The 141,606-nt window shown below is 34.0% G+C and overlaps 6 protein-coding genes, 1 long non-coding RNA gene and 3 pseudogenes across 9 annotated transcripts; 6 read left to right on the forward strand and 4 right to left on the reverse strand.

The window, feature by feature from the left end:
- Positions 1 to 1,029: 1,029 nt before the first annotated feature.
- Positions 1,030 to 10,267, reverse strand: LOC120180788 (annotated as a pseudogene).
- Positions 1,495 to 4,946, forward strand: LOC120180797. The gene is made up of 3 exons (XR_005521709.1): positions 1,495 to 1,578; positions 1,622 to 1,625; positions 4,838 to 4,946. It is a non-coding gene; the product is annotated as an uncharacterized LOC120180797 (long non-coding RNA).
- Positions 10,268 to 39,445: 29,178 nt separating the features above from the next.
- LOC120180805 (laccase-17-like) lies at positions 39,446 to 41,761 on the forward strand. Its single transcript, XM_039186102.1, has 6 exons — positions 39,446 to 39,600; positions 39,685 to 39,836; positions 39,967 to 40,211; positions 40,303 to 40,431; positions 40,517 to 41,488; positions 41,582 to 41,761. The coding sequence occupies exons 1-6, from the start codon at positions 39,487 to 39,489 to the stop codon at positions 41,710 to 41,712; spliced, it is 1,743 nt and encodes a 580-aa protein (XP_039042033.1). The 5' UTR covers positions 39,446 to 39,486; the 3' UTR covers positions 41,713 to 41,761.
- An 8,734-nt stretch (positions 41,762 to 50,495) lies between these two features.
- LOC120180816 lies at positions 50,496 to 52,991 on the forward strand (annotated as a pseudogene).
- A 2,478-nt stretch (positions 52,992 to 55,469) lies between these two features.
- LOC120181288 lies at positions 55,470 to 56,611 on the forward strand. The gene is made up of 3 exons (XM_039186457.1): positions 55,470 to 55,748; positions 55,843 to 56,016; positions 56,354 to 56,611. The coding sequence occupies exons 1-3, from the start codon at positions 55,470 to 55,472 to the stop codon at positions 56,543 to 56,545; spliced, it is 645 nt and encodes a 214-aa protein (XP_039042388.1). The 3' UTR covers positions 56,546 to 56,611.
- A 1,674-nt stretch (positions 56,612 to 58,285) lies between these two features.
- LOC120180825 (protein GAMETOPHYTE DEFECTIVE 1-like) lies at positions 58,286 to 61,334 on the reverse strand. Its single transcript, XM_039186119.1, has 6 exons — positions 60,855 to 61,334; positions 60,691 to 60,768; positions 60,519 to 60,599; positions 60,078 to 60,232; positions 58,713 to 59,992; positions 58,286 to 58,587 (listed from the first exon to the last, which is right to left on the reverse strand). The coding sequence occupies exons 1-6, from the start codon at positions 61,284 to 61,286 to the stop codon at positions 58,454 to 58,456; spliced, it is 2,160 nt and encodes a 719-aa protein (XP_039042050.1). The 5' UTR covers positions 61,287 to 61,334; the 3' UTR covers positions 58,286 to 58,453.
- Positions 61,335 to 61,766: 432 nt separating this feature from the next.
- On the forward strand, positions 61,767 to 62,316 carry LOC120180833 (histone H4). The gene has a single exon (XM_039186128.1). It carries the CDS (start codon positions 61,820 to 61,822, stop codon positions 62,129 to 62,131), a length of 312 nt encoding a protein of 103 aa, XP_039042059.1. The 5' UTR covers positions 61,767 to 61,819; the 3' UTR covers positions 62,132 to 62,316.
- Positions 62,317 to 95,713: 33,397 nt separating this feature from the next.
- Positions 95,714 to 99,423, forward strand: LOC120180842 (annotated as a pseudogene).
- A 420-nt stretch (positions 99,424 to 99,843) lies between these two features.
- On the reverse strand, positions 99,844 to 102,008 carry LOC120180853 (pentatricopeptide repeat-containing protein At2g30100, chloroplastic-like). Its single transcript, XM_039186143.1, has 2 exons — positions 101,091 to 102,008; positions 99,844 to 100,804 (listed from the first exon to the last, which is right to left on the reverse strand). Exons 1-2 carry the CDS (start codon positions 101,814 to 101,816, stop codon positions 100,031 to 100,033), a joined length of 1,500 nt encoding a protein of 499 aa, XP_039042074.1. The 5' UTR covers positions 101,817 to 102,008; the 3' UTR covers positions 99,844 to 100,030.
- Positions 102,009 to 116,713: 14,705 nt separating this feature from the next.
- On the reverse strand, positions 116,714 to 121,418 carry LOC120180862 (protein NETWORKED 4A-like). 3 transcript variants are annotated; one of them, XM_039186159.1, is made up of 5 exons: positions 121,334 to 121,418; positions 120,663 to 120,819; positions 120,484 to 120,555; positions 119,889 to 120,000; positions 116,714 to 118,976 (listed from the first exon to the last, which is right to left on the reverse strand). In XM_039186159.1, the coding sequence occupies exons 3-5, from the start codon at positions 120,496 to 120,498 to the stop codon at positions 117,250 to 117,252; spliced, it is 1,854 nt and encodes a 617-aa protein (XP_039042090.1). In that variant the 5' UTR covers positions 120,499 to 120,555; positions 120,663 to 120,819; positions 121,334 to 121,418; the 3' UTR covers positions 116,714 to 117,249. The 3 variants fall into 3 exon arrangements, with proteins under 3 accessions (XP_039042090.1, XP_039042084.1, XP_039042096.1); XM_039186153.1 differs by lacking the exon at positions 121,334 to 121,418 and having other exon boundaries at positions 120,663 to 120,939; XM_039186165.1 differs by lacking the exons at positions 120,484 to 120,555; positions 120,663 to 120,819 and having other exon boundaries at positions 121,341 to 121,392.
- Positions 121,419 to 141,606: the final 20,188 nt, after the last annotated feature.

Below are 141,606 nucleotides of genomic sequence, written 5' to 3' on the forward strand. Positions count from 1 at the left end.
TATTAAATAATTTTATATAATAGGTCTATTTATTAATTTAATTATCATAATAAATATTTTATTATAACATTTAAAAAGTAATCATATTAATTTTTTTAATTACATCATAAACTAAAAAACCTCATAATTTTATTAAAATCTTATAATTTTGTCCATGATAATATATAAGTCAGGTAAATATCAGATCAGGTCATTAACAAGTCGGATCATTTACGAGTCAGGTTAAAAACATGTTAGTTTAAAAATAGGTTAGTTTAAAAACAGGTCGGGTAATACCAGATATTTACCAGGTCAATCTCGGGTTCGAGTTCATATCAGTCGGATGCAGTTCGGGTTCGGGTATCATATTTTCGGTTCAATTCGGGTTCAGGTCGTTCTCAGGTCAGATGCAGGTCGGGTTCATATCCACAATTTCCAGGTCCAACTCGGGTTTAGGTCAACACCAGTTCCGACTCAAGTCGATTTCGAATCGTCACAGCGCAAATCAAAAACAGTTTTAACTCAAGTCGTTTCAGTCAATTTTACAGGTAGGGTCAGTTTTTTTCACCCCTAGTAATATGCCGTATTCTGCATTGCCGAGAATTCGTTGATTAATACAATTGCTTTATGTGCTTATTTTTCATATACTTCCTCTTGTAAATGCCTTATCCTGATCTTCAGCATGGTTTTGGTTTTTTTAAGCATTGTTTTTCTTCTAAAGTATTATGTCATGTCATTGTTGGGTTGAGATTTTTATATCCTTTTTTTAATCATAGATTAATTTGTTTTATTTTTTGTATGATTACTCATGTTAATTTAATTTTGATAAAAATAAACTGCGCGTTTATATATTTTTGAATAATTCGTTAAGGTGGTTTAATTTATAGAAAAAATATACACTTCAATTGTTTTATTTTTGTGTTCAAAGTCTATATTCTGCAAAATTTACTATGGTAAAATTAAATTAATTCATGTTCTACAAACAACGTCAATATTTCCCGCAAAAGAAAAAAAAAGGAAAATAAAAATAATCTGATTTAGTGTGTATATGGGATATTTCCTGCACCCAGTGGAATTCCTTAAACAAGCAAACAATTAATGAAATACAAGAAAAGTGAAAGAGTTGGAGTTCATCGAGATACGGATTCTGAATCTGTACACATTTTTTTTTAAATTCTATTTGTTTTTCTCAAAATGTCTCTGGTTAATAGTGGTGAGTGGAAGTCTAGAGTCTTTCAAGGCTTGGGCTGCTTCATAGGCTGCTAACATATGTTTTACATCTCCATTAGCTAGTTTTGCAGATTTTGCTTCCCAAAACAACTTCAATAACTCCTCGAACGGAGGAGTTTTGAGTTCGTCAATCGATGAAACACTCGGAAGGTTGAATGACCTCTTCCTTGGAGTGGAGCAAGACGGCTTGTCCACCTGTGACTTAAAACATTAACCATCAACAAGCATGTTACAGCATAAATCTCAGGCGTAACGCCATTGGACATTTGTCTAACAATAGTAAGAGCTAGTACGAGTCTTGATGACTTTTACCATGTATTCATCCTCCAGACATTTCGCTGCATTCTCTGTAATTTCTACAATTTTGTGGTAGTGACTGTGAGAAAGGAGACATAATAACCAGAAGATGAAGGAAGGTAAATGACAGTGAATGAAGATGAGAAGCTGTGAAAGAGGCAACTCTGTTTACTAAATGTGAAGAAATGAATTACAAAATGCTTGAGTCTTTAACCCATTACAAACATCACTTATATAGCACCACAAAACCAAGTTTAACAACTTGATCTAACAAACTAACCAACCTTTAACAAACTCAGTTAACTTTGACTAACTCAATACTAACTAATTACATTCTATTATATTTTATTTCTAACATTCTTTCTGCTTCTTCTTCTTGATCTTCTTGGGGGGGGGGGGAAATTAGCATGGCATCCAAAACAAAATAGTGTCTTCTTCTTCTTTTTCCTTTATTCACCTTGCTTCTACGCCCTTCTTGAAATTCACTTTGTGATTTGAGAGTTGATCGAACAATGTTGCAAGCCTAGAGAGTTAGAACTGTGAGCTAGAATTCATGTACACTGAACAATTTTTTTTTCGTTGAAAGAAGCTTTCTTCAGCTCTCTTTTCTTTAACAGTTTTTTTCCCTTGTTCTTCATCTTTACTGTCATTCTTCTTCGCTTATTTGGTAAATCTTTTTATTGGAAGCAAGGCTGTTAAGCTACAAGCTCCCGAGTGTAATCTGAAGCTTCTCTTGAGCAAGAAAACACCCTATTTTGTCTGGTTAAAGAGAACAAGGCTGTTAAACACTTGACTCTCCCCAGATATTTTCTTCTATGGTAACTTAGCTGTTAAGCTTTCAAGTTCTATGTCAAACTTTGGAGAAGAAATAACAGTCACTGTAGAAACTAAAATGTCAATAGGTGAGCAAAGCAACATCGTACCAATGGCCATTATTCAACATCAACTTACAACACTAGTTTCCAACAAGCAATGCAACACATAACAAAACTTGTCCTCAACGACAGCAAAGAATTGGACTCACAGTAACATCACTGAAGCATTTAGTCGAACACATTGGAGGCATGCACACAAAAAAAACTGCAATTTCCTTTTCACTTACCAAACACTATAGGATCAATTGAATCGTTCAAAATGCATGATTATTCAGCAAGCTCAATTGAAGCAGAGAAGCGCAGAACAACCAGGAATCAAAGTGACAGATAGCGTGGGAAACTATAACAACACCAACCATTGGCAAGCAGTTGATGAAACCACACTATCAAGAACGAAAATCAAATATTAATCAAGCCAAAAAACTAAGAACACATCACCAGTCACACTCATCAAAAGATGAATTCCGACAGTGAAACTGATTCACATTCGAAACTGCCGACAGAAAAATCGATGTCAAGGAAGAATAAAGTAGCTCGTTGATGCAGGAGTGACGCTTAATGATCGAAACAGCAGCACTGTCAATGATGGTGGAATAGCAATCTCACTGTGGCAGTAATTGCGTGAGAGAAATGAGTCCAATGGTGCAACAGCGGCAAAAAATGGTATCAGGATCTTTTTAGCGAATGATACCATGTGAGAAATGAGACATAATAACCCGAAGATGAAGGAAGGTAAATGACAGTGAATGAAGATGAGAAGCTGTGAAAGAGGCAACTCTGTTTACTAAATGTGAAGAAATGAATTACAAAATACTTGAGTCTTTAACCCATTACAAACATCACTTATATAGCACCACTAAACCAAGTTTAACAACTTGATCTAACAAACTAACCAACCTTTAACAAACTCAGTTAACTTTGACTAACTAAATACTAACTAATTACATTTTATTCTATTATATTTCTAACATTCTTTCTGCTTCTTCTTCTTGATCTTCTTGGGGGGGGGGGGAAATTAGCATGGCATCCAAAAGAAAATAGTGTCTTCTTCTTGTTTTTCCTTTATTCACCTTGCTTCTACGCCCTTCTTGAAATTCACTTTGTGATTTGAGAGTTGATCGAACAATGTTGCAAGCCTAGAGAGTTAGAACTGTGAGCTAGAATTCATGTACACTGAACAATTTTTTTTTCGTTGAAAGAAGCTTTCTTCAGCTATCTTTTCTTTAACTGTTTTTTTCCCTTGTTCTTCATCTTTACTGTCATTCTTCTTCACTTATTTGGTAAATATTTTTATTGGAAGCAAGGCTGTTAAGCTACAAGCTCCCGAGTGTAATCTGAAGCTTCTCTTGAGCAAGAAAACACCCTATTTTGTCTGGTTAAGGAGAACAAGGTTGTTAAACACTTGACTCTCCCCAGATATTTTCTTCTATGGTAACTTAGCTGTTAAGCTTTCAAGTTCTATGTCAAACTTTGGAGAAGAAATAACAGTCACTGTAGAAACTAAAATGTCAATAGCTGAGCAAAGCAACATCGTACCAACGGCCATTATTCAACATCAACTTATAACACTAGTTTCCAACAAGCAATGCAACACATAACAAAACTTGTCCTCAACGACAGCAAAGAATTGGACTCACAGTAACATCACTGAAGCATTTAGTCGAACACATTGGAGGCATGCACACAAAAAAAACTACAATTTCCTTGTCACTTACCAAACACTATAGGATCAATTGAATCGTTCAAAATGCATGATTATTCAGCAAGCTCAATTGAAGCAGAGAAGCGCAGAACAACCAGGAATCAAAGTGACAGATAGCGTGGGAAACTATAACAACACCAACCATTAGCAAACAATTGATGAAACCACACTATCAAGAACGAAAATCAGATATTTATCAAGCCAAAAAACTAAGAACACATCACCAGTCACACTCATCAAAAGATGAATTCCGACAGTGAAACTGATTCACATTCGAAACTGCCGACAGAAAAATCGATGTCAAGGAAGAATAAAGTAGCTAGTTGATGCAGGAGTGGCGCTTAATGATCGAAACAGCAGCACTGTCAATGACGGTGGAATAGCAATCTCACTGTGGCAGTAACTGCGTGAGAGAAAGGAGTCCGATGGTGCAACAGCGGCAAAAAATGGTGTCAGGATCTTTTTAGCGAATGATACCATGTGAGAAAAGAGACATAATAACCCGAAGATGAAGGAAGGTAAATGACAGTCAATGAAGATGAGAAGCTGTGAAAGAGGCAACTCTGTTTACTAAATGTGAAGAAATGAAATACAAAATACTTGAGTCTTTAACCCATTACAAACATCACTTACATAGCACCACTAAACCAAGTTTAACAACTTGATCTAACAAACTAACCAACCTTTAACAAACTCAGTTAACTTTGACTAACTCAATACCAACTAACATTCTATTATATTATATTTCTAACAGTGACCACCTTTCAGGTTTCTCAAATCATCACAAGAAGGAAATATCATGGAATTCATGTTCCCGCAAGCATCACGGTCGAGTTGTAATGAATCTGCACAAGGCTTTTTTTATCAGTTTATAGTTTCTTTGTAATATCCAAAATTTTGGTTTGTTTCGACAAATCAAGATACTTACGGTCGATGGATGTTAGGCAACTGTTGTTTTCTGTGTCTACATCTTCAAGAGCAGTGGACACAGTGGAAGAAAATTGATCACTGAATATCCGATTTGCTTCCATCCCACCACTGATTGAATAGAAGCAAAGAAGAATTGTAAGTGATCTACATCTGAATTTTCTAAGATACTTTGAGGCCTATGTAACTCCGACATGAGTGCAATTGTTGGATATAGCCATATTCACTTGGTCTTTTTTATGTCGGATATGGGTGTTGAATACCAACATTTGAGGAAAAATGACGAGTTCAAGCAACATAACCCTGAGCGAGTAGCATACCTAACAATGGAATCCACGGAATCAAAATTTCTCTTTTCTAGGCTAAGAAGGGAATCCTGAGCATTCCTCCATTGCCGAGCACTCATTTTTGTCTGCTTCAAACTGCAAAGCAATTTCGTAAAATGTTCAATAGGGGGAAAAACCATCAAAGCCGAGATCTAATATCAAGGAAAAATATATTTAATGCATCATCATCATGAAAACAACCAGTACCAGTTTTGAAGAATATCTTCCATGTCTTTCTTTCCACATTCTACTGCAGAAACATCTTCAACATAGTGGGATTCTGTGCTTTCCATGCGAGTCTTCCATTCCGTTTTAACAACAGAAGTGGACTCTTGCAAAATAGACATTTCTTTCTGCCGTTCAGTCGTTTTGCTAGTTATATTCTCCAGCAGATCATGGACCGCCATTTGGACCTAAAGCGAATAATAAAAGGAATTTATTCCCTGGAAAATGTTATCAATCATCAATAAAAAACTTTCAATAAGACTATCAAGGTCAGAAGCAATATATACAAGTACCAGTTTTTCTTCCTAGCACTAGAATCTGCAAGCAGCTCTGCCACCTCTTGTAGCAATTGCTTTTCTTCATTAGCGGCACATTCCTACGTGTAACAGTGTATTTTTTTTTGAAAGGGTAACACAGTGTATTAGTTTTAACTGTAACGGGCATTTTAGTCAAATGCACTTATATCAGTATCAAGAACAATAAACAACCTCAAACTTCTTTTCAAACTCAGACAGTTTGTTGTCATTTGAGGTTTGTGCTTCTTCCACAATTTTGGTGAGTTTGGATGCCTGCATGTCTAAAGTCGCAAAGAAATTCACTGTTATTTTAGAAATTGACCTTGCATTATCTACTGCCCTGGAATGTGTCTGTATATTATCATATAGAAAGAAGTGAATCTACTATTAACACCTTTCAGTTACAGGTTAGCGGAGACATGAATCAATAAATTACAGACCTCGCGCTGCTGTAGCGCAAATGCAGCCAGCTTCTCTTCTTGCTTGTAAAGACTACTTTGAAGGTCATTAAGTAATGCATCAGCTTCAGAAGCAATTCCTTTGAAGAGCTGAGCCATTGTAAACAACTTAATAAGCAGAGTAAGTACAAAAGGGTTCACTAAAAAACAAGTTATCTTAGTACTGCTTACATCTTCTAGGTCATGTGAGTGCTTAGAAACTTCAGATATGTCCAAAGCTTTTGAGCTATATTGTCCAAAGCTATGATACCCAAACCGTATGTGTCCTTCAACTTCCCCAACCTTCTTCGAAGTTCTTCCGTAGCCTTCAGTTATAAACAAGTAAAGCTATTAGAGAACTATCAATCAAGTCCTGGATTATGCTTCAAAGGTGACCTTTGGAACCATACCCCTGATTTTGTTGATACAAAGGACTGCATATCTTCCTCCATGTCTTTCAGTTGCTGCTCTTGTTGAGTCACAGAAGCTGCCACCGTTTTATGCAAGATTTCAAGCTGCTGGGTCAACTGGGACTGGAACCTTTGGATAAGTGCTTTATTTCCATCCTCAATTTTATCCTTCCTTTCTGAAAACCAAAGAGCATAAAAGAATAAATCATTACAACATAGAACAACCATGCCAAAACAATGTGCACTCTGAAGGATCCTAAGTACTAACCGATCTTGGCAAACTAATCTGAGACATCTGAAGCAGCATTTTCCAGCTCTGCTCGTAGTCCAAAAGCATGCTCAACAAGTGCTTTCTCTGAAAAATTAGCAAAGGGCATATTTAATATCAGAAACTATCACATATACTGGCATGATTTCAAACTAGAGAAAACAATAAAGATATTTTATACATTTTCCATTATCAGAAAAGTACAAAATTGCTTGTATAAAAAACATTAAATGAAGAAAATGAAAGAGCAGAGAAAAATCACTCAAGACCAAATAATCGGCTAAGGATATTTCAACTCACCAGATTTAAGGAGATTAGATATTAAAAATTCCTTCTCTTTAATAGTTGCATTTGCTTGTCTATGTTTATCCTCAAGATCAAACAATGCATTTTCAGTTTGCCCCAGTTTTTTCTGAAAAAACGAAAATCAGAGTTCAGTTCTGACACAGTATATAAGAGAAGAAAATAGCAAACATGACATTTTTAAGTTGACCATGCAAAACTGTAATACCTCTGTCTTCTCAAGTTTGTCACTTAAATCTGCAGTCAACAATTGCTGTGAATTGTACAGTTCCTGAAGATCAGTAATTTGCTGCTCAAAAGTAAAGAAGGAACATTTAGCTTGCCTCTAAATCTTAAATCAGAAATATTTGTTTTGATTCTGATGAAATGTACCTTCTCCTTAGATTCTGACACAAGTTACATACGCTCTATTTTTTCAGCCATAGCCTGATGTAAAAGTTTTATCATATATTAGTAATGCAATGCAACATGAAACTGAGACAAAAATATTTCTACCATTCAATCATATTGTCAGAATCCAACCTTTTTCTCTGCTTCTTCAAGGAAATAACGGTCTCGTGGAATATAAATTCCATTTTTTTCTCTGGCAGCATACACCTCTGATAAAGCATAAAAAAGGGAAGCAAAAAATATCACATATAAGAACCAATGAATAGTGGGGAAATTAAGTTTTCCTGGCAAAAAAAAAGGAACAGTCGGCTACCTTGCCTCAGGCGGTTAGTTTCAGAATATAAATCCTTCATTAAAGCAGATTTCATCATCTTCTGGTTAATCTGTAATAATAACAAATTCAATTATATCAGTAAGTTGCAAGGAGAATAAATCATTCAACTTCGTATTGTAAGAAACGGGGCAAATTCATCTTTATCATGTAAAATAATTTGGCAACAGAAAGTTCAAAAGGTGATACTGATGGCTGATCGACTGACCTCTGGTTTGTTCTCGATATTCTTGGCATGATGTGCATAATCTAGAGTGCTGAGTGTTTCTTCCAGACAATGGATGGATGGTGATATTGTGGCAATTATGCATGTTTTTGTTTTTCCTCCCAATGAATCCCTCAACAGCCTCGTAAGTTTGCTATCTCTGCCATTTGTAAATGTATTTTATAAATCCTACCCAAAACACAAGCAAGTGCTCATCAGAAATTACACCTTCAATAAGTTATACCCATATGGAACATGACCTGAGTGCTCAACAAGCGCATTGATAACACGACCAAGAGTGAGCAAGCTTTTATTAATCTCTCCAGCTTCCCTTGCTCTGCCCTGTAAGAGTTTGATTATTTGAGATCAATACTTAAAAACATTCAAATATCCTAATATAGATAACATCAAACTACAATCTTTGCAAAGAAAGAAAATTATACACGAAGGGTGGTGATGCAAATTGCAATACCTCTCGCGCCCCAGAACGTGAAATATTCTCAGAACCAGCAAGGTCAACAAGATTTAGCTTTCCACATTTAATCATCTCTTCCCCCTCTGGTGTGCACTCTTTGATGTGAATTGTAATAGAAAATATAGAATGAGATCGACTACTTTGCTTGTTAAGTAGAGTCTCAGCCGTGCACCTTCTAGCAGAACCTTTTTCCAAGATTTTGTAAATTTCATTAGCAGTAGTTACTAGCTCTTCTTCCAAGCCTCTGACAAAAACTCCCCCTTTTCCATCTTCCATAAGAGCAATGGGTTTCTTAGATTTATCATCAATGAATTTTGTAGTTTCCTCTGGTGCCAAAAGATCTGTTATTTCCTCATTGTAAAGCTCTAGAAATGTAACTTTCATACTATATTCAGCACTCTGAGCTTCTAATATATCAAAAATTTGTTTGACAGCTCTGGGAATAACACCAGCATCACTTGGAAAGTCCCCCTTCTGCAGAAATCAAAAGTTTCACCTAAAAATTTAAAACAAGAAAAAACAAAGCCATGATTTATAAACCAATTCTGAAAATTAGGATTAAAATAGAACAGAAAAAGTGAACCTTTTTCCTTGCTCCTTCCATTGTGTAAGTCTTACCAGTTCCCGTCTGACCGTATGCAAAGACAGTGCAATTATAACCCTCGAGAACTTCATTCACAATTGGAGAGACAGCCAATTCAAACAACTCCTTTTGCTGGGAAGATGGAGCAAAAACCTATAACAAACAATCCTCCAACACTATAAATCGTCACTCAATATATCAAATCCTTACACACCTTTCAAATAAAACAAAAAATGAAACCTTGTCAAAAAGAAAGGTCCTATCAATTTGCTTATTAGCAATATTCTGTACAGTACAAACTTCTCGTCTACTTTCATTACACGATATCACCACTGGTGTATGTATTCTCATTTCATCTGCACTCAACGGCCTACGGGAAACAATCAAATTTATATCATTAATCTTATCCAGTTAATTAAATAATTAACAGAAAAGTAGGGAGAAAAGAATGACCTACAACGTTAAATGACCTGAACGTTAACGCCTTTATTCTTATCATGTTTGGAACTTGAATTGGAATCACCTGATCGCAGATCTCGCACCGAATTATCGTTCGAACGTGGAGTTTGCGACGGAGATCGCGGCACCAATCCTCCTCTTCTTTGATGTTGTGAAGACTCCATTGCAGAGAGCTCTAACGATTGTGTGATTCGAAGCACTTTTTAACTACAACGAGCTATTATGATTCAGTGAAAGTGACGTAGTATTACTGCAAGACATAAATGCATCTATTACGTTTCTTTGGATGAATACACTGTGACGGAAGAAAAGCTGAAATTCATTTGAATGAACACTTTGGGGAATGTAAAAAGAAAATTATTTTTAAATAGAAAGCACATATTTATGCATAGATTCGGATCGAAACGACCAGGTATGGAGAACGTGAAAAAAGAGAATCGGCGACGGAAATGCTTATGTAAAAACTTACAGTGATGAGTCAGGCCGGCGAGTTGAAACGACAATCAAAGGGCGGCGATTTTGGATAGACAAGGATCTTTTTTTATTCCCCTTTTAAATAAGCATGAAAGGCTTGAGAAAGAAAAAAGGGCGCCTCAAGCTTGGAGCTTTTTCACGGTGTTAGTATGGATTTAACTGTGATGGGACGGCAATTAGGTCGGAGAAATGTTAGCTTAACGACGTCGATGGATTATATCCAACCGTTATAAATGTCAGGTAAAAATAAGAGAAAATAAATTGAATGATCGAAAATACCTTATAATATATAATTTTAATCAAATTTTTTTGGTCTGTAAAAATAAACAACGAATTATCAACTCAATTTCGAATTCGCAACACGAAAGCCAAATTTACAACACAATTTTCGAATTTGCATCACGAATTTGTCAAATTTACAACTCAGTTTTCAAATTCGCAACTCAAATTCAGATTTCGCAACTTGAATTCCGATTTCGCAACTCGAATTCGCCAATTTCACAATTCAATTTTACCTCGTTTACCTATATAGGTAATTATAACCGGTCAAAATAATGATATTTTCGATAATTTTTTATCGGTTTTGTTAATAATTCAATTTTACTGGATTTCGCAACTCAGTTTTCAAATTCACAACTCGAATTCCGATTTTGCAACTCAATTTTACCACGTTTATCTATAAAGATAATTATAACCAGTCAAAATAATGATATTTTCGATCATTTTTTACCGGTTTTGTTAATAGTTCAATTTTATCGGATTTCGCAACTCAAATTCAAATTTCGCAACTCGAATTCCGATTTCGCAACTCTAATTTGCCAATTTCGGACTCAATTTTACCGCGTTTACCTATATAGGTAATTATAACCGGTCAAAATAATGATGTTTTCGATCATTTTTACCGGTTTTGTTAATAATTCAATTTTACCGGATTTCGCAACTCAGTTTTCAAATTCGCAACCTGAATTCGGATTTCGCAACTTGAATTCCTATTTCGCAACTCCAATTCACCAATTTCGAAACTCAATTTTACCGAGTTTACCTATATAGGTAATTATAACCGGTCAAAATAATGATGTTTTCGATCATTTTTACCGGTTTTGTTAATAATTCAATTTTACCGGATTTCGCAACTCGAATTCCTATTTCGCAACTCCAATTCGCCAATTTCGAAACTCAATTTTACCGAGTTTACCTATATAGGTAATTATAACCGATCAAAATAATGATGTTTTCGATCATTTTTTACCGGTTTTGTTAATAATTCAATTTAAAAATATATACATGATATTATTAAAAAAACATTAAAATTATTATTTTGAAAAATATTTTTCTTTTTTTGTTATTTTGTTACAATATGTAACTTAAATTCTGTAACTTACATCAAAGCATTGGTTTATAATTACCTATATAGGTAAATGCAGTAAAATTGAGTTGCGAGATTGGCGAATTCGAGTTGCAAAATCCGAATTTGAGTTGCGAATTTGACAAATTCGTGTTGCGAAATGTAAATTCTTGTTGCGAATTCGAAAACTGTGTTGTGAATTTGACTTTCGTGTTGCGAATTAGTTGTTTATTTTTACAAACCCAAAAAAATGATTAAAATCATATATTATAAGATATTTTCGGTCACTTAAGTTATTTTTTCTAATAATAAAGTCATTTTGAAAAAATTCAAAAAGAAAAACGGATATCAAGGCTCGTAAAATTGCCTCTCGCTTTTCCATATATTACGAGATTACCACTTTCTTAAATTTGAGAGGAAGTTGGTTAAGTAGTGATTAATTAAAGTTTAGTTTGATTTTACGTAATAAAGATTGATTGCTATCTGGCCCAGAACCAATGGGTCCATGTCTCTTTTACTATTAATTAATCATTATTGATTGTTTTCTTCTGTTTTATAATGGGGAATTTTTTTGAATTTTAATACCTAAATTTTGTCGTGTACTTATTTTTTAAAACTAAATATTCAAGACCTAATATTTTGAATTTGAAATTATGTCAAATTAGTATTGGGAGATTCCATTTGTTACTTAAATATCTCAATTTACCATTAATTTATTTTATTACTACAGTCCTGGTATTTTTTTTATTTAAATGTAGTTTTAAATTTTTTTAAAAAAGAGTCAAACAATTATTTCTGAGTACATATATTAATTAAAATATTAAAATTTTAACATCATTGACATGCATCTCACATAATAACCCATACATACTTCATGCAGTTTATAAAGTTAAATTATCTATTGATATAACATATAAGATGAATATTGTTATATCAGTAGGACGTATATATAGAATATCACGTGAGCTTTCGTTACAAAGTCATTAAAAAAATAAGCTTTTAATAAAAAATATTTATTATTTTAAATTTAACTAAAAAAATAAAGATTAATTTGATAAAGAAATAATATTAAACTAAATTATCATTATGCCTATTTTTTTAAATGAATTCGACTGATAATAATTTGCTAACAAGTAAATGCCTAATTAAGGAAGAAATTATCAAAGGGATTGGGGATTTATAGAAAAAGACATTTCTTGGGATAATTGGATAACTAATTAGGTTGAATTACAAAAGAAATATAAGATATCTTACCTAAAGTTCACCCCTAATACATGTTTTTCTTTTTCATGCATGAAACGAAAGCAGCAAGCAATGAATGCTATGGTATTAATTGTTCATTAAAATGATTTTGGTCTAGGAAAGGTTGATGGTTTGAGATTGTTTCTTAATGACAAAACAATGAGACTCCCAAACATTTGCCCTACGTTGTCTCTTTTTTCACAAAGGGTTGGCCTAGACAAGGGGTTGGTTTGGTGGTGTTGGACAAGTTTAGCGACATATAACTAGCTTTGTAGGAAGCTGAAATAATAAGAGAATCAAACATCATTAAAAAGAGATTAAGACTCTTACTCTAAAAGGATCAGTTGTTAGAATGCAAGCTAAGGTGGTGTTTGTTTTTACAGAGGTAAAAGGTCTGCAGTATGCGGACTACATCTGCAGGCATCTGTAGCAGAAGAGATGGACCAAAAGTCTGCAGTCTGCAAGAAGAAGATTGTTTGTTTTTTAACGTCTGCAGACTGCTAAAATAAACTGAAATATAAATAAACTGATTTTTTAAACTTAAAAGAGTTTTGCAATACTGAAATTTAAATAATTTTAGTTTTATAATACTGAAATTTAAATAATCCATACAACTACAATAATAAATTTTTTAAAATAAATCAATCCATATTTTAAAATAAATCAATCCATATTTTAAAATAAATCAATCCATATTTTAAAATAAATCAATTCATATTTTAAAATAAATCAATCCATATTTTAAAATAAATTTTTCCATATTTTAAAATAAATCAATCCATATTTTAAAATAATTTTTTTTCATATTTTAAAATAAATCAATCCATATTTTAAAATAAATTTTTCCATATTTTAAAATAAATCAATTCATATTTTAAAATAAGTTTTTTCATGTTTTAAAATAAATCAATCCATATTTTAAAATAAATCAATCCATATTTTAAAATAAATCAATCCATATTTTAAAATAAAATTTTAAAATAGATTTAAATAATTTTAATTTCTTTGAAGATGTTTGAATACCTTTGAAGATGTTTGAAGACCTTTGAAGATATAAAACCATGTATGCACCAAGAAGACCTCGCGCAGACGTTAGAAGAGCTTTTGTCTTCTAAAAAAACAAACGGTCTGCGAAGCCCAATGTCTGCGCGTGGTCTGTACAGCACAGACATAAGAGGTTTGCAGACCTTGCACAGTAAAAGTAAACACCACCTAAGGGTCTCTAGCAACTGTTTAATCTCAAACAAGCATTTTTTTAACTTAATTTATTCATTAGTAACCAACAAGACTTGACCATTAGGAGGTAACATGTCAAAAAAGAAAGAAAGAAGGATTTTGGACATTATCCTCGCAATGTCAAAGATTGTGCGATTCTTTCTTTTTACGACTCCATTTTGTTGAGGTGTGTATCTAATAGTCAGTTGATGGATAATGTCGTGCTTTTTGCAGAAATCTTCAAATAAAGCTGTTGTATACTTGCTTCCTTTATCAGATATGAGTATTTTTAATTTTTTTTCCATTTTGCTTTTCCATCATTGCTTTGAATTCTTTCAATTTATTTAGTGCTTCTAATTTTTCTCTCAAAATATAAATCCAACTCTTTCTACTAAAAGTATCAATAAAAGTTAGGTAGTACATGTTTTCACCAAGTGACTGTATGCCAAAAAGACCAGCTATATCCAAAGGTCTTCGTGTTCGCCAAGATCTATCAACTTCAAAGCTTTTTCTATGTTGTTTTCCTTTGATGCATGTCTTACATAATTGATTTGGAGGATTGATCTTTCGCAGTCTTTGAACCATATTTTCCTTTGATAACAACTTCAAGCTCGAAAAACTAGGATGTTTATATCATAAATGTCATAACCATGAATCGTCTTTAATTGTCATCTTCATGCACTTGACTTCTCCCGAATCGATGTCAATAGTAAAGAGACGATTTCAAGTCATATCGACTTGAGCAATTAATTCTCCATCTTTATTTTTTATAGCAAGGGAGAGATTATTCATCTCCACTTCGTATCATTTTTCCAAGAGTTGACCAAGGCTGATAATGTTGTTTTTCAAATTCAATACATAATATACATTTAAAATGTATTTCTTTTCACCATTATTTTCCGTTATCATAATTTTACCTTTGCTTTTGACTTCTGCGTGTGAGTCGTCTCCAAATGTTACTCGACCATGGATCGTTTCATCTAACTTTATGAACAACTCCTTTCGGCCACACATATGGTTTGCTGACATAATTTTCAAGATACCAAATACTTTTCTTGAATTCTTCATTTACTTTATAAGTAAGGAATACATGAGATTTTTCAACATTTTCTTCTCCAACTACTCCTACATTATTTATTTCTTCTTGTTTGGGAGTTGATCTACACTCGTGACTATAATGACCATGTTTATTGTTGTTATAACATTGTACATGGGATTTATTCCCCTATTGATATATGCTTTAACCTCGAGCTTGGCCTTTGAATCCTCGTCCATGACCTTATGTCTAGTAATTTTCACTTGTTTGATTAATGGCATATGATAAATCACTACATCCCCGTGTTGCTCGTCCACCTCTATATATTTCACGATAGCCTCCATAATTTCCTTGACGTCGTGTGTGGTTGTTGTTGGCTTTACCTTCGTTGATATTCATCTTGCTTCGTAAAGCTTGCTCCAAATTTTCAGAATTTTTATTTTACTTCATCTTTTGTTCGTGGTTTTGGAGTGAACCCACAAGTTCATCTATTGATATCTAGAATAAATCCTTCGATTGCCATGACCACGTAGTCAAACTTTCGTATCAGCGACCGCAAAATCTTTTCCACCACTCTGACCTCATCGAGTGACTCGCCATTTCTTTTAATTTCATTTACCATCCCTTTAACACGACTAACATAATCATCGATACTTTCTGTATTTTTCATTTTCAACATTTCAAACTTAGCTTTTAGATATTGTAATCATACCTTTTTTTTTTACTTTTTCGGCACCTTGGAGAGATTTTTATAAAATCTCCCATGTTTTTTTTGCGGTTTTTACATCATATATTTTTTCAAAGGTTGATTCTTCAACTCTTTGAAAAATAAAGAACAACACTCTCTTGTCTTTCTTGCGGGATTCTTTTAATACAGGTTTTTCTTCATTGGTCAAGGTTGCTTTTGCTACTACATTTTCTGGCTTGGTATAGTTTTCCTTGACGACATCCCAATAATGTTGGGAATCAAGTACCACCTTCATTTGGATAACCCAGTTGCCATAATTTAACCTTATCAATCTTGGGATTTATGGTTGAATCATATTGGCCATCTTATCTACCACATAAACTCAAACCAAGCTCTCGATACCACTTGTTTGAACCGTTGGTGGAAACTCAATAAATTTTATAACTCGTACGATATTATTAATATAAAATAAAATACTAGTACAAGCACTACACAAATATAACACTAACTACAGCTAGTTTACAAACACGATGCACAATCAAAGCTTTTCTAAGCTTCACCCTTCACTCTCGTTTCCCCCCCCTTACTCATGTATTCTTCATCTAAAACTAATGGAACAAATATATAAAATATATTAAACAGCCTCATTTGCTCCAATCTTTGCCACCTCAAATTGCTTGATGTGGTGGATTTGCCAAAAACATTTCATACTTTGTGTTGCCACGTTAAAATGCTTAATAGTTAAGCACACACCTGCTGCTAAGGCTCTGCCACGTTAATTTTAACACGTTTGTTGTAGGTTGTACACTATTCTTTTCTTGCCGACGGTAGACACTAAATTTTTGTCCCGGTTTTATTATTATTAATATATTATTTATTATATATTTTTATTATTAATATTATTATTATTACAAACAGGCCCAGATTACATGACCCAATTACAAATCCCGGAGGCCCATATCTGGAAGCCCAACCCAAACAGAAGCCAATTGGCCTAGCTAAACCCTAAACCCAATTTAGGGTTTGTATCATCACTAGCAGCCGCCAGCTCCTCATGACCGTTGGATCTGACTTTGATCCAACGGTCCACAGAAAGGTTCCAGATGAAACCCTAGGGTATCATCACCCTAGGGACACGTTTCTAGCCACCTCTTCAACTACCACGCAGCGCCTCCTCTGCTGCCAACGCCACTGCCGACGCTCCACCAGTGCCACGCCTCCGATGAAGACTCCATAAGACTCAGAGCAGCCGCACACGTTGAAGTCTAGAGTGAGTCACCACTATAGTTTGGTGACTCACCAAACTTTGCCCTATTATCTGGTCCGAAGAAGACATTGTGGTGGCTATAAAAGCCACCACCAAACCTGCAACGAAAAAAAGACAGAGAACGGAGAGAGAGCAACGAAAAAAGAAAAAAAAATAATAGAGAAAAGAAAAAATAGAGACCAACTCACAACAACCAACAATCAAACCGAGAAGAGAGAAGGAAGAGCTTACCTTACCGGAGAACCCCAAGCGGCGCCTGAGAAACAGAAATACCGAAGGTATTTTCCTTAGATCTAGGAAGATCATAGCTTTTTAGGACGAAAGAAGGGTGAAATCGGGTTTAGGGTACTCAGATTTAGAGTTTGGGGAAATTTTAGTATTCTCCGGCCACCAGTGACAATGGCCGGCGGTGAGGTTGGCGGTGGTGCAAGGCTGTCGGCCGATTACCGGCTCCCCTCCGATGAGAGAAGCTAGAGAGAGGCGAGAGAGAGTTTTATAACTCTCTTTGTTAGAGAGGAAAGAAAAAAGGAAGAAATGAAGAAGTTGGCCCTTGGGGCCGGCTTAAATGGCTATAAATACCCTCATCAAAACGACGCCGTTTTGGTGAGGGTATATGCGTAATTTACATATATGGATAAACCCCGTCCGCAGTGCTCCAAGTTTGTATACCTTGCAATTTAGTCACTGAAAGTAATTTTTGCCTATTATAATTTAGTCTTCGAAGTTTATTTTATTTTATTTCAGTCATGTTCAGTATAATTATATATTTAGGATGAATACTGAATTTAGTCCCTTATAGTTTAGTTATTATTATTTTAATCACAAACAGCATGTTTTAATTTGTTTTAATTTAATATTTGAATTCAATATATGTTTATTTTAGTCACTACATTAATAAATAGGTAATATAGTATGTTTAGCCACTATATTTTTAAATAATTAATTATGAATTAGGTATTTAATTCTATTAGGTTATAATTTAGTCACTAATTTTAATTTTTATTTATTTTTACAAGTTTTATTTATTTTAAATATATAGTTTTAATTTTGTTCATTATATGTTAATTTTATATGTTTACTTTTAATTATTATTACTATTATTATTATTAGCCATAAATATATATATTTATTATATTTATTTTATTTATTAAAATCTTATTTAATTACTTTTAACTTATTTTAATCATGTTTTAATATTTATTTATTTTTTAATATTAAGAAAGGGCAGTCTTAAAACAATTGGATGTCCATTTTCTGATATTTTTAAATAAATAAATATCCTATTTTATAAATTATATATTGTTTTAATTATTTTTTTTAATATCGAAGAAAAGAGCTGTCTTAAGGCACATAGAAGTCCTTTTTTGATATTTTTAAATAAATAAATATTTTATTTATAAATTTATATAAATTAATAAATTTACTTAAAATCATAATTATAATTTTGAAATAATAGGATTATAAATTAAATATATTTTGAATTTTTAAATTTCTAATAATAGAGACAATTTATAATTAAAAAGTACCAATTTTGGGCGTTGTAGGGGTGCTAATCCTTCCCTAAACGTAACCGACCACGAATCCTTTTTTATTATTAAAAAGAACGAATTTTTGGTTAAAACGCAGATCAGTTTATCTTTTAATCGATGTTTTCTTAAAAACTCTTTTAAAGGATGATTTTTAGGTATTCGACCTACCTGACCCAAAAGGCCGATGGCGACTCCCAAATTATTTTAAAAACCATTTATTCACATCACTTTTCCCGCCAAATAAATATTTTGTGCCCGGACGAAAACCGGTTACAACAGCTTAGCGACTCCGCTGGGGACTGGTCATGCTTTGAAATTAATTATAAATTGTCTCTATTAATTAGATAAAAATTCATATATTTAATTTTTAATTCTTTCTTTTCAAAATTTATATATATATATACTTATTATTTTCATAATATTTATATGTTATTTTAATTAATGCTTTATTTTCAAATATTAAATTTTATTATTTATTTGTTAGAGGTTTGAACATTTCTCCTCACACACAACACTTGCATTACATAACATAAGCTTTCTAATCAAGCTTGTCCCTTTTAAGTGGGAGTGAAAGCGACGTCTTCGTGAGAATTTATTCTCCATGTCAGACCTAGCAAGTAACTTTCGGGGTTCATATGCTCTATGTCTTCGTGAGAATTTATTCTCCGTGTCAGGCATAGAGAAATGTGTCCCCTCGAATTGAACTCGATCTGCTTAAGTCTGTAATGGACTAGGATTGAGGGTTGATAGCCCAAGGGGGCATCAACAAGGACAATTCGAGTACCTTTACTCCTAGAACTAAAAACTTGCATATAATAAACCCTAGAAATTCTCCTAATCTAAGATAATACTGAAACCATGGCCATAGGTGTACACAAAGGAGAAATAAGCTCTAGCTTTTAATTTATTTAATTTATTATTTTCCTCTCTGAATAAATGCATGTGAACTAGAAATCATGCAGTTAGGTTAATTTTTCCAAACAAACCATGGAACTGGAAAGCATGAGGTTAAGATTTATACCTTGATAGATAGACTTTTCTTTCCATTAATTGGTACTAACCAATTTCTTTTTTCACTTCTCATTTTTTTCATACATATTGTTTCCTCTAAACTTGTTATATTGATTTATTTTGTTTGCATTGCATGATCATGGTATAACCAAAAGGTGTTTATTGGAAAGACTATTCATCATATTGAAAAGAAATCGTAAATGGACAAAAAGTTTTATGATCAAACAAAATATGATGCGGCCAAAGAAAGACATCATGAGGAAACTTCGAGGATAGAAGCAAGCAATGCACACAGAGAACCGGTTATATTAATACCAAAAGTATTACACAAAGATCCTACCAGATTGATACCAAAAGCAGTCTATGGTAAGAGCATCAGTCAGGGAATTCAGAGTAGTGGAGGTTTTTATGAAGCTCAAGAATGTTATTTGAAGGACTTGAAGGATCAAAACAAGAAATTGAGCACAGAAATGAAAACCATGCATGAAGATTTTCAGAAGATCAGTCAAGCCTTTCGAAATGCTGGCATAAGAAACACCCCAGAAGAGTGGATCACAGGGATCACCAAGCTGAAAAAGAACTACAACATATATGAAGATCTTGTTCAAGAACTTCTTGGACAGAAAGGATCTCTTACAAGGGAAAATGAGCAACTCCGAGAAGTGACACAGAAGATGAAAGAGAATGTCATGGAAGAAGTTGCAGTCCAGACAAGCAATATGGTTCTTAAATGATATATTTAGTTGACTTTACAAGGAGATGAAGCAGACTGCAGACTCAACTTTTTGAGCATGAATGGAAACTAACTGGGCTTTGGAGAAGTTAGGAGTGAAAGATATCCTTATATGTAAAGTTTTGTTTGATGTACCGAAACTTTTGTGTTCAACGAAATCTGTTCTAAGATGATCACTCTTGAGTAACACCTTTTCATGCATACATTTGCATTTTTCATTTTGCATTTATACTTTTATATTTGCTTTTGTACTATACAATTTGCATTTTTATTATTACATTCACATATTTACATTTGCATTTAAATTTGCATTTTTTTTACGTTTGTATTTACATTTGCATATTTCCATAACTACATTTTATTTCAAACTATTTTACATACATTCAATCATGACAACGTGGAATAATTCGTGGAGAATTCCATGACAGAATCAAAGTGAAGTTAACTTGGTCTTCCTAAAGAAGTATAATAGCCATGAATGAGATTTTAGCAAGGGTTGGTAGAATTGAGAAACTACAAGAGAAATTTATCGAGACACAACAAAAGATGACTGATCAAGTGAAAAAATTCCAGAATGATTCAAAGGAACAACTGACCAAATTGATGGACCTGATAAATATTGTAATCCATGGAAAGAAACCCTTAGAGGATCCTGTTGTGAAATATTTGAATGGGATTATGAATGATGTAGCTGATACAATGGAAACAAATGACCAAGACTTTGTCGGGGAATGTGGAAATTCGATAAATCTCCAAAAATTGGGTATGACCCCAGATAATGCGACAAAGATCAAGTTGAAGAGAAGCATGGAAGAAATTTCAGTACCATTGAAGAAAGCTAAACAAAGCAAACAGTCACAAGGTCTTCAAGAAAGCAGAGTAAACAATTGTAATTTGACAGTGATGTCAGGGGAAATTCTACCCAAGTTTCCTTCAGTTTCATGCAACAAGTTATATCTTGAGTTACTCAAAGCCCAGATTATTACTCCATGTCGAGCTAAGCCTTTGTTGCTTCCATACCCGAGTTGGTATAATGAGAAACTCTCTTGTGATTATCACGCTGGAGCCCAAGGACACTCTATTGAAAAGTGTGGTCGCTTCAAACAACGAGTTCAAGACCTCTTGGTTCAGGGAATCATAGAATTGGATGACCAGTCTGTTTTGGTCAAACAATCGAGAATTAAACATCAAAATGGAATTGGTAGTATCAAAACAAGTAAAGTACATGCCGCAGAAAATGAAGAAAACAAAGTACTTGATCCAAAGATAAAACATTCAATTCTCAATACTTCTCTGATTATAAATGATAAAAAAGTAAAAAGAGAGGTAATTCGAGACTGGCCCACAGGTTTAAGAATGAATGGGAAAGATGAAACTCTGAAGAAACCTCAAACGCATGTATCAAATTTTCTGAAGACCAGTGAAAAGAGTCTGGATACAAAGGGTCTGGTGAATATTTCTCCAATTACAGCCACAATATGTGTTCAGAATCAGGACAAGGTTGCCATCCTTAGTAAAAGTTGTTATGAATCCAAAAATGAGCTCAAATACCAGCCATAGAAGAAAAAGACGATGATGGAGACTGCTTAGAATAAAGTAAAGAGTTATGTATCTGAAGGTTTACCCAAAGAAGTTGACACAAAAGAAATGATCAAGAAATGGGGGGCAAATGAGGATAAAAAATCTTAGGCTAATTACATACCCAACATTACTGGAATGATGGAGTAGGCTAAATAAACAAGTGGAAGTTGTTATCTACCACTGTAGTACCTTTCTATTTTCAGCATCCTGTTTAAACTTGTTTTTGTTCATTTCTCCACCTTTTGTGCAATAAATAAATTTGCGTTGCTTATTAAGGTTATGAGCATTGAGTCAATTTTGCAATCTTGCAATTCTTTTAATATCAACTGGATTAAAAAACTCTGCATGATTAGAGTTATAATCTTTGACAAAATATCAGGATTTAAAACCAGAAAAACAAGGACCATTGACCTTACCTCAGAAGAAATACACCCAAACACTATCATAATACAAATATGAGATAGCCTACTCCTATTGAAAGGAATTACAAAAAGGCTTGGTATTTATATATAGGAGTGTACAACATGGGGCATCATTGGTGTATTACATTACAAAACTGACTAGAGTATTTTTCTATTGATGACATTCGATGATGAACATAATTTTTACAAATAGGTAAATCTAGTTTAAATCAGTTGCTTGAGAATTGAACTCTAACAAAGAGATTTTCTGAATTCCACCAAAACACCTAGACTATAACAGGTTCTTCTTATCAAGCTTAAGAAATTGGATTTGGATAGCCTATTATACTATTATATGCAATAAAACTGTCCCTCTAGAGCAATTGGTTAATCGCCCCGGCTTTATGGATAAGTTTTAATTAACCTGATAAAGGTGATTATATTATTATATACAATAAAGCTGAATTCAGCTAGCCAAAGTGGCAAATATGTTAACAAATGGACTAAGGGAGTTGTGAAACACCTGTTATAGTCAACTTCACACAATCACTCAGAAATTTCATTTTTAGACCGATATTTTCGCACTACTTTGATTAGATGAGTATAAATGAAAGATTCCAGAGAATTGAAATGGAAGGACTCTAGAAGGTCTAGTGATTGGCAATCCTATTTGCGTCATTTTGTACGCATCCGGTTAAAATACCAAGTCCTCAAAGTGAGACATGTAACAAAATTCACAAAGAGCGATAGATGAGTGACATCTTAAATAGATGTAACCATAGAAAATAGGAATGCCATCCTGAAACCAAACCAAATCTTGATACTTGTCAAAGAATTATAATTCTCAAACGTTTCAGAGTTGTTGATTCTTTTGATATTCTTTGAATTCATGCTTATGATTTGATTTTATTGTGAACTTGTGATAGGCAACATTCTATAAAATTCTTTCATTCTTCGATAAAGAAAGGAGGAAAAAAATTTCAAACAGGATAGTCTTAAATGAGAAAGGTCCTTGAAGCAATTGTTGCTTATTCTACCTCTGTTGTAGAAAAAGAAAAAACAATGCCAGAATGATGAAACATTTCACTTTCTTGAAAGCAAGTGGTCCAAGAAACCAGAAAGTCTGGAGAATTGAACTTGTAACGATCTCCTGTGACATTATTAGCAATTCATCAAGAAAGATTATCATTTATCTCATGCTGAGGGCAATAAGCATCACCAGACAAATTATTTTCCCCATCCATCAATCCTTGTTCTCTAGAAGATTACATCATAGAGTTATAAGTCCCACTAAGGTATATTATGGGAATGAACAAGTCCACCATCTGCACTCTGGTTATACTGTGATACTGGTTCAAGTGTTGATGCATCATTGATGCCTCTTCCATGTCGATTATTTTCCTTGTCAGGATTATATCCATTATGTCCTTCAGAAGATTGCTGAATTTGAAATTGAGAACTTATGGCATAGAATAAGACATTGGAATAGATTCTATACTTGTATGCTGTATAGGATTCCAAAAGTTGAGATAACCAGTTTTACTATCAACTAAACCTTTCCATGGTTCGGGAAGAGTGGGATATGGCAGTGTGTATTTTGGAGCAGCAGAAGAGACAGTCATTGTGGCAGTCATTGCAAGAAAATACACCAACAAAAATCCTCGAGTCCATCTTGATGATGTTTAGTGCTTCCATTAAGGTTGTTACACGGGATGCTACCGACAACAAGGTCGAATCTGCCAAATCTACTCATCAATTGCTCCAACCGATCATCATTCAGTTCTTGCACATTTGTTTTCAAAGGTATACCAAGACAGTAGAAGGCAACCTTTGCATCACTGATTCCAGAGAAAAGAGACAGGACATTGATACCACCGGGGAACATGTCTCTAGCAGATCCTCATCCTCGTGTATGGTTTTTAGGGAAACCTAGAAGCATTTCCACCTCATCAGGTTCAAGTGGATCAACTTTATTCCTTCCAACCCATACTAGATTCCATTTTCGGCATTCATCAAGAATATACTTATGGACACTCGAAGATGGCTCATCATCACAAGCATCAAGAGCCTTACAGATCCTTTCTGTCAATTTGGCACTTCCTGTACATGTTTGTAAACAGTTCAACTTTTTTCTTGGATCCCAGGAAGGCCATCATTTCTTTGTCAATGAAAAAATATCATGTATAGTGCGTGGAAAAAACAAGATAAGAGAAAATCTGTTCTCAATTGGTAGATTATGAATATAGCCTTTTTGCCGTGCAGCAGCACAAAAATACTTCAAATCTACAAATTCTGGCTCTACATCGTATAAGTACCGTGACATTTCGGTCCAAGTACCAACTGGAGCAAGTGCCACTTTTTCGTAGTAGAAATAATGAGGCCCAATAGCATCTTCTGGAAGTGTTCTTTGAGTTAACTGATCTGTTTCAGTAAGAACCCCAAAACCAATAATTGGAATTGAAAGATAAACTGCATGATCGTCTTCATTAAGAAGCTTCTTTTCAAGCTTCCTCTGTTTCTTCCTTTTCAAAAATCATAGCCCAAGTTTCACCTTTGCTTGTAATTGGGGTCATTGCATAATGAATTCCTACCTTCTACTGAAAGAAATGCGTCAGCAACTTTAGCCATTTGAACAGCAAATATAAAATCTGTCAATTCTGCAATTGATGAATCTGGACCACATATCTCCATGGTTATTGGAGCCTCAGCCTCTGAGAATCCCATTTTTGTCAAGTGTAACAGTTTAGTTTCCTCATCAGAATCAGAATTCAGGATTTCCTCGATATCAGAAGAACTATCAATATCTGTGAAATCATCTTGAAAGATCGCTTCATAATCAGATGAGTTGTTATCAGAATCAACATGTTGCATGGGTGTGGATTTTTCAAGAACATGTACCATTGTATATGTAGTCTTACCAATGCATCAGATTACTGTTTGCGAAATTGGTTTCTCTCCCACAGAAAAGTATATTTCAGAGATGGCTTTCACTGAAAGATGATAAGCCACTGTGTCAGCCTAGAATGGATTACCAAGTTATTTTCACTGCTCTGTCTGACTAAATCCCTCCAGATACAGAAAATGGTCACCTCATTCAGAAGACACATATCTCAGACGTTTCTGTCAGAATGATTGAATACTTCTTAAGTTTGTGACAACATGAAGAGAATTTCATTTACTTGATAACACTACTGTTTAGTGACACCAGAATGAGAGTATTCAAGATAAATAGATTTGGGGCACGAATAAAGCTACAAGTACCTACAACAGTTCATTGTCAAAATTGGACCTCGTGGGGATCATGACATTCCAGTCAAACAGACATTGAGAGTGAATCAGACAGATCTAGAGGGATATCTTGAGGGCCCATTTCAACCAGAAATAGAATATTGGGGCATTTTGAAGTCTCACAGCAATATGAGTATTTGGACATTTTTGAAGGCTCATCTCAACAAGAAGTAATGTTGAGCACACTTTTAAAATCTATATCAGCAATTGTTGGGGGCATTTTAAAGGTTTTTTCAGACAGATCCATATGGGGCATTTTGAAGGCTCAGATTAACAAGAAGCAAATGCTAGGGCATGCTGAAAACCCCTTTCAAGTCAGAATCAAGAATGTTGAACATTCATATCAGCAATTGTTGGGGCATGCTGAAGGCCCATATCATCCTGTGTCAAGATCATTGCTTTGAGCAAATATTTCCAATAAGATAGAAAGGTATGAAGAATGAAAATGGTGAAATAGTGACAGTCGAGTTGACTGTACATAATTGCTTCGTTCATCAGGCAGTTACATTATGATCATGTTGTTGAACAAATATCTACTCAGCAAGTATGGTTTCAAATACCCAATCTTCTTAAACCATGTGTCACATGACAGTGTGTTCTTTGATAAACTACATCATGATTGCATGGATAAAGATGGTCCCCAGGTAGACTACTCGATCCAGGGTTCAGTTCCTCAAGATCTCAGCTTTGAATTTTGCATTCTGTGTGTCGGTGATGATTGGAAATATTTCTTTGAGATTCCTGGTAGTTAGTTTCAACCATACTATTGAGGTTATGAAGCTGTTTTTCACATCAGTTTTTGTTTACTTGATGACATTGAATAAAAAGGCTTTGCTTACGTATATTGCTCTTTCCCGTTGTTACTGGGGTTATCATTGCCAGCTAGGCTGAACTAAATTTTCATCTATTTTGGTTTTATCATGTGCGTTTCATCCCCAGCAGCAAGAATTCCATGGATATCTTTCTATGCATGTATCCTATAGCTGAAGTGTTTCTACTTTCTACCATGCTCATTACAGAAGAAAACGTGATCAGTATTACACTTGCCCTTGCCCGAGATGATATCGAGATCAATTAGTGTCTCCTATTCAATTCGATACCAGCACATTTTGTGAATTTGACCAACTTTTTGGTCATACCAGTATTTCATTTGTATTCCCATTGAGTTTTGTTCTCAAGTGGTTTTGTGACATCATATAAAAACTTTGAACACCATGCAAAGAGCTTCATTGACCAGTAATTCGAGCAGAAACCACAGAAAAAGATGAATGTGTTGTCAAATGTTTTACATCTGAGTATAAACCACAGGAAATGATGAATGTGTTGTCAAATGTTTTACGAACCAGTTATTCCGATGCTAAACCAATGTTGTTATCATATGGTTTTCCTTTATTGATCCAAGATAAATTTTGTCTTCTTCAACCCCAAGATTAGAAATGAGATATGATGAAGATTTCTTTCCACAGAAGGAGAGCTGAAATTAACAACAAGAAACTAGTGGAGCCAACTAAGGTTGAACGACAGGTTGTTGTTAAGCATCTCGACATGATATGGTCCAAGTTGCCTTATTCGAGATCTGATTATATGCAGAGACATGAAAGGAATTGGAATAAATCTTCCTTGTGATGTGTTTCAAGAGTTAAATTAGAACAGACTCTACTCTCCTAATTAATCACTGCTGAGTCATACATATCTACATCTACACTCTTCAAAGATGATATATTATCTTTTCAAAGATGATAGATTCTCTTTTTAAAGATGATAGATTCTCTTTTCAAAGATTAAAGCTTTATTGGATTTCTACACAAGTCCAGACAAAGAAAACTGGTGTTACCAAAGACAAAATAGGGCATCAAAATCCTAGTTCTGATTACAGCAAGAGTTCCACAAATGAAACATTTCTTCTGAGACTTAAATAAAGCAAAGAAGGCACCAAGATACAAGTTGATCAGATGATTCTGCAGAAATGCAAGCTTGATAGAATAAGTTACTACACTGATATCCAGAGTTAACCTTAGCAATAAATAATGAAGTGAAGGAAGACCAAGTTCACCACTTTGAAGTCAAATGAAGATTGCATCAACATTCATACATTCATAAGAACATCATTTGCACAATAGATAATGCATTACATTGATACATCTGAGTGCATTCAAACATAAAGTTTTACAGATCTTCGGAAGAACAAGAAGATTCATGGTAAAAAATACCTTACACGAAGAAGGTATTCAAAACCACAAATACAAGAATCATGCAAACATCTGAAGAAGAGATGGACGTAATCAACAAGAATGAGCATTATCTTGAGATTGGGTCATGTTACCCAATCAACATGATATTTTGAAAAATAATGAGAAAACGATTTCCATAGTTTCTCATTTTATCTTTTCTAAAAATAAAATTGTTGAAAAGTAAGAAAACGATTTTCATAGTTTCTTACTTAGTAAACTATTTCCCACATCTGTAAGTCCTACAGTGCATGATGTTTCCAAAAAGCCTTCGGGAGCTTTTTGATGTTTTCAAAGCCTTAGGGTCATCTATAAGTCCTACAGTGCATGATGTTTCCAAAAAGCCTTCGGGAGCTTTTTGATGTTTTCAAAACCTTCGAGTCAGCTGTAAGCCCTACAGTGCAGAATGTTTTTTTCTTAAAACATTTCCAGGTAGAGTTCATAATGAGAAGAACTCATCTGAAGAAGGAATAGGAAGTTCATAATGAGAAGAACTTGTTTAACCTTTTGTTCGAATCCATCACTTGATGGATCAACATTTTCAGGTAGAGTTCATAATGAGAAGAACTCATCTGAAGAATGAAGAAGAAGCTCATAATGAGAAGAACTTGTTCAACTTTTTTCTTGAATTCATCATTCGATGGATCAACATTTCCAGAAGAGTTCATAATGAGAATAACTCATCTAAAGAAGGAAGAAGAAGTTCATAATGAGAAGAACTTGTTTAACCTTTTGCTCGAATTCATCACTTGATTGATCAACATTTCCAGAGAAAGTTCATAATGAGAAGAACTTATCTGAAGAGGAAGAAGAAATTCATAATGAGAAGAATTCGTTCAATCTTTTGCCTGAATTCATCACTTGATGGATTAACTTTTCCAGAGAAAGTTCATAATGAAAAGAACTCATCTGAAGAAGGAAGAAGAAGTTCATAATGAGAAGAACTCATCTGAAGAAGGAAGAAGAAGTTCATAATGAGAAGAACTCATCTGAAGAAGAAAGAAGAGTTCATAATGAGAAGAACTCATCTGAAGAAGAAAGAAGGAATTCATAATGAGAAGAATTTGTTCAACTTTTTGCTCGATTTCATCATTCGATGGATCAGTATTGCCAGAAAGAGTTCATAATAAGAAAAACTCATCTGAAGAGGAGAAGAAGTTCATAATGAGAATAATTTGTTCAGCCTTTTGCATGACTCTATCACGGAATGAGATAGATCAGCATCAACATTTCCAGAAGTGTTCATAATGAGAAGAACTCATTTGAAGAAGGAGAATAATTTATTCAACCTTTTGCTACACTACATCTCAGAATGAGATGAATTGTCATCCCTAGTGGAAAAGTTCATAATAAGAAGAACTAATCCCAGAGGAGAACTTGTTTAATATTTCCATCTTAATCAGGAGAAGTCAATTGAACAAAAATTTATTGTCTTTTCGTCTTTGCTCTATTCTTGTTAACACAAGAATGAGCAAAGAGGGGCAGCTGTAGACACTAAATTTTTGTCCCAGTTTTATTTTATATTATTATTATTATTTTATTATTTATTATATATTTTTATTATTAATATTATTATTATTACAAACAGGCCCATATTACATGACCCAATTACAAATCCCGGAGGCCTAGATCTGGAAGCCCAACCCAAACAGAAGCCAACTGGCCCAGCTAAACCCTAAACCCAATTTAGGGTTTATATCATCACCAGCAGTCGCCAGCTCCTCATGACCGTTGGATCTGACTTTGATCCAACGGTCCACAGATAGGTTCCAGATGAAACCCTAGGGTATCATCACCCTAGGGCCACGTTTCCAGCCGCCTCTTCAACTACCACGCGGCGCCTCCTCTGCTGCCAACGCCATTGCCGACACTCCACCAGTGCCACGCCTCTGATGAAGACTCCAGAAGACTCAGAGCAGCCACACACGTTGAAGTCTAGAGTGAGTCACCACTATAGTTTGGTGACTCACCAAACTTTGTCCTATTATCCGGTCCGAAGAAGACACTGTGGTGGCTATAAAAGCCACCACCGAACCTGCAACGAAAATAAGACAGAGAACGGAGAGAGAGCAACGAAAAAAGAAAAAAAATAATAGAGAAAAGAAAAAATAGAGACCAACTCACAACAACCAGCAATCAAACCGAGAAGAGAGAAGGAAGAGCTTACCTTACTGGAGAACCCCAAGCGGCACCTGAGAAACAGAAATACCGAAGGTATTTTCCTTAGATCTAGGAAGATCCATAGCTTTTTAGGACGAAATAATGGTGAAATCGGGTTTAGGGTACTCGAATTTAGAGTTTGGGGAAATTTTGGTATTCTCCGGCCACCAGTGACAGTGGCCGGCGGTGAGGTTGGCGGTGGTGCAAGGCTGCCGGCCGATTACCGGCTCCTCTCCGATGAGGGAAGCTAGAGAGAGGCGAGAGAGAGTTTTATAACTCTCTCTATTAGAGAGGAAAGAAGAAATGAAGAAGTTGACCCTTGGGTCCGGCTTAAATGGGTATAAATACCCTCATCAAAACGACGTCGTTTTGGTGAGGGTATATGCGTAATTTACACACATGGATAAACCATGTCCGCAGTGCTCCAAGTTTGTATACCTTGCAATTTAGTCACTGAAAGTAATTTTTGCCTATTATGATTTAGTCTTCGAAGTTTATTTTATTTTATTTCAGTCATGTCCAGTATAATTATATATTTAGGATGAATACTGAATTTAGTCCCTTATAGTTTAGTAATTATTATTTTAATCACAAACAGCATGTTTTAATTTGTTTTAATTTAATATTTGAATTCAATATATGTTTATTTTAGTCACTACATTAATAAATAGGTAATATAGTATGTTTAGCCACTATATTTTTAAATAATTAATTATGAATTAGATATTTAATTCTATTAGGTTATAATTTAGTCACTAATTTTAATTTTTATTTATTTTTACAAGTTTTATTTATTTTAAATATATAGTTTTAATTTTGTTCATTATATGTTAATTTTATATGTTTACTTTTAATTATTATTACTATTATTATTATTATTTAGCCATAAATATATATATTTATAATATTTATTTTATTTATTAAAATCTTATTTAATTACTTTTAACTTATTTTAATCATGTTTTAATAATTATTTATTTTTCAATATTAAGAAAGGGCAGTCTTAAAACAACTGGATGTCCATTTTCTGATATTTTTAAATAAATAAATATCCTATTTTATAAATTATACATTGTTTTAATTATTTATTTATTTTTTTAATATCGAAAAAAAGAGTTGTCTTAAGGCACCTAGAAGTTCTTTTCTGATATTTTTAAATAAATAAATATTTTATTTATAAATTTATATAAATTAATAAATTTACTTAAAATCATAATTATAATTTTGAAATAATAGGATTATAAATTAAATATATTTTGAATTTTTAAATTTTTAATAATAGAGACAATTTATAATTAAAAAGTACCAATTTTGGGCGTTGTAGGGGTGCTAATCCTTCCCTAAACGTAACCGACCACGAATATCTTTTTATTATTAAAAATAACGAATTTTTGGTTAAAACGCATATCAGTTTATCTTTTAATTGATGTTTTCTTAAAAACTCTTTTAAAGGACGATTTTTAGGTATTCGACCTACCTGACCCAAAAGGCCGATGGCGACTCCCAAATTATTTTTAAAACCATTTATTCACATCACTTTTCCCGCCAAATAAATATTTTGTGCCCGGACAAAAATCGGTTACAACACCGACTATAGTCGAGTTTGACTTTTGTTGAAAGCTTAAAGGTTTTGGACTCCGATGAAGACGTGGTGGCCACCCTCGAAGAAAGAAGGTCGTGCTTTCTAGTTTTTTCTCTCTCGTTTTCTCTTATTTTTACTCTCGATTTTCTCATTTTTTTTCGTGATTGCTAAGAATCTTTCGATCCTGAAATCCTTTATTTCCTCTGATTTTTCCAATGATTGCTCTTTTTTTTTTAATTTTTAAAAAGGTTCTATTTTTAATATCGTTCCCTTTTTTAATATCTATTTTTTTTCTTTATATACCCCATGCACTAGTGAATCCTGCCAAAACTCTGTCCGTAGGGTGAAGGTGAGGAGCCTGCCAAATTAGGCGATCATTTTTCATAACAGTCTCACAAGCAGTAGAGGGACCACTAGTGACTTGGCTAAGCTGTTGTCATGGCTGTAGAAAACTCCCATTTGTATTTTTTAGGGAAAATATATGACTTGTCTATATGATTATAAGTGGTAATAGCTGTTATAGAGACTTTCAATAATTTGATAGTGAATGTTCAAATACCCTACAACTACTGGTGCTCCAAATCGTAACCTCTAAAGATCATAATCATCTCTTTAATCATAGATGTAACTTGATTCATGCAATTTGACAATAATCAACTGATGTGAAACGTAATTTCCTTTATATAATAAGTGCTTCAAAAATTCTAATGCCTTATTAATTAGAAGAAAATCATATCAATAAGGTGATATTATCTTTAAGTGGAAGATATCATGGTAATTAAATAAAATAAAAATTAAATCTAAAATTAGAAGTGGAAATCTTAACTCTTAAATAATGACAAATAGAGTTAGTAGTAGAACACTAATCCAATGCTGATTAGCTAATTGCGATACTGCAGTGAACTTGATAATTAGTTGTATATTTGATGGGTCCGAGCCAATATAATATAATACTGACTAATTTTATGGAAATCAGATCCATGCATGTGAAATTATCAATTACATATTCTTCTAACAAGTAGCATGCCTCACCTAATCTTCAGAAAGGATGGTTCAATGACAAATTAAAAGCCTGCTAATGCCACAATTAGTTATCCTTCTTTTGAGAATGATTTTCTGATGGTGCCTCAGAAACATGAAAAATTCTGAGCCAAGCGATTAGGTGTCATTTAACTGCTTCAAAACATGGGACAGGGTAACTGCATCTCACATGAGTATGGGGTATAAGGAATATGACAAAGCTTAACTTACCCTTTCTTTTTTCTCTGCAAAAGTAGCATAATCAATGTTACTTGTCATTCTGTATTTACTCACTTGGAACATGCTCTATATTTATGCTTTACTTCACTGCTTCTTTATAACCAACTCTTTCCTCTATTAGATTTGCATGTGAAACCCTGTTTAGACTCTCTTCCAGTAATTTTCATATTCAATAGGATTAATTATAAAATAAATATTCAAATTATAACGATTTTGAAGAATAAATGTATAAACTATTTTTTGAATGATCTCGATGTGTAACGTTACAAATGATACTATTTTAGGTGTTCGGCTGTCAACGACATTAATTTCATATATTAATTGACACATATAATACTATGATAATTTTGAAAATTTTATTTAAACTTCAAAAATTAAAATTATACTTAAAAAACATAAAATTTGAAAAAACCCCAAAATTTTGAAAACCTTCATTTCAACTCATAAACTTACGTCGACCGTTGTCCTTAGTCGTTGACGAAGCTCCACCCGATCTCACCTCCCCTCGACGACCAAAACCCCTATGAAATCGTGATGGATAGACGAGAATCGACGTTTTATACCCCACATACCCTAGGATGAAAATCGCAATCCCATGCGATTCCGATAGCCAATCAATGATAACTACAACGATGTATGACTCAAAGGATGGCAGGGACTACGTCGACGACGGTGGTAGTGACCGGAAAAGGTTACAACGAGGGGTTATGGTTATGATTTGGAGATTTTATGGATTTGTTTTAGTAATTTAAGAGAAATTAGAGTTTTTTTTTATAAATATAATATTTTTTTAATATATATTTTTTAAAATTCAAAATTACCAAATTATGACACGTTTCACTTAATGAAGGAAATTAATGTCGTTGACGGCCTGAGCACCTAAAGAGATAACGTTTATAATGTTAGACGTCGGGATCATTCAAAAAGTAGTTTAGGCACCTATTCATGAAAAGCGCTATAGTTTGAGTACTTATTTTATGATTAAGCTATGGCAAGCATTGTAATTATCAAATAATTAATAATTTTTTGGATAATTATACTAAAAACGCAAAATAGGGAAGAGGGTGTCTGTCCACATGGATTCGGAAATTTCTAAAAATTGATTTGATTTGATCTTGAACCAAGAAAGCTATAAAACAAATAATTAAAAGAAAGGGGTTAAAATAATCAAGTAAACTAAATAAAATAAAATAAAAGTAACAAAAGCAATAAAAATACGAAAAGCAAATTGTAGAAAAATTAATTATAATGAGAGATAGCCTCTAGCTCTGCTTTGCCTCAATCCGTCTCGATTACTGAAATAAGTGTTACTTCAGGTACTTGCCAGTTACAGTTTACAAGATTCAACCCTTGTAACTTGCTCTTCTCGCTGATGAACTAATTTTTCAAAGCCAATCCTTAGAATTTAACCCTAATTTGGATTAATTTCGCCTATCGACTTTAACGTCAATGTTGGTTTAAAATTGGAAAAGCCTATTGACTAATTTTCCTAGTTTTCATATTTCTTTAGTTCAACGTTCTTGCAATGTGGTTGCTGACTATTTAGTTAAATGGACTCTTCATTCTTTGTCTTCATTGTTTTTTGACCTAGTTTGTCCCGAGATTTTCTCTTCGAAGGTATTGAACTATGTATGGTTTATTTAATTCAATATAGTTTTGGCACTCTTTTCTACTTGTAGGACTAACACATTGGTGTCTTTTCTCCTCGTAGGTCTAACACATTGGTGTTGGATATGAGGGATTTTTAATGAGACTCATTATCTTTTTAAAAAATAATTTTTATTTGTTTATCGAGTTAAATAAACAAATGTGATAAGATTATATGATTATATTTTGGTTACAAGGATATCCCATAAATGATTAAACTAATGTGAACTAAAATTCAAATGAGTACCATATAAGAGCTTTTTGTAAATGAAAAACCCAATAGATACACACCCTTTTAGAATTAAACCAACTTAAATTTGAAACTCCACCAAGTCTTTTACGTTTGCAAAAGAATTAATAGAGCAAATAAACCCAAAATAATAAATAATAAAAGGGGTGTGTCGATAAAGCAAATAAATAATAAATGTAGTCCAACCTCGAAGCAGTGCAATATTATTTGTGGTGTATTTTCTCGAAATGGAATCTTCGAGTCGGCCAAGTAATTGTTGTTCAAGCTGACAAAGAATAAAGGAAGAAAACCAATTAAGCTAAGATTTCAAAGCTGTAAGGGTGTGTTTGGTTGGGAGAATGTGAGATTCTTATGGTAATGCAATCCACATTCTCCCGTTTGGTTGGTCGAGAATGTCATTCTCTGTAATCTTACATTATCAATAGTGAATTTTTTGAGGTATATTACCGGGAATGTCATTATATCCCTTTCTTTAGGTATTGTTGGATTACCAACTTTTTGGATTAAAATGCCCTTAAAAATTTTCTTTTCAAAAATATCCTTATTATGTCATTGAATAATAAAAATTCTACGAAGATTAAATTACAAATGTATCCTTAAACTATTTTAGATTTACAAAAAAAAATCTATACTTAAAATTTTATATGAAGTTCAGGGGTTAAAATAAAATTTTACCCTTTCATTAAACATTTTTATCTTTTCAATTTTGTAAAAAAATTATATAAATTTTATGAATTTAATTTTTTTAAAGAAAATATATTAATATTTTTTAACTTGTTAAAAACACAAATATATAATAAGGACAATTTGATCAAATATACATTCCCAGTAATCCTATTCCCTAGTAATCTTTTATTCTCATTAATAATCTTACATTTTGTGAACCAAACGCACCCTAAGGGGTCAATATGTAGGACCTATGACCAGATAAACACGAATTAAGAATCCCAGACATGTAATTAAGGAAAGCAATTGATGAACATATAGTTTTCACGGTTGAGACTTGGGAGTTCACGCCCTACTCTAAATAAAGGGACAGCAAGTGTGAGATGTTGAACTGGGGCCGATTAATCTAGAACATGAGTCAGATTAGCTCAAACCACACTGATAATATGACCATTTCGTTCAATGTTGGCATTTGGGAAGAGCTTTATGGTTCATTGAGATCAGTGATAAGAAGATGAAGCATAATATGTAATTGCTTAGAAGGCCCAACCCAAAGGTGAGTATTGATATAATAAATCATCTGCGTCCATGGCTTTTTCTACAGCCCAGCAAAGTTAATAATGGCAGCCTAATGTTAAAAGCCGTAGGAAGATCAATTTTTGGGTTTGGTAAAGAAACTGTATGACTATCACATTTGCGCCATGAAAAGAAATCGCAAGCCCTACTTGCAGTTTCACACCAGTTAAGTTAATGAACATGAATTGTTCCACAGCCAGGAAAAAGACATGTTCCCTATTTAGACTGTTGCATCTATATTACATGCATAAATATATGTGAGGCAATGTAGGGATACGGTCCAATTTCAAGCAGACCAAAGGCCCATCTTCCCGAGAGGACCAGCCTATACTCATTTCATATTCGATGATGTTATGAAATGTTGGGCAATACAACCAGATACACTAACTAAAGACGTGAGGGTGAGTCGATTCTCATTCTCAAATCTGATTTTTTTTTCTAAATAAATAAATATTTTATTAATTGTATTCACTTAAAAAAATTATTTATGTTTATCCGTATAATTCTTTACGTTGTTATTTGTTAATACTATATACATGTCAATATTATATATATACTCACCCTTAAAAAAATCTTGGATCCTCAACTTTCTATACTTGAGAATATTTGGTATTAATATCTCCATGTAAATGCCAATATGTCATCATGATCCTACCTTGATAAACAATATGTCAAAATGACTTTTGAGTTTCAACCACTTTTTGTAAGCCATAAATTGTAAAGGCAACTTGAAGCTTGCATGAGACCATGCTTTAATATTTGCCTTTTTTGGGAAAAAGAGAGTTGTTGGAATTCTGTCACACTCTACAACTAAACAATTTGGTATCATATTCCCTATATTTGAATCAATCTTTACATATATCCCTTTAATTACAAGAGTCATTTTTGCAGTTACTAAGGGATCTGGTTTTGCTTGTAGAATAGTTGCTTCAATGGGGGTTCCCTCCTTGTTGCTCCATGACCTGTTTCTTCATTCAAAAGGGGGGGAAAAAGAACATGCGATCTAATTCTGAAATGACTGCTTGATGTAAACCCTCAAATTGCTTTACCACAAAGCATATCGGCTGAGACTGAGAGAATTCTACCTGTGGATAATGTCAATCCCGATTTAGGCTTTCAATTAATCATTTTTTACCATATCGTCTTCATGTTAAAAATCCATAACAGTAATAAACTATATGTTTTACTCAATAATTCTAAGTAATAAACTTTATGTTAATGGAAGAGTTGGTTTCACTCAAAGCCGGCTAATAGGGTGCAGGGTGAGCGATTGCTCGTAGCCCCCTATAGAGTACTTAGTTTTTCAATAATACTTTTTTATTTCTATAATTTGATACTTTAAATTTTTAATTTTTTTTTTTGTTTATAATCAATACTCCTAATATTTATAATCGAGGTCTATAATATTTTCAATCCCAAATTTTATATTTATAATTGAGGTCTTATTTTTTTTTTTAATCTTACTTTATCTTTTTAATTGAGGCCCTTAATTTTCTCTCTCTCTCTTTATAATTTCATGTCCAGCTCAGTTGGTAGAGCACAAAACTCTTAACCTTGGAGTCGTGGGATCGAGTCCCACGGTGGGCATTTCGTAAATTCGGAGGTCTCCTACGGAAACTGCTCTCAACCTGGCGTTGGGGGCAGCCTACTATCCTATCTCCCCCTTACCCCGTTATATATGGGAATAAGGGTACGCTAATTTTCTCTCTTTATAATTGAAGACTATAATTTTTTTAATCTCACTTTTTACATTTATATTTGATGTCCCTAATTTTTATCAATCTCATTTTTTTCATTAATCTAGGGTAAGTACAAGGTAGTATATGTTCAAAGATAACTCTCAATCATTGACATTGAATGCTCACACCCCCTGACATTCTTGGTGCTCAAACAAGGACCTCAAGGAATAACAACAATTCATTTACCACTAAGATTGATTGGTTCGTGTCAATCTCACTTTTTACCTTTATAACTGAAACTTCTAATTTTTTCAATCTCACTTTCTACATTTATAATTAACGCCCCTAATTTTTTTAATCTCACTTTTTACCTTTATAATTAAAACTCTTAAATTTTTTAATTTTACTTTTTACTTTTATAATTGAAGCTCCTAATTTTTTCAATTTCGCATTTTACTTTTATAATTCAGACCCCCAATTTTTTCAATCATACTTTTAACCTTTATAATTGAGGACTCTAATTATTTCATCTAACTTTATACATTTATAATTGAGGCCTCTAACTTTTTCAATCTCACTTTTTACCTTTATAATTGATGCCTCTAATTTTTCAATCAAACTTTTTATAATTTAAGCCCTAATTTAATCATTTCTCTAAATTTTTTTAATATAATATTAAATTAATTGTTCAAAATAATAAAATATACTTTCATTTTATAAAGAATTATTTTTTAGTTTTGCACATGACTCCAAAAATTCGAGATGACTCTAATTTTACTAAATTAGATCATTGGTGTTCCCATATGAACCAAGTGACCTCGGTGGTAAATGAATTGTTGTTATTTTTTGAGGTCCCGATTTCGAGCAACATAAATGCCAGAGGTGTGAGTGTTCAATGTCGAATGATGGAGAGTTATCTATAAACAGATACTACTTTATACTTACATAGGATTAATAAAAAAAATCATTGGTGTTCTCGCACGAACCAAGTGACATTGGTAGTAAATGAATTGTTGTTATTCCTTGAAGTTTTGAGTACCAAAAATGTCAGAGGTGTGAGCGTTCAATGTCAAATGGTGGAGAGTTATCTATAAACATATACTACTTTGTACTTACCTCGAATTAATAAAAAAATATCATTGGTGTTCCCGAATTCAGAACGTGCATACCAGTTTGAAAATCCAAGGGAGTCGGTGTGTTAGGTATGGCTCATAAATATACTAGTAAAGAGGACAGGAGATGGAGTGAGTGAACATCAACTGTTCTTACAAAGAAAGTCTTGTTGTGGGGTTACGAATTATGTGGGTTGGGGGTGCGGGGGCGTAGCCCCCGCGGTACGGTACATGGTTGATTTTGTAATTATGTACCAGGGTTTTCTATTATAAATAGAGATGTAATCTAGACTTAAAATATTATTGAATAAAACTTCTAGCGCCGCCTAGGCACCGATGACGTAAGCACATTGCCGAACCTCGTAAAATTCTCGTGTTCTTTTGTTTTCTTTACCCGTTTTCGTCAACACGGTGATTTAGGTAACATAAGGGTTTCGCCTAGGGTAGAAAATGAAGGATTTTACTATTAGCGTAGAAGTAAGCTCAAAATCACGTCCATTATAACAAACAGAATAATATTCATCTAGTCTGCAATACTTTGTTACCATATAAGTCTTTCACTTATCTTTGACAGCACTCTCAAGTTGTTCTAACAACTGGCTATGGATCATAGTGATGTATACACGGAAGCTACGAATTTTTTTTAATTGATATTGTTTCTATAACCTAATACACAGGAACACACCAAACATCCTCTTCCTATACTATATATATACTCTTTTGTATGCTTCAATGAATACACACTCAAGTAGGAGTTCAAAAGTTCACCCGAAAAGGAAGAGAAATCAGCCAATAAAAATGGGAGTTTCTCTTATTTCATCACCGCCAGCATTCCTGCTTTTCTTCTCATTTTCCACTTTCTGTCTACTAGCTGATCCTGTGCTTGGGATCACCAGGCACTACAAGTTTGATGTGTGTATTATTTTGGCATGATGAGCAGTCAAATATTTGTTTGATAATGAATTCTAAAATTGGTGTACCTTAAAAATTTTGCAGGTCAAGTTGCATAACGTGACGCGTTTGTGCCAAACAAAGAGCATTGTCTCGGTGAATGGACAATTTCCAGGGCCTCGCATTGTAGCAAGGGAGGGCGATCAGCTTCTAATAAAAGTGATCAACCATGTGCCCAACAATATTTCTATCCACTGGTATTGAAGTTTACTTTTTGAAGATGACATTCTGCAATATTACAAGATAAATAAATGATCTCATATGCCTGACGAGGGAAGGTCTAAATTGCAAGTTAATATGATGTTTTTTTCCCTTTTCTCAAAACAGGCATGGCATTCGACAGCTTCGAAGTGGGTGGGCAGATGGGCCAGCATATGTGACTCAGTGCCCAATCCAAACCGGTCAAAGCTACGTTTACAACTTCACCATTGTAGGCCAAAGAGGGACTCTGTTCTGGCATGCCCATATATCATGGCTAAGAGCCACTCTTTATGGTCCCATTGTCATTCTTCCCAAGCGTGGCGTTCCTTACCCTTTTGCTAAGCCTTACAAGGAAGTTCCCATTATTTTCGGTAATAAAATCGTCCATAAAACTAAATAAGATTCTATGTTTATTATGCTAATATAAATTGAACACCTTTCTGAAATTATGATAAATTGCAGGAGAGTGGTTCAATGCAGATCCTGAAGCTGTTATTAGCCAGGCACTCCAGACTGGTGGAGGCCCCAATGTGTCTGATGCTTATACCATTAATGGTCTCCCTGGACCTCTTTATAACTGTTCTGCCAAAGGTATAAAATAGCTAAATTATTGTAGTAAACTAAATATATTATAGAGAGTTAAGGTATTCACTTATGGTACAAATAATTATGACAGATACATTCAAGCTGAAGGTGAAGCCTGGCAAGACTTACCTTCTGCGTTTAATCAATGCGGCACTGAACGATGATCTATTCTTCAGCATAGCAAATCACACGCTCAGTGTCGTTGATGTTGATGCCGTTTATGTTAAACCATTTGAGACTGAAACACTTCTCATCGCCCCTGGTCAAACCACAAATGTTATCCTTAAGACCAAACCAAAATACCCAAATGCCACATTCTTCATGACTGCTAGACCATATGTAACAGGTCAAGGAACCTTTGATAATTCAACAGTTGCCGGTATCTTAGAATATGAGTCACCACCCGATAGCCTGCATTCGAGCATTTCAATTAGAAATCTCCCCTTGTTTAAACCCATTCTACCTGCTTTAAACGACACTTCCTTTGCAACAAATTTTGCGAGTAAACTCCGTAGCCTGGGCAGTGCACAGTATCCTGCTAACGTGCCCCAGAAGGTCGATAAGCATTTTTTCTTCACAGTTGGTCTTGGAACCAGCCAATGCCAGCATAACCAAACCTGCCAAGGTCCTAATGGAACCAAGTTTGCTGCTACAGTCAATAATATATCGTTTGCAATGCCGACTACAGCACTACTCCAGGCTCATTTCTTCGGCCAATCTAACGGAGTTTACACCCCATATTTTCCAAGCAGTCCTATAATTCCGTTTAACTATACAGGCACCCCACCTAACAATACTATGGTAAGCAACGGAACAAAGGTAGTAGTGCTTCCCTTTAACACTTCGGTGGAGCTAGTTATGCAGGACACAAGCATTCTTGGAGCGGAAAGCCACCCTCTTCATCTACATGGATTCAACTTCTTTGTTGTGGGGCAGGGTTTTGGCAACTTTGATCCAAATAAGGACCCTGCAAAGTTCAACCTGATTGATCCCGTTGAAAGGAACACTGTTGGTGTGCCATCAGGGGGTTGGGTTGCGATTCGTTTTCTAGCAGACAATCCAGGTAAGTTACATATTGAATATCCTTATGATACATCGAATGCTTTCTTTGAGTTGACGATGATTGCAAATGAAAACGAGAACCGCATTGTTGCAGGGGTATGGTTCATGCATTGCCATCTAGAAGTGCATACCAGCTGGGGCTTGAAGATGGCTTGGATTGTATTGGATGGTGAACTTACCAATCAGAAACTTCTGCCTCCACCCGCAGATCTTCCTAAATGTTGATCAATATGACTCACTTCTTTGAGTCCATTTAATTTGGCCTTTTTTTTTATTATTATTTCAACCATTTTGAGTTATTGACCCTTTTCCTTCTACTTCCTCCTGTTTTTTTTTTCAAAATCTTTGTGGAGTTGAGAAATAAGTGAGAAATTTAATTTGTAACAACATTTGCAAATGTCAATAAAAGAGGTCTGAATAATAGTATGTTTATTGAATTTTTGCACCATTATTTTTCATTACAACATTGTCTGTAAAAGTCTTAACCTTCCATTCCAATTAAAACGCCTGGTTGCCAACAAACAACAGTCCCAGGCAACATTATTCTTGGAACCAAAAGACAAATGTTTTCAAGTGCTATAAATTAAGGCTTCTAAAATGCTGGTTCCTGGGTATATAAGGGTTGAGTTTCTGTCTGCAGTGAGTCACTGCGGTATATCCTTAGTTTTTTATGTACTTTTGAAGTCATTCATGAATAAAATGACTACAAAATAATTCTAAAATGTTTTAACCTTCCACTGCCAACGGATAATCATCAGCAGAAGCAATAAACAAATTAAGCCGGTATCACACTAGCTATACCTATCCTTGTTTTGTTTTGTTCTTTGTAGTAGTTTGCTTATATTGTCCCCGAATCGATGCACGGTTTTTATGTTTTGAGTTCAGAAAACGGTCGGCAGTGATGAGTAGATTAATTAGTTGCTATTTTATCTTTAATTACTTTTTGTTGATTGATTTATGTTGTTGGTTTAGACCTTTTTTATTCATTTTCTGCGCAGAAGGTTGGATTCTAGAAACAATACTAAAATGGTGAATTTCTGCAGTTTTTTTCTTCTTCTAGAGTCTAGATTAATGTGCATGACACGGGACATGACAGCTTCCAATGCGGCATCAACGTGACGTCCAGCCAGTAGTTTCTAGAAGAAGGTCCAGTCAACATTTTGGAAGGCAGACGGGTATATCAACTTAGTTTAAAATTCGAATTAGGATTATCTTTGTTTTTAAGATTTATTTTAAAACTCAAGAATTATCTTTATCATTTTTGTCTTTTTAGGGTTTTATGAGACTATAAATACCCATCGGGTAAGCTTGAAACGTATCTCATTCTTAGTTTTGTTCTTTACTTTTTAGTTTTATAAAAAGTTTTTCTTATTTTCATTCACTTTCGTTTTTATTGTTAAGTTTTATTTTCTTTTCTTTTAAACATAGTACATTCTTAGCTAATTTTTCAATAAGCCAAAGGCTGAAGTGATTATTCAATTTCGATCATGAGAATTGAAAAACACCTAATACTTTTAGGTTACATTCTCAATTTTTTGCAAAATTGGATTGTCAATCGGCCTTTCCTTTAAAATCAAAATGCTTTTATTCCAAAGTGCATGTTAGGTTGAATGTTATTCTGATATAAAGTTGGGAGAAAGGATCGGCTTGTAGCACATTAGACTTCTTGTGAACACACTTAACGGCGGTCCGCTAAGGGAAATTGAGATCAAACTCGATTCTCATTGAGGTGACATACTTCGAGTCGGGTTTTTCTAGATCTTTAAACTAAGTTGGCATTAACGATGATAAATATAGTTAATCCACAAAAGGACTGAAATTCGAAGACTGATTTTGGATTTTCAGTTTATCAGAGGAAAAACAAGTTGCAGGGGTTGGCCCTGAAGACTTTAAGCATCATAAATCTGAAGTAAAAATCTTATTCAATGATCAATTGGAATTGAGGCAAAGGGAAGCCCGAGGCTATTTTTACAATATCAAATTCTTATCTAAGTTTATTTTCTTTTATTTTCTTTAATTTTGTTATATTAAATCTTTATTTTCTTTTCAATCTTTTTTTAAAAAAATTCCCTATTCTTTCTACAATTTTCGGCTATCACTAGAATCAAAAGCCTTGTACGTCTGTAATTTCCTTAGTCCCTTTAGATCAACCCTTACTCTCTGTACTACTATTTTATTTCTTTTATTGAGGTTAAAGAATAGTAAATGACAGTAAAATGACATATGTCAAATTCGCGTTGTTGCATTCTCAATTTTCAAATTTCTACAAAATTGGATTGACAATTGGCTTTTCCTTTAAAATCAAAAAAAATTCATTCCAAAAAGTACACGTTGGATTGAACGTTGTTCTGATCTAAACTTGGGAGGAAGGATCCGCTTGTAGCACATTCGACTTCCTGTGAACACAATTAGCATCAATTTGCTATTGAAAATTGAGGTCGGACTCGATTCTCATTGAGTCGGCATAGTCCGAGTCGGATTTTTCTAGACCTTTAAACTGAGTTGGCATTAACGACAATAGTCGTAGCTAGTCCATAAAAGGACTGAAATTCAAAGATTAATTTTGGATTATCGGTTTACCAGAGGGAAAAACAAGTTACAGGGGTTAAGCCTTGTACACTATAACCAACATGAATTTGAAGTAAAAATATTATTCAATAATCGATGGGAATTGAGGCAAAGTGAAGCCCGAGACTGTTTTTACAATATTGAATTCTTATCTAAGTTTACTTTCTTTAATTTTCTTAGATTAAATCTTTATTTTCTTTTCAATATTTCAAACAAAAATCCCTCTTATTCTTTCTACAATTTTCGCCTATCAATAGAATCAAAAGCCTTCTACATTAGCAATTTCCTTAGTCCCTGTGGATCAACCTTTACTCTCTCTACTACTATTTTACTTCTTTTATTGAGATTAAGTAATATTATTTGAAAGTAAAACAACGACTGTCAAATTGGCGCTATTGTCTAGGACTTCGGAAAAAGTTACTAATTAATTTGTTTTTGATTTATAACCAGGCAAAGCCCATGTACACTAGAAGAATTTGATCCAGAGATCGAAGCACGATCTTGAAGAATTCACAGAAAAACGCTTTGAAAGAAAACAATACGACAACAAAAACAAGAATCAGGTTCATATCTCAAAGAATCGACACCCGACGCCATACCTAATGTCAAATTCACGCAAGAAGTACCAGAATCGATGGGAGATCAAACCATCCAGGAGTTAGCCACAACACTTGTTGTTTAATAGCCACTCCACATCACTTTCCCTCAAGGTGAAACTCCATTTCAACTTAAAACAAGACTTATTCATCTTCTTCCTACTTTCCATGGATTTCCCAATGAGAATCTGCACAAGCATCTCACAGAGTTCCATATGGTTTGTTACAGCATGAAACCAAAGGGAGTATCCGAAGACCAAATTAAATTATGAGCTTTCCCTTTTTCTTTATTTGATTTAACTAAAGAGTGGTTATTTTACTTACCTCTCAACTCTATCAATACTTGGGCTGACTTAGCTCAAATTTTTCTTGATAGATTTTTCTAACAACAAAAGCAAGTGAATTGAGAAGAACATCTTGGGAATTAGACAAAAAGATGGAGAGTTTCTGTAAGAGTATTAGGAGTAATTTAAAAAACTTTGTGCAGGTTGTCCGCAACACGGATTAACCGAACAAACACTTCTCCAATATTTCTACGAATGGTTACTTCCCTTAGATATGAAGATGGTTGATGCTACTAATGGAGGAGCTCTTGTGAACATGACCCCAAATGCAATAAGGGAATTAATTTCGATGATGAGAGCCAACTCTCAACAATTTAGCTCTTCAAGTGAACCCAACTGATGAGTTCACGAGATAAGTTCTATTTCCTTTGAAAGTAAGATTTATAAATTAACTGACATAGTTAATTAACTTGTTTTTGGAAAAATTGGAGCAACGAAAGCATGCACGATGCCAGACCATCCAACAGACTATTACCTGATGCTACAAAAAGAAGTTGGCGCACAAGTTAATACGGTGAGGAATTTTCCAAAACCTCCCCAAGGACTTACAACCATAATGTAAATACATACAACCCGGATTGAAAGATCATCCAAATTTTAGTTATGCACATAACTTAAGACCTAATCAAACCTATCAACTGAGGCCACCTCCACAACAACCTTATCATCTGTAGAAATCATCACTTGAATCAATCGTAGAGCGGCTGACTATTTCCTATGAGAAGTTCTGGAATCATACTAAAACACATTTACAAGAGATAAAAAAGCATATTAGTCAACTAGCTCAGACCTTGGGGTGCTTAGAATCACAAGATAAGTTTTCATCTCAAACCGAGGCAAACCCACGGGAGAATGTAAGCTCCATTACCCTTCGGAGTGGTACAATTATCGCACAACCGGTCTCAGAGGATGCAGATGCATGATCCCAGAAGAAAGAAGAAGAGATAAATCCCAAAAGGAAGAAGAAGTAGTTGACGCAGGATCCCCGAGAGAAAGAAGAGTAGACGCAGGATCCTAGAGAAAGAAGAAAAATGACTCACAATTCGATTTCGCGCCATCTCCCTAAGTCGTTCCACCTTCTTTCCCATCAAGGTTAGTAAAAAGAATAAACAAGTAGAGGAGAAAGAAATTTTGGAAGTATTTCAGAAGGTAGAAATCAACATACCTCTCTTTGAAGTTATCCGAAAGGTTCCGAGGTATGCTCAACTTCTTAAAGATCTTTGCACAATAAAAAGAAAACTTACTGGAACGAGAAAGTCAATATGGGAAAGCACGTTTCTGTAGTTTTTTAGCGACAACTTCCACCAAAGTTAAAGGACCAATGTTGTTTTCTATCCCTTGTAAGATCAGTAAAGTTGGGATCAAATGGAAAATGTGTGATTTTCACTTTCGTTTTTATTGTTAATTTTTCAATAAGCCAAGGGCTGAAGCAATAACTCAATTTCGATCGTGAGAATTGAAAATCACCTAATCCCTTCGGGTTACATTTTAATTTTTTTTTTTTTGCAAAATTGGATTGGCAATCGACCTTTCCTTTAAAATCAAAATGCTTTTATTCCAAAAAGTGCATGTTGTTTTGAACGTTGTTATGATCTAAAGTTGGGAGGAAGGATCGACTTGTAGCACATTCGACTTCCTATGAACATACTTAGCGGCGGTCTGCTAAGGTAAATTGAGATCGGACTCGATTCTCATTGAGGTGGCATAGTCCGAGTCGTGTTTTTCTAGGTCTTTAAACTTAGTTGGCATTAACAATGATAGTCGTAGTTAGTCCACAAAATGACTGAAATTCAAAGATTGATTTTGGATTGTCGATTTACCAGAGGAAAAAATAAGTTGCAGGGATTGGGCCCTGTAGGCTATAACCGGCATAAATCCGAAGTAAAAACCTTATTCAATGATCGACGGGAATTGAGGCAAAGCGAAGCCTGATGTTGTTTTTACAATATCGAATTTTTATCCAAGTTTACTTTCTTTAATTTTCTTAGATTAAATCTTTATTTTATTTTCGATCTTTCAAACAAAATTCCCTCATTCTTTCTACAATTTTCGCCTACCATCAAAATCAAAAGCTTCTACATCAGTAATTTTCTTAATCCTTGTAGATCGACTCTTACTCTCCCTACTAATGTTTTATTTTTTTATTGAGATTGAAGAATAATATTTGACAGTAAAACGACACATGTTAAGTAGGAAGTATTGGGACAGATGATCGTTATTTTTGAGCCCAGCAATGGACGAAAGAAGCAACGAAACGCTAGTAAATGCTTTATTTCTCTCTCTTTTTAGGAACACTGAAGCTAACACCAAAGTTTTAAATCAATACACACATTTTAAATGAATACATACAATACAACAGAAATAGGAACCCGTGGCAATCTAGCTATAGGGTCAAAATTTTAAATTTAGATGACGGTCCCGTGATTAGAAACCTAACCAACTAAAACAAGAGCCACCTGACCAACTTGATTATATTACACAAATCAAATTATTTTAGTAGTTAATAAATTTATTATTATTTATTGAAGTCTCAAATTGAATGCTACATATATCAGATGTATAAGTATTTATTGTTTAATAATTAAATTTTAAACAAATACTACCTTTATTCATCACATATTACAAAATATTATTGTATTAATATTGACTAAGCTAGGGATGAACATGAAGTTATATTAATCTTTTTTCCTTGCTTTACATCAAATTAAATATATTCATTTGACAATGATTTTTCAAACTTTTAAATATTTTGGATCAGATAAAATTCAAGTAAATATTAAAAATACTAATCATATATATAATTTAAATTTAATTTAATTTGATTTGACTCATAAATACCTTCATAATATATATCATATTTTTGTTTATATTATGAGAGAATAAAAATAATATCAAAATGAGAAAATATATTTAACTAATTGGTTAAGTTATTTATCTTGGTTCTCTTATTTTGGATTCTAGACTTACTAGAAACATTTATCTCTTAGAGTCTCTTTTTCCCTTTCTTCCAGATATGATTAAGATTAAAGTTAAAATTAGATTTAAAATTTATAAAAAATAATATCAAAATCAAGTATGTGTTTAAAAAAATAAAATGGGATGTAATTTAATTATATAAGGATGACAAATTTGAGTAATTATAATAATCAACAGACCCACTAAATGAAAGTAAAAGTTTAATCGTAAAAGGAAATATTATATTTTTAAAGGTTTTATGTTTCAGAAACTATGACTGTAAAATATGTGTTATCAATAAATCAAAAAAATATTAAATATATTCTACTCTATAATCACGTAGATTATTTTAATTATTTTGAATAACTACGCTAAACTATTTAATTAATGTTTTTAATGTAAATACACTTTATACAATAATTAATTTATATCTATGTAATATTTACATTTATGATTAAGTTGATGTCGTTGATTAATCATGGAAGTACATTAAAAAGAATTCTTCATTTAAGGGTTAATTAAATTTAAGGTAAAGTATATAAATGTCCCGATTATAAGATATTATTTTATCGAATCCTTTAATTATTAAAAATATAAAATGATCTCCCGATTATATGGAGTTGCTTTGCTGAGTCCATTGACTATTAAATGTTAAAAAAATAGTCACTCGACTATTCATTATGTTTCAAACTCATCCTTTTTCGATAAAAAATAATGGTCGTTTAAGTTGGACATTAACATGTTGATTGAGATATGATAGTCGTTTGAGATTATGCAATTAGATTTTATCATATCTCAGTCATTAGGTTAATGTACAGCTCAGATTGCCATCAAATTTTTAATGGAAAAAGACAAGTTTGGAACATAATGAATAGTCAAGTGACCATTTTGTCAATGGACTCAAAAAAACAACTCTCTATCGTCAAAGGAACATTTTGTAACTTTAATAGTCATAGGATTTAATAAAATAATATCCTATAGTTGTGAATCATTTATATACTTTACCCATAAATGTATTATAAAAAGATTGTAATATTTCTATATTTCCAATGATCGTTAAATAAGATAACATAATTTTTTAAGTTTGAATCATGAATGTGATAAAGTGTAATTATAATCATAAAATTATAATTATTAATTAATATATAAAATCTATTTATAATTAATAATTGTTATTATTAATTAACACGAACCAATTGACTTTAATGGTAAAATTATTATTTTTATTCCTATAAGGTTTCGAGCGGTAAAAATATTAGGATTGTGAGAGTTCATTTTCAAATGGTAATATCTTTAAATATATATTGTTTTGTACTTAGAAAATAAATTCAGTATCATCAAACAAAAGAACAAAAAATCATTACACACAAGGACATTGCAAACAATTGATTTATTTTAAATTTAAAAAACCAATTATCTCATTTACAATCTACGAAGAAATTTCAAAGAAAAGACTGATTTAAACTGCAATAGCATGGCATTTTCTATTCTAAACAAAAACAAAATGGCATGCAATACTCGAGAATGTTTGGTAATAATATCTCCACGTAAATGCCACTATGCCATTACGATCCTTGAAAAACAAGACTGGAGAACAAGACTTTCAACTGCTATTTATTTAAGCCATCAAATTGTAAAGGCATGCTTGAAGCTAGCATGACACCTTGCTTTAATATCTGCCTTTTGTGGTTGGATTGTACAAGTCCAACTCTGTCACACTCTACAATTACAATTAAACAATTTGGTACCAAATTCCTTATATTTGAATCAAGCCAATTAATCTTCAGTTTACAATGTATCCCTTTAAATACAAGATTCATTTTTGCAGTTATTAAGGGATCTGGTTTTGCTTGTAGAGCAGTTGCTTCAATGGAGGTTCCCTCTTTGTTGCTCCATGACCTGTTCTTAATGAAAATGGGGGAAAAAAGAAGAAGAGCATGCGAACTAACTCTGAAATGACTGCTTGATGTAAACCTTCAAATTTGCTTTACCACAAAGCAGAGACTTTGAGAATGCTACTCGCGGATAATGTCGGTCCACCATTTAGTCTTTCAGTCAATCATTTTTTTTCTTTTACCATAACTTCTTCATGTTAAAAATCGGTTGAGACTATTTGTTTGATGTAACCAGTTTGTCCAAATATCTGAATTCATAAGTGTCTTGATAAGCCTCTTTTTTACTACTGCCATAGGCTAGGTAAATGTCAGTGTCTTGTAATGTTTATGGCCAATGATATTTGCCTCCAAGTTTCACACATGTAGACGATTTGGGATTTTACTACTAACGTAGAGGTTAGCTCAAAATCACGTCCAGTATGGGAAATACCTTGAAATTATTTGTCAACATATAAGCTTTGACTTATCTTTGACAGCACTCTAAAGTTGTTCTAACAACTAGTTCTGAATTATACCGATTTCTACATTGAAGCGACGTGTTTCTAGACTATTAAGTTGATAATAATAATAATAACTACAATTATTATGTTAAGCTGTGGTAGTTTCCATCACCTAATCAACAAAAGTTCACACCAAACACCCTTTTCCTTTACTATATATATACACACTTTTGTATGCTTCAACGAATACATACTCAAGTAGGAGTTCAAAAGTTCACCCGAAATGGAAGAGAAATCAGCCAATAAAAATGGGAGTTTCTCTTCTTTCATCATCGCCAGCAATTCTGGTTTTCTTCTCATTTTTTACTTTCTGTATATTAGCTGATCCTGTGCTTGGGATCACCAGGCACTATAAGTTTGATGTATGTATTAGTTTGGCATGATGAGCAGTCAAATATTTGTTTGATAATGACTTCTAAATTTGGTGTACCTCAACAATTTTGTAGGTTAAGTTGCACAACGTGACACGTTTGTGCCATACAAAGAGCATTGTCTCGATGAATGAACAATTTCCAGGGCCTCGCATTGTAGCAAGGGAGGGCGATCAGCTTTTAATAAAAGTGGTCAACCATGTGCCAAATAATATTTCTATCCACTGGTATTGAAGTTTACTTTTGAAAATGACATTCTGCAGTGCAAATATTACAACATAACTAAATTATCTCATATGCCTATCGAGGGAAGGTCTAAAATGCAAGTTAATATGATGTTTTCTTTTCCTTTCTCAAAACAGGCATGGCATTCGACAGCTTCGAAGTGGGTGGGCAGATGGGTCTGCATATGTGACTCACTGTCCCATCCAAACCGGTCAAAGCTACGTTTACAACTTCACCATTATCGGCCAAAGAGGGACTCTCTTCTGGCATGCCCATATATCATGGCTAAGAGGCACTCTCTATGGTCCCATTGTCATTCTTCCCAAGCGTGGGGTTCCTTACCCTTTTGCTAAGCCTTACAAGGAAGTTCCCATTATTTTCGGTAATAAAATCATCCATGAACTATACCGATTAAGATTCTGAGGCTGGATAAGAACCCCTTATGATGAATTACAGGAGAGTGGTTCAATGCAGATCCAGAGGCTGTTATTAGCCAGGCACTCCAGACTGGTGGAGGCCCCAATGTCTCTGATGCTTATACCATTAATGATCTCCCTGGACCTCTTCATAACTGTTCTGCCAAAGGTATAAAATAGCTAAAATATTGTAGTAAACTAAATATATTGTAGAGAGCTAAGATATTCACTTGGGTACAAATAATTATGACAGATACATTCAAGCTGAAGGTAAGCCTGGCAAGACTTACCTTCTGCGTTTAATCAATGCGGCACTGAACGATGAGCTATTCTTCAGCATAGCAAATCACACGCTCAGTGTCATTGATGTCGTTTTTGTTAAACCATTTGAGACCGAAACACTTCTCATCGCCCTTGGTCAAACCACAAATGTTATCCTTAAGGCCAAACCAAAATAACCAAATGCCACATTCTTCATGACTGCTAGACTATATGTAATAGGCCAAGGAACCTTTGATAATTCAACAGTTGCTGGTGTCTTAGAATATGAGTCACCACCCGATAGCCTGCATTCGAGCATTTCAATTAAAAAGCTCCCCTTGTTTAAACCCATTCTTCCTGCTTTAAATGACACTTCCTTTGCCATAGCCTGGGCAGTGCACAATACCCTGCCAACGTGCCCCAGAAAGTCGATAAGCATTTTTTTCTTCACAGTTGGCCTTGGAATCAGCCCATGCCAGCATAACCAAACCTGCCAAGGTCCTTATGGAACCAAGTTTGCTGCTTCAGTCAATAATATATCGTTTGCAATGCCGACTACAGCACTACTCCAGGCTCATTTCTTTGGATAATCTAACAGAGTATACAACCCGGATTTTCCTAGCAGTCCTATAAATCCGTTTAACTATACAGGGACACCACCTAACAATACTATGGTAAGCAACGGAACAAAGGTAGAAGTGCTTCCTTTTAACACATCGGTGGAGCTAGTTATGCAGGACACAAGCATTCTTGGAGCGGAAAGCCATCCTCTTCATCTACATGGATTCAACTACTTTGTTGTGGGGAAGGGTTTTGGAAACTTTGACCCAAATAAGGACCCTGCAAAGTTCAACCTGATTGACCCTGTTCAAAGGAACACGGTTGGTGTGCCATCAGGGGATTGGGTTTGTTTTCTAGCAGACAATCCAGGTAAGTTACACGTTGAACATCCTTACGATGCATCAAATGCTTGCTTTGAGTTGAAGATGATGATTACAAATGAAAACAAGAACCGCATTGTTGCAGGGGTATGGTTCATGCATTGCCATCTAGAAGTGCACACCAGCTGGGGCTTGAAGATGGCTTGGATTGTATTGGATGGTGAACTTAGTAATCAGAAACTTCTGCCTCCACCCCCATATCTTCCTAAATGTTGATCAATATGGCTCACCTGTTGGGGTCCATTTTGATGATAAACCAGTTTGAACCTTTTTCAGTTTCCTTTCAGCATTTGTTTTATTCAACCATTTTGGTTTGCTGACCCTTTTTTTTTCTTTTGACGTTGGCCTATCAGTGATCAAAATTTCTTTTCTTGAGGAATGTATTTTGTAACAACATTTTCAATTGTCAATAAAAAAGATCTAAATAATGTATTGACATCCTTTTGTTCTTTTTATCATTAGCCTCTGTAGCAAATCTGTACAATTTGCAACTTCTTCATAGTAAATTTATTGTATTCTTTAAAACGAAGGGGAAAAAAACATTACAATACCCTCTTTTCGATAATCATTCTTGAGAATTTTCATTAATATTATATAGTTTGGAAAATTTAAATTATTATAGGTTTTGGCAATATATTGTTATAGGTTTGCAAATTGAAAAGTTGAATGCATATGGGCCTAGAAATTCAGGTCTGACCGCACAGGTGGCGAAGGCGAACATCGACTAGTTTCAGTAGAGCTCGTGGGCAAGATCTGGGCCCAGATGATTGGCTTTTCTGAAGCCCGCAATCAGCAAAAGAAGCAACCAAAGCTGAGGAATGATTTGTTTCTTTCTGTTATTAGGAACATTGAAGCTAACAATCAAACTCCAAATTCTATTGCCAAAGTCAAGGCACAGTTTCTACGACAGCATACCACATAAATAAAAATGCATGGCTTCTTTTTAATGTTTTTCAATACATCTTCAATCACCATTCATCGCGGAAAGAGCTGCAAGAAAGACAATCTTGATTCTTGTGGTTCAAGCTAGCTTTAGGGTAAACTTTTTCAATTTCAACGACGTTCCATGATTAGAAACCTAACCAACTAAAAGAAGAGTGAGCTGATGCAGTTGACTATGTTATGGCCATGAAGTTGTATTAATCTTTTTCCCGGGCTTTGCAAGAATATATATACGCACAAGGACTATAATGCGTGCTGAACCTTATCTCAAAAGGGCTACGCACTCTTTTCTCCATTGGTCAGCCTCCTCCCAAGCAGTCCCACCAACAAATCTTCTTTCAAGACTGAATAATGAATGTGACAAACTTTGACTGCTGATGTTACTGGGAAATGACTCTTTGATGTATCATTTGCAAGACTGTTGGTGAGTTCTGAAGGGTAAGATCAAAGTTGTTTCTCAACCCCCTCCCCCTCATTTTAATTATGTGGGGATCGAAGAAGTTTCAGAGTCAGAGACCTAAACCGGCAAACTTTCAGTTAAGATGATTTGAAACTCACTTTTCTCCTACTAATGCTTTTTATTAAAGTTTGTACCTTCCATTAGTTGTTGAAAATCAAACCATAAGACTAGCTAAGAACTGACATATTGGTTTGGTCTGTGTCTATCACTAGATTTTTTTCTGCTTGGCCACACAAACACGAGCACTCTCTGGCTAAATTATCCCACGCCCTACTTTTTTGGCTTTCCTAAAAGTTTTGACAAGTGCAACAAAAATGACATCTTCCTACTTTTGTCTCTGAGTATATTTTTTTTTCTAGCTCCGTCCATGTCTTGATCTGTTGTTTTGCATTAATTTTCTTTTGTTATGTGCGATGTGAAGCTCATCGACACCATATTTTTTATTTAATTTAAAATCCAAATCAAACTGGTCTAATCCTCCCAAAATTGATGATGATGATATATCATAATTAATTAATTGCAATAATTGATCCAAAAAATCATAATTACCATAATAAATATACGGAAATATATAGTAATAAAGAACACCTGGCTAGCCTATTATGAAATAATTAACAAAATTTCTAACTATATGTTTATCACATGGGTTTTGCTTTGTAAAATACTTTTTAAGTCCATTTCTCTTCAAGTGGTGTGGGCCCTGTGGGGTACCCCTTTTTATTTATTTTCTTTAAGCCCATTTCTGATTTCGGGCATCATTTTTCATATTTTTATTTCTTTTATTGTTGCTATTTTTTATATGATTTATGTTTAGGGGTTATAGCCACTCTGTTTAATAATATTGTATATGAGGTTCGAACACAAATCTGATCTCTGTTTAATAATGTAATATCTCTTATTACTAAATACGATATTTGTTAATATGTTTTACATTTTAGTGTTTGATTAAATTTTGTTATATGTGTGATTCTTTTGTATTCAAATGTTGATCATTAGTTTACTATTAAAAAACTATTTAAGAAAAATAAGACATTAAAGTTGAAATTAGAGAAAGGATTATGGGTCAATTTAGAAATTTAAAAGATCAGTTAGTCATCTCTCCTCTGCTTAGCACAAGTGTAAAAATTGGGGAAAGAGGGTTGAAAACTGTAATAATGAATTGAAGTTTAGGTCATACAAAAGAGGTAGACCCGAGCACTAATCAAGTCAAAAATATAGGAGTATATTTCTAATCAGAAGAGTCAATGCCGAACTCTGAGAAGCTGACGTCACCATCATTGTTAGCCTAATGCAGCTCTCTTGGCGTTGTTATAAATAACAGCATTGCGGCTTCTCGTCTCTCCATCTCCTCTCCTTTCTTCACCTCTTTAGGCCATTAAGAAGAAACTATATTTGTAGATTAAAACAAACTCAATATGAAGTCAATTATGTATCCATCGCGCTCTATGTTCGGACACCCAACAATCCCACGTTCCTCCTCCGAGTTTCCCGGCGACACTCACGACGTCATGACGTCGCCGTTAAACTTCCCGTTATGTCCGCTAACTCAACTCACTGTGACCGGGTCATACGACTTGTTGAGTGGCAGCAGCAACGGAAATTACAACTCGCCGACTTCGTTACCGAGTAGCTGCACTCAGAAACAGAGTTTCGTGCAGAGGAGCGTCAGCAGCCATTCCCTTCAAAACAACGGTCTCTATTGTCACTTTGCTTCAAGCCTTAACGAGTTTATTGACTCAGACTCCGGGCCGGTGAGAAGAGCTTTTAGCACCGGTGATCTGGACCAGGTAATTATTTTATGGTAGCCATGCTGAAAGCGCAAATTAACACTTTAAAACATGATTTTGATTTAACTTGAATTTGGTTAATGGGTGGGGATAGGGGTGGCAGAGTGGTCGCCGGAGGTCGGAGAGCCCATTGTCTGATGAGAGTAATGCGAATGCCATAATTGAAGGAATGTGCAGAGCTCACCGCTACAGTCCTGAAGAAAAGAAAGAAAGGATTGAGAGATACCGATCCAAAAGAAACCTTAGGAACTTCACCAAGAAGATCAAGGTCTTAACTCTTCATTATAATATGCCTTATTTTTCATGAAAAATTAACTACTTCTGTCACTTTCATGTTACATGCAGTCATCTTATATTCTCATTTCACGCATTTGTAAGTAATTATTTGAATAGAAGAAGAAATCTAACTCGAAAATTTTCCGTATACACATATGGTCGAATGATGCATGCGTTAATATGTTGATCAGTTTACGCATACATGCATTCATTTTTCACGTACTGTAATTTATAAGATCAAGAGAAATACATTATCTTTTCAAAGACACGAGCAAGTGATATGTTGCAGGTTAATTAGTTACCTTACATGTTAGATATTTTGTGATCAGTATACATGTAGGAAAACATTGGCAGACAGCAGGCCAAGAATCCGAGGACGTTTTGCAAGAAATGAAGAAATTGAAAAGATTGGTCCTCAAGTTGAATGGGGCCACCATGTAGGTGGAGGGGAAGATCAAGAAGAAGATAAGAATTGGAGTTATTTTCTTGATTCACTCACCGCAAATCTGATTATTCCTTAGTTAAAATGGATCATCAGTTGCCACTCTTCGATATATTATTGTGGAACATTTTAGAATTTTGCTTGTTTTCCTTAGTAGTTTTTGGTTGTTGTTGTAATGTCAAATCTCTTTCAGCGTTAAATAGGTGGCTTTTGTATATATCAACGATAACAGTGTTCATTATGATAATATGGAATTCCAAGGATTCCCAAGATTGCATGAGCTTTATAAATTAGTAATTGAATTTATTTATTTGACATTCATTCAAACCTGAATAACTTATCAAAAGATAGATGCACCATAAAGGGGGAAAAAACAGGTGTATGAACTGATATTTTCAGTACTCTAGTTGATCACGAAATTCACTGAATAAGGATAGAGACAATTTCAGGTGCAGCTTACATGTTCCCAATGGGGAAAACTATTTCATTTTGACTATAAATATGAGATAAGGATCTTTTAAAGATTTTTCATTCTCTGAGAAAACCCTCCAAGTAATCATATAACTGAAGAAATTCTCCAAGAAGATTACCAATCTGCAAAGGAAAAACATAAAAAGGAACACTATTGGCTTCATTCATATAACCCAACAAAATTTTTGGGTCTTTTTGCTTGCAGGCATTTTCCAGATTGTTTCTTCAGTTTTTTTTTCCTTCAAAACTTACCTATATATTGATGTAATCAGAAAGCAGAGAAAAAGTAATATAAAATATGATATGGTTTGTCATGCTAATGATTTTCATAACTCTTGTTGGTTGATAATGATGTGTTTTATGAGAATCTGAACATAGATCTGTCTTTAGTTAAAGGCTATTACTCTTGTTGGAGGGAACAGCGATGGAAGGGCGGCGATTTTATTTTGTTTGTCGTGCCCTGGAAGCGGCTGTGGTCTTTCCACTAAGTTTGTGAATACGACCTTTGCATTAGGAAAGGACGTTGAAAATATAAAGTTACCAAGAATCCAAGGCTTCCATTGTCCCAAGTATAATAAACAAGCAGTATAAAACTCTTGGGCCTTTCTTTTTATTTCCCCTTCAGATTCACCAAAGTACCTTCTTTGAATATACGTGAATGGACATTAAAGAACGCTACAAAGGGGGAACATCGGAGTTTTTGGGGATTGCAGATTGAGGGAAAAAGTGATGTGTTTTCTCTTTTGTTTAAAATTAAACTTTAATTTAGTTGATTCCTATGATAGTAACGTTCATCTCAGGAAGGTAAGTTGTATAATGCCAGGAAAATGAGGGTAATACTGTGAAATCCCATGCGCTTGGGAAGAAGCTAGCCACCGTAGGAATTGATTTAGAGTCTAAGCAAGTGATGATTAGCCGCTTTTTGGACATAAACTGCCACATTCACTAACTGATGTTAACTGTTCACATTCTCAACAAGCTAAAAATATTGAGTGGCACCATGACATTAGCTGAAATTAGGAGCTAATATTGTCTTCCTCTCTCTTTGAATGGAAAATTAGATACTCGTTTGCCCAATGCAAACTGGGTAGCCTTTAGTCTTCATTGAATGATTTAACATAAGATGCGAAAAAGAACAACATATCTGAACAAATGGATTTCCAAACTACTGGTTGAAACTTGAAATCATACCAAAAAAAAATCAAAAATCAAAATTCAAATCCATATTCTCAATCTTAAAGGTTTGAGGCCCATTCTCCCAATTGACAGGATTCAATTCATTCACCCTTCAAAAGGGCTCGATTATAGATCTCTCTTACGAATTACCCTGGAAAATTCTACAAGTAACCAACAATTCAAAGACAATGGCCATAATTATACCTGATTTCCCTTTTTTTTTCATATGCGGAATTCATAGTTTCATGTTTTATCCAATTAAAAATGAAAATTTTCCAGCTATTTGGATTACAGTAGTCTATAAACAAAATCTTAAGAGTTGAACCATGTAATCGCATAATTAAAGTTCAGTCATCTTCACCCTGCGCTCTGATTTTTGAGTTGTTCGCCTCTTGAAAGATACAGGATATAAGCTAAGCCGTAAAGGAAATGAGGGTGCTTGACGAGGATTCCCATGTCTTCTTCTTGATTTTCCTGCATTTCATAGGCAACTTCATGTCATATCAGGAGAAGCAAAGCATGTTGATTGGGAAAAAAAGAAAACAAGCCAACACACAGAAACCCAAAGCCATCTCACTTTCATATATTGATATTAATACCTGATATTCGCTGAACTGGAGTAGGATCTTTAGTTTTGCTACCATCTTCTCCATGCTCTTTCATTTCCAGTGCCACCTCTCGGACCTCATTAATTATGGAAGAAGAGATGCCTTTTGTTTTCATCTTTGGATTGGACTTGGGAAATGAATTATGAACTACTTTGGTTGATTCACTTTCAATGACATCTTCAGGCAGAGACTCATCGTTTAAGACAGATGCAAGATCTTTCATTTTGCCATCACCTTCTGCAAGCTTTTGCCCTTCCACCAAGACTTGGTTTTCATGGTTTGCCACCCAGGAGTCATTTGTAACCCTCATCTCACTGTCACACTGCTGAAGTGAAATTTGATCAGCAGTACCTGCATCATCTTCAAAAGCCCTTAATGATATCCTTTCTGAGATGTTTTCAAGCAAAGCCATATTATTCAAAGACAATGGCGCATTCTCGTGGTCTTCCATATCCATATCAACTGCAATATCATCCACCTTAACAGTCTCGGCACCTAAATCTACATGAGAAACTTTAGAACTATTACATTCCCCACCCTGAGTAGGAGGTAAACTATTGTTTTCAGATGGAGGAGAAATCTCCAAAGCAGCTGCACCCAGTTCAATGTCCATGGCCGATGTCTGATGGGATACGACATTCTCATTTCTTATTACAGCATTTACACAGTTGCTCACATTCTCATCTAGTACCACAACATTTTGCTCATTGTGCTTTTCTGGGAACAGACAGTGGTTTTGGTTTTCGGTTTCAACAGAGGCAAATACTACATTTGAGGCATTATAACTCTCTAGTTCTTCCTCAGTTGTTACTGTGTTAATCATCACTTCCTCAGAACCTGTAGAAGTTTTTCTAGCATTACTTGCAAGGTCTACCTCTTGAGACCCAAATACAGAGGTTAGATGTTTTGAAAATGTATTATCTAATGAAGCATCACCTCTGTCAATAAAGCTTTTGACTTTTTCCGGTGACCGGAAGGAAGTTTCAGTTCCAGATATCATATCCTTAACTTGGAAACCATGAGATGGCATCTTGTCAATAATAGAATCAAAATCAATCACTTTTACAGTTCTAGATACGTTATTGGAGGCAAAAGACTTTGCCATGTCATCCAGCAATAAATCGCCTTCACCACTAGAGATGGGATCCCACTTAAGCCAGTCTGCAGACCAAGGTGCTTCAGAGTCAGATGGCTGACTAGATGACACTGCTTCAACTCTGATAACCTCCTTGAAAAAGTGTTTTCTTCTCAACGCTTTAGTCAAAAGACTCCTGAAAGAGGAAACAATAGGAGTTCCGCATAGAATGAAACATTAACTAAAGCCCTAAAACAACAAAGTTTTGCTAATTAGCATACCTACAATTTTTGGAAATAGCTGCTTTAGCTCGTTCCATGGAGAGGCCAAGCAAAGATGCTAAGTTTGCAACATCATTTGGCCCTCTAACTTCACAAACAGAAGGCGCAGCACTAGAAAATATGATATTTTTTCCTCGAGTCCAATCCAGCAGCAACTGGGACAGTATGCTTCAGATAATTAGTTCACATTGACAACATCCGAAATTTATATTTTAGTAATGGGCTAAAACACATCTACGATGAACAACCAAAATTGCATCTTAGAAAGCAACTAAATAACCATAACCTAATATCCATATTTAGCCTAGTTGATTGCATTTCATCATCTATGAATTTATAATTTTGTAACGGGCTAAAACACATCAATTATCAGGGAAAATAATAATAAAATCCAAATTTTCAAGGGGGGGGGGGGGATGCAACAAGCTCTGGATTCCTCACCTTAGCATTGGATATCATTTGCCTCCTTTGCTGAACGTCCACAATAAGATCAGAATATGTAATTTCAAAATAAATCCCACGCTGTGAGACCCAAAAATAAAAAGAAATTATCCATCAAAACAAATCAATATTTCCATATTGAAAGAAAATAGAAATCAAGTCTACAACAAACCTTAATAGCAGCTTTAATCATGGGCAATTTCAATCGAAACGGCAACTTATCCGAGAAATCAATTGAAATTATATCCACCTATATCATAAAATAAATAAATAAATAGAAGATTAAAACACGTATCTCCAATTGTCACTCGATTAAAATTCAAATTAATTAATGACCTCGGATTTTTCGCAGGCATGATCAAAAGCATTTTGGTTCAGCGGCCTAACGGCAACAATGTCATACGTCTTCAATACCGGATTTCCCGAATTTAAAGCTTGCGACTGCGATGCAGTGTCGATACAGATGGTGAGGCGCGTGTACTGGCGGAAAGGAGAGGAGCGAGGGACCCCGAGGAGATCTCGGTGGAAGTTAACGGAAGAGGACAGAAAAGGGGCGATATTGAGGAGAGAGGACAGACTGAGGAGAGGGATTGAACAACGGTCGCGATCAGACATGACTCCCCTTATCGTACGGTTGTATGCGATTCCCGTATAACCCATCTCCATCGCTTTGATCACGATTTTAATGCGGGTGGATTTTGCGGCGATGTTCGCTTTGTTGGCCGGCGTGGAATCGGCGTAGGGGATATTAATATCGAAAAACCCCATAGCTTTTCAAACAGACAGATTAAAAGGTAAGGGTTTTTGGTGTAGGGTATAGAGATGAAGACAATGAGGGCTCTTCCGCTTTGGGTGTATTTATGAAGAAAGCAAAACGACGACGTACTAAATAATTAAACGGATCGTAAATCGATATCTTGGGCCCAAAACTATTAACAAGGGCTTTCTTGTTGGGCTGACAATTGGCAAATAATGGTGCGCTGGTTGACGCTCAAAAAAAAAAAAAAACCGATCTCGAGTTTTCATTTTTCAGCTCACAAAAGAAACACAAATCATAAAACGCGCTTCAAAGTAACCGCTAAAACAATCGACATCAGCGATCCGCGTCGATGCTTCTCCTCATCTCAACTCTCAGTTATATCTTGTCAACGGCTGTAATCCATAGTGAAGACACATCACGGATCACTATCCCTAACAACTTCTTCCATAAATACTCCATCATATTAGGCTAGAATACGTACTCATATCTAATCTCTAAAATCAGCCTAAGCTATAAACACACACAGGTTCAAGATTTGAAGATGTCGGGAAGAGGAAAGGGAGGCAAGGGATTGGGCAAGGGAGGAGCAAAGCGACATCGTAAGGTCCTCCGAGATAACATCCAGGGTATCACGAAGCCGGCAATTCGGCGCTTGGCTCGTCGAGGAGGAGTGAAGCGTATCAGCGGTCTAATCTATGAGGAAACCCGTGGGGTTTTGAAGATCTTCTTGGAGAACGTGATTCGCGATGCTGTTACCTACACCGAACATGCGAGGAGGAAGACTGTGACTGCCATGGATGTGGTCTATGCACTGAAGAGGCAGGGTAGGACTTTGTACGGGTTTGGTGGTTAGATAACTTGGGAATCGGAGGGCGTTCGCGGATTTTAAGTCAGTTTAACAAGAATGTCTGAGCTTAGGATTAGCTTGTACTGGGATTACTGGATGGTATTATCTGGGTCGGTTTGTTTCCTGTGTGATTTGTAATCCCTGTTATGGAATGTAGGTTTATAATGAAAATTAAAAGTTGATATCGTTAATTTTAGGGTAAACTTTAAGCAAGTATTATTTATGTAGGAAATTTGACTTATTGCACTGTGAAATTACGGAATCTTGTTGAGCTTTCGCTTGGGTTCTTAAATATTTAAATACTTACAATTGAAAATTTCTAGCACCACCAATCCCTCTTTATATCGAGATTGTATCGTGGTGGGTGGACAGTTGTCATATGATATGGAGATTCTTTCTGTGGATAATGTTATGTAGATTGAATATCTGATCAAACGTTTTTCAATCTCATCCGTGGATGGAATGAAGTGTGAAACGTATGGGCGACCCGTGCATGTTGAATTGATTAGAACTATAACTAAGATCTGGGTATCGTTACTGTTCCATGTTTTCTGAATGTTTTTCCTCTGTTCACTGAAAGAATAAAACAGTTGAGGGGATGAATCTAGGAACCAGGCTCAGTGCAATCATAATACGATTTTTGAAGTCAAATCAAGCACCATAAGTTTTGCATATTTATGCCAACCTTATTTCAACACACTGCTCCTTTTCCAGTTTGTAGAGTAGTAAAAGCTATTTGTCGGCGATTTATTATATCAACACATACTTTCTATCAAGCTATTTCCCTCAAAATAGTGCCCAGCCAACATTTATAACCTCCGGCTTCGATTTCGTGACTTCTCTTCCTCGACGCTACTTCTATGCTTAAATTAAATCATTTTGTATTTACCTTCACTAGGTCGGACGAACTTAGGCAACTATTTTTGAAATGTAATATAATTAACTACAAGTATTAAACTGAATTGAAAAGAAAATAATGAGTCAATTTAGGGCACCAAAAATTAGGGAGAGCAAAATCTGACTTGAAAAATCGATTTTTTCTCCTCGCATTGACTTCGAGTTATAATTTCATAAATTCGACTCGACTCGAAAAAATTTCAAGTTCAAATCGAGTTATAAAATACAACTCGAAAATTTTAGTAATTAGTGAATTTATTTTCAAGTTTAAATTGAGTCATTCTACTTTGTATGATAGATGTATATCAAATATGAAGAAATTTATTTGTATTGTATATATAGTTGTAGAAAGTTACTTACATTAGAATTAAATAATGTTATAATATATTTATAATTAAATTTAAACAAAAACTCGAAAAATAGACTTGACTTGACTCTACTTGAAAAAATTTCAAGTCAACTCCGAGTTGTAAAATAGGACTCGTCAACTCGAATAACTTGAATTTTTTTAACTCGACTCGATTGAATGTTAACTACATGGAAAATCTCTTACGTTTATGTTTTGTCCACTTTTGTCACATATTTCAAGAAGCATAAGATATGGTCTCTTTCGTTTTTATTTAATTAAGATGTGGTCACTTTCGTTTTTATTTAATTAAGACGTGGTCATCATGAGTTAACCGCTGTTAATAATTAATAGGATATGTCACATGATAGTTGGTATAATCACACATATGGTCCATATTACTTACATATTCTCTCAATTTAGTTATATTTTTAAATAAATTTTAACATAAAATATATATTTTTAAATGAAAATAAAAATAAAATACTTTTAAATAAAATATTCCCCCAATTTGGTTTCTTGTGTTTAATTTCAACCAAATGGTGACACATGTCACTATTTGATTTGTGAAAATAAGTATATTAAATTAAAATAAAGTTAATCTTCCAATTGAATGGTGACACGTGGCTTTAGGGGTGAGCAAAATTCGACTCGACTAGAAGAACCAATTTTTTCAACTCAACTCTTGAAAACTTGGCTCGAATTAACTTCGAGTTGTAATTTCATAAACTCGACTCGACTAAAAAAATTCAAGTTCAAATCGAGTCATAAAATAGATCTCAAATAACTCGAAAATTTTAATAATTAGTAGATTGATTTTCACATATGAAAAAAATATGAAGAAATACACATGTATTATATATGTTTATAAAAGATCATTTAAATTGGAAGCAAATAATATCATAATATTATAAATATTTATAATTAAAATAAAATAAAACTCACAAATTTACTCGACTCGACTAAATTTTAATTCAATTTCGAGTTGTAAAATAAGACTCGTTAACTCGAATAACTCACATTTTTTTACTCGACTCGGCTCGATCGAACACTCCCCCTACGTGGCATGACAAGTGACATCATTTGATTGGAAGATTGAATTTATTTTAATTTATTAAAAATAAGACTAAATTGAGAGAATATGTAAATAACAGAGACCAAATGTGTGATTATATTAAAATATTTAACTACTGTTAATTGCAGTTAACTCGTGGTGAATATATCTTAATTAAATAAAAATGATCGTATATTATTTTTTTTTAAAATCAATAACCAAAAGTTGACAAAACATAAACGTAAGTAATTTTTCATTTAGTTAACCCTTTAGTTTTTAATAATTGAATTTATTAAGCTATTTTAATAATAAAGTAAAATATTACTCTTTATAAAATTTATGAGTGCAAATAATTATGATTGTTCAATAGTAATTAAATTTTCTTTTTAAAACAAATACTATTTTCTAACTAGTCAGGCTAATATAAAACTTTTAATTTATTATAAAATTTTATTTACACTATTGATTGATAATAATTTAATTATTAAATTTATTGTATTTATAATAAAGAAATATATATTTAATTAATTTCTTAAATTTTAAATTAAATGTGAGTTTATTATTTTTAAATATCATAATTGTTAATAAAATAATGCTATTATTTCTTATATTGTCACATCTTCTCCATCATATATCTAATCCCTTCCTATGTTATTTTTTTATTAATTTAGGGTAATTACTAATCTCTTATATTAAGACGTTGTATTTTAAGGGCATTATTAAATCAATAACCGTCATTAAATACTTTTTTAAACATCCAACCCCTCTCAATATTATTTAGATGGATGCCCCCAAACTGCACATATCGAATTACCTCGCGTCCTACGAAATGGGGTGTAATTACTCGCTTCTCACCAGGCGTGAGTTACGTCATACATGGATGCACTTTTCATAGAATGACATTTAATTCCTCGCGCTCTGCAAGATGCGAGGTCAACGAGACATTGAATCTTCACGAGTAGTTTATTCGATAGGTATTCAATATATCTCACGTCTTACAAGACGCTGGGTATGTTGTTCCAACCCAAATATGCAAGTTCTATAGGCATGTTCGAGTGGTATTTTTGGGAATTTAATCTCAAATTTTTGTAATTTATAAGATTACAAGCATACTATTGGTATTTATCTTTTAGTTGAGGCCAATATCGAGACATACGGAACATTGTAAGCGGATTAAAAATCACGTTGAAAATGCTTCCAAAGCTTGGTTTATGCATGAAGAAAATACTAAAATAGTTTGATAACATATTCGAGGGTTTTTTGGGTATTTAATATGAAAATTTTCGTAGTTTATTATATTAGAGGAGTAGTATTGTAACTTATCTTTCAATTGAGTATAATATCGACACATACAAGACATTTTAAGCGGGGTAAAAATCGCGTTCAACATGGTTCCAAAGTTTGGTTTTATATATTAAGAAGATGCTAACATGGCTTCAAAGGTATGGTCGGGGCGGGGTAAAAATCATATTGTTGAAGGATAACTTAAATAAATTAATAATTAAAACTTAATTAATAATTTAAACAAACTTAAACATTATATTCGATTCGATGATATATAAATTAATTGATACAAGAGCATGATCAATTAGAAAATTTGTTCTTTGAGTGTCCAATATTCCTACAAATATTGCATAGCTTTAGTTGTCTGGTTTTTTCTTGATATTGCACTAAGTCTTCATCACAATAAATCCTCGTCGATCTTCTACGACCTTTTTTTGCCGTCATAATGCAAAATTTGGTCTTATTGTAGATTTATCATCAACTTCATATGGATCCTTTCGTTTCTAATGGGAGGAAACTCATATTCATACACGTTGAATACAGTTTGAAGTAAGTATAGGTGATCAACGAATTCCATTTAGTCAATCCGTATAAAAGAACAAGCAGCAATGACGGGAGGACAAGAGTATTTGAATGTTTGGAATACTCCGTAGCCACAGGTTTTATCACGTAGACTGACAACATATGTGTTGTTATGAATATTTCGATACACGAAATCGATTTAGTTCGCGAGAGATGCATGTTACATTCATCGTGTTTAAGTGTTGTAGAAAGACACGTAATCTTCTGTGAAGGTTTGGGTGGATTTTGTGGCCACCTACAATCAATTCAACTATTTCTCTTCCAAGGTTACAAACAGGGTTGACAACCGATAATATGTTGATTTGACAATGGAAGTGATAGGCAAATGTCACACTCCCTTCAGTGATGAATTGGTCACCTCCACTAAGTTCGTTGTCATGTGACCATACCGTTTACCCCCATCGAAATATCGAAGCCATTTCTCTCTAGGGATTTTAACAAGGCAGTTGTAACCTTGTTGATTGTTGATTCTTATTTCTTGGAACAACTCCTCAATCTATCGTACGGAATGCGAGTGGCCTAGCTATTAAAAATGTAATAGTTGATTATAAATAATAAACAAAAAGATATATGAATCCCAAAATGTGAAAGACATACCTATATGAAGCACCATTACGCGTTCATCTTTGTTCCTAAACTTTATAGATAGTTTACAATAATATGTCATAAATAGTACCGGTGATGAATATAAGGAGATTGCTAAGATGGTCTCGTTTGCTCGATTGCATATCTAACCTCTGTGCCTCTGTTAGAAATAAGACATATCCCACTAGAACGTTCACGCAAAACATGTGAAAGAGCATACTTATGCAAGTACTTAAAGAATAATTTTCAGGAGTCTATGTCTTCCTTTTCAACTATTGAGAAAGTGATGAAAATAGTTTTCTTATTGCCATCTTCTGCAACCGCCAACAACAATATATGTGTGTATCTTTCGTACAACCAAGTGTCGTTAACCTGAACCATCGGCTTACAGTGGCGGAATGCATTCACACACTGCGAAAATGTCCAAAATACGTTGTGGAACTGGCACACACCTTGTACGAAACGATTATTTTCGTATGCCGACGTATTTTTAAGTTTCACAACCGTTCTCGGTATGTGTTTCTTCATAAATTTCAGCCATTTCTATAACTCTATGTGCGATTCTTCCCATTGATTGAACATTTTCTGTTGAGCATGATACTTAGCATACTATGTTTTATAGTAGTTAACCATGTAGTCGTATGGGATGTAATTGCAGTAATTCATATATGTGGATTTGCTTTCACTAGTGGTATGAAGACCTTACAAAGCACATGAACATCTAAGTTTGGATGATCCTGATTGAGCCTGCTCATGGTGCATGTATGAGGTTGGGCGTATTTTGTTAGCGTCCACATGTTTTTTATCTTTTTCAATCATGATACGTGAACCCTCTAATTACAACCTTCGTGCTTGTGGACATATTCGTCGATATACTTACTTGCATATGTTTTTTCATATTTTATATAATCGAATAGCGTGTATTATAATTCTTTATTACAACCACGACGAGTTCTTTTACTCTGAATGTCATTCCAATATAGAGCTCTCCATGAGCACGTTGGTGGTATTCATCAAGCTCTGGTAATTACGAAAGTTCCTTTACGTTTAGAGGTTACATATCTACTGTTGTGAAATGAGATGGTGGCTGGTAATAAGAAACATAAGGAACAACATGTGGAATTTCATCATCATTCGCTCCCCTCCGACATATTTAAATCCTCTGATTCTTCATTGAAGGGGCCTACTACAAGACCATCTGGGCCGATCTCCCTTACCGATTCTTCATCAGAAATGTCCCCCTCAAACCAGAATAGTTTAATGTCGTCGACTACGGGATAATAGGAGTAGAAGTTAAGTGTCGATCATGAGATCGCTCACAAACTATTTTACCAAGATCAAAGTTGACATCAACACAAGAATACCTTGGCATCAAAGACGATGAAGCACTGTTGAGTTAATTGATCGATGGAATCGGCCAAGAGGGGGTGAATTGTCAATCGAAATTTTGGTGGAAGCTTTTGCAGAAAATTGAAAAGATTTGCACAGCGATTTAGAGTGATTCGACTTTCTCAACCAAAGTCTACGTCCACTACCTTAGCTATCCACACTAAGGATTTTCCAACAAATTCACTAATTTGTTCTTTATTTTGAGGCCAAAAAGATAACCTTACAACTTCCTCAAGAATATACCCCAATTCTTGAGAACACTCTTTCTCAAAGAGAAGATTACAAATTTGCAAACTTACTTGGAAATCCTCACAAGGTATATTGTTTACATAATTCTAGAACAAAGAAAATAACACTAAAAATGAATACAATTGAGTACAAGTAGTGTTCTTGAAAGCAAAATGAATATTGAATGAAATAGGCTTGAAAATACTCAAACTTGAGATTTGCTGTTTTCTCTTTGATTCTCTCTTGATTCTTGTTGTTTCTTGTTATTGATCAATGGCTTCTAAGCTTGTTTAAATACTCCTTCAATTGATTTTGAACGTTAGGGATGATTAGTGGAGTCAATAGAGCCGTTTAAGTGTGAAAACAATTAATAAAATCATTTGGGAGCGTCAGTGCATCGATGCATACACAAGGTGCATCGGTGCATCAAGTGTAAAATTCAAATATTTTGACCGTTGGACCCTTAGTGCATCGGTGCACTAAGAGTGCATCGATGCATGAAGTGCATTCGATGTTTCAAAATAGCCTGAGTGCATCGATGCATGGATTGTGCATCGATGCATCAAATGCATTTGATGTTTTCATTAAAACCTGAGTGCATCGATGCATGGAGAGTGCATCGATGCATAAACTGCATTCGATGTTCAATTTATTCATTGGTGCATCGATGCATGGATTGGTGCATCGGTGCATCCCTTTGAAAAATTGATTTTGGTTCAAAATACTTTGTGAAAAATATTTTAAAAATATATTAATTATAAAACACAATTTTACACATTTAGTAAGGTTTGAAATTGATCTTGAAAGACTTGGAGTAATAATTTGATATTTGATTAATTGAATCGAATATACTTATAAAATTCTTTGTAAAATCTTAAAATTCATTTATACTTATTTGTTTTATATCAAAACATCAAAATATTTTCAACAAGCACTGGTGCCACTACGATATGGATTGTGCATTGAAAATTGTGTTGTTGGCTTATTTAGGTCAAACTCTAAACTAGCTTCGCAAAAATACCTTGGCATTAAAGACGATGAAGCACCGACACCACTACGCTATGGAATTTAAGTTGGAAGTGGCATTGCTGGCTGATTTAGGTCAAAATCCAAGCACGCAAGAATGCCTTGGCATCAAAGATGATGATGCACCCAAGTCATCGACCCATATTTATGTACTCAATAAATTGAAGTACTTACATAAATTAGCTATCAGACTAAAAACATTAGGATCAAAATCAAAATATGTCTGTATCCAACTTGAGACACTAATTGTAGTAGCATCATTAGCATTAGAAAAAGTTATATATAGCTCAAGTGGCCCTCCTAATGAATATTGCATGTGACAATCGAGCATCATGTCTACATCACCATCGTCTTAACCTTGTATATTGAGTATGTTAGTGGTTCTAACGACGTAAGTAGTCGATACTTCAATGGTTTAATTTTTTTCCAGCGACCATGTGGAACAATGTTCTTAACTTATTTCATCAACTTCTTATAAGTTAAATTCTTCAAAACGTTATTATAACAGTATGTTCGCACTAAAAGACAATACCGAGAGATTCATCATACATAATGTTGCCATCATAGTATATCAAAGCAGTAACACTTTCTCTTCTCGACATGTTTTGAAGATATCTACGATTATGCAAAGAGAATATCAAAATATGCAAGAAATTATAATTATTTCAATCTATGTAATAATCGATAAGCGTCAAATAAATTTACGATATACATAGTTGTTAATCAAATCCCTTATCTTTGCCTTAACTCAAGTTCTATATGGTTTGTTTTTTCATCTTCAATTGCTTGAATTATGAATTTGAATGGAAGCCTCATTTTTTAGTAGACTAGTTTCTTGAATGATATGGAAGAGACATGAACTTGCAAATTATATTCCTGATATGATATGGTAGGTAACTAATGTTTTGCAAAAACAAGTTATTCAGAGATTCCTAACGTGGCAGAAGCTGATTTGACGTGGTAGGTTGACGTGTGAAATGAAATGAAACTCATGGTGTATAAGGCACGAGTTTACTGCCACGGTGGTTATATAAAATTTATAAATCTTGTTCCACCAAACCTAACCATCTTGTTTCATTCATAAATGATTTATTTATTCTAAAAAATCCACTTATAGTTTAAAAAGGGCATCCTCTTCTAGTGGTAGTGTTGTTCCGGTGGCAGTTATAAAAAGTGTTTGCCTTGCTTCGCAAGCCTTGTGCTTTGTTAGTTTTGTCCTTCGTTAGCCTTTCAGCATGACATAAGGTTCCTCTACTAGGGAAAATGCTATTGAGGATTTTTCTTTGCATTTTGTATTGACGGTACCAAGAACATAAGGCATCATCTTCTGGTGGCATCTAGATTTCCAGTTGGGGCTCTCGAGACTCTTCTTGTAAGCGAACACTCTTTGTGAAACGCTTGTGGCTCTCGAGGCTTTAAAGGTACAACAGTTGTTCAGGCTATTGTTGTAAAAAAATACAAGGCTCTAAGATGAAGTTTTCCTTTGATTTTACTGTCATATTGGTATCCGTTTATTATAAAAGACAACATCAAATTATTCTGTGTATTAAAATTAAAATACACACATTCATTTTTAGAGTTGTTTAAGCCAATATTAAATTATGTTTGTTAGTTTAAACGTGATTTATTTTCCTTTTCAAGCATTTTAAACACGATTGGTACCCCAATTTCAATTTGAAGATAATAACACCTCTAAGCTCAAACATTTCATCGACAACGTGTTATTTGTGATGCTATTTATAAATTAAATTTCATATAATAATTCCTTAAAAAATAATATCATTAGGGAATCGAACCTCGCATTATACTCATAGTGAGGTCCATCAAACGTCAAATATTATTAGATTCAGATTTATCGTACCTTGCGCCATGTGAAATACAAGTTGCAATCTGATACGTTAATATTATTTGATTCAAAGTGTCGCGCCTTTTCAATGTACCTCGCTTCTTGGAAGATGCGAGGTCCCTATGTTCGCTTCGTAACCGGTGTGAGGAAAATTATAAATAAGGCCCATTTTGGTTGTATTCCTCATCCTATTTCCAAACAAAATGGCAGAAATATGTTTTAATATGGTGGAATTATTCTTGAGATATTTGTTATTAAAAATTCTTGTGCACGTGGCTTTTAGTTATATAGTTGATTTCGTCAACACGTAGTTGAGTTGCAAGAGTTTTCATGAAGTTGCGGACGGGTATTATATTTTTCAAAATGTTTCAATAATAGTTACGATATTATGCCATGAAACCAAGCCGAGAAAAGGTTTCACAAAATATGCTCTACTGCTAATAATCATGAAGTTTTATATAGAAAAGGAATGTATAATTATATTTGCCGAAAAATGTAATATCAACACCATATATGTGTATGGCCTCATTCTAATTTGTTCTGGGGGTGATTTAAGGGACGAAGGATTTTGAATCGTGAGAGCTCTTGATCTTACGAAAATAAATTTAGAAGTTATTCGTTTGGAGGTGAATTTATTTTTAGGGTTAATATCGTGGCATCGTCATAATATTCTATTCCCAGAACAAATCGAAGCCTGCACTTGTCCAACCGGCTACTTGTGTAATTCACACCACCAACTTTGGCAAAGATATAATAACAATCTATGTACTTGTTATTCTTCTTGTTTTTTTAACCATGAAGCAATTTTGTTTTGTTACATTTTACAATTAGGTTATGTAAGAGAGTATAGAATTTATTAAATATTATGTATAAAAATATTATGTTTCAATAAATGATATTTTATTAAAGATTATAGAAGTTATATTCAAATAAATATTATATATATAAATATTATGTTCGAATAAATGTTATTTTATTAAATATTATGTTCAAATGTTAACATAAAAAGAAAGTAATATTATCATGTCACATAAATAAAAATTGTTGCATTTAATTCGAACAACATTCCTCGCCTTTTGTAAGACGCGAGGTATATTGAATATCACTTGCGATAAATTACTCGCGATGATTCAATGTCTCGTGGACCTCGCGTACTGTAACATCCTCAATATCGGGTTAGTGACCAAATTGTAAAGTTTCAGAAATTGGTGATTAAAGTAGGATAATTGAATAGTTCAATGATTTATTGGAAATATGATGAAGGTTATTTAGTAATTATTGAATGAATTAAAGGGTAAAATGGTAAATTGACAAGTAAGATTTTTATATTCCTTTTATAAGAAAAGGAATCACGTGGGAAAGGAGAGAATTATCCAAAGTTTTCTTTCTTATTCTTCCTCCTCCCGTATCTCCAAGCTCAAAGGTGAGTTTCTTTGTTTATGGATTAATTATTAGATGATAACTAAGTTTAAGGAAAGCTTATGTTATCTTAAAATCAAAGTATGATGGAGTTAGGAGGGATTAAAAATTTGAGGTTTTTGGGTGAAATCTTGAAATAGAGTTCATAACTAGAGTTGAAAGTTAAATTTGACTTGTCAAAAGTCTAATTAAGAAGTTAGAAGCCATAGAATTGGAATTAAAACATATTGCAAAGTTGATTTAATTATTGAGTTACATATGAGGAATAGAATTTTGAAGTTAAAGATGGTTTATATGGATATAAATTGGTTTAAGCATGTGTATATGAGTTGAGAACATGAAAGGGGATGAAATATTAAGCATTTGATTTAATTTGAGTAGATTTTCGGGCTTAGAAATGAATTCTGGGCTATGTGCATCGATGCACATTCAATGTGCACCGAATCATCAAGGGTAAATCTCCAGAAATTGTTCAATGTGTATCGATGCACAGGAAGTGCATCGATGCACCTCTTAAAAATGGAAACATCAAATGCAATTAATGCATCGATGCATAAGGAGTGCATCGATGCACACGTTAAGGGTGCATCGATACACGTAGGATGCATCGATGCACTTCAAGGGGAAATAGAAATAAACCTTTCTTTTGGTCTAAGAAATGATAGATTAGCGTATATCAATTGAATACTGATATGTATCAATGTATGATCATATAGATATCGAGCATGAACAAGTTCCAGAACGATTATCAAGTTAAGATTCGATCGAAAGAGATGAAAGCATAAAAGTGGATTAAAACTTAGTGAGGCCAAGGTAAGTGCATATGCATTAGTATATGATGTGTGTGGAAAAGACTCGCGATGAGTCTACTTCCAACATTTGATTACATGATTTTATGAATATTAATATGGGTGATATGATTATTATTTATCCATGAATATAGTCATAGGTGTTATATGTGAACATGTGAATTATATGAAAAGTGATATGAATTATATGAAAAGAAGCTATATGTCTACATGTATATGTGAAAGAAGCTATGAGCTTATATGAACAGGTGATATGAAAATGTATATGTGAAATGATATAAGTGAAAATGCCCATGTTATGTGTAAAGAGAGCTAGAGGTATAGTTGGCATGCCAAGAGTCGAGGGTTCTACGTGGTCCTTCGGGACATATATGTATTCTTTGGAATATTTACAGGGTTTTGTGAGACACATATGTGATCCATTAAAATATGTATATGTTTCTTAAGGAGTGGTCCTTCGGGATAAATACAGTACATAGGTCTTTAGGGACAAAATTTATAGCCCCTAGTGGGACCTCATACGAGCTATGGTGACAGCATAGTATACAACCTCAATAGACTCACATATTACAGTTCTCACAGATGTACATGGGCTAACAAAGAGATAACAATAAAAATATATTACATGTAAAGTATATGCTTTTGTGATATGAATTGTATTATATGATTGATATGATGAATGATGTGTACATTTGATTAAATGAAATGATATATTATTTTGTGTATAGCATGATATGATATGATATGATATAATATGTTCATGCATGATTAAGTAGTTAGAATTATTTAATGTGTTTAATGCCTCACTAAGTCGTAGACTTAGCGTGTAATTGTTTCACACGTAGGTTACCGAAGTGAGAAGAGTAAAGAGCAATGTGGAGCAAGACAGGTCAGTTCTCCTTACTAAAAGTCAGATCAAAAGAAAGGTGAATAATATGTATTTTAATATATAAAGTTCTAGTTGACATGTATTCAAAATAATACATTGTATAAGCTCTGAATAGTTCGGTAAAGGTTTTGAATAAGTTATATGTAATAATAAATTTTAAATTACTCACTATTTTATACAAGTAAAGGTTTTGAAAAGTCAATGTGACACTTCGGACTCGGATCCGGGTCAGATACGGGTTGGGGTGTTATATTTAATGGTATCAGAGTTAGGTTTAGCCGATTCTAGGCTTAAACCAAAGTCCAATGAGGTTTAAAAAAATGTACATGCCAACTAAAAGTGAAAATTTCTGATCTGATAGTGTAAGGAGTATGTTGTCTTGCTAATAGAATAAGATTTGTATGATGTAGTAGGAATTGATTATAGAAATTGTCAAAGTAAAGTAAATTGATAGCTGACAAATCTGATGGTGATAGCAATTCACCTGCCCTGGCCAGGCAGGATGAAGAGCGGAAACCTTAGAAAATGTCTTATAAGATTAAAGGTTATTTCAAAAGTTGAAATCATATTAGAATAGTGAAAGAAGATCTTTATTGTTTTGAATCGGAAAAGCGTTATGGATTAGTTTTGTTAGTATGTGGATAAGATAGAATATGGTGAACAAGTGTCACCATAAGAACGTTAAAAAGATCGAATGACGTGGTGAGTACTTATAGAAGAACTCAAGGATAAATGCATTAGTGACAAGCGTATAAGATGTATAAAGTCAGAGCTTATGAGTTTGAAACGAAGTAACAGTATTGAGCATAAACAATAGTGTGTTTATGATAAGGGTTTGCAGTTAAGATGAAAGAGTTAGCGTTGGCTAACCAGAGTATGTGATAAAAATGTACTGGAATTATAAGATTATAAGATATTGTTAGGATATGATAACCAAATATGAAATTGATCTGGATAAAGTTGTATATTTGGATCATAGTAATGTGGTATAGTAAAGGAAAGGGAAGTAAGGATTTGCATATTTGAGTAAAGTTGAGGATTGATAAGAAGAGTTTAAGAATGAGTATATCGATGATCAGATTATAAGACAAAGGAAGTCAGAATGTTGAGTTTGAGCAACGGAAATTACAGGATGTATGAGAATAGAGGTGAAATTGATAAGTTAAATAAACTAATTTTGAGATAATTTTGATTGGAAATAATGTATATGATTGGTTGACTAGGGCTTGTGTCCTAGATTGGACAGATGTTATTGACTAGCTGTCAAAGTAAAGGTGATAGAGTTATAAAATTGGAGGAAAAGATAGAGTTGAGTTAATCAATTATGATGTGAAACTGAATATAGTTGTGTATTCTGATCCGATAGCTATGATGTAGAAAAGAAGATAAGTATTTGTATGGAACCTTAAGGAAAGAAAATACAAGTATAAGAAATGATAAAGAATGAAGTTTTGTATAAGTAAATGGGTTATCAAAGTTATGAGGATGCCATGAAGATTGGTACATAGAGATGAGTATAGGTGATAAGACAAGAGTTTGTGAACATGAAAGGAAAGATATGATTTGGGTATAAGTAATAAATAAAGGAATAATGGAATAAAGAAATAAAAGGGATGAGTTAAAGGATCAGATACAATAAAGGTTATATAGAAGTGTAGAAGACAATTTTGATATAGAAGTAAGAAAAGTGTGCAAGGTGATGTGAAAAGATTCTTTAAAAGTGTATGTTAATTATATTTAAAGAATATCTAATGTTGTGTTCTCGGTCAAATGATGTTGGAAAACGAGTTGGTTATTGTTATAAGACAATTAAAGAGGGATTTATGAGGTTAAGTGATGAAAATGGATGTTACTCATGATTAGTGATGTTATATGAAGTCGTAGAAATGGTCAAAGGAAAATGTATAATGGAAGGAGAGAAAAGACAGAAAGGAATTAAAGTTACTAGTTACTGTTTATATGATAAGTGACAGTAGATAAATGTATAAAGGAAAAAAAGGTAGTTGAAGATATAAAGGAAAGAAAGATTAAGAAATGAGGTAACATGAGAACAATAGAAGATATGTTCTTATTGATTTGTTCAGTGAAAATTCGAGGATGAATTTTCTTTAAAGGAGGGGAGATTTGTAACATCCTCAATACCGGGTTAGTGACCAAATTGTAAAGTTTCAGAAATTGGTGATCAAAGTAGGATAATTAAATAGTTCAATGATTTATTGGAAATATGATGAAGGTTATTTAGTAATTATTGAATGAATTAAAGGGTAAAATGGTAAATTGACAAGTAAGATTTTTATATTCCTTTTATAAGAAAAGGAACCACGTGGGAAAGAAGAGAATTATCCAGAGTTTTCTTTCTTCTTTTTCCTCCTCCCGTATCTCCAAGCTCAAAGGTGAGTTTCTTTGTTTATGGATTAATTATTGATTTTAAGGTTGGTTTTGATTATTAGATGATAACTAAGCTTAAGGAAAGCTTAAGTTATCTTAAAATCAAAGTATGATGGAGTTATGAGGGATTAAAGATTTGAGGTTCTTGGGTGAAATCTTGAAATAGAGTTCATAACTAGAGTTGGAAGTTAAATTTGACTTGTCAAGTGTCTAATTAAAAAGTTAGAAGCCATAGAATTGGAATTAAAACATATTGCAAAGTTGGTTTAATTCTTGAGTTACATATGAGGAATAGAATTTTGAAGTTAAAGATGGTTTATATGGATATAAATTGGTTTAAGCATGTGTATATGAGTTGAGAACATGAAAGGGGATGAAAGATTAAGTAATTGAGTTGATTGAGTTGATTTTCGGGCTTAAAAATGAATTATGGGCTATGTGCATCGATGCACATTCAATGTGCACCAATGCATCAAGGGTAAATCTCCAGAAATTGTTCAGTGTGTATCGATGCACAGGAAGTGCATCGATGCGCCTCTTAAAAATGAAAACATCGAATGCATTTAATGCATCGATGCATAAGGAGTGCATCGATGCACACGTTAAGGGATGCATCGATACACGGTAGGATGCATCGATGCACTTCAAGGGGAAATAGAAATAAACCTTTCTTTTGGTCTAAGAAATGATATTAGCGTATATCAATTTAATACTAATATGTATCAATGTATGATCATATAGATATCAAGCACGAACAAGTTTCAGAACAATTATCAAGTTAAGATTCAATCAAAAGAGATGAAAGAATAAAAGTGGATTAAAACTTAGTGAGGCCAAGGTGAGTGCATATGCATTAGTATATGATGTGTGTAGAAAAGACTCGCGATGAGTCTACTTCCAACATTTGATTACATGATTTTATGAATATTAATATGGGTGATATGATTATTATTTATGCATGAATATAGTCATAGGTGTTATATGTGAACATGTGAATTATATGAAAAGTGATATGAATTATATGAAAAAAGCTATATGTCTACATGTATATGTGAAAGAAGCTATGAGCTTATGTGAACATGTGATATGAAAATGTATATGTGAAATGATATAAGTGAAAATGCCCATTTTATGTGTAAAGAGAGCTAGAGATATAGTTGGCATGCCAAGAGTCGAGGGTTCTACATGGTCCTTCGGGACATATATGTATTCTTTGGAACATTTACAGGGTCTTGTGAGACACATATGTGATCCATTGAAATATGTATATGGTTCTTAAGGAGTGGTCCTTTGGGACAAATACAATACATAGGTCCTTCGGGACAAAATTCATAGCCCCTAGTGGGACCTTATACGAGCTGTGGTGACAGCATAGTGTACAACCTCAATAGACTCACATATCTACAGTTCTCACAGATATACATGAGCTAACAAAGAGATAACAATAAAAATATATTACATGTAAAGTATATGCTTTTGTGAATGAAATGATATATTATTTTGTGTGATAGCATGACATGATATGATATGATATGTTCATGCATGATTAAGTAGTTAGAATTATTTTAATGTGTTTAATGCCTCACTAAGTCATAGACTTAGCGTGTGATTGTTTCACACGTAGGTTACCGAAGTGAGAAGAGTAAAGAGCAATGTGGAGCAAGACAGATCAGTTCTCCTTACCAAAGGTCAGATTAGAAGAAAGGTGAATAATATGTATTTTAATATATAAAGTTCTAGTTGGCATGTATTCAAAATAATACATTGTATAAGCTCTGAATAGTTCGGTAAAGGTTTTGAATAAGTTATATGTAATAATAAATTTTAAATTACTCACTATTTTATACAAGTAAAGGTTTTGAAAAGTCAATGTGACACTTCGGACTCGGATCCGGGTCGGATACGGGTTAGGGGTGTTACACGTACTGCTGAGCGTGAGGTATTAAATAACAATATTAAATATCGTTCTGTGAAAAGTGCATCCACGTATGACATACCTCACGCCTGGTGAAAAGCGAGTAATTGCACCGTGTTTCGTACGATGAGAGGTAGTCCGACATGTGCGGGCATCTATCTAAATAATATTGGGAGGGGTTCTTGATTTAAAAAAATTATTTAATGGGGTTATTGATTTAATAATGCCTATTTTAGGGTTTTTCTTCTTCTTTCTATCTCTACTATTAGAATGACAGGGAGATCTAATTTTTTTAGAAAATTCTTTAAACATTTTATTAGAGATTGTTAATAATAAACTGAATATTATTTTCAAAAAATATTGACATTGATTTATATATAAAAAAAAGACACTCTTTAAAAGAGTATACGTCAACTGTTAATTATCTTTCATTTATACATAATATTTTGTAAAATTTTTAAAATTATAATACTGTAATTAAATATTTTGAGTTTTATTCTTAATTTATCTTCTTATTCTTAACAAAGAAACTCGTTTTTTACCGTACACCAGCCATTGATTCTGCATCCCCCAAAAAGAATATTTTATAAGAAATAATAATTTTAAAATAAATGATATAATTATTTTTATCTTTATAATTTGAAGAACTTTTACCTTTAACTTTTTATTTTCAGATAAGTAGCTTTTGGTTAGATGAAAAATATTAAAGGATTAATAGTTAATATTTATCATTAATGTGATAAGTTATAAATTTATATGTATTTAAAGTACCGATATGATATATAATTTTAAAAAGATAGTGATATGTCATATATCATATTAAAAAAATAAAATTTACTACATCATTGATTAATATTGAATATTAATAAACTGTTAATTTTTATCGAATCATAGGATATTTTATCTTAAAATAAAACTTTGAAATTTAATTTTTTTAAAAGAAACTAAAACTATTATTTTATTAAATATTATGGATGAATGTTGAAATTTTACCAAAATAAAACTCAATATATTGCTTTGTAATCTTTCATAACCATGGTTGAAAGATTCAAATATTACAAAACAGAGTAAACAAAATATGATCCAACTTTTAATCCACATCGCCACTCGCACGACAGAGATCAAGTTGAAGTAAGATTAGACAAAGTTGCCTTTCTAATATCCCATAAGCATACATAAAAGAAAAAGGACCAAGCATTTGCAACAACTAAATAGTTTATTTCCAGATGTTCTTTTGCCAATCTCAAAATTGATTGGCCCTCTACAAGAAATCACACTTGCAGGCAACCCTAGCTCCTACCAATAAGGTCAATACCTCCACCCTAGCACAGGTACACCACTGTCTCATCTTGATTAGTCTATGTGATGCTCGGACTCTTCATATGCATATATATTTATAAAAGAAATATTATTTTTATTCAATAAAATAATATGTAGAGGGCCATTATCACAATTATCTATATATATAATAATAATAAATTTATATTATTTTTAGATAAGGTCGGGTCATGTATTTCTCACCCTAAATTCAAACTTGATCCGACTTAAACATTTTTTCTTAAAAACCCGACCGATCTGACCATAATCTATTTTATATAAAAAATTAATCGATCAGATCGAATTAGGTTAAAATCCATCGAATTCAGGTCAGATGACCATCTCTCTCTTTCTCATATCGTCGTACTGAGTTTAGGCCTAACAAAGATTGTGTAATTCACAGGGTTTGCAAAAGAGAATAGACTTGACTAGCAAACTACCTTAATCCAGTCCAATACCATTCATTTGTGATGTTTAAAAATAATTCAAGTGGATTTTTTCTCAATAGGGCACCCGTCGTAATTATTTGGTCTAATAGGGCACCTTAAAAATTAGTTTGGGATTTATGATATTTTCTTTAGTCTATGGCTAACTCGTCATTTCAAGATGACGAGTTCGATGATATATATATTTTTTTATATTTCAGACCTAATATTTTAATATTTTCTGTGAAAATCATCACCTCAAGGTGACGAGTTCTATTAAAAAATATTTTTTCATATTATTATGTGAATTTAATGTTGTAAAGAAAAAATACACAGAAGCTCATCACGTCGAGATGAGTTCTGTAGATTTTGTTTTGCTCACCAAAATATGATTGATTATGTTGAAAAGAACGATAAACTATTAACATTATATTAGACTTTCAGAAATGCACATTAGGAAGAAAAAACTACAAACTTAATACATTAATATAAGAACGTAATAGAACTATTTCAATCAATAAAGTCTATTATTTATCAACATAAGGATTATCGGCCTACTCGATATCTTGGGAGATGTGGACAATGCTTCCTATTGTGACCTTCACCTCTGTAATGGCCACATAACTTCGGCAGACCTTGCTTTCTTTGAAGGTAATCCATATTAATATGAATTCAACTAGATTCAGGACAACCCCTCAGCTTCAGAGAGAGATTGGTTTTTGCTTGTTCAAAACAATTGTAAAAATAACAAGCTTTGTGAGGATTCATCTGAACTGAGCCAATTTAAAACAAATACGACCAATCATTAATTACCATTCAACAACTCTCAATGATTTGTCATCTCGGTAAACTTTTATTGCAGCAATAATACATATGTCATTTATTGTAGAAATAATGCATTGTCCCAAATAGTGATGCATTATAATCTTCTGCAACTTTTCAGATGCCATTCAATGCATAATTTAAACAACACAGACAATGGGTGGAATAGTGGTGGTTTATCATCTTCAGCAACTTTTCAATGATGTATCAACTCAAAGTAGGAAAATTTTTGCGGTTCATTTATCACTTCATATAAGAAAAAACATGTGTTTATGATAGGTCAAATAATGACTCATTTCACCAACTTTTCAATGCTCATTTAATCATCTACAATAACTATTAATATGTTTGAGTTCAAAGTCATTTTGTTGTACTACTGAAGCAAAAAAAAACCCAAAACACCTTTAATCTTTCACTTCCAAAGCTTGAGTTTTTTTTAAATATTTCAACTATTTGTTCAATTGTTTTTTACGATTGTAAATTTATAACATGTGTTTCCCAAAAACATTCAACTATACGAGTTGAAGTTCAATATAGAAATAAGAGTTCTACTCGGCAGCAGTAGAAGAATATCTTTCTTATATTATAAATTTTCACTATCAAGCACGAGGTTTCATCTAAGCAATGAATGTAGACCTTGCTGGAATGATTGAGACATATTATTATCACTCTTTGTCTAATGTTGATTTGTTTGTAGAATTCGATGATCTGACATTGCTCATACCATTGAGGATGTTACTTCCAGCTCAAATATCCCACCAACTCAAACAAATGATCAAGAAATAAACATAGATGATGGAAACCCAGAAGGATTGTTCCAATTCGTACGTGAACAAAAACAACAAAAAAATGGGGAATTAAAGAACTTAATCTTACCTCTAACGAGTCTACTGATTACGGAATATTAAAACTTCTTAATCAATACTGCTATGTCAATAATTTTATTTAATGTTTATGGTGTTAGTAAGGTTAGTCCTATTTACGTATTTATGTTACTGTATTAAGTGTGTAGTTCTTTTCTTCTGATGTGCATTTCTGAAAGTCTAATATAATGTATTAAGTTTGTACTTCTTTTCAAAAAAAAATCTAACTGAACTTGTCACCGCAACATGAAGAGTTCATGTGTATTTTTTTCTTTCTAATCTTAAATTCGCATAATAATCTGAAAAAATAATTTTTTAATAGAAACTCGTCACCTAGAGGAAATATTAAACTATTAAGTCCAGAATATAAAAATTAAATCTCATGAATCTTGTCACCTCGACGTGAGGAGTTCGCTCTGAATTGTAAAAATAACGTAGATCCTAAATTAATTTTTGAGGTGTCCATTAAGCCAAACAATTACGGCGGGTGCCCTATTGGGCCAAAAAACCGATTCAAGTGCGCTAAGAAAACCCATCTCAGAGCTGCATAAAAGTTGGGCCAGACCTTCCATTAATCTTGGTCTCCTACCAAATTAAGTAAATCATTGCAATCGTGGTATGACAACAAATCATTCCATGTTTTACGTGCACTAACAATTCATTAACTATCGTTAAGATTTTCTCCTCCAAAACTTTTATTGCCCATTTTCAAACAATACACACTTGATTTTTTTAAAAATTAAATTGTATTGCTTCGTTTGAACTTGTTTATGAAATGTTTGATATTGTTAGGTATTTTATTTTATTTTTTATTATTTTATGAGATTATTCTATTATTGGTTATTATTCTAAATGCTTATCTGTAAGAAAACACATAGTAATTTTTTATTAAAGTAAGGTGATTATAAAGTATATATGTTTTAAATACTATCTATTTTGACAATAAATGTTCAATCATCCTGACGCAGTGCTGATACTCGAACCCATAACCTTTAGGAACAACAATGATTCTTTTAACCACTAAAGTAAGTTAGTCCATAGTAGATCATAAATTTTTTTATATGATTATTATAGTAGAATAACTCCACTACAGCAAAACAGGCTTTTTGCGGCGTTTTTTTTAACCTTTAGTGGCGTTTATAAGCGCCGCTAAAAACACATGCGGCGTTAAGACAAACGCCACGAAAACCGCCGTTGAAAATAGCGCCGCTAAAGTTCACGACGTTTTTTGTTAAAAAACGCCGCAATAAGTGTTGATATTTAGCAGGGTTTTTTAGACAAACGCCGCAATAGGTATTGACAAACGCCGCAATAGGTGTTGATATTTAGCGGCATTTTTTAGACAAACGCCGCAATAGGTGTTGATATTTAGCAGCTTTTTTATCTAAAACGCTGCAGTAGGTGTTGATGTTTTGCGGCGTTGTTGCGAAAAATGCTGGTAAAAGTCTGTATATAGCGGCGTTTCTAGGATAAAAACGTCGCTAAATGTAGGTATATTATGGCGTTTTTTGTTACAAACGCCGCTAAATAACACAGAATTTAACAGTACTAGAAATTATGCTTGAATACCCCAAAACTATTTTTTCAACCTGTTCCATTATCCAACAAACAAAACAATAATAACATCAAACTCTATATCTATATCTATAACAAACAACATCAAATCCAATATAATAAAAAAGTTTTCATTAAATAATATAGTTCAGTTAAACAAGGTCCAGTAGAATGCTCATAACATAAATGAGACTACGATAGTGGATTCTGAGGTTGCGTTTTCTGAATCATCAGCATCATATCATTGAGTCGTTTTTCAAATTCTTCACATCTCTGCTGATATGTTGCTTCTCTCTGTGCTGCAGCTGCTTCTCTTTGTGTTGCCGTTGCTTTTTTCTCTGTTTCTGCTGCTGCTCTGGCTGCTTCTGTTGCTGCTCTCTCTGCTTCCCTTGCTTCATTTTTCGCTTTCAAGTTAGCCATTTGTTGATCCATCTCAGCCAACTTTTCTTTTAAACGACAAACTTCTTGGTGGGAAGATCGAGACTGTGATGACATATACTGTGATGAACTGATCCAAATATTTGTGGGAGTACGAATGATCCTTGACAGCGCACCCCCATATCTTTCAGGACCCAAAACGTCATTAATAGCTTGGTTTTCATGTCATCATCATTAACAATACCTTGACTCGAAGCAGTAACATGATACTCCGCCTTTTTCTCCCTCAATCTTTCCTAATAAAGTGAATAATTAATTAAAATAAAAAATGTCATGGTACAAATATAAATAAAGTCAGGTAAATTTAAAACATCTACCAAAAGGTACCATTTCTGCAGCGTCAGCGTCAGGAGTGTCTCCTTCTTCGTATGTGTCATGTCGAAGAGTTGGATTCGACCAACTTTAGAACCAGATGTATTTTCCTACAATGTACCATAATATAATTACTAGATTTTAGTATTACATGAATACAAAAAAAACTATTTCAATAATCTATAATACCTCCTCATGAGCTATACAAGCAAAACTCTTCGATACCGTGTGCGTAACTTTGTCATTGCCTACTAGCAACACCAATATACTCTCGGTCCTACAATGTCAAACAACCACTTTTAATGATGATTTTACAATCGTTACAATTATTTCTGAAAAATACAACATACTTGTCTTTTTGTGAACTCCAAAATCTGACTGCTCTTCCCATTGGTACCTTAGCATTCCTGGTGGGACTGTTTGCAACTTCTCTTCAAGGCTGAGATCATTCTTGAAGTATTTCTTCTTTAAGGAGCTCTTGTGATCCCTCCATCTCTTCCCTAAAGTTTGCTTCACATAATCGTTAGAGACCTCTAAAGAAAATTTCTCTCTATACAAACAAATAAGTGTACACCGTAAGTATAAATTAGTATTGAATTTCTATAGAGTATGTATTATGACATTATTACCTTAACAAAATCCAACGCTTTATTTTTGTTACTATTAGGCATTTCGCACCATGACTCGTAATTAATTGGTAACAGATTGCATTACGTCCAACTATGCCTAAGTAACCTGCTAGAAGACGTGATTCTGGCCAGGTTGACCGACATCGTTTCTCGAAACTTTGACACGATGCCCAGGAGGAAGTTGGTATAATTCATTCAAAGTTGTACGTCCTCGAGTCTTGCGCATTCCAGCATTTTCAACTATATAAGAAATTATTAAATTCCAGTTTTGAAAATGAACAAGTAATAAATATGTTTCGAATATACTTTGAATTTCTACGTCTTCTTCAACAGTTTTCGGAACTTTGAAGACTCAGGTGCAATCGATTCCTGTTATTTCTTTCTTCATGGTCTTCAGAAGCTCGAACAACCCGCAAATCATTTTTTTTCTCTCGACATGATATTTAATAAACAAACATGAGTAATAAAAAAAATAAATTAATTAATGAATATTGAAAGACAACATGTTAAAGGTTATACATTATAAATAATAAATGAATATATAAAATCGTACAAAGTCTTATATAATGTCAGTTGTAATAAATATCTTCATCAACGTCCTCCCGAACCATTGAAATTGTGTTGTATACTGATAGTTTCATCTAAGTTTTGTGTAGTAGAGGTAAACTTTCTGATCTTGTTTCAATGTCTCTACTTCCATCCCCGATGTCTATCAAGTCTCTGGGAGTATTCGAAGCACAACATACCAACCGTCCATTGGATCGTGACAATAAAATACTTGTTTCACTTGAGAAGAAAATACTATGTTCATCCATCAAACGTTGACCCGTGTGAATTAATCGAGAGAAATTCACCATTGTAAACCCGAATTTATCTCTTTTTATACATCTGTTTACATCGACCCATTCACAACGAAACAACACAACCTTTCGTTTTCCATAATAATCTAACTCAATAATGTACGTAAGATTTCCATAATAATCGACCTCTCCCTCTTGCGGATTATTGTCCCTTACAGTAGCATAACTTATAGTTGACGAAGTAACTACGACTCCACAATTTTGTGTCCTTCTTATCTTTCACGAGATTTCGTGTGGGAACCTGAACCCATTAATGAGAGGCATTATATCTTTTAATACTATTCGGACCTTGAGAAAGCCATTTAACTTCTCCACTAACTTCTCTCCCACTCCAAACCTATTATACATTAATGGTGAATTAATTTGCATTGACGTCGATATAAAAAGCAAGACGTATATAATTTATAAGTGTTTCGTAAGATTTAGTTGCTTATCGTCTGGCCTAACCATTCATGAAAAGTTTCTGTGAATAACATATGTAGCGCTAGCTGATTTAATCTTCGGGAGCGTGCTCGAGATCTCAATACTTCTTTAAACTCACTATAAAGAATATTATGTCGTTAAAAATTGATAAATATAAAAGATAAAGAGATTTCATTAGGATTGGGTCCGAAAGACTTACGTGCGAAAGGGATCTATCGAATCGTGATGGAAAAGAACATATCGGTGTGCTTGTACCCAAGACGTGTCATCTAAGTGTGCAATTTCAACTTTCCCTAATGGTTGACCATAATTTCCAAAGAAATAATGTTGAGGTAAGTCATCAGTACTTAACACATCATTTCGATTTGGTCTATTCCATCTTGTTTCAACATCTTCTAAATATCTAGAGCAAAATGTCATACATTCCTCTGCCAAATACCCTTCAGCAATTGATTCTTTCGGATAACGCTTATTACGACAATAAGACTTCAACTTGCCCAAAAACCTATACACAAAACAACATACTACGTACATACATTTGAGTGAGAGGTATAATCAGTAGTAATTTGAAACGTGTAATTCAAATAACACCTCTCTATAGGGTACATCCATCGATAGAAAACTGGACCACCAACTCTTGCTTCGTGAGGAAGATGAATTAGCAGATGCACCATAATTGTGAAGAATGAAGGTGGAAATATCTTCTCCAAGTTGCATAAAGTCAATGTGACTCGATCTTGTAGTTTATCAAGTTCTTCAACCATTAGGACTTTCCCACAGATGGCTTTCATTATATTAGAAAGTTTAATGATACAAGACGTCACCTTACTCGACATGCAACCACGAACAACTACTGGCAGTAAATCTTGCATTAATATATGATAATCATGTGACTTTAAACCATAAACTTTTCGATCTTTAACACTGACACATCGAGAAATGTTTGATGAATACCCATATGGGACTTTTATATCCTTCAACACCGTGCAAAACACTTTTTTTTCCTTCTTCGAAAGAGAAAAAATAGAAGGTGGCAAGAAATTTCTTCCATTTGGACATAATTGCAGATGAAGATCATGACGAATTCCTATGTCCACTTAGTCAAGTCGACTCTTAAGATTATCTTTAGATTTTCTGCAATCATTCAGAATGGTCCCGATAATATTCTCACAAACATTCTTCTCAATATGCATTACATCAAGATTATGTCTCAAAATCTGTTTTTTCCAATAAGGTAACTCGAAAAATATACTCTTTTTTTCCACAAGTCTACCTCGTTTGGATCATCCTATTCATCAGACTCATCATCAGTTTGTTCGTCAACTTCAACTTCTTCATTGACTTTCTTTGCCTTTTTCTTTGATCGTGCACTACTTGGTTGATTCATCTTTCCATAAGTAAAATTGATATTTTTCAACATTCTGAATATTTGAGAGCCGGTTGTTTGGTCAGGAGCATTTCGAAACTCTTCATCATCATCAAACATATTATTTTGACTTCTAAATCTATGATTATCAGGTAACCACCAAAGATGTCCCATATAAGAGAACTTCTTTCCATTAACCAACCACTTCGAACATGTTTCTACAGCACAACAAGGACAAGCGTAACGACCTTTGGTACTCCAACCCGATAAATTTGCATACGCAGGAAAATCATTAATTGTCCATAATAAAGTCGCACGTAAATTAAAGTTCTCATTTGTTAGCACATCGTACGTTTCGACCCCTTCCCATATCTATTTCAACTCTGTAATTAGCGGCTGCATGTAAATATCAATATCATTTTCGGGGCCTTTCTCGCCAGGGATTATCATGGATAAGATGAAAGATGATTGTTTCATGCAAATCCAGGAGACAAATTGTATGGAATAAGTACAACAGGCCAAGTACTATACGAAGTACTCATGATTTTGAATAGATTAAACCCATCAGTTGCAAGATCGAGCCTGACATTTCGAGGATCTCTCGCAAAACTTGGATATTTGTTGTCAAATGACTTCCAAGCTAAAGAATCTGTTGGATGCCGTAATAATCCATCATCGGTTCTGCCATCATGATGCCACCTCATAAACTCAGCAGTCTTGGAGGACATAAACAATCTTTGTAGCCTAGGTATAAGAGAAAAATATCACAGAATCTTAATCGGTTTCTTTCTTGATCGTGCTTGAGCTTTATCCTCAGTAATATTTTCTGCCTCCCTAATCATCCATCGAGATTTTCCATATACATGGCAAGAGTCCTGATTTTTTCGATTACCCCAATACAACATACAATCATTCGGACAACTATGAATTTTGTCATATCCAATACCCAAATCTTTTATCATTTTCTTCATATCTTTGCATGATTGAGGGATTTTTGCAAAAGGAAACACTTCTCCTAGTAACTCCAACAATTGAGTAAAGGAGTTACCAGTCCACCCTCCCAAGCATTTTAAGTGGAAAATACGAATGCAGAAAGAAAGCTTTGAAAACTTTGATTCCTCATAAAGTTGTTCATTCATTTCATTCAGCAACTTGTAAAACTTTGCCGCTTCTCCATTTGGCTCTTCAACACTTCCAATTCTTCTCATCTTAATGAAATCATTAACATCATTCTGACAATAATTTTTTGTAACATACGGCTGATGAGTGTGCATATTAAATGCATCTCGTAACATTCCTTCCATGTCATCTTCTCTAAAAGTTGGATGGTGAGAAGAAGCAGGATAAGTCGAATAACTCGTGGAAGCAGATCTATCTGATACAAACTCTCCATGAAAGATCCATTTTCTATACCCCGAACAAATTCAAAAATAACTAGATGCTCGTACACAACTTCACGAATGTGCCAGTTAATGTTAACACACTTCTTACAAGGGCAAAGAATCATATTCTATTGGCTTGCATTCAGAAAAGCTAAATTTGGAAATTTTTTGACTACATTTCGATATTCGACGCTTACCCTTGAGAAATCCATCAAACTCTTATCCATTTCGTATTTCTGGAGTTTCAAATTCAAATGTTAATTGCTAATATTATAGATAAATTTAGAACCTAAACAGAAGCATTACATTGAACCTAAAACTCTCTGATAATCAACCTTTCAAGAAAAAAACAGTAGACAAGTGCAAACAAAGGGTCCACAAATGTAGTATTCACTGATTTGGAGCTTTAAAAATCCTGAATTCACAAACACAAATGATTATCTAACATCAGTATAGGACTAACATTAACAAATTGAAAATAAAACAAAGTTCTAAAAGTAGACACATTCAAATAAGAAAAATAATAAAGTCCAAATTCTCAAATTTTACTTCAAGGATTTTATGGTAACAAGCAAATAAGAGCTATGGATTTAGACTAAGATCAAGTAACAGTATAAGAAGTTCTTCATCCAAATAAAATTCTTGTTATGTTATTTCGACTACGGAAACATATTACACCACTAACTTTTCTTTACTAATTACTCTATCTCGACTTAATTTTTTTTTTCATGAAAAAAATATTTTCTAAACATAAATATCAAGCATTTATATCTAAACAAACTCATGTTTCATTATTAAAGAGAGAAGATTACATTTGTTTCCTGAAAAACGTGTTCCTCACAATCGATTTAAATTCGAGTGTCTCAACTCAATTAGCACCTAGAGAGAGAATTCAAACCGATGAAAGTGTATAACAAAATATGCAAGAAAATATTGACATTCATGTTATGAAAAAAAGGGGAAAATGGCTTCTTTATTATCGACATTCATGTTCTACAAAAACTACATAAGGACAAGGGCTTCTAGTTTATGTAAAACATTCAACATGAATAACAACTGACAATCATTTTCAGGTGAATATGAAACAATAAGATATTCTTTACAAACCAACTTTATTATAAAGCATTTAAATTACCACGTCAACTTTTTTTAACCAACTTACATGAAAGTTGAAACCCCAATACAAATGGTAATCTAATTTTTTTTTAATATATATTTATTTTATTATTTGAATTTATCTGAAATTTTATTTGTATTTGTTATGTACAAAATTTTATGGTACTTAATATATATGTGTTCAACCTAAAAAATATAAACCTGCTGCTTGACAATACGACACTAACAATCCCAGAAGAAGCAGAGCCAAAAGGAGAACTGCCTCGTCATATCCGGCTATACAAATGAGCTTGGCAGAAGCCAATAAAAACACGGTTTGAACAGCTTCAGTATGACCGTATAGAACATCAATGCTATACCTTCCTAAAAAAAGTCTTGCTCCTATACTCTCTCTCCACAAACAATTCCTTCCATTGCTTCTCATCTGAAAACTGAAGCAGCGGTCGGTAAAACCCACCTCTCACAATAAAATTCTTTCCAAACCTGATGGTCAGATGCAATATTATGGAGAGTGGTCGACACACAAGACACTACACCAAGCTCCTTAGGGTCAAGACAATTCAAAATCTCCGATATCAAGGCCGGTGGGAGATCGGTGATCGTGCACCAGACATTCGAAAAAACATCATTAGGAGGTAACTTTTTCGAACTACAATAACTCGGACTCCCTTTCGTAGGATTACAACCCAATGCCAGTTTCGAAAGTTCTAAATCCTTGGTTACGGAATTGGAACTAAAACGATTTGTTTCACAACAATTTGTTAAATTCTTAAAAGCCTCAGTGCTTTCCTGGCACTCAAATTCCGTAAAATGAATGAATTTTTAACCTAAAACCATTAATTCAAATGTTTAAACCAAAATCCCCGGATTGGGAAGCTTAAAAAAAGGAAATTTAACCCATAACCTCAACTTACTCCTAAATTCAAAAATGCCCAGATATAACAAACCCTAGAAATTAAAACCCAAAGTATTCAAGCAGGTTAAAAAATCAGAATATATCCAATCAATTTGACTGCAGGATCTATTAAAAAATCCAGAAAAGAAGAATGATACCTCCGACGATTGATAATTCGTCCTTCGGATCAGAGAAGCTGTTCGAAGGTTAAGAGAATACGAGAAAATAGAGAGATATGCATTGGAAACTTGGGGGCAAAAGCGGGGAAATGGTGAAGAGTAGAATTTTTATCACCGTTCATTTCTAAGAAATGGATTGGACGGTAGATATGATGAGATTAGTTATCATTGAATATTATGGGACGTTGGATTAGAATGGGTAAGCTGGTGAAAATGATATTAGGTTCACTATTTTAAATCAGGATTCTAAAGCTTTTCCAGAAGGGTCGGCAGTTAAGACTTCGATAGTCAAAAAAATATAAATTCCATTCGAGTCAAATGAAAGCTTGTAAAAATCATTAATTCAACTTTACACAAACCTAAAGATGTTCGTATAACCCTAAAACTGATTTATAATCAGACTTTATCAAAGGGGGAATAGGTAAAACTGATCAAATTATACATATTAAAAGAGCAAAGAAATCAACCAATATTTAAAACCCTCGGATAAAACATTAAAAATTGTAAAACGCGATCATAATATTTAAAAAATGCAAACAACTTCCAAAAGTAAATACAATCAAAATTGGAAAAAAAATAATCAGATTAAATGAACGATAAAGATCTAGAGTAAAGATGGGAAGGGAAATCGGAATCAGGCATACCTTGATCCGACACCATGGATTTGAATGTTTTGAAGATGAAACAAAGGGAAGAGAGTTTTGGGAGAGGGGAAATCAAAAAATGGGGGGATAAAGGGAGAAAGAAAGGAACCGGAAGATTGTGGAAGGAGTGTGAGAGAGTGCGCTAGCGTAGGAAAGTCGAAGTCTCAATTTCCCTGTTGCTTCAGTTGCTTCTGGTGTTGTACAAATAAGAATTTTAGATTTACCCTTCTTTTATTTTCTTATTTAGTGGTTCTTTTAAAGTTGCCTAAGGTACAATTATGTTGTGGCGTTTGTCAACAAACGCCAATAAAGATTATATCTATTGCGTCGTTTTTCTATAAACGCCGCTAAAGTACTACTCTATTACGACGTTTTTTGAAAAACGCCACTATAAATAAACCCTATTACGGCATTTTATAAAAAATTACCGCTAAAGTACTATTATATTGCGGCGTTTGTTGAAAAACGTCACTATAGATTAACCCTATTACGACGTTTGTATAAAAAATAGTGTAAATGACTACTCTATTGAATTAGAGTTTTGAATTAAAGAACGGCGGGAATGAAAAATAGGTGGGAGAAAAAAATGGAAAAGGGTTAAAGGGGCGTGGGACTTAGAAACTGTAAAATTGTGGCGTTTGTAAATAAAAACGCCACTAAAGTACGAGTCTATAACGGCGTTTGTATAAAAACGCCACTAAAGTACTAGTCTATAGCGGCGTTTATATAAAAACGATGCTAAAGTATGAGTCTTTAGCGGCATTTTCATTCAAAACGCCACTAAAGTACGAGTTTATAGCGGCGTTTGGATTCAAAACGCTACTAAAGTATGAGTATATAGTGGCGTTTGTATAGAAACGCCACTAAAGTACTAGTATATAGCGGCGTTTGTATAAAAATGCCACTAAAGTACAATTCTATAGCAGCGTTTGTATAAAAAACGCCACTAAAGTACGTACCTATAACGGCGTTTATTGAAAAAACGCCGCTATAAATGACAATATACAACCATTTTATGGCGTTTCTTTCAAAAATGCCACTAAAGTATTACTCTTTAGCGGCGTTTTTGGATACAAACGCCACAAAATGTCAGATCTATAGCGGCGTTTCTGGATACAAACGCCGCTAATTACCTTTTATTTAGATAATATTAGTTGATTTTACATATTTCATTTCTACTGTACATCAACTAAATTGACTGATATATGTATAAACAGTATATGGAGAAACATTAGTTGATTTTACATATTAACAACAACCATACATTTTAATTAAGACATAAGTTATGCATAAAAATACTTAGCAACAAAATACATTACAATTTAGAAACATTAAAGTTATGCATAAACAGTCTTCACCATATTGTTCAGTAGAATTTAGTTGTGATCATTCGTGGGGGAAAGGACGTAGGAAAGCTGTTTTCCTTGTTTGACGACGTATCGTTAAGTTTTTCCTCTATGTAAACTCTATATGGAGAAACTCTTCATCCATTTCACCAAATAAATCTCCTATCTCCGGTTCACCAAGAAGAGTCCTTCCGCGCTTCAGTGCTTCACTTGAAACAGATAACGACCTTTCACCTACAGTATGAAACTTGATTGTAGGTGGCTTGCGAACTAAATAAAAATTAAAATAAATTTAAATAGATGATATAAATGTTTACTTGGAGTAACAGTAAAGGCAACTTCATCTTCAATGAGGATAGATATTGCTTTTGCAATTGAAGATTCTTTCAACGCCACAGAGTTACCAAATTCAGTTATAAACATCGGGTATTTATCCGCTCCTCTATCATCATTCTCAATAAGCTTCGAAGATCCTATATGCATACAATCTATGAAATTTGACTGAGCGTAGAAAAACAAGTTATAGCGGCTGAAAGATTCATAGATTATTACCTTCAAGAAGGAGATCGGCCATGGAAGGGTATGGAGCAATAGGAGTTCCTTTCGGGTCATCATCCAGTTTCGACGGCGAGACCGGACCGATATCCTCCTAACGATAATTTGATCCATCATCAGAGCAAATACGCCACTTAGACATTCCGTCAACGATAATTTCTCTTACTCAATGCAACATCTGCTCTCTCTTTTTCTCAAATACGTTAGCTTTTTGGGTTTTCCTCATTTTCAGAAGACCAAAAAATGAAAAAAGATCATTAATGATAAGATGGATCAAACCGTGCAGTTGTGTTATAGTTCGTCGGTGAGAGGCCCGATTTGGTCGCCGGGACATACAAACGACGACGTCGGTAGGAATCGTTTGAGAGCTATTGTTGTTCCAGAGAATAAGCTTTGAGGGAAGAAGAGTTTAAATGATTTTAGGGTTCAGGTAGGAGAAAAGAAGGACTATATATTTAACATTTTGCGGCGTTTATACAAAAAACGCCACTATTGATTACACTATTGTGGCGTTTGTTAAAAAACGCCACTATTGATTAACACTATTGTGGCGTTTGTCTAAAAACGCCACTATTTATTATCACTATTACGGCATTTTAAGAATAAATGCCACTATATGTGTAATCTATTACGGCGTTTGTGGTATAAACGCCGCTAATTTATCGATCTATTGTGGCTTGGCTAAAACGCCACTATATGTTAATCTATTGTAGCGTTTGTGGTATAAACGCCGCTAATTTACTACTCTATTTCGGCGTTTCCGCTATATGTCAAATCTATTGCAACATTTTTACAACAAACGCCGCTAAAGTATCAATTTGTGGCGCTACAATTGTAAACGCTGCTATATGTTTAACTTTTGTGGCGTTTTCTCTCCAAACGCCACTAAAAACGCCGCTACATATCAGTTTTGCTGTAGTGCTCGCATCAATTAATCTTATATAATTAAAAGTGAAAATGTCACAATTTTACGATGCTTAGATGAATATTTATTTTTTATATTAATGTTTGTTACTTAATTTTTTAGAAAAATTAAAAAACGAATAAAAATAAATATGAAATAAAAAATTTTAATCTATAATAATAATAAAGGTCAGAGGATGAAAGGTGGTAGGGTATTTTCTGTTGCCCAAAGGGAGGTTGTGTAGTCTCTTTTAGAAGGTAAAGAATTGGCGTGATAAGCAAATACCTAGAAGCAGCAGCATTCAGGTAAGTATTTAATTTAATATTATTATGGTCCACAAATTAGACCCCTCATCCTCTCCATGTGTAATCATAGGTTAGAAATACAGTGCCGTGTCAGCCACCTTTTTCTCTTTGGTGGAACGTCAGTTTCTTCGGTTCATTTAAGTGATAGTATTTAATATTTAAACTTTGTGTAATAAATTAAAAGTAAGAATCAAGGATGCATGGATAAAAGAATAATAATTACAGAATAAAAACAAAATCATAGTCATAGAAGCTTGGGCATCATTTTCTGTCTCTCGTCTTTCATACCCCATCCTAATCAAATTGGAACTTACCTTCAAAGTCATGTTCTCCACACTCCCAATCACAGCTCCATCATGTTGCATTAAATTAATACTTCACATGTTCTCCATACTCTTTTCTCATCAACTATTTTGGGGATTTATTATTTTATTTGCTCAACATCTGGCAATACACGTACAAGTTGGGTATAAAAATACCCTATACATTCTATTATTTAAGGGTCTGATTGGACGGTGTTATAAATAAAGAAAGCATGGAATGGAAGTCGGGAAGGGAATCCACCAACAACCAGACAAATCACAACACCAACGTAAGTGAAACCCCCCAAAATTACATTTTCCTCGTCTCCTGTTAGAACCGTGACTTCTATTTCCATATCTTGGTCTTCTTTGTTTGCATATACTTAAATGATCGCCGCTATGTGCACGCGCTTTCTTCTTTTATTGTCCAAATTTGCTTGCAGCCTGCAGACTCCAAGAAGCTCTCTTATCTCACGATTTAATATTCCTTTCTTCTTTATTCTCTAGTTTATATTTTGCGTCTGTTTTTCTTGTCAAAGGTTGATAGAAAAGGCACGTAAAATCTTCTTATTGGAGATGGATGTACGTTGGGGATTCAAGCGGTTCAAATTCAGGATGATGTTCATGTTGATTTTATCACTGTTTGATCAGAATATGAGCTTTTCGTCGTCTTTGAACAGTGAAGGTATATACATAGTTATTCAATGGCTAGAGCTCTGCCTGTAAGTGAAGTTTCTTAAGGCCTTAAACAGAGTTCCATCTTTTATTTATGCGTAGGTTTGGTTCTACTGAGGTTGAGAGAGAGAGTGATCAGCGACCCTTTTGGTGGTTTATCAAACTGGAAGGAAAATGATGGAGATATTGATCCGTGTTCTTGGTTCGGGGTCGAGTGCTCCCATGGAAATGTAGTCATCCTGTGAGTTATCTCGTCTCTTACATCTTTATCTCCATGGTTGACGTCGTGGATGATTGTCAAGACCGAAATTTCTAAACTATACTGTCTAAAATGAAGGTTGTTCTGTTTGTTTAAACTTGAAAGATCAATGCTCATTGTAGAAACTTGAAAGATCTTCGCCTTGTTGGGAGCTTGGGACCTGAAGTTGGGAAGCTCGGGCATTTAAAATCTATGTAAGTCTTATCATTGGTGATCCGTATATGGTTTGACAAATCACCTTTATTTTGCTCAGTCTTTTTTAGTTCTGCTTTCTACCTTGTACCATTGCAGAATAGTGCGCAACAATTCTTTCTCAGGAAGCATTCCTAAAGAAATTGGGGAATTGAAGGAGCTGGAGGTGTTGGATTTAGGATACAATAACTTTAGTGGACCATTTCCACCTGGTCTGGGCAATAATCTTTCCTTGGCAACGCTGTAAGATCCTCTTTTCAAGTTGTTTGCATTTTGTTTTACCTATTGGAGCTTTTATTTAGTCCCTTTTGCTCCAATTTCTTGCAGATTACTCGACAACAATGAATTTCTGGGCACCTTACCACCCGAGTTATATGAGGTTAAGATGCTTTCTGAGTTTCAAGCTGATGAGAATCAGCTAACTAATATTGCATCTGTTTGTCCATCCTGTAAAAGTAGAGATTCTCCACGGTAAGCAATTAAAATTACCATAATATTTCCATTTCTTTTGTGCATGGTATATGGAATCAATCAATCAATCAACCAATCTCAATTAAGATCATCAAAGATTGAACAGCACTTGCAGAAGAAGAAGGCCAGAGGATTTTTTAGGCTTATAGGATGTGTCTCTTTGTTTCTCTACGTCTTTAATAGCTGCAATTGACAAGCCAAAGCAAGCTTTTTTTTTTCTTTTTTATATTAGTCATTAGCTTCATGATATCTTGTCATGTTCAGGAAAACTGCCCAGCCAAGAGTTGCGCCTCTCGGGAGGCGACTGCAGCAGTTCGTAGATCTCTTCAAGGCACACAAAGGAAACAGAAAAGCTTCCCGACCGTCAGTACCACCTACAGTTGCAGCTAGTCTTCTCTCTTCCCCTTCAATGTCACCATCACCATTGTCTCCGTTTATATCTCCTCTGGGCTCACCATTTTTGTCTCCATCGCCATCTCCCTCCAGTAACATTTTGACTCCATCTTCACCTTCGCCTGCATCAGCACCGACTCCAGTTTTACCACCTCCAGGACATCCACCAGTATATATCTCTGGACCACCACAATCACACAGTGCCCCAACTGATTCTCCTGTTTCAACTCCGAGCCAAATAGCAGATGAGAGGTCTGATTCAGAACATCATATGGTTCTAATTTTGATTGCAAGTATAGGGGGTTCCTTGTTTGTTTTGGTTTTGGTCCTTGGCATATTCCTCTTCCGAAGCAGTAAAGTGGTTACTGTCAAACCTTGGGCCACAGGATTGAGTGGGCAGCTGCAGAAGGCATTTGTAACAGGTATCTTTCCTTAGCCGCAGAGTACCCTTCGTGCATTGCTCAGTGTCTGTGAACCTGTACAAATAGCAGAAACCTTCTGCTAACCAACAAAACATTCTTGTAACCAATTTATATGGAAATCTTCTGCAAAAAGTACTATCTTCACCTTTTGGCTCAAATCCTTGGTGAAACGAAGTCGGAGTTTCCAACCTCTCTCTCAGTATAGTCTATAGATTTGCATTTCTCATATATTAATGTCCTCATTTCAGGTGTACCAAAGCTCAAGCGATCAGAACTTGAAGCAGCTTGTGAGGCTTTCAGCAATAATTGGTACCTTCTCCGATGGCACAGTTTACAAGGGAACTTTATCAAGTGGGGTTGAAATAGCCGTAACATCGACTGCAGTTGCATCTCGTGAAGATTGGTCAAGGAATTTAGAAACACAATTTAGAAACAAGGTACTGCTGTATAATTAATCACAAAAGTCTTTACTCTCGACATTTTGTTGACCATTTCTGAGTATCAAATATTTTTTATTCTTTCAGGTAGATGCTTTGTCTAAAGTGAACCACAAGAATTTTGTGAACCTCATAGGCTATTGTGAAGAAAATGTGCCTTTCACAAGAATGATGGTTTTTGAGTATGCTCCCAATGGAACACTCTTTGAACATCTACACAGTAAGTCCTTTTACTTAATCTGTATTGTAAGACGAGTATGCTCCAAATGAGATACGGCCAGGATGATGCTGAATTTTGAATTTGATGCAGTAAGAGAAGCCGAGCACTTGGACTGGGGAATGCGACTAAGAATAGCCATGGGAATAGCGTACTGCCTTGAGCACATGCATCAGCTAACTCCCCCTATAGCACACCGAAACCTGCAGTCTTGCTCAGTGTATCTGACTGAAGACTATGCTGCCAAGATATCTGATTTCAGCTTCTTGAATAATGCAACCGCCGCCAAGGTGGGATCAGATACCATGGAGGTCTTAGAATCCCAACCAGTAGATCCAGAAAGCAACGTTTATAGCTTCGGCGTAATATTGTTTGAAATGATAACTGGTAGGATCCCATATTCGGTAGACAATGGCCGTGTTGCAGACTGGGCCTCAGATTACTTGAAAAGGGATCGATCCTTGAAAGAAATGGTGGATCCAACTCTTAAATCTTTCAAAGAAGATGAGCTGGAGAGTTTGTTTGGAGTGATTAAAACATGTGTTAATCCTGATCCAAAAGAGAGGCCAACAATGAGAGGAATCGCAGCCAAGTTAAAAGAGATAACGGCAGTAGGACCTGACGGTGCAACGCCAAAACTCTCTCCCCTTTGGTGGGCTGAGCTTGAAATCTTGTCCACAGAAGCAAGTTGATCAGTGCAGTTGAAACCTGAATAAACTTATATTTTCCCCTGCCTTGTATTTTTGTGTGGCTCCGAAGCAGTGGAGTTTCGTGTAGGTGCTTTCTCTAATCCAATGCCTTGTAAGAGAAATGATTTTTTTTTTTTTTGTATATAGTTGAGAGATGAATCGTTGTGAGTAAACCCTGGTCTGTTGGCCGTTGCCACTTCCTCATTCTTGTCGTTCTTTTTGCATAAATAATGGTTGATATATCAGAAATGTATGCATTCGACGATATTACCAGTTCAATATTCTATGTACTTTCAGTCATTTGTGTCGGGCTTAGACCTGCCAATTAGTTATCTGGTAGATTCATTCAAATGTGCAGAAATGAAGAATTAGTAAAACAACTCCAGATTCTAGAGCTATTTGTACCATAAAAACAGCTAGTTCTAGTAAGGTATGTAGCAACTAGCAAAGAACTCAAGTAAAAATAAAAATGGATAGACTACAACACAACATATCAGAAACTGATTATAACATGTAGGTTTATATAATAGCAAAGTTCATGTATATTCAAGGGACAATAAGGAAGGGAAGAAGATTACCGCTACAACATACTTGTAGCAGTAGGTAATCTCATTAGTTACATTATAGGATATACTTTCATTATGCATACAGTAGTTACAATATACAGACTGTTTAAATGACCCAAAGAACAAAATGTTCACCATGTATTTCTAGTGTTCAACTTTGGCCTGCATATCTTCTATTGAGGACCCTTATAGTGCTAAACGGCCATCTAAAACTCAGGTTCACAAAACTCCTATACTTTTCCAATAAATACTTGACCCAGAAAATGTACTGAAAATTCCATTCTTAAACTTTAAAGCATTCTTATAACCCAAAGCTTATATTTCTTCATATACAGATACAAGAGGCAAGGTCCAATCAAACTCGCATCATATAGTCTTTTGCAGAAATCGACATAAATTCTAATGTTTCCTGGCTGGTGGATCCTTTTCCTCAGTTCCTGCAGAACAGCTGCCCTGTCTAAATACGCTGGATATAAGCCCAAATCAAGCATTTTGACCACTGTTTCAGCAGCATCACCTATATGCCCTCCTTTAATATAACCTCTCAATAACCAGGATAAAGTTTTCCTCCTACGCAGGGATCTTGAAACCTCCAATCTAGAAAGCAACCGCGATATTGCACTAGTCTCCTTCTGGGAAGCACAAATAGCTAAAACAATGTCGTAAAGGTCTCCATCAGCTTCTTTACCAGCAATCTTCATCTCCCACAGTTGCTTTTCGGCTCCAAGTCCATGACCAGCACAAATATACATAGCAAGAAGCCTCTCATGAATCAACCCATTAATTGAAGGACTTCCTTCTTGAATTGCCCAATTAGACAACTTTATTCCATCAGCAAGAAGATCAGACTGATACTTTTCTATAAGTTGTATATTTTCCATATCAAGTTCAGCAACTAAGCCAGACCTGGCAAAACCTTTCAACTTTCGCAAGGCTTTTGCAAATTCATTAAGCTCTTTGACTATTGCTGTCATTGCCATGAGGTAGCTGTAAATCTCGGGCTTCAACCCGGATTCTCTAAGTTCAATCACCAATCTGATGGCATCCACATAGTTACCCTCAACCTGGCAGAACAGAGGTAAGAAACCACCACATTAAAAGACACAAACGGAATTGCAATAAACTCTGGGACAATTAAGAATTGGTAATGAACTATACAGGCGACAGGCAAGAACAAGAAATATTAACAAATGATTAAGCATAAACAGCAGTGGCCATTATTTCCAAGAATAAGGAAAAATAAATAACTTATAAACAATAGTAACAATGAAAAAAAAATTCAAGCAGACAATAGCAAGCAAATTTGATTCAATTGCCTATTCCTGAAAAGAACAGAAAATTCAAGCATACCGTCATCTTCCAAGCAAGATAGCCAGCTGGCCCACCCTTCTTCCCTTCACCATCATCATCTTCATATGAAATTCCCCGGTTCAAAACTTCCTTCACAAAAATAACAGCTTCCTCCCTTTTATCCATCTCCCAATACATCGAAATCACCTTCTCAATCATATTAAAACCCGGTATCAACCCCACGCAATCCATTTCCACGAGGAGATCAACCACGTCACCAACATCACACTCTCCTTCAATCAGCTTCTTGACCCAACTACACATAATTGAAACCATAAGTTCCATTGTCTCGTTATCAACCTTATTCTCCTTTCTGAGCCACTCAAATACTTCAAGCGCACACCAAGAATCTCTCCCTTCTTGAGAAAAGTAAACTAGAACTAACTGCAACTCTCTTGATGACAACTTATCATTCATTTCTTCAAGAACATCAGAGGCTTCCCTTGTCATTCTCTCTAATTCTTCAATTGCCTCGAAGAAGCCTTCGCTCATTTCATCTTCATCATCACCCGTTACATATTGGTCTAATTCCACCGACGTGAAGATCCTGAATTTTGGTTTTCTAAGAGCAAAGTTTGGATTTTGGTGGTTACATATTCTGGTTGAAAATCTTCCAAGACTAGGTTTTGGAAAGAAAGTTTGATTAAATTGAGGAGGCAAAAAGCAGTGCCGATAAAAAGGCAAAGATAATTCAGTCAACGATGTGCACCCACGAACAAAAGCCATCAGTGGGGTATGTGAAGTGTTTGATTCCCTAGATAGTTTAAGTGAAAAGGAAAGGATAGAGAAACAAAAGTTATAGCTATGCGAGCTTCAGTTATCGAAAACTAAACAAAAACCCAAGTCTAATATGAGTCGAAAGAAGATTTACTAGTCCCAGCTGAGCCAAAAGATTCCTCCTTTCTTTTATTTTCCTACGATTTTTCGGCACCCAAGCAAAAACCCAGGTTCGTTCAGGTCGGAGCTGAAAGCAAAACGAAAAGAACAAAGGAACCCATAAGAGGGGAAAAGATAATAAGATAGCCAGGAATTGAATTGTCGGGGTGAAAAATTGTGATGAAAAAAGAGATTTAGGAATTGGGTGGTGTTGGTGTTGGTGTGTGAAACGGCCGAAGCTCGATTCACCACATACAGAGAAAGCTACAAGAGAGGAATTCGGTTGATTTTTTTAGTGTTTACAGTGCGAGACGTGTCAAAACTCCGAACATCGACTTCCAGCGCATTTTGTAATCATCTCTTCAATACTTCTGGATTAGGCTCTACGTTTGGATTAGCGACCGAAAGTCCTTTTCGCTTAATTTTTTCTCCTGATTTTTTTAGATCACTTGTTAGGCTGATTTTGATGCTCTATTCTGAGGAGATGAACAAACATGGGCTCGTATTGGATTTTGGGTCTGTGGGTTGCTATCCATTGGGAAGGGTTTAGAACGCCAAAACTTGAGCATACAATAGCTTTTTGTTAAGTTTTTTTGGGCCAATACCCGGGCGGGTAAATTGTTTGGTCCAATAGGCCAACAAAGAATTTAATTTGTAATCTAAGCCATTTGCTACAGAAAACGTTAAACTTATTGTCTCAACGAGATGAGATTATTTAAAAATATTTTTTATTTGTCTTAAATATGTAAGTCTCGTGTGGGTCAATATTTTAATATATTCACTAAGATTCGTCATGTCGAAATGACGAGTCCATTGAATTTTTTTTTTAAATTCATTAAAAAATTAAAAAATTTTAAAAAATGTAAATTTAATTACGTCGAGATGAAGAGTTTTCCTTGAATATTTTTTTTGCAACCGGTAACTTTTTAAATTTTAAAAAATTATCTTTAAAACTCATCACATCAATGTCACAAGTTTCTTCGAATATAATTTAAGAAAAAATATTAATTAAAAATAATATTACAAAAACTTAAATAAATAAAAATAATAATTTTATTACAAACTAATACAATGCATAATAAAATTTATTTATATTTTCGTAGTTCTTGACGATGCCGAAGAGTGATCGAATGCTAATGACGCGGGACTCATCGAGTACGTCGTGGTCATCCTCCTTGATTGTCTTCGTCTTCATCTTCGTTTGCTTCTTGAAGAGGAGATGTATTGAATAGGGGTGTTCAAAATCGGGTACCCGAACTTTTCGGGTACCAAAATATCAGTCAGTGTCGCCCATTACATTCGGGTACCCGGTTCATAATATTTTTATTTTTTCTTTAAGTTATATTATTTTAAAAAAAGTATTATATAGAAAAAATACTAACATTTAAAATTTAAAAGTCTATAATATATAATTCACACATAAATTTAAAAATTCAAATTACATAATTAAAAGTAACTTATCAAAAATTAAAATAAAAATATAATTAAATTTCAAATGTTTTGAAGTTAAAATAAATATTTAAAAAACAATTTAGAATGTTAATGTGAAATAATTTAAGAAAGTAAGAATTTAGAATGTTATGGGGATAAAATTTAAGAAAGTAGGAATTTAGAAGGTTTGACTGAAATAATTTGAGAAATATAAATAAAATTCTAATATAAAATAAAAGTAAAAATAATATATATATAAATATAATAAACTGGGTATCGTGTCAGCGGGTACCCTGTTAAGGGAGATTTTGTGACCTGGGTACCCGACCTAGAAAATCGAGTATTTTCAAAATAAATACATGATATTTTTAACTAGATCGGTTGGTCGACAAATCAAGTCAGCCGGGTTGGGTATTTTTAACACCCTGATTATTGAATATCACTATGCTTTGAGATGCACCTTCGAAATACGACGATGGGCTAATGATATTTGACGCCATCATTGTTGTCATTGACTCTACTTGCCTATGTTGTTAACCATATATAATATGATCCCATTCACCCTTACCCTCATATTTAGTCGAAGATGTTTAAGTGTTTTGCATTGCATCACACAAACTTCTAACCTAATTCGACTAAGTCTCCAATGAAGCATGATATGAAGGATAAAAACCAAAATTGGTCTGAGATGCAAAATAATTGACAGAAGTAAAAAATGAATATGTCGATGATGATTTGTTGGCCTTTGTGAATTTGGCATTTCCTTGTTCTCATTCTTTTTACTTTTTCGATGTCGTTAAATATGGTTTCTCATTTGCTTCATAATTTTGGAGGTAGTGAGAAATGTCAAAATCAAGGTCAACAGGTGTAATCTCGTAATGCATAAGGACTGATAAATGACGCTGATTTCATTCCCATGTTATTTCAACGCTCTGATACCATATTGGATTTCTCTACTAAACTAAGAGATTAAAATCATATTATTGATATTTTATATGTGTGTAAACTACAGAGGTAAGTAATCCTTATATACAAGTTGTATGCATGCAGTTAACCCTAACATAAGCATAACAACTTCATCAACAACCAAGTAACATACTCATAACGTCATAACGTCAAAATGTCTATGATACACAAGTTTCACGTTGTAACAACCCCAACCCGTATCCAACCCGGATACGAGTCAGAGATAATACATTGACTTTTAAAACACATCCCATTACAAATAATAGCAAAATATTTGAACTTATATTGCGAAAAATACAATAATATACATATGGTAATATAAGTTTACCAAAATATTCAGAGCATACACAACTTAACTCTTTAGTTACATGCCAACATCCATTTTCATAACAAAATGACCTACTGATTAAGTTGCTTCTGATCTTATAGTTGCAGGAGTAATGTTGTCCAGCTGCTTAACCTCGATCGTCTACTTTATCGAATCCTACGTGTGAAATACTCACACGCTAAGTCATCGACTTAGTGAGGTAATATAATAATAATATCGATAAATATAAAGTAATTGCCAAAATAAGATGGGTTGCAATGATAAGATGTATGTAAACAATGCAATAACCAGAACCATGTTTCTTACACATATACTTATCAAATTCACATTCATAAGTTCGCCTTAGTAAGTTCATTAGCCCATGGTACCATACAGAGAACCTAAGGTATGTGAGTACTGTGAGGTTGTGCACTATGTTGTCACCACAGCTCATATAATTGTACCTAAGTGCCACGTAGAATTGCACCGGAGTGCCGCGTAGAATTGCACCGTAGTGCCATATAATAATGTCCATAAAGACCACATATCATTCCTTAAGAATCATATACATATGCCAAGGATCAAGTATGTGTCTCACCAGACCTCACACATGTTCCAAAGAATACATATATGTCCCGAATGACCACATATCATTCCTTAAGAATCATATGCATATGCCAAGGATCAAGTATGTGTCTCACCAGACCTCACACATGTTCTAAAGAATACATATATGTCCCGAATGACCACATAGACCCTCTACCCTTGGCATGCCAACTATACCTATAGTTCTCATTTATATAACATGGGCTTTCACAATTTATCTTATTTGTATCACGTAGACATATTATTTTCATACCTTTATCACATAACTTATATAACCTTTTCTTGTATATTCATGTCCCATAATGCATATGGTATGGATTCATGTCAAATATCATAATATGAAATACTATCATGTATCAAAATATTGAATCTAGACTTATCACAAGTCTAGAACTGAATAAAATACATATTAATGCTATGCATATGCACTCACCTAGATTTCTTTGTCTTTCCCTCGATTGATCCTACTTGTTGATGGTTCTGGAACTCGTTTAGGCTCGATATCTACATAGTAATTCATTGATACTTATCAGTATACTAATTAATATATTCTAAACTATCATTTCTTAGGCTAAAAGAAAAGTCATTTTCATCTTTTAATGGAGGTATGCATCGATGCACTACACCATGCATCAATGCATAAATCCTATTCGATGTTTGTATTTAATGGGGATGCATCGATGCACTCCTTATGCATCGATGCATAAATCCTATTTGATGTTTTCTTTTTAAATTAATACATCGATGCACTGTATGTGCATCGATGCACCTTAAACAATTTCTGGGATTTATCATATGTGCATCGATGCACATTGCTCAGAATTGTCATTTTAGCACGAAAATCTCTTCTTAGTCTACTTAACACTTTATATTTCCCCTCTTTATATATCCTTAACTTGCATACTCTTACTTAAACTAATTATTATCCATTCCATACTTTTGAAACTTAAAATTCCAATTCTCCATGTAGAATTTAAGAATCTAACCCAAATTCCAACATTTTCTAATTTGAATTCTAACACCTCATAGTTCTTAGTTAGATTTATGACAAGTCAAATTCCACTTCTAATTCTTATTAGGAACTCTAATCCAAGATTTCACTTTTCTACTTCCTTTCTTTGATTCTTCATATTCTCCTCATCTTATGGTTTTAAGATAATCTAAGCTTTCCTTAAGCTTAGTTATCAACTAAGGATAAAAAAGAAACCTTAAATTCATCAAGAATTTAATCAACAATAAAACTCACCTTTAGCTTGGTCTCTCGACGGAGAAGAAGAAGTGAATAAGAAGAGAAATCTGGAAACTTTTGTTCTCTTTATTTGCCTTCCACGTGGATTTAAATATCCTCATCTAATATTTAATTATTTCCCCTATTAAAAGACTCATTTATCCCTTTAGTTCCTCTTTCTTTGTTAATTGATCCTACACAAAACATTCCCATTAAATCTTTCAACTATTCAATTTATCTACTTTGGTCATTGAATTTTATAATTTCATAATTTGATCACTAACCCGGTATGGAGGATGTTACAAATCTCCCTCCCTTAAAAAAATCCGTCCTCGAATTTTCATTATACGAACAGATGGGGATATTGAAGTCGCATATCTTCTTCACGTTCCCACGTAGCTTCTTCTACTTTGTGATTTCACCAAAGAACCTTGACCAACGGAACTGTCTTACTTCTTAACTGTTTTACTTCAAAAGCCAATATTCTCACTGGTTCTTCTTCATATGTTAGATCCGATTGGACTTCTACTTGTTCTGGTGCAATGATGTGAGAGGGATCGGACCTATATCTTCGTAACATGGACACATGGAAGACGTTATGGATCTTCTCCATTTCCGCTGGCAAAGATAACTGATATGCCACGGGTCCTATTCTCTTAACAACTTCATATGGCCCAATGAATCTAGGACTTAACTTTCCTTTCCGACCAAAACGTAATATTTTCTTCCAAGGAGATACTTTAAGGAAAACTTTATATCCAACCTCGAACTCAATCTCTTTTCTTTTAAGATCAGAATAGGACTTTTGCCGATCATAGGCCACTTTGAGGTTATGTTGAATTTCTCGAACTTTTTGTTCTACAACTTGAATTAAATCCGGACCAAGAACACTTCGATCTTTGAGTTCATACCAATTTAATGGAGTACGACATTTCCTCCCATATAATGCCTCATATGGGGCCATCTTTATACTAGACTTATAACTATTGTTGTAAGCGAACTCTGCCAGCGGCAAATACTTTTCTCATGATCCTTTGAATTCCATTACGCATGCTCTCAACATATCTTCCAATATCTGAATAGTTTTCTCTGATTGCCCGTCAGTCTGAGGATGAAAAGCCGTACTAAAGTTTAAACGAGTCCCCAACGCTCCATGCAAAGATTTCCAGAATCTAGAAGTGAATCGAGGGTCTCGATCAGAGACTATGAAAACAGGCACTCCATGCAATCTAATAACTTCTCTAATATACAGCTCTGTATATTTTTCCATATAGAAATATGTTCTAACCGGGAGAAAATGCGCTGACTTAGTTAATCGATCAATAATTACCCAGATTGATTCTCTTTTGTTTGGAGTCAAGGGTAACCCCGAAACAAAATCCATCGTAACATTTTCCCATTTCCATTGAGGAATGACAAGCGGTTGTAATAATCCTGACGAAACTTGATGCTCAGCTTTGACTTGTTGACATGTCAAACACTTAGACACAAATTCGGTGATGTTTCGTTTCATTCCTGGCCACCAAAATTGATCCTTCAAATCCATATACATCTTGGTTCCACCCGGGTGCATCGTTAACGGACTGCAATGAGCCTTTGTTAATATTTCTTTATTCAAGTCGTCATTGTCGGGTATTACAATTCTTCCTTTACAATATAGATTTCCATCTGACTTAACCTCAAAGTCTTTAATCTCTTTGTTCCTTACTTGCTCAATTCTTTTCAAACACGTTTCATATTTACTTTGCAATTCTCCTATTCGTTCCAACCATACTGGTTTAAGTGTTAACTCTGTACAAAGACCACTGTCTCCCGTTAAAGATAATCTTGCGTCCATAGCTCGTAAAGCTGCAAACGTCTTTATACTCAAAGCATCTGCTACCACGTTAGCCTTTCTATCACATCATAATCTTTTAAGAACTCTACCCATCTACGTTGCCTCAAATTCAACTCTTTTTGAGTCATCAGGTACTTCAAACTTTTATGGTCTGTATACAAGTAACATTTTTCTCCATACAGATAATGATGCTAAATCTTGATAGCGAACACCACAGCAGCCATTTCTAAATCATGGGTGGGGTAATTCTTTTCATGTGGTTTCAACTGCCTCGATGCATACGCTACCACCTTCCCTTCTTGCATTAATACACACCCCAACCCGTTGTGGGATGCGTCACTGTATACTACAAAATTCTTGCCAGATTCCGGTTGAACCAATGTCGGAGTTTCTGTCAGAATTCTCGTTAAAGCTTCAAAACTTTCTTGACATTCAGAAGTCCAAACAAACGGTACATTCTTTCTCATCATCTTTGTTAAAGGCAACACTATCATCAAAAAATTCTTAACGAATCTTCGATAATAACCGGCAAGTTCAAGGAAACTCCGAACTTCAGATACATTCTTTGGAACTTCCCAGTCCATTATAGCTTTAACCTTCTGTGGGTCCACTCTAATCCCAACTGCCGAGATCACATGCCCCAAGAAAATTACTTCGTTTAGTCAGAATTCACATTTTGGACAATTTCGCATAGAGATTTTTATCCCTGAGAATTTGCAAAACTAGCCTCAGATGTGCGCTGTGCTCTTCAATGAAATTTGAGTAAACCAGTATGTCATCAATAAAGACAACAACAAACTGGTCCAAATAGGGCTAAAAAATCATGTTCATGAGATCCATGAAAGCAGCTGGTGCATTCGTTACTCCGAATGGCATTACGATGAATTCATAATGACCATATCTCGTTCTGAAAGCCGTCTTCGGAATATATTTCTCCTGAATCTTCAATTGATGATAACCCGAACGTAGATCGATCTTCGAAAATACCGAAGCTCCTTTTAGTTGATCAAACAAGTCATCAATGCGCGGAAGGGGATACTTGTTCTTGATGGTCACCTTATTAAGCTGTCGATAATCAATACAGAGATGCATTGATCCATCATTCTTCTTAACAAGTAACACCGGAGCTCCCCAAGGTGATACACTTGGTCGAATAAATTCCTTTCCTAACAACTCTTGCAATTGATTCTTTAACTCTTGCAATTCTTTCGGAGCCATCCGATAAGGTGCCATTGCAATTGGAGCGGTTCCTGGCATTACTTCAATTTGAAATTCTACCTCTCTATCTGGAGGTAATCCTGGCAACTCAGCCAGGAAAACTTCAGGGAATTCTTGAACTATTGGAATCTCCTCTATCCCTTTCTCTATCACTCTTAAATCTATCACATTTGCAAGAAATCTTTGACATCCTTGTAGCAATAGCTTCTTAGCTGACATTACTGACATTACATTTGCTAAGGGATTAAACTTTTCACTGCTCACACTTATCTATGTTCCTCATGGACTTTTCAGGGTTACCTTTTTCAATCTGCAATTAATATCTCCATAGTAACGGAACAACCAATCCATTCCCAGAATCACTTCAAACTCGTCAAAGGGTAATTCTATCAGATTAGCAGGGAATTCAATTCCCTGAACCTTTATGGGACACCCCTTACAGACTTTATTCACCCGAGCACTATGGCCTAAAGGAGTTGTTACTATAATCTCATTACTCGTAGCTTCTAAGGGAATCCTCAATTCATTTACTAACTTACTTGTAATATAAGAATAATTAGAACCCGGATCAATCAGTACCAATACTAATTTATCGTACAGCTGAAAAGTACCTGCTATAATATCAGGGTCATCACGGTCTTCACTTGTCTTTAGATGGTACACCCGTGCAGTTGACCGAACTTCAGGTTGAGCAGAGAATTAGACGGGTTCCTTCCTCTGCCTCTTCCTCTTTGTGAGGAAGAACCAACTCTTTCAGATGGTGCAGGCTCACCAACCATCAATGGACAATCCCGGATAAAATGTCCGGCATCTCCGCATCGAAAACAAGTCCCAGCAGCCATCCGATAAGCCTCATAATGGTTTTTCCCACAGTACTGACACTGTCTCGCTTGACTCGGAGTAGATCTCTCAACACCAGATCTCACTGACTGCGTCTGTCTAGGATTTGCCTGACTTTCTCCCCTAGCATACGATGCAACTGATTCTGATCTAGCTTATGATCGAAATCCTGAGTCTCTTCCCCTTTTTGATGGTGCTGAGCTAGAAGAAACACCCGTTCTCTTTGATGTCTAAACTCTAAAATCCTCAAATCTCTCATTCTGAGCTCTTTCAAGAGCCTTGGCACGATTGATCACCTCTTGGAACGAGGACAAATTCAATACTATCAGCATCTCTTTCAATCTAGGGCGCAAACCCTCCACAAACCATTCACAAGCCTCTTTTTCAGTAGGCACAAGCTCGGATGCAAACCTACTCAAGTTGTTGAACTCATATTCATACTCATATACAGAGCAGTTCATCTGTTTCAAATTCAAAAACTCCTGCTTCATCTGTGGAATAAATTGATCTCCAATGTACTTGTTTTTAAATTCATCTAAGAATAAAGACCAAGTCAATTGGTCATTGGACATCCTCAGGGTGACGTTCGTCCACCATATTCTCGCCTGACCCCTCAACAACGAGACAGCTCCATCTAACTTCTCCACTTCAGAACAGTGGAGACCATCCAACATGATTTTTAAATCATTTAACCAAAGATCTGTCGCAACCGGACCTTCTTCGGTTTCTCCCTTAAATTCGGGAGCTCCTAAACCTCTCAACTCTTTTGCTACATTCATCCTTTGAGTTGGTGGAGCAGGAGGTTGAAGACGCGTTAGAATAGCGTCTAACGTTCTGAAGAACATATCTTGATCTTGTACAGGCACTCCTTGAGATGCCTGTTCTTCACCTTGCCTGGCCAGGGCAGGTGAATTACTGCTTTCAGCAGGCCTATCTTCTCCCGCTTCACTTCGGGAGCTATTATATCCGGACATCTAATAAGAATAAACACATTGTTCTATTAGCAAAACAGCATACTCATACTATACCAGATCAGAAGTTCTCACTATTTGTTTGCATGTATTCTATTTAAAGACTCTATAGACTCTGGTTTATGCCTAGAATCGGCTAAACCATAACTCTGATACCATTAAATGTAACAACCCCAACCCGTATCCAACCCGGATACGAGTCAGAGATATTACATTGACTTTTAAAACACAACTCATTACAAATAATAGCAAAATATTTGAACTTATATTACGAAAAATACAATAATATACATATGGTAATATAAGTTTACCAAAATATTCAGAGCATACACAACTTAACTCTTTAGTTACATGTCAACATCAATTTTCATAACAAAATGACCTACTGATTAAGTTGCTTCTGATCTGATAGTTGCAGGAGTAATGTTGTTCAGCTGCTTAACCTCGATCGTCTTCTTTATCGAATCCTACGTGTTAAACACTCACACGCTAAGTCATCGACTTAGTGAGGTAATATAATAATAATATCGATAAATATAAAGTAATTGCCAAAATAAGATGGGTTGCAATGATAAGATGTATGTAAACAATGCAATAACCAGAACCATGTTTCTTATACATATACTTATCAAATTCACATTCATAAGTTCGCCTTAGTAAGTTCATTAGCCCATGGTACCATACAGAGAACCTAAGGTATGTGAGTATTGTGAGGTTGTGCACTATGCTGTCACCACAGCTCATATAATTGCACCTAAGTGCCACGTAGAATTGCACCGGAGTGCCGCGTAGAATTGCACCGTAGTGCCATATAATAATGTCCATAAAGACCACATATCATTCCTTAAGAATCATATACATATGCCAAGCATCAAGTATGTGTCTCACCAGACCTCACACATGTTCCAAAGAATACATATATGTCCCGAAGGACAACATATCATTCCTTAAGAATCATATGCATATGCCAAGGATCAAGTATGTGTCTCACCAGACCTCACACATGTTCCAAAGAATACATATATGTCCCGAAGGACCACATAGACCCTCTACCCTTGGCATGCCAACTATACCTATAGTTCTCATTTACATAACATGGGCTTTCACAATTTATCTTATTTGTATCACGTAGACATATTATTTTCATACCTTTATCACATAACTCATATAACTTTTTCTTGCATATTCATGTCCCATAATGCATATGGTATGGATTCATGTCATATATCATAATATGAAATACTATCATGTATCAAAATATTGAATCTATACTTATCACAAGTCTAGAACTGAATAAAATACATATTCATGCTATGCATATGCACTCACCTAGATTTCTTTGTCTTTCCCTCGATTGATCCTACTTGTTGATGGTTCCGGAACTCGTTTAGGCTCGATATCTACATAGTAATTCATTGATACTTATCAGTATACTAATTAATATATTCTAAACTATCATTTCTTAGGCTAAAAGAAAAGCCATTTTCATCTTTTAATGGAGGTATGCATCGATGCACTACACTATGCATCGATGCATAAATCCTATTCGATGTTTGTATTTAATGGGGATGCATCGATGCACTCTTTATGCATCGATGCACTCCTTATGCATCGATGCATAAATCCTATTCGATGTTTTCTTTTTAAATTAATGCATCGATGCACTGCATGTGCATCGATGCACCTTAAACAATTTCTGGGATTTATCATCGATGCATCGGTGCACAATGAATGTGCATCGATGCACATTGCTCAGAATTGTCATTTTAGCACGAAAATCTCTTCTTAGTCTACTTAACACTTTATATTTCCCCTCTTTATATATCCTTAACTTGCATACTCTTACTTAAACTAATTATTATCCATTCCATACTTTTGAAACTTAAAAATCCAATTCTCCATGTAGAATTTAAGAATCTAACTCAAATTCCAACATGTTCTAATTTGAATTCTAACACCTCATACTTCTTAGATAACTTTATGACAAGTCAAATTCCACTTCTAATTCTTATTAGGAACTCTAATCCAAGATTTCACTTTTCTACTTCCTTTCTTTGATTCTTCATATTCTCCGCATCTTATGGTTTTAAGATAATCTAAGCTTTCCTTAAGCTTAGTTATCAACTAAGGATCAATAAGAAACGTTAAATTCATCAAGAATTTAATCAACAATAAAACTCACCTTTAGCTTGGTCTCTCGATGGAGAAGAAGAAGTGAAGAAGAAGAGAAATCTGGAAACTTTTGTTCTCTTCATTTGCCTTCCACGTGGATTTAAATATCCTCATCTAATATTTAATTATTTCCCCTATTAAAAGACTCCTTTACCCCTTTAGTTCCTCCTTCTTTGTTAATTGATCCTACACAAAACATTCCCATTAAATCTTTCAACTATTCAATTTATCTACTTTGGTCATTGAATTTTATAATTTCACAATTTGATCACTAACCCGGTATAGAGGATGTTACACACGTGTAACAAGTAGTTACTCTAATATCCAGTGACGATAATATTATCTACATGTACTAAGATATATGTCATCTTTCCACCTTTGTTCTTGACAAAAAAAGAGTTGTCTACTGGTGAGCTCTTAAAACCTATGTCAAGAACATAGCTTCTTAACCTTAAAATCAATTTCGTGGTGCTCTCCGAAGCCCATACAAAGACTTTTGCAGCTTACAAACAAGCATATAATCTTCCAATACCTGTTTCTCGAATACTTGGGGTTGTTGTATCTCTCAATAGTTCCATTAGCATTTCTTTTAACTCTGAACAACCACTTACAACCTACAGCTAATCGTCCTTTGGGCAAGGGAACTAATGTCTAAGTATTATTTCTTTCCAAGATTTCATACTCAACATGAACGACTTTGTAATGAGGAGATTGAAGTGCCTCGTGTACTGTATCTGGTTCCTTCTCAACATCTTTATGAATCAACAAATATAATTTTGGTTTGAAAATCCCATGTTTGATCCTATTAAGCATAGGAAATCCAGTCATGGGAACTGTAGTCAGTGGGTCTATCACCTCTTGAACACTCTGAGCCGCAAGACTTTAAACTGCTTCAGTCACATGACTATCCTCAACAGCCATCTCATTTTGTCCTCTAATTTTTGAACCATAATCCACTGATTGAGAGTCAACACTTCTGTTACCTGAATTGTGGCTAAAACTAGGCATAGGGTTTTGTTTCTAACTAGATATAGGATTCTGTTGCTTACTGGGCATAGGAGACAAGGGAGTGGCACAATCTCCCATACTATTTTATGGAGAAACAGTTACATTAGTATCATATGGACCAACCGCCAACTCGTCTTGATTTTTGTGCATTGTGGTCGACTCCATGCATACTTCTCCTGCACATCAACAACAAGAAACTGAAGAAGAACTTTATCAGATCCTTGTTCAATGTCTCGAACAAGTGTGTCTCACTTGCATTCACCTGCGAAAGAAAAACAAGTTTCATAAAAAACAACATGCCTGGAAATATAAACTCTTCCATCTGGCGCCATGCATTGATATTCTTTGTGTTGAGGATTATATCCAAGAAAAGTGCATGGCTGATATCTATAGCTTAATTTGTGATTCTGATAGGGTCGTAAATAAAGGAAGCAACGACAACCAAACACCCTCATGAACCCATAATCTAGTACCCTGTTGTATAACACGAACATGATGGCGAAGCAGTAACTTTGTGCAAATGTCAAGGCCAACAAGCTATGTACGGAAACAAAAATAAACAATCAAAATTTCCTCAAGTTAACATACCATTTTAATCAAATACTGAATACGAAAATCAAAAGTTGCTAAAAGAATAAAAAGTACCATGCAAACTACTCTTTTCAAAACAAAAACCACTATGCTAACCTTGGGCAGAATTTCAAGGAAGACAGGCATGAGACAGAAAAATATAGAGAAATGGTTACCAAAAGTGGATTGAGCAGGCAGAGCTATATCATGGTGGTAAGAACCATAGGAAACTTTGATCTTGATCATAGGAGCAGAGGAAGCAGCCCCCATGTTCCTCTTCTGAACGAGCATACCACCAGGTCTAAGCTCCCACTCTATCTCCCCTTTAACCACATTATTCACCGTCTATCTCTAACCACATTGTTCACCACTAACCTTTTTGAAGATAAAAATCTTTTCATAGTCAGAAAATGAAGTCTCTGCACCAAAAATTGAAAAAGAAAATTAGGAAAGGTGGAGTTGGTTGAGAGAGAGGTACGAGTCTGAGCTAATTCCAATAGCTAAGGCTGAACTAAAGAGGATTGAGTAAGCAAATAAAAATTGCTTTGAGACAATGACACTCCAACATAACCCTTTTTTAAATAAAATAAAAAAAGGAGTTACCGGTTGGCCAACTTCAAGCTCGTGTGTCTGTCTCGTGTAGTACTGTGTTTTCTTTGTTTATTTTTACATGTAGAAATCGTGATGTTGGCAAAATCCCAAAGCAGTTGTAGCCTAAATGTGCCAGGTGGAGGGTCCACAAGATGAGAATTATAGGATCGAACGACCCACACTTGTACCAAAAAGTATATCACATGATGTAACTGATGAGACAGGAGGGGCCAACGCTTTAACTTCAGAGTTCAGGGGAAGCCTTGATAGATGCTAGTTGAAGCCTCCTCCTTGCAGTCGAGGACATCTCTTCAGAGAATTTACGGTATTCCAAACTCAGAATATGGTGATCGTAATATTCAACTCCTAAATCTATATAACCATGGATATAAATACACGCATATATACTGGGTACAAAGACCCATTCCACTCCTTTGGGTTTATAGAAAAGAACATAACTAATATATAATCTTTTTAAAGGAAAATAAGAGTTGTATAATGATGAAACTCGGGATTTATGTCAACTGATTGGCTTGGTAACAAGTTATTTATCCTACAACTACAGTATATAATTTCTCTAATTCAATGAAAGTGACTGATTTCTTTTAAAAACATAATGAAATAATTATTTCGTTATAAGCACTTATTAATCAAATCATAAAAACCTTAAATACCAGTTGAATCTTAATCCGATTGTCGCCAAACAAATGAAATTTAAAAGTTTAGTGATGAAACTGAGCAATTTTAAAGTTGAGTGATCAAAACAAAAATATGGGTAAAATTGAGTGACCAAAAAAATAGTTGAACGTTTGGTTAAATAGGAGACAACAAGAACTGTGTTGAACCCAAACCGATGAATGATGATATACATATTTACTCGTATAGATTATTACCTGATTACGTACTGTAGAAATAAACGGACGATTAAGCTGAACCTTGTGGAGGGTGGGAGAACTACAATGTATGTGATTATTATATGCGAAGATAGGGCGGATGCAGTACTACATTAATGTCTATATATTATATCAACTAATTATTTTGATTCAGTACATAAAACAATACAAAAATAAATAAACCGATTAAACTCGGTATAGAAAAGTGGCTAAACACCACAAGACAACTCCCGTCAAGAGAGTTACGGGCAAACAGGACAGAAGTGAGAGCAAGGACTACCAAAGCTTAAATCACACAAAAGGGAATGACTTATTCCTCAATGAAGCCACGGGTACGTGCGAGCATGGTAAGCAAGGAGCCGCTTGATTTGACCAAGGAGTCTACAAAGCGGAAAGTTACAATGCAGAACTGCCATATTTTAAATGCAACCGGATCCGACATTCCGAGCATCTTCTTGGCGCTAGCATTGTGAGCAAACCTGTGATATTCCATCTAAAATGGAACTTCTGTTTACTGTACTATCATTAAACACGCAGGAGATGACAAAGGCACCTTCAGGGACATGTGCGATAATCTAGATACTTCACTCAAAACAAAATAATTGAACTAAGTAAAACGAAATGGTGCTCTGTAGCATTGCATATTCATGTTGTCAAAACTGTTACTCTCTTTTGGCCCATAAATGCTTGCCGAAGCCAATGATACCTATCCTGGTAATGCTCAAGGGAGAAGCAAAGCTGCCTTATAACTTCTCTTTTCTCTTCTGCTCCCTCCAGTATCTTGATTCTTTGCCTCTCAATCACATCCTCTAGTTCCTTGGCTTTTGATTCCAGTTCCTCCACCAATTTATTTGCTCCTTCAGCGCTAGCAATTAGCTCCCCATGTTCCACATTTAATTCTTGGAGATGCTTGTCCATTTCAACAATCTGATTATCCCTAGAACTAATCTCTGCTCTGAGTGATACAATATTATTCTCAAGCACATCCCTCTCAGCTTTTAAAGTCTCAAGGTTTTCATTCAAAACTTTAATGCAATCGCTTCTCTCAGCAATCTCCAGTCTTAAATGCTCAATTTCACCACGAAGCGTCTCCTCTGATTCTCTTTTATCATTCACAGCTTTTCTGATGTCCTCCTCCAAGGACCGGCCACGTGCTTCCCAATCCCTGAGCTGTTCTTCCAAACAAATTCGTCCCTCCAACAATTTTGATATTTCAGCTTTGATATGAGCCTTTTCGGGGAAAATCTTCTGCTCGGCATCAGATACAGCTATCTTCAAATCCCGGATCTCATGATCCCTGTCTGATAAACTATTCTTTAACATTGCAATTCTATCCTGCAGCTTGGAAACCTCTCTTTTCTCTGTATTCAGTTTGGATTTCCATGTGACTATCTCCCTTTGAGCCGTATCAAGCTGACCCTGCAGCTTTTGAATTTTTTCATAAGACTGCTTCTTCTCCAGCTTCAAACTAGCAATTTCTTTCTCAGAACCCTGGAGCACTTCTTTAGTAATGGTTAATTCTTCCACAAGTTCTTGCATCTTGCCATCTGCATGTTTATTATCTTTCTCAGATATACCATTCTTACTTTCAAGATCCATTAAAGCCTGATTTACCTCAATCTGCTCTGTCTTGTGCATCTTGACACTTCCTTCTTCAGATGAATCCGAGTCAGCTGCCTCTAGTGGTTTATATTTTTGGAGCTCGATCCTCAACCGGGTGACTTTTTCTTCAGTGAGCTGTATTTTTCTGTTAGCAATTTCAAGTTTGTCCTCATACTCCCTAATTCTAGCAAGAAGTTCAGAATTATTATTTTTTGTCCCTCTTACCGAGCCATCTGTATTTTCTTCCTCTAGCATCCGTAGCTTCTGTTTCACTTCATGGAGCTCAATCTCCAACTCGACCATTTTCCTGTTCAACCCTTGATCACTCCCATTCCCTGATAAAACTGAGTAATTATTGACTGAGGAAGCATCAGATTCTGTTTCAGAATCTGTTCGAGTAGATAACTCGTCCTCTTCTTTCTGGTACACATCACTCCCACCAGAACCAAGGAAGACACTAAAACCAGCAGCTCGTGGGCCAGATTTACGACGACTCAGCCTTTGGTCTGAAGCTGGCCAATTCGAGGGTGGATCAGAAGTAATATCAGAAATGTCAGAACCCTGAGATTGGAGGTCAGATGGAATATTCCTCCTCAATTCTCCTGTCAAGTGGTCATAACGCTCTGCCAAAGAGCGATGCATGCGGTAGAACTCCTCAACGTGAGACACAAGTTCTGGCCTCCTCTGATAATACATCTCAGCCTTTTTTGCAAATGAATCTCCATCATCTTCAATCAGCTTCAGCATCTGCTTGACGCTACGATCCATTTCTGTAGTCAACAATCTTAATGTTATTTTCTTGTTTGACATTTCCAGAATTTTATTGATTTCAGAAACAAAATTCTCTATAAGATGCAGAAGAGAAAAGCACCAGAACCATGATAACAGCGGAAACGATTAATAGTATGCTACCCTGCTTTCTCATTTAGTAACTTTTGCTTCTTTAAGAACCTAAACATGTCTTTGCTTCACCCAAAAGATAGATTAAGCATCTAAACATTGTAACAAACTGTTCAGCTCAAGAAGATGTAAAACACCTACAACATTTACCTTTGACATGCATACAAGAAATGAAAAGACCACTCGGCGAACACAGGAAAGAATTAAGATTTAAATCGCCTATGATATTTCAGTTGTGACAAAGGACACAAGAAAAGGCATGTTGGAACTTGGAAGTATTTGCTATAATCTTATGGTCATCCACCCATAAAAGTCAATGCTGTAACAGTACCGATCTTAAACCAGTACCAAGTAATTCAAGTACCATTCTGGTTAAAATTTCAGTCGATACCGGTTGGTAAAAGGTTTTAATATTTTAAACCAACTTCTAATTCTTTATATCTTAACTCTTTTTTATTTTTTGCATTAACTTATTTAATAATTTTAAGACTAATATTTTAATATAAATATATTTATAGGTATGTAATTGAGGTATATTTGTATTCTATATGATATATATATATATGCTTTAAAAAATAACGATAAACCTGAAATGGTATACAGAAAACACACTGGTACCAAGTGCCAGTACTGGAGAAGAAACAGAACACCCACCGCTATGGTATTGACTACTTAGCTTCAACTCAAATTGATTAGTTGCCTGAATTCTGGAAAGGAAATTTGGTGTGGGTGTTGTTTGGGGGGGGGGGTTGGATTATAGCAGCACCTTCCTTAGAACTTACCCTCAACATTTTCTGCTAGCCACCTTGAATTCTTGGGGCTGATGTGGCTATCCCACCACCATGAATGTGACTTTCTGGATTCAAGTCTCTTCATACTTTTAGTTAAATGACCCTAAAATGAGAGGGGAAAAAACAAAATTAAGAAACATATAACATCTTCACTGCACAATCGATAATGATATTTTTCAAAAGTTATTTGAACAAAATTAAGAAAATCTCTCTGAATAGGAAAAGTGCTGCTTTAGCAATAGACTAGCATATTTTTTATGAATAAAGAATTAATTGGTGGCATCAGAATGCAAGAACATTTTGTATTAATGATTCCCACTACATAGCTTATGTTGTTATCTTGACTATAATCATAACATGAATAAGTAGATGTTGAAATTGAGCTTGGATTATTAGGCTAGAAGTAGAGGATATTACATACATATTGTAATAAGAAAATTCAGAAGTGGAAAATGCTAATGATAAAAGCTTGCTATCATACAAAGGGTAAAAGATAAAAGGAACCTAGACATGTATAGCTGTAGATATAGTTAAGTAAGCTAACGAAAGAAGTATGTTTAGGAAAAGGAACAGATTAATTTCGTACTGAAGAATTTGCCATCTTGGAAGCTGGCTAGAAGTATGCTGATCACCGATCAGTATCGGGTATAAAAAAAACCTGGGTTCAGAGAAACAGTGCAAATCAGTATCCAACCTACATAACAACAAAATTAGTACTTGTAAATAAAAGTATAGGGTTACAATACTTAAACATTATTACACTACCAGTAGAGTTTTAGTATTTGCACATGTATATAGCTGATAAAATGAATGATTCAATTGATTTGTTCCATTCCATAAGTATCAAATGGGGCATGGACTCCAGCTATAGCATGAGAAGGTGAGAGAGCACGCGCATTATTAGCGTCAGTTGAGTTGTACTCTGATTTCAAAGGAAAAATTAAGACTATTAGTAATTCAATTGTTTGTGCAACTTTGAGAAGAAGACATCCAGCTGTGTTTCGATGCATTCCGTCATTCTAAGACTAATTTACTCGCAAAAATACAAAAAAAATGGAAGCAAGATAAGGACAAGTTTTTGGGACGGATATGGATAACCAGAAGAAACCAAAATGGGATAGAAATGGTATCACTCAAAAAGCGTTGATTTGATGCGGTTAATCAAATAATTCGATAGGAATAATAGAAGAACAGAACATCTGATAGATTTCTACATCATAAATATCATGAAGAGGATGTGACAAATCTCTAAAATCATTTGAGTAGTACGCTGGTAGACATGTGATAACCTAAAGGCCGATCTCAATTTCCAGAACCCAGAAAACTATCCCGATTCGGTAATTGATTTGTTTTTTTTTTTAAAAATAGTAGTAGTAGTAGGCAGTAGCAGAAGAAGAAGAAGAAGATTAGTGCGAAAGATGAAGTAAAGAACTTACAGAGAAAAGGGAAGAGGCTTTGGACAACTTTCCGAATCTCTTTTGTATTTGTTGCTTAATTTGTCATGGAAGAGAGAGAGAGAGAGAGACTGTGAAGCGTCGGGAATAAAGAGAAATGGTATGGGCAAAGCGGCTTTGTTTTAATATCTATCCATGTTCACATGGGCATGCAACAAAGTCAACAAACTCGCATCTTTTTTCTTACCTCCTCACTTATTTATTTATTATTAGTGTTTAAATGATGATTACCATTTTTCATCCAAAATAAAATAAACAAGGGTTGAGTGTATTAAATTCTCTCTTCAATCATATTTAATGTTTGATTTTTATTTTATTTTATTTTAATATTTCGTTATTAAAATTTTAATAGGTTTAGTATTTAAATTATCAATTTTAATCTATTTTAATATCTAATTTTTTTTAATTTTTTAAATAAAATAATATTAAATTTTAACAGGTATTAAAATTAAAAAAAAATTAAATGTTAGGGGTAATTTAAAAAAAATTAAACATTAAAATAGATTAAAACTGATTGTTTAAGCACTAAATATGTAGTTTACCCATAAAAAATATTCTTTAATACTAGGTGATTTTTTTTAACTTTTTAGTTCAATTTTATTAATTTTAATTTCAAAGTTTCAATTAAAAATATATGTTGTACTATGTTTGTGAGATTAAAAGTATATGATTTTAATATATTAAATAATTATAGAAAATATTGCGGTTTTGTAAAGCAAGTAGAATAATAGTAGCAAATAAAAAATGGTCCCAATTAATTGGAAGAGTGGGAACATTTTCTAATTGTATTATATGGTATGATTCATCTTATAACTAGGGGTGTTCGCGGTCGGTTTAGATCGGTTTTTGATTAAAAATTCATCCGATCCGAAAGTATAAATGTTTGCGGTTTGGATGTTTCTAAAAAAAATCACCGATCCGATCCGATACAATTAAGTGCGATTTGATTCGGTTTTGATCGGTTTGGATGTTTTTAAAAAAAATCTTGATGAAAAAACAATGTGCAGGAAAAAACACAATACTTGAGAATCATATTTCCATTAAAATGTTTAGAAATAAAATGTTTACATAGGCCAGTTTGTCGATTAATACAATTCAGTGAACTCTCCAATTCTTCTTTTCCTCTGCCTCTGCTTATAAATGGCTTTAGTTTTCCCTGTCTTGAAGAGGTAGTAAATTAGATGAAAATTGAAAAAGTAACGAGGTTTTTAGAACGGCTAGCGTGTTCAATGAATCATTCAATCAAGCTTCCCTCTCCACAACCATACAAGCATGGCTGATTCCAATGTTGCTGCATACTATCATCAATACTTATTAAAAAAAATCCATTGCCGGGACTTAATCCCAGGTCTCTCGGGTGAGCGTTGAGAATCCTAACCAAATAGGCTACAACGAAATCCTAAAAGTGTTTCATAATTTTTATATTTTTCAGATTCTATAGACAAAAAATATGGAAAAATTTCATTTTAATAGATATCGGTTCGATTCGGTTTGGATCGATTCCGGATTTCCAAAACTGAAATCGAACCGAACCAATTGGTTTTGTAAAAAAAAATCAAACACACTAAATCGATTTTGGTTTTTTTCGGTTATCGATTTTTTAGATCAATTTTCAGTTATTTTTTTAGATCGGATTAGATTTGAACACTCCAACTTATAACATTATTATATGAATAGCTGGGCGAGTTGAGATTGAGAAGGCAATTCCAAAAGTAGGGTTAAAAAAAATGAGGGACGCGTTGAATAGTGTGCCGGACGCCTAATGATGTGTCGCGTAACCAGAGAAATAGCCACAGATGTCTCGGCATTCGCCAAAAACTAATGGTTTCTCCCCTCAATGCCGTCGTGAAACTGCAACCAATGGGTCAAAACAGCAGGCAACACGGATTGTAAAAGCTTTTAGACTGGGGTTGTATATGATGTTTAAAGTTTAATGCTGAAAAAACATAGTTTACCCTATAATGTATAAACACCAATATAACATGGAGTTGCCACTTCAATTAGTGACAGATTGACAAATTATTGGGGGTTCCGAATACGAAGCACGTTTTATTGACTCTGGAAAGGATAACATCAACTACTTTTTCTGTTTTTATATATGAAATTGATATTTTTGGTCATTTTTTATATTGTTTGATATACGCAGGTGGGATTTGCTAAATCATGGAGGACCCAACCCTTTCACATCTCTTGATCTGAAATTTGTATTATATTCGGTTTTAACGATTCAGGGATCATCCCTTCCCTGTCATGCTATTAAAGTATTCTTGAAGCCCAGGAAGGATGGCTTAAAGAATTAGTGGAGAAAAGGTTACTATATGACCAAACAGTTGCTTAATGCACAGTTACAAGGAACTACGAGTTTGATCCAGCCCTTTGCCAACCCATATACTGTATTAAGTAATAGAACGATTAGTCATCCCCACTCCTTAAGCCTGCCATGAATGTGCCTCAAATCATTTCTTTTTTAAATTGATCATCTAATCTAGCATTAGTTATATTTAGATTTTGATTTCAATAAACGCTCATGATGACTTCTATTAGAAAACAGTCACCCTTAGCTTTACTTTGAGATGGATGCGTACGCCTTTCACAAATAGCTTTTAGCCGTCTGTATACAGAGTAGAAATTAACCGGCGCTGCAAATTGGGCTCCAACAGTCATAGCTCGGAGTCGGATTAACTTTGCCTGGTCAGAGTTATATTATGTAAAAACAATTACACAAAATTATGTAAATGTTGGTTTGGTTCTAACAAATTTAAGTTATTTTCATTTTTTAAGAGAATTTTTTTTTTGAATAAATCCTGTTTGATTGTAAAATTATGATATGATTTCTGAAAAATAAAAATGAGTGAAAATATAAAAACATAAAAAAAATATTTCCAATATTTTCATTAAAATTATTTTGAAAATAGAAAAACACGAGGTCTAAAATTTTAACTTAGTTTACATGGATTCAAATACTTCTAACAACAATTTTTTACTTAATAGTATTTGAAACCCTCAAACTTTTATTTTATTTTATTTTTGAAAGAAGGTACTTTGTATTGAATCATTAACAAAGTACACCATCTCAAGAACATCATTAAAAAAACCTCACTAAACATAAATGGAGGAAAAAGAGTGTACCTTGAGGTAGTAAGAAGAAAAATACACCATTGGATAATTATTCTTACATAACCATCATATTCCCTAAAACAAAACCATAGATGGACTGATACAGAAAGCCACCTATCCTCAAGTGACTAGCCTATGGAAAATGAAAGCAAAAACCTGGTACTGAAAACAGACTGTACACTAAAATACAACAAAACATTACCAATAAAACATTGCAACAAATCTTGCATTAAACATACAACAAAACTCAAAGCATCAACTTAGTTTTCTACCTACGTTCACCAAGAATAACGGACTCTGGGCTGCGAACGAAATCTTGAACAACAGGAATCAGTATCGGCCATAAATTATTCGTCCACACTCCTATCTGCAACAAAACAAATTGAAAATTTGGTCCACCGAAAGAGAAGTACCATTAAACCTTGATTTGTTTCTGCATATCCATATTTTCCATATTATTCCAAAAAAAAAAACCAATTGCCAAATCTGTCTAATATTTTTCCTGATGATATGATTATACCATACCTCTAGCAATCCTCTAGCATTCATTGGAAAAACTATATTTACCTTCCACACCCTACACCATATTTGCTATACTTTCCATACCACTTCACATTGACACAACAAATGATTAATTGTTTCCTTTTCTCGATTACAGAAAACACAAAATTTTGGTCGAAAACCCGTACCGACCCGGATACGAGTATGATATATCACATTGACTTTTTGAAACCATATTCTTACAAAATAATAAAACGTTTGGACTTGTATTAAGAAAATACGATAATATATCGTTGAATTATGTTCGTTATTCAAATTTAAAGAAAAAAACATTTTTATGAATAGTACTATACAGTATGAACAATACTGTGAACAGTAATGAACAATACCATGAATAGTGGTGAACAGTACCGAATGCTAAAATTTTCCAGAATGCTACAGTGGTATCGATACCCTACTATAGTGTATCGATACCCTTACTACAGTAATTTTGGTCAACATGTATAAGACTCATAAAAAGTTAATCTTTCATCACTAAACAATTACCATTTACTTAAATACGTTTAAAACATTACAAAACTCAATCATATGATTTTACAAAACCAATTAGAGCATATTGAATTCAACTCTTTATTTACATGCCAACCACAATCAGTATTACAAAATACATACTATTTAATTCTTTTCTGATCTGATCTTTGGAAAGGAGAACTGACCTGTCTTGCTTAACTTTTATCATTCTTCCTCTTCTCGGAACCTACGCGTGAAACAATCACACGCTAAGTCGTTGACTTAGTGAGGCATATAAAACATAGAATAAAACCATAGAATATTTCACATAACAAAAGGCATACATGCATATATATATATATACCATCATTATCAACATCAACCTCATTATCATGATCTCTACCATTATCATTAACTCATTTATCATATGATCTTATACCTTTCACTTCTGTATATCATGTAACTCATATATCATTTCACAAAGAAACACACATAACATCATATAATAATACAACCACTTTTGATATCTTTTATGGGCCCATGTACATTACTGAGAACTTAAGGTATTCGAGTACATGAGGTTGTGCACTTATGCTGTCACCACAGCTCGTATAAGTCCCATTGAGAGGCATATGAAATTTGTCCTGAATGGCCTATGTATGTCCCGAATGACCTCTGTATATCCCGAAAGACCTATGAACCCTCGACTCTTTGCATGCCAACTATACCTCTAGCCCTCATGACATATAACATGAGAATTATTATTTATCATTTTACATATTCATATAAACATATCACATATTCATATAAGCTCATAGCTTCGTTTACATATACCCGTAATCATGTAATTTCTTTTCACGTAGTTCATGTCAATTATCATATTACATGTACATTTTCTCATGTATCTCATATCATATAATTCATGCTCTATTCTCTTATGTTCACATGACTTATAATGCATACAAATCATATTCACACATGCCTTTACTCATGAATTCATACATCATACAAATCATGTCATCTCTTATTCTTATATGTTTCTCATACATCACATATATCACTTTTATTACTCTAAAAGATAGACATGTAGTCTTATGTGCCCTATCAATACTATCTATTCATATAATCTCTTATTACCTTATAAGTAAATACTAATTATTTTATCTCACCTTTCCATTTATTCTCCTAGTTATTTATATTAATTCACCTGGTTTATTACACAACTTATATCACCTTTTCATGTATTACACATATCTCGTCACATATCTTATATTATAATTTCATATATAATAACATATACCCATTTTCATGTACTCATGCATACATAAGAATCACAAATCAAATAACATTTTAGGAGTCACTTCTTACCATGGTAACTCCATCACTGGCTCATCGGAAGCCAATGTTTGTTCGATAATATAAGTACAATTAAATTTGCACTCACCTTAGCATTGCATTGCTTTGATTTGATCCTAATTCTTTGATTGTTCCGGAACTTGTTTAGGCTCAATATCTACATAAACATAATTTTCGAGACGATTATCAGAAGCCTAAACCATATAACTTGATGTTAATAACTTAAGCTAATTTAATGAACCAAAAATCCATTTTTTTCCTTTAAGGGGGTATCGATACCCACCCTAAGGTATCGATACCCTTATTCCATTCTGGAATTTTTCGTTCAAGAGGGTATCGATACCTATTGAATGGGTACCAATACTCTTTGCCCAAAAATCACATTTTAAGCATGAAATTCACTCTTTTCAGCTTCAACACTTCATGTTTCCTCCCCTTTCATGTTCTTAACGTACCTATACATTCTTAAACTCATTTATATCCATTTATCTCATCTTAAACCTCAAAATCCTCTCCTCTTTATGAACATCAAGAATCATACCCAATTTTTAACATGTTTTAAATCCAATTCTAACATTTCATATCTCTTAATTAGATTGATGACAAGTCAAATCTAATTTCCAATTCTTATTATACACTCTATTTCAAGATTTCACTCAAGAACTCCAAATCTTTAATCTTCCCTAACTCCTTTATCTTTTGATTTTAAGATAACTTAAGCTTTCCTTAAGCTTAGTTATCATCTAATGATCAAAACCCAAACTTTAAATCAACAAATAATCAACTAATTAGAAAACTTACCTTTACTTGGTACTTCACGTTGGAGAAGAAGAAAAGAAGAAGAAGAGAGTTTTCTAGCTACTTCTCTTCCCCCTACGTGTTTCTCTCCTATTAAAGGGGGGAAATATCTTTTATATCAAATGACCAATTTGCCCTTTACTTCATTTGATAATTACTAACTACTTTCAGGAAATATTTCCAAATAAATCATTAAACTATTCAACTATTCTACTTTAATCACCAAATTCTGAAATTTTACAATTTAGTCACTAACCCGGTATTGAGGATGTTACATTTGTCTAATATTTTTCCTAATGATTTGATTATTCTATACTTCTAGCAATCCTCTAACATTCATTGGAAAAATTATATTTACCTTCCACACCCTACACCATCTTTGTCATACTTGTCATACCACCTCACATTGACACAACAAATGATTAATTGTTTCATTTTCTCGATTACAGAAAACACAAAGATTCTGGTCGAAACAAGGGACGCCGCGCTTTTCCAATTATGAAATTATCAAAATCTTGTTGTGCACAGCTTTCCACACAAAACGCCGAGACTTTAGGAGGGATATATTTGCACCACACCAATTCCCAAATTGGCTCTTCCACCTTACCAAAACAAGCCAACTTAGAGCAAAATGATTTAGGACTATAAGTGTCATCTTTTGAGCCTAACCATTTTAGTTTATCCATGCCTTGAACTGAACTTAATGCTCTATTCAGAACTTGTATAAAATCATTCCATGTTGCCATTTTCCAAGCAAAAAACAATCTTCTTACGTCAATCTTCCATTCCCAAACTCCAAAAACCTAATGCCCAAAGTCGCTAATGTAATACCCCAAAAATTTAGATAATGACCAAAATGCAAATTTTGAAAGTTTAATGGTCAAAGTAAAAAAATTGGGAAAAGTTTAAGGAATTTAGTGGTGATTTTTCCCAAAAAGAATTTTATTTCATAAATGGATTTATTTAGTGACCAAATTATAAATTTGGTAAAGTTTGGTGATCAAAGTATAAACTTTGAAAAGTTTAGGGATTAAAATATATAATTTTGGAAAAAATTACAAATAGGTCACGAAAATAAGTAATAAAAATATTATTTTCACATTTTTAAAAAGTTGAGAAATAATATTTAAAGGTTTAATTTCATGTTCAATTTGGATTGTTTGATTAAAGTGAATGAATTATAATTTTTGGAAATTACAAGGGCAAAACGGTAAAGTGGAAAACTAATTTGTTCATCTTTGACTATTAAAAGATGATAAGGCTGATATTTATCTGATTTTGATGATGATAAGGATAAGTATCTAGGTTTTATGGTAATTATGAAGTTATATTAAGGGTATATTGGTATTTTCTTAAGTTAATTATTTAAATAATGTTTTAAAGGATGATAAGCATGATATCAATAAAAAAAATATCATGCCAAAGTGTTCTTCTCCAGCATATTCACGTGAGAAAGCTTTCAAGGTAAGAAAAATATTTTATTTTCAATTTTTGAGCTAATTCCTTTGGAATTCGAGTTATGCCGTGAAATAAGAAAATGATCTACGTGAAAAACGCTATCATTTGGTACAAGTATTTCTTTCTAATCTTGCTAGATTTCAAAGATCCCAAATCTAAGGGTTTATGTTCATGATAGGATTCATGAAATTGATGATAAATCTTGATGATTTAGAGGTTGTATATTCGTTTTCAAGCTTGATTTATGGTTAAAACATGTTCAATCTTTCTAGAGATTTTTATATGTAAAATTTGGCTAAATTATAAGTTGGAGAACTTTGTGTTCTGATGAAAGTTTATTAGGTATTTGATTGTAGAGATGTTAAAAGGTTGATTTCAAGTTGATTTCATGCTTGAATCGAATCAAAATCGAGCAAAATTATGAAAACGTAGTTTAAAGGATACAATATTCGATTATGATTTATCAAAGTGATAAAATGGTGAAGAACCATTTTATGTAATTGGAAAAGTTGATGTCATTGATAAAAGGAATTATTAAGTGTTAAAGATTTGGTAAAAAAATGAGTTCCAAGTATATTATGGGATGTGTTTATGTTAGTACAATACTAACATAAGTATTGTTATGAATTTGTGATTTTATACAGATTGTGATTTAAGTGTGGTTGAAGCAAATCAAGTATAAAAGAGTTATTGTGGATCGTAGTGAGGCATACATATTGTGGATTATATAAAGTGTCAAGGTGAGTGCAATACATGCATGATATGGTACATAGATGTTTTATACATCATCTGGAAGACTTGCGAGAAGTCGACCTTGTTTTATCAACATGAGATTTGATATGGAAGTTTATTTTGGGTATGAACTACCCTAATATTTATGCATGGTTATACGTTTCCATGGATGATTTAATTGATGACTATATGCGCAAATATGTTATTGAGGTTCAGTGGTATTAATGGCATGCTATATAGTCTAGCAGCTGCAGAATTAAGTAGTACTATAGTGTCAAATAAGATACATAGTACAAGTCATATAGTTAAAACCCGACCTCAGCACCATGGTGCATTATTAGGTGATCAATGCTCGACCTTAGCACTTTTGTGCAATATTTGACTCCTATACCGGGTTCCTCATAGATTGAGAATTGTGGCCAATAATAGTGGAATAAAAATGATTTTATTTATATTATGTTTATTTGATTTTGACATGGAAATTCATGCATGAATTGTGTTGCATTGTCTATTGTTTTAATTGCCTCATTAAGTATATACTTAGTGTGTGATGATTTTCACGCGTATGTAAAAAGCCAGTAGTGGAATAAAGAGTTCAAGTTGATATCAAGCATCGAGGAGTGTATATTAATATCAGTAAGACATCTTAATATGAAATGTTGAAATTATTAGTGGCATGTAATTATTAATGTTTTATTTACTTTGTTAAACAAATTTAGAAACAAATGGAAATTTTATGAGTTATATATATATATATATATATATATATATTGTTGAAGTTACAGTACCCACATTTTAAGAAAATTTCCAGATTGCTTAAGGGGTACAAATTCCCCTACTACAGGAACCGATTCCCCTACTGTTCATTGTTCACTATTCATAAAAAAATCTTTTGAATTAAATTTGTTATAACGAAAAATAATTCATATGAAATGATATTTTTATAATATCATTTACCAATTTAAGAAAATAAATTTCAAATCACTTTTGAATGGGAAATGGTTTTAAAATTCGAGTGACATCTATAATCTGTATAAGTATAATTATATGGGTTATGGGTGTTACAGTTAATCTTACCGGCTTTTTTCCTTGCCAATGCATAAATTCTAGGAAAGTATGCTTTTAAAGAAAGCAGTTCAGTCCAATTGTCGGTCCAGAAATCGATTTTAGTGCCATTACCCATCACACAACTTACTTCCGAAATAAAAACAGCCTCATCAGCCACTGTCGGATTTACTAAATTACGCCAGACCCATGACAAATTCCTAACGTTAACAGCTTTTGGAAGTATCGATTTCTGCTCATATTTATACTTAGTTATTACAATTTTTCTCCATAAGTTGTCTTCTTCCACACTAAATCGCCATAACCATTTATTGAGCAAAGCTCGATTCCGAGAATTCACATCGAATATACCTAAACCCCCATGCGATTTCGGCCCACAAATATTATCCCATTTTAACCAATGAATTCCTCTCTCGTTCTTACCATTCCAAACAAAATTCGCTATACATTTATTGATTTTATCAGCTATGGACTTAGGCATTTGAAATATGGACATATAATACACAGGTAAGTTGACCAAGACTGATTTAATCAACGTTATCCTATCCTCAAACTTTTATTAAAAATTCAATATGGTCTCTTGAGATTTTGTACATTCAATATGGTTTTTAAACTGAACTTTTTTCAATAATTTGATTTTTATATTTGGTGTATTGAATATCTTAATAATTATTTATATTTTATATTTTAATTTTAAATAATTTCTTAATTTTTTTTCTAAAATATTAAATAAGTTCTCAAACTTTTAAAAATCGATGAGGTCTTCAAAATTAGTCAAATGATCAATTCAATTCATCTATCACATCATTGTTCATCATATACTATCACAAGAACACCATGAATTGTTACATTGATATTTTAGATTGTCCTATAAGCTTTGTGAATTATCCTGTAAGCACTGCGACGATCATATTTTTTTATTTTAATGACATTTTTTATGCTTTTGCTTAAAATAATATTTTCATATGTATTTTTTAAATTTAATTGATATCCAATATACATTAATATTATATTTTTATTATAAACTAAAATAATTTTGTACTATGAAATTTGTTATCATTTTTTTGTATAAATCATATATTAAATTTATGTAATGAATTTTTTAATAATTTTATTTTAATTTAATTATTTAATAATTGTTTGTTTATCTCTGTTTTAAAAAAACCAGGTATTAAATATATTTTTACTATTTTTATTTCAGAATTCAAGTTTTTATTTATATTTTGTTTAGTAACTTTCAAAAGACTAAGAATGAAAACTATTTTTTTTAAATCAGAAAAAATTTTCTAGGACCAAATCGGACCAATATTTATGTTGTTTTCTTAACATCATTCTCTACCTTTGTTGTCGATAGCGCAGAAAAAGTTGATACCAAGGATATTACGAATTGCTATCTCACATCCGGCTTCAAGTTACTTCCATAGACGGACTAAACGCATAGGCGATTTGCTTCCACAAATGTGCTTCCCCGCTTGTCCTTTGAGGCTTTGTATCGTTTAATTAATCTCCTTTATTAGGCTGCCAAGTCTATAAACGATTGTGAATTTCTAGGTTTTTTTCCCAATAGGGCACCCTGCTTTTTTATTTAGCCCAATAGGCACACATTTTTTTTATTTTGGAGAATACAATAAAAATTATAGTGATTCACGAATTTATTATGTAGAAGTGACGAATTTGATGATATATATTATTTTAATAGATATGGATGAGTGAGTCTCACGTGGGCTATTTATTTATTGGAATTAAAGTGGTTCATCACCTTGAATTGATGAGTTCGTTTAAATTTTTTTAATTAAAATTATAAAAATAATTTTAATATTAAAAATGAAAAAATAATTCATCACCTCCTTTGAATTCAAAAAAAGTAGTCATTGCTCAATGGACAACAACAACAGTCACATGTCGAATTTTCAAAATTTATAGTAGTTGGGATTGAGGTTATAAATGGGGGTTTGGGGTTTAAGCTTTTTACTATCCACTATTATGAAATTTTTTTGAGAAAAATTCTTACTTTCTAAAAGAATACCAAAAATTGGCTTCTTGAGAAGAAATGTACGCCTCGATATTGTTCATATGTCGTTGATCGAACTCCGTCCGTAAGAAGAACGGAACATTTGTCAGCGCTGGATGACATCGAGAGATTCACATAAGCAGATGATGATATATCTGTTGAAAACATTTTGATATTTCGATATAACAAATTAAGTTAAATGAATTTTAAGATTTTTCAAATGATTTTCTAAGTATATTCGATATAATTATTCGAATATCAAAACATTACTCCAAATCTTTCAAAGATCATTTTTAATCCTTACTCAAAGTGTAAAATTAAGTTTTAATCTTAAAACAATTTCAAAACAATTTTACAAAGTATTTCGAACCATTTCAAAGCCAAAAATTCCAGATTGCTCAGAGGGAACCGATTCCCCCCCAAGGGGGTACCGATTCCCCCCTGAATGGTTTGGCTCCGAGAATTCCAGTATGCTCGGAGGGAACCGATTCCCCCCCAGGGGGTACCGATTCCCCCTTGTATAACGGTCGAAATATTTGAATTTTACACTTAGGGAACCGATTCCCCATAGGGGGTACCGATTCCCACCACGCTCCAAACTGTTTTATTAATTGTTTTCACACTAAAACGGCTATATTATTTTCTCTAATCATCCCCAACGTTCAGAAGTGATTCAAGGTGTATTTAAGCAAGCTTAAAAGCCATTGATCAATAACAAGAAACATCAAGCAATTAGAATCAAGAGAGAATCAAAGAGAAAGCATCAAACCTCAAGTTTGAGCATTTCAAGCCTATTTTTCATTCAATATTCATTTTTCTTTCAAGAACACTTATTGTGCTCAATTGTATTTATTCTTGAGTGTTCTTTCTTTGTTCTAGAATTGTGCAAACATATTTGCCTTGTGAGGTTTTTTGTAAGTTTGCAAATTTGTATTTCTCTTTGGGAAAGAGTGTTCTCAAGAATTGGGTATATTCTTGAGGGAGTTGTAAGGTTATCTCTTTGGCCTCAAAAGAAAGAACAAATTAGTGAATTTGTTGGAAAATCCTTAGTGTGGATAGCTAAGGTAGTGGACGTAGACTTTGGTTGATAAAGTCGAACCACTCTAAATCGCTGTGCAATTTCTTTCAATTTTCTGCAAAAGCTTCTACCAAAATTTTTATGCCAATTCACCCCCCTCTTGGCCGATTCAGTCAATCGATTAACTCAATAATTGGCATTAGAGCCTAACTCATTTGAAGGTTTAACCGTCTCTTGAGTAGATCCGGGAAGAGTTAAATTGATAAAGATGGCGTCCACTTCCGGTTCATTCTCCATGGAAGAATCCAGACCAATTGGCGTGCCTCCACACTTCAATGGAACAAATTATCGTCATTGGAAGAGGTGTATGATGATATTCATCAAAGCATTTGATATGGAAGCTTGGATGATAATCAAGAAATGATATTCTTCTCCTACTAAGAAGGCAAAGAAGTGGAGTATTCAAGAACGGAATGAAGCTCAACAAAACTCAAAGGTTATGCACATGTTGTGTTGTGCAATTGATCCTAATGTATATAAAGGAGTTTCTTCTTGTTCAAGTGCCAAGAAAATGTGGGATAAGCTTGAGGAGATCTATAGAGACAAGGAAGAAGAAGAACTAATAAAAGTGATGTCTCTATTAGCTCTCACAGAGCCAAATGTATCTTCTAACTCAAATATATCAAATTCAAAATCTTTTAATGAGTTACAAGATGCTTATGATAAATTATTTTCGGAGTTTGAGACCATGAACTCCAAATACAATAAATTAATTTCTAAATTTATTGCTAAAAATGATCTTCTTTTGAAAGCTAAAACAGACTTGGAAAATCAAAATGAAATGTTGAGAAATGAGTTAGAGCTTTCAAAAATAAAATCTGAAAACTTTGAAAAATAAATTTTCAAATTAAACAAACTTCTTCTAGAAATGAAAATGGATTTTGAAAATCAAAATGAAATCTTGAAGAAGGATTTAGAACTCTCAAAATGAAATTTGAAAGTATTGAAAAAGAAAATTTCAATTTGAAAGATAAGCTTGAATGTTTAACAAGAGAAAAAGATCATTCTAAATAATTCATCTAGTTCAATAATGACAATATGTTCACATTGTCATTATCATGGTCATAAGGAACATACTTGTCCTTTAAAGAAAGGAAAACGATTTAAAATTAGACAAGTATGGGTTCCAAAAGGAACAAGAGGCATTGAAACTAATGTTCAAGGATCCAAAGCAATTTGGATACCAAAATCTACTTAAATGTCTCTTGTAGGTGTGTGAGAGCAATTTTGATAAAGATGATGATATTCAAGATGCTATAAGCCACACATAAAAAGGGAATGGGTAACCTCTAAACTTAATGTTTTATTATTTGGTTGCTCATTTAGCTTATGCATGCATGAGGTTTTAAAATGTTGAATTGTGTTTTATCTCATGTATGTTGAAAAATATTGTATGATGAACATAGTAAATTTTGGTAATGTTTTATAAATTCTAGTTCATCATATTAATTTTTAGTCAAAATTGTTTTAAAAAAAATAATTGATATCTCTTTAACAATTGATATTGATTTTTCAAGAACTTTGGTTTTGCAAAATTTTGACCTAAATTTTTTAATGTTTATGCATAGATTTTTTTTGTTTAAATATTATAAAGTTTTAATGCATAACATTTTCAAAAACTTTATGCATGTTCTCTTAATCTCTATAATCAACATTGCATAATGTTTTATATGTGAATGGGTTAAAACCATAATCTTTTGAAAAATAAATTTGATGCATCTATTTTCGATTATGCTTGTTGGTCATAAAATAGGGATATATATACATACATGATGCATTTAGATTTTATTAATATGACTATTTTGTGCCTAGTTGCTAGGGATGAGCATGATGATTTGTTATGGCATAGGAGACTAGGATACTAGTATGAGTGTTTTGCAATGGCTAATTCAAGGAGACCTAGTAAGAGGGTTGCCTAAGCTTAAATTTGATAATGATAAAATTTGTGATGCTTGTGCTAAAGGAAAACAAAAGCGAGTTTCTTTTAAATCCATTAATGATGTATCAACTAGTAGAGTTTTACAGTTGATCCATTTAGATCTTTTTGGGCCAACTAGAACTACTAGCTTGGGTGGAAAACAATATGCATTTGTCTTGGTAGATGACTATTCTAAATATACTTGGGTTCTATTTTTAAATACTAAAGATGAAGCATTAGAACAATTCATCACGTTTTCAAAAGTAATCCAAAATGAAAAAGGTTACTCTATAACTAGTGTTAGGAGTGATCATGGAACTGAATTTGAAAATCTTGGATTTACTGAATTTTGTTACTCTAACGGTATTAGCCATAATTTTTCAGCACCTAGAACCCCTCAACAAAATGGAGTTATTGAGAGGAAAAATTGAACTTTAGAAGAAATGGCTAGAACCATGATTTGTGAAAATAATTTGCCAAAATATTTTTGGGTGGAAGCCACAAATACCGCTTGTTATGTTGTAAATCGAGTAATGATTAGGCCAATTTTAAAGAAAACTCCATATGAAATTTTCAAAAATAAAAAGCCTAACATTAGTTATTTTCATCCTTTTGGATGTAAATGTTTTGTTTTAAACAACGGTAAAGAAAACCTTGGCAAATTTGATGCTAAAAGTGATGAAGGAATTTTCTGGGTTATTCCTTAAATTCTAAGCCTATCTTGTATTTAATAAAGAACTTTAGTTGTAAAAGAGTCTATACATGTTGTTTTCGATGATAATCCCCTTCCGAGGAAGGATTCTTGTGTGAATGATGATGTAGGTGTTATAAATACAAATGACGTTAGACATGACGTTGGAGAACCATCATCAAAGGAAGAAACGAAAAATGAGGAAAATCATGATCCTCTTGAGAATCCAACCATTGAAGAAAGGGAAGTATCTTATCCAAGAGACAACTATGTCAAGGATGGTGAAATTATAGGTGATCCATCAAAAGGGGTAACAACTCGATCTTCTCTTAAAAATATATGTAATTATGTTGCATTTATCTCATGCATAGAGCCTAAGAATATTAAAGAAGCATTAAATGATGAACATTGGATTATGGCTATGCAAGAAGAGTTAAATCAATTTGAGAGAAGTAAAGTATGGACATTAGTTGAAAGGCCTAGTAATAAATCTACTGTAGGTACTAGATGGGTATTTAGGAATAAGATTGATGAGAGTGGTAATATAGTGAGAAACAAGGCTAGACTTGTTGCTCAAGGGTATACTCAAGAAGAGGGCATAGACTATGATGAAACATACGCTCCCGTAGCTAGGATGGAAGAAATTAGAATGTTATTAGCATTTGAATGTTTCAATGAATTTAAATTATATCAAATGGATGTTAAAAGTGCATTTTTAAATGGTTTTATAAAAGAAGAAGTGTATGTGGAACAACCTCCAGGTTTTGAAGATTCAAATTTTCTGGATCATGTTTTAAAATTGACAAAATCTCTTTATGGTTTAAAGCAAGCTCCTAGAGCTTGGTATGAAAGATTGTCAAATTTTTTAATTGAAAAAGGTTTTCAAAAGGGAAGGTTGACACTACATTGTTTTTGAAGCATAAAGGTAAAGATTTATTAGTAGTTCAAATTTATGTTGATGATATAATATTTGGTTCTACTAATGATGTTCTTTGCCAAGAATTTCTAAGCTAATGCAAAGTGAGTTTGAGATGAGCATGATGGGGAGCTCTCATTTTCTTGGGACTCCAAATCAAGCAAAGAAAAGATGGCATCTTCATCAATCAAGCTAAGTACGTCAAAGATATGCTCAAGAAGTTTGGACTGGAAAATGAGAAACCTCATGACAATCCAATGAGCTCTTCAACAAATCTTGACTTAGATGAAGGAGGTAAATGTGTAGATGTTAAATTATATAGGTCAATGATTGGATCTCTACTTTATCTAACTGCAAGTAGACCGGATATTATGTTTAGTGTTTGCTTATGTGCTAGATTTCAATCATGTCCTAAGGAATCACATTTACTAGCTGTTAAGAGAATCTTTAGATACCTTAAAGACACTCCTAGTTTAGGACTTTGGTATTCTAGAGACTCTAGCTTTAGCTTGCATGCTTTTTCTGATGCGGATTATGGATGATGCAAATTAGATAGGAAAAGCACCTCCAGTACTTGCCAATTCCTTGGAAATATGCTAATTTCTTGGTTTTCAAAGAACAAAATTGTGTTGCATTATCTACCACTGAAACCGAATACATTTCAGCTGGTAGTTGCTGTGCACAATTTTATGGATGAAACAACAACTTTTTGATTATGGAATTGAAGTAGGTACCATTCCTATCAAGTGTGACAATACTAGTGCTATTTGTCTCACTAAAAATCCCATCCAACACTCTAGAACTAAGCACATTGAAATAAGACATCACTTCATTAGAGACCATGTCACTAAGGAAGATGTAGTTCTAGAATTTGTTGATACTTTGCACCAATTAGCGGATATCTTTACAAAACCTTTAGACAAGGAACGATTTTGGACACTTAGGAGAGAATTAGGTTTGATCAATCTATCTTCACTGAGTGTTTAAAATAATTTTAGCACTTTTAATAATAAATGAAAAATGCTTATAATAGTAATTTTTTATTGCATTCATTGCTATTAGTTAGGGGGAGTTTATGATTCTTGATGAAAAAATTAATTTTATGTTCAAATATCGTTTAAAATTAATGAATTGTTTGAACATGATCAATTTTCAATATATGAGTTGCAATACCACTAGAGGAAATTAATTTAGCATTTTGGGTGTTTAAAATCGGATTTTAGCATTTTGGTGCAGAGGGAATCGATCCCCCCTTGAGGGAACCGATTCCCCCTTTGAAGGGGAATCGATTCCCCCCACAGGGGAATCGATACCCCCCTGGGGTTCTGGTTTTATCGGGCAGAACCCTTGGTTTTGGCTCAAAACTCTCTTCTCTTCTCTTACGACGTTTCTCCTCTCTACGCTCTCCATATCTCCACTTTGCCTCAAATCAACGTTTTTTAATCGGAATTCACTTCAAATATCATCCTCTAAACCTGTTGAATCATCAAAAACGTGCAAACTTCATCTAATCTCACTCAAATCCAAAATCATTCAAGGTATTTTTCCAAAACTTCTTTTATCAATTTATGAACATAGAACTAGTTTTAATTAGTTCTAGGTTGAATTTTTGATCGGGCATTGATTTTTAGTGATTAGAAACTAGATATTACAACTAATTTCAAAAACACAAGATTTTTTCAAAATTTTCTAATTTTTGAAATAAAAAAAAATTAATTTTCAATTATGTGTTTTGATTAAATTATGTTGTTATTATACATATATTTTTCTCAAAACCATATTTTTCAAAAGTTTTTCAAAACTTTGCCTTAGGATTGATTTAGAGAACCTTGAAATATTGAGGACTCAATTGAGTTTTGGGATTGATTGAATTGCATACATGTGTTTTCTAAATTGCAGGTTATCAATTCTATTCTGATTTCCTAAACCATGTCCAATCCTAAACGTGCTAGGTCTTCATCTATCGTTCACACCGTCAACCAAACCCCCCTCCAAATCCCCACCTATTCCAATTTCTAATCCTAATCCTATTGATCCTAATTTGACTATCCAAATTCGTGTTTCAATCATCCTGGTCCTAGAAATCATCATTTTTGGTATTATCAATATTTCGACTCTTACAAAATGGGAAGAACGTATTCCTTCTCGTCAAGCTATGTTAGCTATCAATTTTAAATATCTTCCTCTTTTACAAGAGTGGAAATTTGATAACTCTTTGACCTTGAACCCATCGTTTACCATCAACTTGTCGTATTTCTATTCTAATGTCGTTTGTGTTAAAACCAAACTGAAACCGAAACCATAGGAATTCGTTCCTACCTTCTAGGACAATTTTTATATATTGACTCGGCTTACATAGCCAATACATTCGGATTAGATAATGATGGGATTTAAAATGAAAAACAGTTTTTAGAATCTTTTTTAAAAGAAGGATAGTGCAAGTGTCCTAGACCTTCATGAACGTTTTCTTCATCTAATGATTTCTTGGTGGTTTCGACCATCCGGAGGTCGTTATTCTACTCTTAGAGCCTTAGATCTTTGGTGGTTATATTATTTCGAAAACAATATTAAAATCAACCCCGATTATTTTTGCTAAAATTGTTGAAACCGTAAATCTTGTTCCTAACAAAAAACTCTGTTCATCTCTTGTTTACGGTTGCATTTTGAGTAATCTGTTTTCCAAAGCTGGGCTTTGAGTCGATCTAGATGTCATTTTTCCCCTTAAAACAAATTAACCTTCTTTCCTTAATGAGAGCGGGATGGATTAAGGATAGGAAACCGGTGAATGGGTTTCGATCTTCTGCAAATACTCGGGAGCTAGTTCTTCACAAGCTCCACCCGAAGCTGACGAAGATCTCGAGCTTGAGCAATTAATGCGAGACATCGATGAAGCCGAAGATGAGCCTGAGCAGCCCGAGGAGCAGCCCGAAGAGCAAGCACAACAAACGCATCCAATGCCTCTATATTTCCAATCCTTTATGGAAACATTCGATTTTCGATACGCTACTATGGATTCACGCTTTACTTCTATAGAGTCCCATTTATCCACAATGGGAGCTCAACAATTAGAAATTCTTCGGGAAATGCGTGCAAATAATGAAGCGACCAACGCACATATTAATGACCTCACTAACGAAATGGCCGCTATGCGAGCTCGTTTTCCGCCTCCTGATCCGGATATGTGATTCAATGTTTTGCTTTGAACTCCAAACTTGTTGTTTTAACATTTTGAATATTTTGGAATGTTTGAATTTATAGATTGATTGACTTTGAATTTGTTTGGATTATGAATGGTAGAAATTGTCTATTTGGTGTGATTAAATTTATTCATTATTGCATCATTTACTTCATGATTAGATATATGACCAATTTTGCCATTTCACATTAATTATGAATATTGATTATGAAACTAATGGCTAATGTTTCTCTTGCTTGTGATCTTAGCAGCTTATATTATATATAATCAATTGGCTAAATGATTTCAAAACCTTGTTTAAATTCTTTAAAATGTCTTTTTGATTTAAACAAAAAGGGGGAGAAGTGTTAAAGTATTTTAAATGATAAATGGGAGAAGTGTTAAAGTAAGGGGGAGTAATTTCAAAACTTGATTTCAAAATCTTAAAATTACTAAATGTTTGTTATATCAAAAAGGGGGAGATTGTTGAAAACATTTTGATATTTCGATATATCAAATTAAGTTAAATGAATTTTAAGATTTTTCAAATGATTTCTTAAGTATATCGATAGAATTATTCGAATATCAAAACATTACTCCAAATCTTTCAAAGATCATTTTTAATCCTTACACAAAGTGTAAAATTAAGTTTTAATCTTAAAACAATTTCAAAATAATTTTACAAAGTATTTCGAACCATTTCAAAGCCAAAAATTCCAGATTGCTCACAGGGAACCGATTACCCCCCAAGGGGGTACATATTCCCCCTGAATGGTTTGGCTCCGAGAATTCCATATGCTCGGAGGAACGATACCCCCAGGGGGTACCGATTCCCCCCTTGTATAACGGTTGAAATATTTGAATTTTACACTTAGGGAACCGATTCCCCCCACGCTCCAAACTGTTTTATTAATTGTTTTCACACTAAA

This window comes from Hibiscus syriacus, unplaced genomic scaffold (assembly GCF_006381635.1).
Source record: "Hibiscus syriacus cultivar Baekdansim isolate YM2019G1 unplaced genomic scaffold, ASM638163v2 tig00003715_pilon, whole genome shotgun sequence".
Taxonomy (NCBI): Eukaryota; Viridiplantae; Streptophyta; class Magnoliopsida; order Malvales; family Malvaceae; genus Hibiscus; species Hibiscus syriacus.

Excerpts from the sequence above, each read along its gene's own strand:
- LOC120180805 (XM_039186102.1), top strand. The coding sequence starts at position 39,487 with ATGGGAGTTTCTCTTATTTCATCACCGCCAGCATTCCTGCTTTTCTTC. Across the intron at positions 39,837-39,966 it reads AACAATATTTCTATCCACTG|GCATGGCATTCGACAGCTTC; the intron begins GTATTGAAGTTT and ends TTCTCAAAACAG. Across the intron at positions 40,212-40,302 it reads GGAAGTTCCCATTATTTTCG|GAGAGTGGTTCAATGCAGAT; the intron begins GTAATAAAATCG and ends GATAAATTGCAG.
- LOC120181288 (XM_039186457.1), top strand. The coding sequence starts at position 55,470 with ATGACGTCGCCGTTAAACTTCCCGTTATGTCCGCTAACTCAACTCACT. Across the intron at positions 55,749-55,842 it reads GCACCGGTGATCTGGACCAG|GGGTGGCAGAGTGGTCGCCG; the intron begins GTAATTATTTTA and ends GGGTGGGGATAG. Across the intron at positions 56,017-56,353 it reads ACTTCACCAAGAAGATCAAG|TATACATGTAGGAAAACATT; the intron begins GTCTTAACTCTT and ends TTTTGTGATCAG.
- LOC120180825 (XM_039186119.1), bottom strand. The coding sequence starts at position 61,286 with ATGGGGTTTTTCGATATTAATATCCCCTACGCCGATTCCACGCCGGCC. Across the intron at positions 60,769-60,854 it reads ATGCCTGCGAAAAATCCGAG|GTGGATATAATTTCAATTGA; the intron begins GTCATTAATTAA and ends TTTATGATATAG. Across the intron at positions 58,588-58,712 it reads TCCAGTTCAGCGAATATCAG|GAAAATCAAGAAGAAGACAT; the intron begins GTATTAATATCA and ends TATGAAATGCAG.
- LOC120180833 (XM_039186128.1), top strand. The coding sequence starts at position 61,820 with ATGTCGGGAAGAGGAAAGGGAGGCAAGGGATTGGGCAAGGGAGGAGCA.
- LOC120180853 (XM_039186143.1), bottom strand. The coding sequence starts at position 101,816 with ATGGCTTTTGTTCGTGGGTGCACATCGTTGACTGAATTATCTTTGCCT. Across the intron at positions 100,805-101,090 it reads ATCTTGCTTGGAAGATGACG|GTTGAGGGTAACTATGTGGA; the intron begins GTATGCTTGAAT and ends CTGTTCTGCCAG.
- LOC120180862 (XM_039186159.1), bottom strand. Across the intron at positions 118,977-119,888 it reads GCTAGCAGAAAATGTTGAGG|AAATGGATCGTAGCGTCAAG; the intron begins GTAAGTTCTAAG and ends TGTTGACTACAG.